The sequence below is a fragment of the Sipha flava genome, unplaced genomic scaffold (genome assembly GCF_003268045.1).
Source record: "Sipha flava isolate LNK unplaced genomic scaffold, YSA_version1 36_pilon_pilon, whole genome shotgun sequence".
In the NCBI taxonomy this organism is placed as follows: Eukaryota; Metazoa; Arthropoda; class Insecta; order Hemiptera; family Aphididae; genus Sipha; species Sipha flava.
Window position 1 is genome coordinate 2,449,040 of NW_020273076.1, and position 144,179 is coordinate 2,593,218.

General features: G+C 30.5%; 6 protein-coding genes across 6 annotated transcripts in view; 3 read left to right on the plus strand and 3 right to left on the minus strand.

The window, feature by feature from the left end:
* The first annotated feature begins 20,245 nt into the window (after positions 1-20,245).
* On the plus strand, positions 20,246-23,247 carry LOC112688051. Its single transcript, XM_025561071.1, has 7 exons — positions 20,246-20,295; positions 20,512-20,734; positions 22,012-22,237; positions 22,301-22,491; positions 22,553-22,635; positions 22,837-22,978; positions 23,077-23,247. Exons 1-7 carry the CDS (start codon positions 20,246-20,248, stop codon positions 23,245-23,247), a joined length of 1,086 nt encoding a protein of 361 aa, XP_025416856.1.
* Positions 23,248-30,020: 6,773 nt separating this feature from the next.
* LOC112687912 (translocon-associated protein subunit delta) lies at positions 30,021-30,840 on the minus strand. Its single transcript, XM_025560898.1, has 2 exons — positions 30,425-30,840; positions 30,021-30,361 (listed from the first exon to the last, which is right to left on the minus strand). The coding sequence occupies exons 1-2, from the start codon at positions 30,662-30,664 to the stop codon at positions 30,101-30,103; spliced, it is 501 nt and encodes a 166-aa protein (XP_025416683.1). The 5' UTR covers positions 30,665-30,840; the 3' UTR covers positions 30,021-30,100.
* A 4,612-nt stretch (positions 30,841-35,452) lies between these two features.
* LOC112687879 (semaphorin-5A) lies at positions 35,453-86,473 on the minus strand. The gene is made up of 14 exons (XM_025560846.1): positions 86,178-86,473; positions 75,198-75,321; positions 65,672-65,771; positions 44,790-44,997; positions 43,403-43,702; positions 42,633-42,832; positions 42,346-42,528; positions 41,365-41,635; positions 40,497-40,865; positions 38,957-39,146; positions 38,499-38,852; positions 38,238-38,408; positions 37,102-37,404; positions 35,453-36,430 (listed from the first exon to the last, which is right to left on the minus strand). Exons 1-14 carry the CDS (start codon positions 86,193-86,195, stop codon positions 36,057-36,059), a joined length of 3,165 nt encoding a protein of 1,054 aa, XP_025416631.1. The 5' UTR covers positions 86,196-86,473; the 3' UTR covers positions 35,453-36,056.
* Positions 86,474-102,848: 16,375 nt separating this feature from the next.
* On the plus strand, positions 102,849-124,763 carry LOC112688055. Its single transcript, XM_025561074.1, has 5 exons — positions 102,849-103,100; positions 119,325-119,611; positions 120,281-120,846; positions 121,687-121,823; positions 124,214-124,763. Exons 2-5 carry the CDS (start codon positions 119,440-119,442, stop codon positions 124,671-124,673), a joined length of 1,335 nt encoding a protein of 444 aa, XP_025416859.1. The 5' UTR covers positions 102,849-103,100; positions 119,325-119,439; the 3' UTR covers positions 124,674-124,763.
* On the minus strand, positions 111,211-111,663 carry LOC112688003. Its single transcript, XM_025561012.1, has one exon. It carries the CDS (start codon positions 111,661-111,663, stop codon positions 111,211-111,213), a length of 453 nt encoding a protein of 150 aa, XP_025416797.1.
* A 10,353-nt stretch (positions 124,764-135,116) lies between the features above and the next one.
* LOC112688054 overlaps positions 135,117-144,179 on the plus strand; it is a 10,255-nt gene continuing 1,192 nt past the window's right edge. Inside the window, exons 1-3 of the mRNA XM_025561073.1 lie at positions 135,117-135,300; positions 139,874-140,448; positions 141,105-141,241. Coding sequence (XP_025416858.1) covers positions 135,204-135,300; positions 139,874-140,448; positions 141,105-141,241 — 809 coding nt within the window. The 5' untranslated portion in view covers positions 135,117-135,203. The remainder of the gene's footprint in view (positions 135,301-139,873; positions 140,449-141,104; positions 141,242-144,179) is intronic.

Genomic DNA, 144,179 nt, shown 5'->3' on the forward strand with positions numbered 1-144,179 from the left:
ATCTTTAACTATCTGTAACTATCTTTACATTTTTTGGATTGTTGGTTTTTTCAATAAATAATTGCAGAATTGGTGTTAAGTTGGAGTTAGAGACGTTTGAGTTTCATGAAACAAAAAATATTACTTAGGGGTTCCGTGGTCGTAAAATTTTGGGAACCGCTGATGTAGGTAACTAAATTATTAGAATTTAATTTTTTCAACAAGTGGGATGGAGTTACAAATATAGGCACAATTAATTTCCTAAACAATTTTTTCTGTATATGAATAAATAGGTACTATATAGGTAAATTTAATATGATTTAAGAACTCATAGGTTGTTCATTACATTCTAATTCATAAACGTTAGTAAGCACACTACTTTCAATAAGTGGGATTGCGTTGCAAATATTAACACAAATATTTTCCTAAAAAATTTTTTCAGTATATAAATAAATAGGTATAATAAAGGTTCATTTAACAATTAAAATTATTTAATAATAATATGTAAGTATGTAGGTATGCACCAATGTAACAAATTTTAATTAATTTATCTATGATTGAATTATGTAAAAGCATAGGTAAACTCACTTCTTGATCATTATTGAAATGTTCATCTAAATTATAAATCATTGATCTTTAACTATTTCATTTATATTACTATTTGTATGGTCCTAAAGAAAATGTTTTATTAAAAATATAAATAAGTTTTATATTTGAACTTTTGATAGTAAAACGATTGTGAATTCTAAGTAAAACTGAAGTAGAAGAAACATTCAGAATTTAAATTTAGATATATAGTCAAATTAGTATTTAATAATATATAAAAAAAAAAACAGTCAACATCTTACCTTTAATTTTAAAATGTTAAGCTTTCGCTGATTTTTGTCATTTCCACAACAAAGTAATTCAGCAGTTCGTTTTATGCGGTACTTTTCAGCTTCGTCTTTAACTGGTTTTTTAAACATTGAATTCTTAATATTATTAATTTTAAATTTTATTATTTCGTGATAGTTTAATAATAATTTTTGAATATAAAACAACAAAACAAAAAATATCAGATGAAGTTAAATCGGTATCGATAATTAATTACGTATGGTGACTGACGGCCGTATCTACATGATACGTACATACTACGTACTTTTTCGGTTATTAATAGTATTATTTGTAATACAAAGCCGCTGCCTGCTGATAAACATATTATTATTATAAACATAATTTTAATCTTGGATAATATTTTCTAATGTAATTTTAACCATAAGTCAACATTGTTTACATTTTATATATATAATAAATTTATAATATATAATTATCAAATACATATATTCTTATAATAATTTCTGTTGCGTTTGAATTAATACCAAATAATTATTGTAGTGTCTTTGTCTAAGATACGATTTTTCATAACAAAAAACTAATAATATTCGTTTATGATGTAAATAGACGATAGTAGTAGCCCAAATTATTCATAATCATACCGGCCCAGGCGTATATCTCCGCCTCTCCAACCAGGCCAATCCATCCCTGAAAGTATTAGAGGAACCACTATTCCAAATTTCAGGTACGTATGTTGAATAGTTTTTGAGATACAGCAAACAGTGAGTCAGAAGTATTTGGATTTTATATATCCACTATTTATATATCATATGAGTATTGGGGTACGGGCCATGATTATTTTTATCGATTAACTTCTAGTAACAATTCTCATTCACACACCGGTATTAAACACATAAAAATAGGTTCGTGTAGCTGGAAACCCGTGTGCCACCGTACTGTGTCGCACAATACGTATTGGCATAAACACGCATTGGCAAAAACGTAACTAGAGCCATTAAATTGAGTGGGCTCGAGCCCATAGTTAAAATGTTTACCAGAGGGAAAGTGTTGTAGGACTATACCCTTGTCCTTACCCTTAATAAACAAGAAAATATAATACAATTATGAATACCAACATTTTCAATAAAGAAATACAATTTTAAATATCCACCAGAAAAGTACATTTATTATAAAATAGTATTTTTTGTTATACAGGTAATTGCATTTTCCTATCTTTTTCTGCAAATTGGTTAAGAATATCTTCATTTTTAATTGTGTTTGATAATTCTCGCTCAATGTTAAAAATACTTAAATTTGTAAATCTGTTTTGTGCCATATTTGACCTTAAATAAGTATTAATTCTTCTCATTGAGGAGAACGATCGTTCATACGAAGCAGAACTAATAGGAATTGACAATTTATTATTTCTTTTTTTTAACGCATTCATATTCCATTTAGATGGACTCAAAAAGCTGAAGGGGGGGGCTAAGCCCACCCAAGCCCCCTCTATTTATATCCATGCGTATTGGGGGTGAACAATTATAATTGCTAATTACTCTACCTAAACGCAATACTTTTTAAAATCCTTTCTTATTGCACGGTGAAAATATAAAGAACCTCTATTTCAAATTTCAAGTTCGTACATTGCGTAGTTTTTGAGTTACAGCGATCAGTAATTAAGTGGTATTTGGATTTTATGTATATAGATTATTATTATTATCCTCGTTAAATTTTATCAACACCTTTTACGGATCATCTCCTGACTGGGGAATTGTTAGTCCAAGTCTTGTTACGCGTACGTCTCACGAGACGAAAAATCAAATTGATAAACTCTACAAAATAAACAGGAAGTTTTGTTATAAAGGAAAAATTATCTAAAATTCTAACGGTTTAGATATATCAACGTCTTCTACATAATGTAAGCCCGTTGATTTTTTCAAAAATCATATTTAAACATGATGGATTTCGTTTGAAATAGATTTCGAACACCAAATAATATTCATAACTGTTTGTTTCAAATATTATGTGGGCAATATTGATGTGCCTTTTTCGTTATTGCAGCAGACTCGGTCTTAATATTTATTTTGTTATAATAGCACGGAGAAAAATTATAGCGGTTGAAGCGAGAAAAAAAATTAAACGTTGTTTAAATAAAAAATAAAAAAATAAAAAAACAATAGCTGTACGTGCACGAATATTTCTGTTCACTACTGTTTACTAAATTTGTTGCCAAAACACTCGCGAAATATTTAATGTTCAGATAATTAATTTTATTCGTCACCCTTGTTGCAACAACATAAACTCAGAGCGGGAAATGTTCACGGTTATACTTCTACACCAAATATAATCACAAACGACGTGCAGCTGCATAGCGGAAATAAAAATATTACCCGCCCCGCGAAAAAAAATGGAAAAACAGACCACCGCAAGACAAAGAAAATAATAATAATCAATCATTCGCAACATCTTTAGTTATTAATAAGTTGTAATCGTGTAAAATTTGAATATTTAAAAATCGTCTATTACATTTGAAAAACATCATAACTATCGATTTCGGGACTTAACCATAAGTTTTGGTGAAATAATGCATTTGAACTATAATCGCGCCAACAAAAACCTACGCGTGGTTGCGTGCAGTGGTAGTCACTTAACAAAGGAATGGAGAAGAGGGGCATATCTTTAAATTCAAGGTGAAAACATTTAAGATAACCCGTTACCTGATTTTCGTACCAATTTTTTAATTGTTTATGTATTCAATTGCTTTTTAACATACGAGTATTTTAAACCGTGGCTTGTACGTCTAAAAAAATGTTTCTCAATTATTTTTTTGTTTAGTGCCTCTTTCAAATTTAATAAAATCTCACTCGAAAAAAAAATAAAGATATATTAATTTCTATAATCAGCCATTTAATTGAAGTGAAAAATAAAATCTTGTAAACAATATTTATTTTAATATACTAAATTCTTATATCTACAAAATATAATTTCTAGTTTGCTAATAAATTATAATATAGAGAAAAAATACTTAAAACATGTTAATGATTTCCTGCTAATAAAATTATATCCGACTCAATGGATGTCACCATTAGTCTTAAATCTTCCTTTCCAGATGTTTCTAATTGATTTCTTAATTTAGTTAGATGTTCTTAAACCGCGCTTAAACATTTTTCGACTAGGTATGTCGACGGAAAAGCCATAATTAATAACCACATTTCTCAAAGTCAAGGGTAAGTAGTTTTTTTTATTTGATCCAAATAACTCATATTCATTATGTTCAAAATTGACTTTATCAACTACATTATGTTTATCTCCAAGTAATTCATCTTGTATTGGATGGATATTTTTTACATTTGCTAAAATGGTTTTAATACTCTGGTACAATAAGATCGTTAATATCTTTAAATCTAGTTATCATATTATTTTTAGGGATTCAAAATGAGAGCAGTATATTTCTAAGTCAAAATCTAAAATGTATTTTAAGCTTGACGATTTTAAAGAATTATCAAATTCTTGATGACTTTTTTTCCAATATTTTCTCTGCCAAAGAGAATGTTTCTTCACCATTTAAATACTGCAGCACTGTATTATCACTAAATGCACTGTGCTTCGGGGCTAGGGCCTAAAGCCTAGGGCTTGGATATAGTGTTAATCCGGACCTGTCTGACATGCATCTAATTATAACATCATAGAGTTAGTGCGCAAATGTTGACCGGTTTAGCAATCATGGTTATAGAATATTACTTATTCGGTTTCTTCGGTATTAACCTACTTGTTGATTTCGATGTTGAACTTCGATCGACCAATCGATATTCGAATATTTATTTGTATTCCTTCTCACCAAACAAACGGTACTCCAAAGACATTTTCACTGGAATTAGGGTAGAATATATTATTTGTTATCCATTTGATTTATACTCCTACCTGCTTTCGCAGCATTATTGTCGTACAAACAATAACTAAATATTATATACAATAACGATATCTCGGCGTTGTACATGAATACCACTTGAGAACGGATAGTGCCGAAGATCAGTCATAGCTTTTGACATTTGGCCTACGGATGGCACTGAATAACATTTGCAAAGCGTAATTTCACCACGCGGTTTCAACAAAAGCTTCCGCAGTGTGGGATTTTTTCCACTATTCTTGGGACGACCATATATATATATATTATATTACGAAGAGTAAATCCTCGGAAAATCCGAATCCGTGCGTTATTAAAAAAAAAGAAAAGGAAAAAAAAGAAAAGAAATGTTTTTAAGACAATGTGACAACGACGACTACGTTTATAAAATATGATATGTACCTATGTTGCACGCATTAATCACTTCTTAACATTTAACAAACAATCTTGTAACCATATTTATATTGTGCTATTATAAAAAAATAAACTTTTAAGTACGTAAGTTTTTCTGACAAACTTGGGATCGTCTCCACAACGTTTTAAATTAGTTCATTTTGTAAAACTAATTCATAATTTATTTACTGTTAAATTGTATAAATTCTAAAATAATAGAAAAATGTTTGCAATTGTAATCCGTTAGAATTTTAAAATCTACAAATCCATCTACATTGTAACGCATGATTCCCGTTGTACTATCGCCAAAAATTGTAAATTTGTACACCCAATTTTAAATGATTTTGATTGAGGACCACTCATAAGTAATATAAAAACTAAAAAACTAAAAATAAAATATTTTGGCTAAATACAAATAATATAAATAATATTTATAACGTGTACTGCAGTAGGAATGCGCATTTTTTGAAATTATATATTCATGCTATAAAATACGCGATGTTTGGTCGGTGTAAGTGTATCATAACCGTACTTACATAAATATAGTAAACTATAATAGATGCCTACGTGACGTGTTCTTATATTTCGGACGTTTCGCATAGATTTTTATTTTTATTAATGAATTTACAATCGCGTTTTGAAAAATAATCCTTCCAATGACCAAAAACGTATGAAATTTATTTTTCGAAACATCACTTTATACGTACCTAAATCACTATAATTTCCGGTACTTGACACTCGTGACATTTCGCGAAATGAATAATAATATCTCTGAAACCAAGTATAATAAAATGCCACAGAGGATTTTAAAAAACCACGTTAACGCACTTATACAAAATATATACATACATTGAATGTAAAAAAAAAACGATTGATCGAGTCGCATTATTTTTTTGAAAAAATTCGACAACTTACAAACCCTCAACACACACACACACACACACATAAGCACACATAAGCACACAGCAGGATCCGTGCGTCGCTATCATTTTATAAAGAAGAAAAAATACATATGTAAATAAAAACTTGAAACGTAGGACAGAACACTCGTACGTAGAGAATACAACAGAATTTGTACATAAAAGTACGCCATGGTTCGTGTTTAATCTATCGTACGAAATACAGTTGTGTGTTTAAAACCGCTGCGAGTATTACATTTATGTGTACAACGATACTTTTGAATTTCAACGACACGTAGTTTGTGACACAGGAACCGGGTGGGCAAGGTTGGCGAATGCCGCAACCGTCTAGTAAACCTGCATTTAATGTTTATGCGTTATCACTATACATGTACCGCGGTGCTTAGCGAAAACGGTAGCCATAAAAAAAATGCCAATCGCACATATACAGTATACGTTTCACGCAGTCGGAATTTAAATATCTTCAGGAGAATAAAAATACAAAGTCGTAAGCGAAGTCAAGTCCAATGAGTAGTAAAATAATGTAATGACAGAAAGTGGAAACACGACGGAGAATATTTTTCGTCGTATAAATTTCATGTTCCATGTGTAAACCTGTTATGATACACATTGTACTCTGTACGGCGCTGAATTCTTATTGGTCTCGATGCCATTGAATAGATACAAATATTTGGCTGCGTTCGAGTTGCGGTCACGTCATTTCAAGATTACACCCGAGTTACGGTCATGTCATTTTAAGGGTACATCTGAGTTGCGGTCATGTCGGTCATATTATAATATTATATAGTTTTAAAATTAAAAATATATATTATTATATTTATAGTTGAGAATTAAAAAGTTGAAATGAAGTGTAGTATAGATTAACTGATTAGGCTGATTAGCAACTGGTTTATTGTACACACTATAGTGGCATATCTTAATGTAACATATTTATGATATTCGTCAAAATAAGCCCTTTACGTTATTATCCAATATCTTTATTGAAACGTATAACTCCTATATATATACATTAAACCCAATTCTCAAATGTCGGTTACAAATAGTAATTTAATGATACAAAAATTTAACTGCTAATATCAACTATAGAGTATCAAAAAAATGGTATTGCAATCGCCTATCTAAATTTAATGGAGAACAGTGTTCTGAGTTAGTAGACCTATGTCATTGGAGGTCTTAAAATAAGTTCGTACAATAATTATATTAAGTGAAAAATTAAAAGTATTACGGATTATCAATGAGTATAATTTCGTTTTTATCGTATATTAACACATTCTGTGCAGCGTTGGGTGTGATGTAAAAAAATCATGTAATGCGGCTATTAAATGAGATTTCAATGGTGCTGTTTGTGAACAAAATACTACACATGATCAAGAATCAGATGATTTACAACAATCGATGTCATGACCAAAAGTAAGTAACAGTGTATTGAAGAAATTAAGCTAGCGCCCCTCAAAACTGATTCATTCGGAGATGTAAAATGTAGAACTTAATGTATTGGACTTACATAACGTAACTTTGATTTGAAAAAATATACACACTGCGCGAATGAAAATTTTCACGAAGTTGCCAACTGACTTTCCATAATAATATCTGACGTTTCCTGTTGTAATAAGTAAGATACGAACAAAAATGGAAAATTAAAAATTGATATTTATTAATGATGTTCAAAACAATTTAATATGCTTATCAACACAAATGAACGAATAATATTATTAATATAACATTATTATTATTATTCATTTTTTATGGACGGAACTATTTAAAGTTGTCCTTTACTTTTTAAACAACTGTTTGTTATACATAGATCCATAAATAGCTCATATGTTCCTTTAGTTTTTTCCTTGTTGCTTAGTAATTGTCATGAGAATATAAAATTATGTTAGGAAAACTGCTGTATGACTATACCCCGATCACAGTTTTCAGTGATTTTGAACAACCGATCTATACAGATGTTAAAGATGTTTTGTTCACTACGACTTTTAAAAAAATATCGTTTTCACTTAGGGCGTAAGCTTGGTTATGTAGTCGTTAGATCTTGCAAAAGAATACAAGTATCCGGATGAAGTTTCAGATTATTTAAAATTATTTTTTGAGCTTCTTCAACTATGACCTGACGAAGTTGACGATTGTTTTGCCTTAAATATTATGGCTATTTTTTCACATAAGAACTACTAGATTTACGGACGTTATTCTGGAAGTATATGTAAGGATTGATTCGGGATACCTACCATTATTGTGCGCAAAATGTACTTCTACTATAACACAAACAACTAACGCATGCGAAAGTTTCCATTCTAAACTAAATAGCATGTTTTATCATTCTTTCCCAAATATCTTTGTTTTTCTTGAAGCTATAAATTAAGTACAAACGATTAATTATTTGAAAATTAACTGTTTGCGTACTACTCTTAATAAAACTTCAGTAGAGAAACAAAATTATTTGGCACAACGAACTTGACTATACGAAGGGGGAGAGGTTAATCGATTTCAGTACATAAGGTCAATTTAATTGAAATCTGTACCCCTCATACTTTAACTATGTAATTAATCATTATTATTATTAATATTTAATTTATTTAATTCTATGGTTGAATGGAAATGTAATGACTTTATGTAAAAATAATAAAAAAAAATCCTATATTTAATAAATTTTTATGTGACCGTAATTAGTAAGTTATCTTTTTTATAGGTGACCCCAGCTACGAGGCGTGTATTTAAAGTAAAGTCTCCAAGGCTACCGTATCACCTTAAGTAGCGCTAGGTAAAATCCAGCAACACTGTTATACATGTGTGGCCTCCCTCCACCAATCGACACCTGTTGGAGCTCATTAAGACGCTCAGTCTTGACGTAGCAGCCGTTAAATTTTCTACACCATTTTCGAACGTTTTCACGTCCATAAATTTCTCATTATACACTTCTTCTAACTGACGATGAATTCCTATAGGTGGAATTTTTTTTGCGTGCAAAAACTTAATGACTGAACGTAACTCGCACCTAACGATGAATTTCTATAGGTGGATTTTTTTTTGCGTGCAAAAACTTAATGACTGAACGTAACTCGCACCTGACGGGAGCGAAAACCGGTACCTCCATCACAAATGGCTGCCACGTCAAGACTGATCGTCTTAATGAGCTCCGCCAGGTGTCGATTGGTGGAGGGAGGCCACGCGTATATAACAGTGTTGCTGGATTTTACCTAGCGCTACTTACAGTGATACGGTAGCCTTGGAGACCTTAATTTAAATATATGCCTTGTAGTATGTAATCTTTTTTCAGGTGACCGCAACCAGTATACACCAAAAAAATTTTAAATGGCATCAACGCCCCAGTAGCCGTAACCTAACATGATTATTCTGGTTACAGACAAACGGAGAGTGTTACGTAAATCAAACTAAGGGTGAATATCTAATATTCATATAAACATTTCTAAAATACAAATACTTTTAATTTTGAGAGAATTATTTTAATACAAAAACGTCATTTTTATCAAAACATAAAATCTTGGAAATACCTCTTTTATAAATTTAACAATAAGAAGTTATTTTTTTTTCAAATCATTTTTAAAAAGTGAAAAGATTCTCAAAAAAAAACATTTTTCGTATTGAATTCCTGGTACAATATAATATTACATAAAACTTTCGATGCAATTTCATTATCTTGAAAATTTTTATAAAAAATAAAAAATATTTCTTCCGATATATTAAAGTATATATAAAAAGATACAGAAGTAGTTCAAGTAGTGAAGGTAATCGTGTTGAGTAAACAACAATATTGATCATTTTTTAACTACATATGACTTATCATGTTATATTTTTATGTAAGTTAAAATGCTTTGCGTTGATATTTTGACAACTGTTTATATCATTATTGAAAACTATTGCCAATAAATTTTTGAATAAAATATTTTTTTATGAAGTTCTCATAATATATTGTACTTATAGTAAATTTGAATAATTTGATTTTTTTCTTTTCCCTAATTTCGAATTATATATAACAAAGAACTCAGAATTAAGTTATATTTGTAACTAAATAATTAAGTGTGCAATAGAGCAATTTTTGTTAAAATTAAATAAGTTTTCAGTACACCTGCATTACGACTACTCGAATTAATTATTTTTGGTTACATCGAAATTGTTATCTTGTATTCTGCTGTATGTAATAAAATATCAATTACCAAAAATCGAACGAACTGAATTGAAAAGTAGTAAAAATGTATATTACAAGTAAATATTATTTAATTATAAGTTTACATCGATTTTCATTTTTTGCAATAATGACTAATGACGATAATACTCGAAATTCCCAAACTTTCCCCAATACTTTTTTGAATACATTACTCTTTATGAAATCCCATTGGTTATATTTATATATATTATATGCAGTATTTAGATATTATAATATAATACCTATATACTGCGATAATCTGAAAGCTCATTTGAAAATATGGGTGGGATTTGTGAGTTATGTACTTAAAAATTACTGAAACATTGTGGAAATATTCCCGGAATTTCGATTATTCTATCATTGAAATTATAATTTATACTGTTCAAATATAGATATCGATATACAACATAATATAAAAAACAATATGAGATTATCCGAGGTTCCCGGTTGTATTTACTGTACTCCAATATGTACGATGGTTTTTCAACGTTTCAAAGTAAACATTATATACCGATACGTAGTTTTCTTTTCGGATCGTCCGAGTAGCCAATCTAGCATTTTCAACACAAAAACCAAGCGACATACTTACGTCTACAATACACGTTACGTACGGAGGAAAATAAATGAGTCTTGAAATTATAAGGTTCAACTTTAAACTTTACGAACGCAGGAGCAAGTGCAACAATCAGTGGCCTCTCTTATGATTCACTATGTTCATCTAGATACTTTTCAACTCTGGACCTAGCCAGTGGTTATCATCGTATAAAAATACCAATGATCGTTGTACGGATAAAACAACCTTTTTGAGTGAATCAGAAATTACGAATTTCTAAAAATTCCTAACCTGCAACGTTCACTCGACCAATGAAAATAGTACTTACCGGACTACGGGAGTTTATTACCATATAATATGCCACATATTACTAGTTAAAAAAATAAAATGTAACACGTAGAAATCGAACGATATGTAATATGCCAGACGTTAAATATTAATGTACACGAGAAAACGCATTTGTAGGGTTTCACATAGTTAAAAGATTAATTTTAATTCTCAGGGAACCACAGTGTGCACATGCAAGCGTGTGACTCTTTTTATCAAATCATGTGTTAATGACTCATAATTAATTATAAATATATGCTCGTATGTACATGAGCATGTATATGTTAAAACAATTGAAAGACAGGCGCATGGACGTGACACATCTTGTGGAAAGAATACACAGAAAGCCATATACCAACATATAAAAGGGCTCCAGATCAACACCGATCAGACGTGTCCAGACATTCAGTACGAACACTTCGCTTACGGTTGTCATTTTCATATTACTATTGTCTTTGCTGATTTTTGTCTAAGCGTTAAATATATTATTAAATAATAAAGCAATAGTATTCTCACAAGTTAATTACTAAACTTTTCCCATCATTACATTCAGATAAATAACTTAAACATTAATTGTTGCACCGTCAAGTGACCCACGACACACTACAACCGCCTATGTTGACGATATCATGGCTTTGGTTTACGCGCTAACTTAGAAAGTTTAGAACACGTGTTCACTATATTATTGTTACATCGGTTAAAATTACAACTCAGTAAATGTGCTTTTATTAGACAGGAAGAAGCACTCTATTGGGAATACGTGGTAATGAACACGATATTTTACCAGATCCCGAGCGAATTCGATTGTACAAAAAAATTATCAAAGACCACGGAATGCTAATCACATTAAGTCGTTTTGGGAACTATTAGATGATTATAGACGTTTCATCGACAACTTTGTAAAAATTACTGAACCATTAACTTTTTACTAAAAAAATAAAAAAGATATACCATTTAATTGGATTGTGAGAACGTGTACGATGAATTAAAAAACAAACTTTTCAATTGGTAAAAATAGTCGATTAGCTATAGGCGAAATGTTTGAGATACGGTTTCAATTATTATTATTATTATTTTTCGTTAGTTTTTTCCACTTCCAATGCTACAAAAACATTTTGAAGGTAGAATAAAAGTAAGACCTTTGCACAATATTTCGTCCCATTGCAATTCGCACTCCTGGCATAGGCACAAATTACTTTTGTTGTGCCACTAGCAACAATCATCGGACGCGTGGAATATTTCGAGTCCACTAACCCTCCACAGATTGCACACTTTTCGACCCCGTGAATAATAGATACTTTTAACCTCGTCGTACGAAATACCTAGTTTGGTTTACATGCATCGTTTTCGAGGTATACAACGATATGTCTGTACAAGCGTTTACTTATTATCAGTAGAGCAGAAGCGGAACGCGTGTAAGTTATTCTTCAGGTCGATATTATAGAATAGAGGAGGGTGTTGAACGGGGAAAACATGAACGAGATTATAACTAATTATTCAAATGCAAACAGGTGGCTACGCGTGTTGTTGTTCGATGGTTCTTGTAGTTTATTATTAGTTTTGCTCAACGTCATAAATCATATAGACTCATTATATTTGTCAACGTAATGTAGCAGCAGTAAGTAACTGAATAGATTTCAATATTTATACACCACTTGCGGGCTTCAAATCTTAATGACCCTGGTACAATACAGAAATTAAATAGTTAATAGTTATTATTATATGCTAAATCGGAAGATGCTTTCTGATAACACATGCAGTTCTATGAAATATTATTGCTAACAATTTTCTATACGAAAAAATCATGGACCCCAATGAATTTAAATATTCGATGAAAATATTTAAAATGCTTATTAACGTATGTTTTAGATAATGATAATATGAGTGGAGGAATATAATGATGCAATGCCTATGAAAAATGTTGTTTATCAAGTACTCAGTCGTGGAGTACAAGACGGGTAGCTCGAAGTCGGAAGAACGTTTCGATTAATCAAATTTCAAACCATCTAACTAGCAAGATATTATACAACGTAGATCGTAATTGTTTCACGAGACAATCTTTGATACATATGTTTTTGTGACTTCTCGTGCTCGTCACACGTTTGTAAGATGAAGTTTCCGCTTTCTGAACGCATAGAACGTTTTCGATGAACGGACGTGACTCGTGGTACATTGAGCTATGTAGATTGCGAGTCGATATTTTGTCTGCGTCATCGTAAAAACACAGTTTTGGAATATTTTATGTGACATTATACGACGACGGTACGGTCGATCGCGTAAACAAATAGGAATAGGGTTATGGAGCTAGTCTCCTTCTCTTCGTCTCTCACCCGGCGCGAATTCAGGAGGGAAATACCCCCTTAAAATTTCAGAAAAAAATTACCTGACCTAAAAATATAATAGTTACTACAAAGTTTCCCGTGAGACTTACAAATAAAATGAATAAATAAATACGTAAATGTACGATACGTTTAAAAATATGTAAAACATATTGTATAACAAGTAGGTTACGTTTTTGCGAACTCCCCTACCGAATTTCTTTTTTCCGCGTTCACTCCTCTCGCTCGCTTCGATTCACTTCGATCCGCTCGATCCGCGGCGGGCCACGTCCGTGCAAAAACCGATACACCACGCATCCTAGATAAAGAGATAACCGAATCGAAATTCCCCCTCCCCCAATTTCAACAATAATCGAGAACCGGGGAACCCTCTTCCCGCCACATACACACCGAAGAATTTTTTCGCACTACGAATGTCTGACCGGATATTACCGTAGCGTGGGTGACTTTGGTAACGTCGCCCCTGTGTCCCGGCCGTCCATGCGAACTCTCACACCGTTCGTAAGTCAAACTGCAATCATTCCAAGGGTGTATTTGAGGGGGGAAGGTGCAATTTCCCCCCCCCATACCCCCATATCACGTATTTTTGTTGAATATAATACATTGATTTACTTATAAATAATAAATATATAAATAATTAAGAATATAAATTACTAGTCTATCATTATAATATGTTATCATTATAACAGAAACATGAGCTGTAGGTAATGAAAAATTATTTTTAATTTTGTATTGAAGAAAAATTAGTTTAGCCCCCCCCCCCCATGGCCTAAACTCAATTACGCCTTTGGACCGTTCGAGAACGCACCGACATCGTACGCGTATATGAATACGCCGCGTACAAAACGCTGTCTGTTGTAATAACCTGACCGCTAGACGACCGTTCGACCGAAGGTTTGGTGTAATTTCACCAGGTTCTGAGCCGTCGGGTCCGCGGTTAACCATCTGCCAAACGTCGTCCCGAACCCGTTTTCGCCTAGAGATCGGCCGTTATTCGTCGACGGTGACTACGGTACGATCCCTTGCTGTCGCAGCAAGTTTTCTTTTTTTATTCTATTTTTTGATCCGATCCGATCCTCGCACCATTTTCGATGATCCGATCGATCCGTCGGATTATCAAGAAGACCAATGGCAGTGGTTATTCGTCCACGGGATGACTATAAACACGGTCATTGAGAAAACATTGCGATATCCGTCTCCGAGAATGAGGGAATGGATAAAAAGTCAACGTCGAACAGCGGTGTTCGTCAGTTAGTCGGATGAGAGAACTGAAGTCGGGTTAGCAAAAAATTATTAAAAAAAATCCCGCTAGATATCCGTGGGACGAACAAGTGTCAGTAAAATCGAAACATTGCAGCGAATAACATATTAGTTATACTATCGAAAATAAGGAAACACTATGTTTCGTCCGACGACCGATCCAATAGTGTAGGCACAGGACTTTTTTTTTTTTCTTGAAGGGCATTCAAATTCAATGAAATATATACGATTTTACGAGTGGATTTTTTTTATTTTAGTTTTTACGTATAACGCGATCAAATTATTTGATTTAACAGATTTAAAGTTATTACGTAGTGCAGCCGTATTAATATGCAGACGGCATTATGTATGAATTTTTATTTTATTTACGTGCACTGAAACATTCCAACTCGTCTTTTTTGTTCGAAAACAGTGAATAAGCCAAGTTTTAAGGGAAATACTATATGCATTTTAATCTCCTGAGAATTATATTTACATAGATTTGTAAACATGTATTTCAATGTTTATATTTTAATAAAAATAAAATACATATATATATATTTACATGTATGTTCAACGTTACTCTTATATTCTTCTGAGTGGTTGCAAATATACTTTCTGTCGTGGCATGAAGAGGATTACATGTTATCTATGTTACAGACAATATGGATAGTTCGGGTATTTTATAAAATATCTAAGCATTATGTAAATGCCAATTTTTTTTTCGACAAAGTAAAAATAATTTATTATATGTTATATTATATTCAGATTCTTATATAGTATTACAAGGGCTCGGAAATAGTAACATTGATAATGTTACTTTTTAGCTCTTAAATATACACTTTAAATATGTAAGCACGTATAATCACCCCCCCCCCCCCATGTTGAAAACCACTGATCTAGAATATTCGTTTAGACTGTAGTTCTCAGAGAGTATGGGGACATCGGTAATCAATCGGTATCGACAAAAAGTCAGAATAATATGATACACTACTATTTTCGAGAAAACTTATTAGATTTTTGCATTTTCAGATTTTTCATCAGTTTTCGATTTTCAATTCAACTGCCGCGAAAAATTATTTTTCACACTTCATAAATAAATTGCCGCTTATATAATATTTATCGACTACACTTTCCTCGCCTCGGTCCGTTATTATATTTTACCAGTTGAAAATTGTATGATGTGATAGTGATAAAGACTTGGACTTGAACATAAAAAAGAATCATTGTGTAAGATAATAAAAACTCTCTTGATATCAATCCACGAATTGGCTGAAAGCTTTATTTCTTTACTTTACAACGTCAATAGATATTTCGGACTTGTGACGTTCATTTTAAATGTAGACATAAAATTCAAAATTAACGAATAAAACATTTGAATTTAAGTTATCTCGATCAAGTCATCTGAACAGTTTTAATTATTGTATCAGTAACAAAATGATTTAAATTATTATATTATTTTTATCCTAATAGTTATTCTGATTTGATTATTAATATATTTCTCTAAAAAAAAAAAAAGAAAAGAAAAGTGTAATACCATCAAATAATAATAACAGTGATGGTCAAAAGCGTAAAATGTAAAAAATGAAACTGTCGTGGTTAAATAATATACCGCGTGACAGTATGTTTCAAGAAAAAAATCATTTATTGTCACGAGTGTACCGAAATTGCCTAAACGGAACGCCATTTAACATTTTTAGAACGTTAGTCGTAGCGACATGGCTTTTTTTATTTTTATCTCTAAGATAGTAGAACTTTAATTTTAGTCATTCGTAAGTCCGTTATTAAATTCTTATGATGATTAAAGTTTCCCACAAACACACATGCACACACACACACACACACACACACATACAATATGTATAAATATATTTATACACTATCATCATGGTTGTTACGTAAGAAATTAATTTCACAAACCATTGCTAAAAATTTCATTATTTGCTGCAATCTACATAGTGAAAGCGTTTTTATTTTATTTTTTCATTTTATATACCTAACTTTTATAATGGGTGTATTTTTGTGAACTGTAAATCATTTATATTAAAGATTCTGATGATCAACGCCAGTATGGTAAACTTTATTTTGCAATGATGCTTCTTGCTTATTTTATTAAATTCATAAATCGTTTTACTTGAGTGTTAAAAAGATTAAGTTTTAATCCTAACAATTTTTTATGTAAATTATTAAGTTTAAAATATGACTGATTTGTTTAAACGTGGTAATAATGTTTAAATCACTTTTTAAAAATACTTAGTATTGAATAAATATTGACATTTGTGTTTTAAAAAATGTAATTTTAACTAAATATAAAAATAATTCATTACGTAAAAAAAAAAAACAATTTTGCGACTTTCACTCAGGATTGTTATACGATGCTTTCAAATGACTCTAGATTCATAAAAATATTTACGACCAACACAACAATGTAAGAACTTAGAAATATTCAAAATCAGTGTAACGTTACCCACCGTTTTAGTTTGAACTATTTTTGGTCGACCTAAGTAAATCCAAAGCAATTTATTAACTTTTAACTAGAAATAACCTTTAATAAAATATTAAAAAAATTAAATAAATGATTTCTTCATTTTTAACAATACCAATATAATATTGGCATGTTTTCAGACTGCCTAAATACGGTAGATATTTATGTCACAATCTTCTCATAAAATAAATACGAAATAATTATAATAAATGCGAACTTGTGCTATTAATGATCTATGTTTCGAACTGAGTGGTTTAAAAATCGTGATCTATTGTTGGCTTTATTGTTAGGTACAGCAGGACACTAGATGTGCATTAGAAAAAACAAAATGTGCAGTCGACTTAGCGAATATGTGCGGACTTGAGGAGTACTACAAAACTTACTTTGCCGAAGGTATTTAAAATAACGCGTCAATTATTTTATTACGTGAAATCTGCGGTTAATCGCACGACATCGACTGGTAATTACACGCATCATCATCGCCGTTGAACGTGTTAAAAAATTTTTATTGACAACAGGCGCATCCAGTTTTGAATATATTTGTTTACTACTCAATGTGACTTTTGATATTTAAAAAATAGAAGTGCTATATCACAATCACATTATCACCGATTGATGTCGATCAAGCGCGTAGCCAAGGGTGGTGTTACAGGTGAAGTTAATCTCCCCACAATTACCGTGTTATACTTCAGCCTTAAAAAGATTCATCATAAACCGTAATGAACACATATTTATCGTAGCGAAATATATAAATATTACGATAGAAATAATTTAAAACCGGAACTCTTCTTGTTGTAATATTTTGTCTAATAATCTAAAACCGTGTTTTTGTGTCTGTCGGCGCGGCAAGTGCCTACCAACAGTAGGAGACAATCTTGTTCGCAGTTCAATAATAAGAACGAGTAAAAAATAATATTAATCAAACAAATAAATTAAAGCTATAAGTGGACTGCATAATTGAAATATAACAAAGGTTATGAACAACAATAATTAGTGGACCGTATAATATAAAAAAAACAAAGGTTGTGAACAATAATAATTAGTGGACTGTATAATACAATATAAATATGTTGCCTGTTTGGCACATGCAATAACAAATATAAATAAATGTATTTAAATAATTTGCCTACGACGGCATACCGCAGTGCTTATACATACAATAATAATTGATATAATAAATGTAATGAAGTAATTAGCTTTTGATGGCACACCGCAGTGTTATGTATAAAATAACAAATGATACAAAAATAAAATTAATTCATTCGCCTTAGACACGGCACACTGCAGTGTTATTCAACAATAAAACGATATAATTCGCCTTCGACTGCAAAGACTTAACGCAATACGAACAGATATGGTGGACCGATATTCACATGTGACTGTGTTCAGGTACGTTTTCCATGGCGCGACACGTTAAGAACTTAAAGTCGCCGATGACACTACCGCTCCGAAAGTAGTACCTAGGCGACATGTCGTATTACAGCATGTCGTCAAGATTAGTGCTGTCCCCGTCGGATGATGAAATTTAAATTGGAATGACTTAGAGTTTTCGCTGCTGAAATTGGTATTTTATTTCTATTATTTGGGGTGGTAAAGTTATTTCGTTTTCGACCGAAGAAAATAGATAATCAAACTGCTCAATATTAACTCGAAAAAATTCGGGAAATTTAATGTTATTATTTTTTAAATGTCTATTAATTAAAAGTTCATAAAATCCTTCAGTATATCGTGATATATGAACGTATAATCTGTTTCTTTTTTTTTTTTTTTTTGATTTTAGATGAAAAGAAAAAATTTCTTTGTCTTCTTTGTCCGATAACAATGTCAAAATATCATTATGATTAATGCATATTTCAATAAATGGATCCATAATAATTTAAAAATACTGTATTAACTAAACTTATTTGTACTAACTACAATTTACACCTGAACACATCTGTACTTGGACAGATCTGCAAGTGAACTGTTAATGTAACTACCAAAATCGCAGCGAAATGTCGCGTCTAGTAAAACACATCGGTAAAAAAGGGTCGCAATGCTAACATGGCTTCGTTCAACCATGGGAGAGGAATATAGAAACGCTTCATCGAATCGCTTTGCTTAGAATATACCCATAAATGTTGATAGTATTATTTCTACATTTGGAAAAAGAAAATAAAGAAGATTAAACTTTGTTATTTAATATTAAAAATTAACAATTTCATATATTAATAACGTTCTAATTTTAATTAATAATTTAGTTTTATTATTTTGTAACTGTGTATTATATTTTTGTCCTTTCGAAAAAATGACCCCCCCCCCCCCATTTAGAGTTCTAGATCTATGCCTGATATCAATATAAATTAATTTATAATTCGCATCGACAATTGCTAGCAATACAATTGAAAAAAAATTTTTAACTGTAGAATAGTGACCTACTGTTTTTTAGTTTTCTAACTCGTACGTGCAATCGTACATAAATCGCGCCTAAGCAATTCGAAAAATGGACATTGGACATATTTTTGAAAACCTTGAGTAATTTCTTTCCAGCGTTCTTGTGTAAAAATCAGGAAAGGTCTCCGCGCGTAAACATTCCCGAATGCTTTGCATACTTTTCTTAAAATCATACCGATAGTCGTATTTGTACGACAAGTGTAAATCTATCTGATCATATCCACTACCTAAATATCTGTAATGAAAGAAGAAAAACGTACATTTATAAGAAAATTGTGAACTCCATACTATAGGCCAAATATTTAGGACGGACATTTGGAAAAGTTGTGATACTAGGGTGATACAGTTCAGTTACATTTTACCAAAAATATATATTTCAATACTCATTTTTGTTTATATAATGTGTTCCTATCACATCCCGAATTAAAACAAACATTTTGGCTACTTCAATTTCTGTTGTTTTCCTTCGTATCGATGGAATTGTTATTCTCTCGTCTATCGCCGTCTAACTTATTCATTTACCGTATTATTTACTTTTATGACGTTTGCATTAGTTCACTCGTTTGACTCCCGTAAACCCAGTCGTCTTCCGTTTTCGTACACATAGTCGACCGTGTTTAACAGTCGTCGTTCGTGGTGTAACGCATCAAACGCCCGTTTGTATTCGGTGTCAGTAACCAGAAGTTAATTTCATTATGAAGTTTATAAAAGGAAAGCGATCGCAGAATGGTCAAGATCGTGGAGGGTAAATATATAATGATTGATAAAATGTCATCTAGTTTTGATCCGAAACTGTCGCTTCACAACTGAACGAATGTCTGGATCAATTCGTTTAAGTTACTGTACACTTAACCGACGATCTCCCACTCAAATTTTTATTTTTATATTTTTAAACATTGATTTGTTATTTCTAACCCATGTGCTAAATAAGCAATTTAAATTAGTTAAATTGTTATTTCAGGCGTACCAAATCACTGCAATCTGGTCCTCATAATCGTTTACGTTTATCTACAGCCAATAGAGCTGCAAAAGTGACCAAAAATGTAAAAGATGCCCGTATTAGACTTTTACAAAAAGCTTTAGAAGAACCTAATGTAGTGGTAGATGCCAGACAAAAACTGACAAAACAGAAAGATGCTCGTAAAAAAATCCAAGAACGGCGATTACAATCATCCTCTTATGATGTAAGTCACTAAACTATATTCATGAAAAAAACTGCATATTTCAATTCTATAATATGTATAAGCATTGATTTAGTATACTAATTTAACAAATAGAATTAAGTAGTTAGTATTTATGCATCTTTAATGAATACATTAATACTGAATTAAAAAGAAATTGATTTTTTGATCAATAATATTTCAAATATCAGTTAAGTTGTGTATTTTTAAATATTTTTTGTGTTGATATCAATGTTAAAATACTTGTATATTTTTTTAGAGTTTTTATGTTTCATTTTATGGATTTTAAAAAGAGTTATAGGCATATTTATATCGGCTTAATGATCATTTGTAAATTTATGTTAAATTTAGTAAATGGATAAGTAAAAACAGGTTAATATGAATTGTAGATTATGTAAATTTTGGAATTTATAGTTATATTATCTACTCTTACTTTGTTTAAATAGAACTTAATCTATTGTATTATTTAATACATATAAACATATACTAAACGTTCTTTAGGTTAATATCTTAAGTAAAGGTTTTAATTACATTTGAGGCCTATTTTTGTTTTTTTAGGTATATGGTCTACTCACATGTTTATTCTTTTAGGTTTTTACTGTAATAATATTTTTTCTCTGACAATATAAATAAGTTATTACATTTATTAGCTACTGCCATTATTTACCAAATTCAATAGTAGGTATGTAGGATGTATTAAAAAATCATTATATGTTTAGATTGATATATTAATATAAACTTGTTTCATTATGAATTACAAAAAATAATCTTTAACCGAGTTTAAGACAATTTTTTTTTTCAATACAATTCCATTTTTAAGATGCAAATTCTATTTAGACCAATTTTTTACAATTCATATTATATTGACAAGCTTACTCAAATTAATATAATGTATTAACAATCAATAATTTTTTGCCTATACTTTTGGTGGTTAAATTTATATTTATTTATACTTAATCAAAATTTATTTTTCTTACCTTTATTTTTTTCTTTTTATCTTTATTGTAACTTTTTAATTTTATATTTTTAAACATTATTTCTGAGACTGTTGGAATATGACAATTTTCTTATCATTTTATATAACTTTAAATAATTTTACAACTAATCAATTTTTAGTATTATATTATTAATACTATTAATAGTATATACATATACTATTACTATATATATTACATATACTTATACATCTTATAGATATAATGATAGCAATTTAATTAAATTTAATCTTAAGTAATTTTTTATTAAATAATAATACATAATGTTTCTTATTGTTTTATTAGGGTACGCATAGTATGGGAACTTCAAGAGGATTTTCCAATAACTTTGGTCATGTAAAAATTAACCGTCATGGTATTCTTACCGTTAAGACTATTTTAGATAAAGGAGCCTCTTCACATCATTCAAGTGTTCGTGACCGACGACCTACTATAAATCAAGGACGTTTTGATGGTGTAGAAAAAAGACGTAATAGTATTACATTCAATTCTGAGCTGAATACATTTAGAAGTCAAATATTTAGATTTGAATTGTTATTGATTACTTTATTATTGACTGTATTTTTAACATAAGGTTACAGACCAATTGAAGAAATAAGACCAATGAGACGTGATATGCAAATCTCAAGACGTTCAATATCAAATGCTCAGTCTATGAGACAACATTTTGAGAGTTCTACTAGACCTTCAAGAATAAATCAAAAACCATATAATAGGCCTATGACAATGGATTGGAAAGAAACCAGTAGATACTCTTCGACCCCAGTAAATAAGATACATTTTAAATTAAAATTTTCAGTTTATTGTATTTTTGATTATATTATAGGTAATGAGAAGACGGAACATAGGAGGAAATGCAATGTTCAATCGTGATGGATATGAAGATGATTTATTAGACAGAAACTCAAGGTGAAATATAATTTTATCAAAAGTTTCATGAGTTAAAATAATTTTAGTTATTAATTGCCATAATTAATAACAAGTTATACTAGAATAAATAATTATTATTTATAAAAATATTACTTGATATAATGTCATTAATATATTGATAATATTAATAATATTAATATTATAATTAGTACTAATTAATTAATTTATAAATTATTTAAGGAATCATAGAGGATTAATAAGTGAAACATTACGTTCAAGATTAGATTCTCGTCAAATAGTTATGGCTAAGCGTTCATATCACTCTGGCCATAAAATTGTTATTTCTAATTTAGAACCATCTGTTACATCTGAAGATATAATAGTATGTATTTAATTTTATTAAAACTTTATAGTATAAAATAACTTAATACTGGTTTTTTTACTGAGATTGATAATACATTTTTTTACTTTCTTATTTAGGAACTTTTTTCTGATATTGGTAAATTATTAGAGTCTAGAGTAGTTCAACCAGGTGTTGCAGAAGTGATATATGAACGTCGTGCAGATGCTATTCAAGCAGTTGATGTATATCACAACAGGAAGCTTGATGGCAGGCCTATGAAGTGTGATATGGTAAGAAATGTTGTATAAATGTGATATGCTAAGAAATGTTGGATCTAATACAACTGGATCAATATCTCTAGCCTGGATAAATAATCGGAATATTAAATTAATAAACATATATATTAAACTCTTAACGTCTATAATATATGATTTTATAACATTTATTATTACTATTTATAATTATAATTATATTTTTTAATGATGTATTACATTTTGTTCTAGAAAAAGTCGCAGAATGCCTTCACGTGCTATTGATATGTATAAACCTTCAGTCTACGTTACTTACGATGCAGACGCTGTACATACTGCATTATTTAATAAGTAGTTTTATATCCCAATTAAAATCTATAACAATTTTCTAGATTTCACGCATGTTACTTTTTTCTGGCAAATTTTTAGCATTGTAATGTATTAACATTTCATTTTTTCACTATTCTAATCATGTGTGATATTTTGTCCTCATAAATAAAAATTGTGATTTTGAATTTATGTAGGTGAATGTATTATAAATAAAGTTTTGGGATTGCAAATATTTACACGTGTATGAATATTATTTTTTATGAAATTTGTGCCGAAATTGAGTGTTAAATATTTTTTACCACTCGTTTACTCAAACATAATGTGTTCGTAAAATTATGATATATCGAACGTATTTATATGGAATTTATCCTAAAGATAAAACATATATATTAATACAATTATTTTTTATATAGTTTTTAGCTTTTGAATAAAACCGGATAAATCTCTATATGAATCATAATCGTTAATAATTTATGTATTAATTTACACTGTTTGTTTTAATATGCTTTTACATTCTAATATTTCATTTTTGATTTTAATACAGTTATAATATTTTTTGTGAAATATATATATATGCTAAAAATTAGTTAATTAGTTTAGAAAAATAGTGATTTCCCTTGTTTTAAGAATATTTATGTTAACACTACTCATAAAAACCATAATTATTAAATTCATTAAAATATTGTGACGTTAATTAATATTATCAAAAATTATATAATAACCAAGCTGGGACGAGTTAGGTTGATAATGATCTCACAGTGAATATCCACCCAAGCAGGCACACCAAGGTGGAAGATTAGATCGATGGTTCTAAGAAGAACCTTTTGTTATCTGTCGCGATGGTAGATCGACCGTGAGCGATACAAAAACTGCGTGTAAAGCCGCTGGTAATCGTACGCAAGTTTCAGTGCGGAACTCCGTGTCTCGTCGTAGTAGTAGTGATTGTCAATTGCCGCCTCGTGTCAACGAGTGTCAGTACATTTTTTAACTAGTTAACTAGGCGACATAAATGTCACCCAGTGATTATACTCTGTCGACAATATTTTGAAAGATTGGGCGAAATAATGCGAAACAAACGTGTAATACTATAATCGTACTATGGTGTTACATTGACTATATTGAGAAAAACATTTTTTGTCGCCCAGTGAAAATCCCTTATAAAATGCACTGACGATATTCGCCGCTATGCCCATGGCTTCTCTGGTGTGATATTCGATGTCTTGATTCCTTCTGTAGTTCGGTGTATGTAGGTTTAAACTATTTGAAGGATTACCGAAGACTTGCTAAATCGTCCAGTAGATAAATAGTTTCCCGTACCGACTATTAAACCATCTGCTGCCGCCGTGTACAGTTGTGTTTTCAGGTGGTACGGGAAGTTCTGTAACTTGCATTTTTTTTTTGGAGTTATCGACGTAAGGATGGTGTCGTTGGATTTGTCTTACTCTCCCCTATGTATAATCCTTGTTGTTTGAGGCTTTTACCTTAATGTTGGTTGCGGGGTTTGTACTATACCACTGTTCGCTGATTGGTGGTCCTGACAAGGACCGTTTTTTGCGGTGACGGCTGTTCCGTTACAACATACAAAGTACGTGGCGCTAGTATACGAACTACGACGGCAGACAATTTTACTGAAGTGCCACCTAGTGAAAATTACTTAAAACATGTTCTGCCTCCTACCGAATACAAGATTGTCTCCTACTGTTAGTAGGGCACTTGCCGTGCCGACAATTTCGTTTCACGATACTCTCGTACAAAAGTACATCCCACTCACGAATATCTATTCATGTGTAATGTAATAATGTGTTTGCATGATTGTACAATAAAGTATACATCATCTCGTTTTGTTGTGTATTATTTTGACGATTAATTTCGAACAACACTCCTCTTTCGAAACGTCTAGGTACGCGTCTGTTGTTCTACAAATTTTACTTCTTGATTCTACCGTATGTGTGTATACCACGTTTGCATTTATTTTTCCATTTAATTGCGATAACGCAACAAGTGAACAGTTTGTTTTGCATCATTCACGGGCATGTCATTCACGTCAAAGTAAAATTATCGATTAATTTCGATAAGTATGGTCTTATATTATGTTATATTATTGTTATTTTTAATTTTCGGCGACTCGTGTACGAATTATTGTAGGTAGGCGTGATGGCGTATTGCAGTGATTATTTTTTTGGAATGCGCAACAATTGTGTATGTCAATTCGGTTTTGTAAAACAATGGCGGAAGTGACGAATGTAAAATAAAGTGTATCGTAGTCCACTTAAGAATAGCCTCTGGTACATCAGCAAAAATTATTATCAATAAAAATTATATAACTAGTGTCAATAACTAGTGTCGGATTCGCCTACCTGTAAAAGAGACTTTTTATTGAAATGCAATTGTCCTCGTGTTATACTTGTTGACGTTAACCCATCGCGGTCGTTGGTAGTGCGGCGCCTACATTAATAGCATTTCTTGCGTCAGTCCAGTTGTGTCATTTCAGTTCTTAATAGAAAGGGCTAAATGTTTTGATCGGCCCGAGTAGATAATTTAAAAATAGATCGGTTGCTGCGCTCGCCATCAAATTTCTACTTACATTTTCATCGAATTGTTATTTCCATCTTATATGTTTTATAGTTTAGATATTATTTGCTTATAAATCTTTACCTACTCAAAATTTCTGAGCCGTCACTAGTTTCTTTTGAACAATTATTTTCAAAAAAATGTAATTATCTTATTTGGGTATTCATATTTTATAGTACAAATATTATGACGTCGAATCGTTTGAATAATTGATTAGTGCAATTGATGTTGGCTATTCTTCATTTGCTTCGTCAGAATCAATAAAATTAGTGTGGGACGAAGCCTCCCCCTCCCTGTACATATATTTTATTCGCGCAGTTGGAAAAAAATCATTACGATAAAGCTTGACCTATTGTACTTGATAAAGCCAAATGGCTAGTTGTAGACTTCTATACGGCTTACCATACAATTGAAACATTGGTGTTCATTCTTAATATGTTAAAGTACGTTTCGTCCGTTCGGTATTTTATACTTTTAACGTCATAATTATCCCGAACATATTGTAAGCGAGCAAAAGTAATACAGGAGGAGAAGTACCACAGTCCCGCACCGTTTTCTCTAAGAATGATAATTTTTAACTTAAATTAAATAATTGCGGTATCGTGATTTATTTTTTTCCATTCCGTTAAATTAACCGTAAGGGGAAAATAGCGAAAAACTTCAGTCTACAATTTTTTACGGGGCGTTAATGTCCTACGTTCCATCATAAATTACCGAAGAGATTTGGTCCGTTCAGACGTTTACCGATACATTATTAGTAATGAGAATCTAATGACTAAACAACAAGCGGGGAATTTACAGACCATACGGAAGACAGAACCGACGATACTATTATATGTCTGTGGGCAGTGCTTGCAAGATAACCACCATCAGATCGCTGTCATTAATCTATTAATGGTAACAATACCTATAGGATAGTTGATTTTATTTTTCTTCTTTTTTTTTTTTTCTTTTAAGTACATGTCACAAAAAACATCTAGGTGTCATTGGATGGTACAAGTTTCTTATAATAAATTACTTATGTATTCAAATCTGAACGCAGGAAATATTTCAAGAATTTTTTTAAAAATGTTGATAAATGCTTTATTACTTATTATATACTATATAGTTTTTATCTGTAAGTCTCGTGGAAAACATTGAAATAACTATTACATTTTTAGATCAATTCTTTTATTTAAAAAAACTTCAATTTCAGGAAGGGTGGTTGAACCTTATAAACCCTCTGCATTCGCGCCTGTATATGTTGTTATTAAAACGCGGCAACTCAGAAGTCTTATAACAACCGAATAATTTACTGAACTAAATACATTACGTTGTAATTAATACCTATCAATAATTCCCATTTTTTCTGCAATTGAGATTTTGTGAGTATGGATAAAAAGGAAAAAGAAGGATCCATACGAGGACGAGACCGCAATTTGTAAATAAATTGTTTTGCTAGATGGTATAAACCAGGGCCTAAAGCCATGAATAAATAATATTTCTTAAGTTAAGTTTAAAAGAAGGGTTTTTTTACAATAGTGTGTAGATATGCTGTAAAATACGTGTACTGTACATTATTAAATGATACCACAAACTTTTTTCTAAACAATATAAATATTTCATTGGAAGGTTTACAACCCCACCATTTTAAAAAATAAATTACAGTCTTGGGTGTAATAGACTTGTTTTGGAATAACGAATGTAACACAATTCTAAAACTGAGCTACCGCTATGAATGAAGTTCAGCCACGGCTAGGATCTTTTGATTACAGTATAACATTTTTTTTTCCTTACTTGGAAAAATTTTATAGAAAATAATTTTCAAATCAGTTTATAGCTGATCAATTTAAATTAGTTAAGGTTTTGATTTTATAAGCAACAATTATTGTGTAGTTATTCTTTAGGGAACCTATAAAATATAGGTTTTATTATATAATATAACATAACATACTAGTTTATTCAATTTACCTAAATAAATTATATCAACATCAATCCGAAATAACGAAATGTTAAAAATGATGTAATAACTTAAAATATACCTACATCTTTCTACATCAATATGTATAATAATTTTTTTTTTCATATTGCTCACTTATTTTGCTGTTTAATTTTTTACTAAAAATGTATTTAATAATAAAATTACATTAAGTAACTTGATTCTAGAGAAGGTTAGATTATACTAATAGTATTATATTTTTTATAAAATACTATTTAAACTATGAATTTAAAACACAATTGATTTTTACAGCACCTGAAATAATCATAGTACATCATAGAAATGTTTGTAATAACTTGTAATTCATTAATTACAAACCAATTTATACATTTAATTAAATTTAACCAACAGAATATCCTTAGTGTAATTTTCATCTTAGTTTATATTTAAGTATTTATTTCAAAAAATAATTATTATACATATAAAAAAAAAATTAAATCGGAGTAATAAATATTTAATAGGTATATTAGATGCTAGTAATTTTTCTTTTTACATTAGTTACTATGAACTAAATTAATAATTTTTATAATATGCATAGTGACTTAAGTCATTAAAACTGAATATTTATATATCATAGAATAAAAAATTGTATTGATATAAATTTACTATTATTAATTACTTTAATATTATAAGATTGCTATAATTTGTAACTTGTTTAATGTTTTCTGATGAACTCTAACAAAAATGAATGAAAGAAAATAATAATGTACAAACCATTTGTAAATAAAAAATCGGTAACAATAATTTATAAATATTTACCTTAAGATTATACACTTCAAGTAATAAGTAACAAACTAGTCAGTGATTAATAAGATTACAGGCTTCTTTACAGATTGAAATATAATTAATGCTTTAATTAAGTAATATCATTACTTATGTTAAAAATCCAAATTTGTGATTATACATTTACTCAAATGTAAATACTTTCAGGTATTAATTTAAAGCATGTCTATACTTATTTACCAATGATTACACTTTTTATAAAATTATCAAAAATATTACTACCTTGTAAATTAATATAAAAATAAATAAATAAATAAATATATAAAAGCTTATCCTGGAGTATTATTATATTTGTAAAATTAGAAAGATTTAAAAAAAAAAATTCATAAATTCATCATTAGGTATATACAAAGGCAATACAATTATGACTGAATATAAAAAAAAAACTTGACAAATATAATACTCCAGGCTAAACTGCTATTTATTTCTGTACAAAAATCATTTATTTATTTATTTATATATTTATATATTTCTAACTTTCTATTTTTCTTATTTAATTTTTAACAGTTATAAAAAATGTTTAAACATCACACTACATTTGTTCATGTGAATATTAGCGGATTATAAATTTAATAAAAACGAAATTAAGAATTTTTTTGTACAATTCAAATTAATTAATTTGAAATTAAACTATCAATATTGTCAGGAATATTAAAAATTTCAATCATATTAAATCCATTAAATAAAAATCTATTGATCATTTCAAAATTAAAATTAATTGAAGATTGCTTGAGTAGCAGTGATGGAAAATCTACTTGTATCTTACACATTAATTTTTTTAATATTTTTAAAATTAAGTTTTAAGTTGAGCAAGATATTTTATAATACTAAGTAAGTAAACTTAAATGATTATCTTTAGAAATCTGTTATTAGTATATGAATATACATCCTTGATTCCTTGATAAGTTTTCTTTGAATAATTAATTGGTATCTTACATGAGTCATAAAAATAAGGCAATTTTTAAAGGAAAAAATTATATTAAATAATTTAGAAGTTCATTTAAAAACAATGGTTTACAAATTTCAATATTAGAATTTGAAAAAAAAATATTCATATTTATTATAGTAGTAATAAAACATAAGCCTTTGAATTTAATTTAATTAAACCATAATAAACTGTATTATAGAACTTATAAAATAAAATGAATTACATAAAAAAAAAAAAAAAAATGTAAAAAAAAATATAACAGTTGTGGTATAAAAACCAAACAGCAGACTTTGTAACAATCAAAATTACTTAAATTGAGATTAGGAGACAATTTTCGATTTGAATGTATACGCAAAGTACAAAACCACTAGACTCACAATAGCAGCCAAAAATTCGGAATTAACCCACACGCCCCTGTAGGCACCAGAGTAGCGTACGTAAGCAGAATGCACTGGTGTCACACCACTAATGGATTCTCCGTCACGTAACAGCTTCCTCAGTTGTCCGTAGCCGGCTTCGTCGTACAATTTGACGTTGTAATCGCCGCGACGGGCCTTCTTGAAATCATCCAGCCAGCTGACCTGTAAACGCAACCAAGACGTGAGAGCAGCGTTCGGATGCAGAGGTCACGCGATTTACGTTACCTGGTACTTGTTCGGTCCAGCGTTGGCGGCCACTACCAGCTTGCCTTCCACCTCGGCGTACAAGTTGGACGGCGGGTCCTCGCACTCGGCGACACTGACCTGGGCGATGAACGCGGCCTCGGTGACGATCATCGCATCCGTAGTGGTGTACGAGTCCACGGAATACTTACAACCAGCGGCGGCCGATACCATCGCATACAACGACAACGCGACGACAGCACAGTGACAGGGTCCAATCATGTTTGACGGGTGGTCAGTGGACGATGCGAATTAAAATGGTGTTCGGTTGACGGTGCCCGTGATACGTGCTCGGTGCGACAATATTGGTCGGCCGTACGATTCGAATTGTTGGAAAGTGCCAACTGTATCGTTGCGCTCGTGTCCGGCGATGATAACGCAGTGCGTTTCGATAACAGCGCGCGTCGTGTCCAAGGCGATGTCATCGTTTTCCAGTGTGACTAACGTGACAACGCGCGTTCGGTATGGTGAACGGCACTGTGCGATCGGCGACGGCCTGTGTCCGTAGTACAGAGTGCGGCATAAGTCGGTTCCCGCTGTCTTGTTATCGAAAAACTTTACTTCACAGTGCGAAGTTCGCACTCATAACAATGGTAACAGGTATTATCGGTTCAAGTAATAAGCCTTTAGGAAAGATTAGTGTGCTGTACGAACGTTTGTTGTGTGTGTCTAAGTTCATTTACACGCGATATTAACATGGAACATGTATTTACTGGCAACGGTTTATACACAAAAGAAGAACAAATATTTTTACTCGTTTCGTATTTGCGATTGAATGCCGACTATACAACGATTTTTGCTGACGTCTACCCAAATTTAAAAATGACAAAATAAAAAAAGGTTTTATACAGTTTTAAAAACGTGTTATGATATTACTATAGAAGTTTTTTCAAAATGAAAATTCATCAGTAATGATTATATCGCTACGGGGTTTTGGAGAGAAGAGCTCTTATTGTTTTAAAATACACGTAAAAATGTCGAATATTTAAATTTTTGTACGCAAATTAATTAAAAAAAAAATAAAGTGGGTCATTATAAAAAAAATCCAAGTAAATCAGAATTTTCTGCTGAAATTTGATCACAAATCTGCACAAACGTGGAATAAATGAACACATCAAAATGAAATAAAAAATTGGTTAGTGGGGAGGTTAAGTCCTTAGGCCCCTCCCTCCTTCAATGTTTAACATCTCGGAAATGGGTTAAGCACAAACGACGAGAATAAAAGCACAAACAATCACAAACGAAACACAAACGACTGTAAAAATTTTAACTCGAAAGTCCGAGGTGGGTGGCTGGGGACATACAGCTCGACCAATTATAGTCACAACACCTAAAAACATGGAGTTGGTAGCGCTATCTATTGTCGAAGATGGGAATCAGTCTGCTTGGCGACTATTGAAGCAATTAAACGTTTCTGATAGGTTCCTGCGTCGCATGTTGAAACGAATGAAGTACAAAGTTTATCGCTCACGTCTCGTTTACGCATTACAAAAGGATGATTTTGATCACCGTCTTGAATTTTGCGAGTGGTACATTGGCTGCCTCGAAGATTGAGCACAGCTAGTGATACTTTGGGCTCTCGTGGTATTGAAAAACATGGTTATTGTATGATTCTTTGGAATTAATAAACATAAAAATATACCTACATATTTAATTTGTTGCAACATCATAGTTGTGTGAAATGAGGAACACGTTTCCGTACAATAGCGGATTTAATTTTCCTAGAATAATGTACTCGATTGAAATTTTAACTGTAATCCTAAGTTTTGTTTTTTTTTTTTTTTCAAACAAAAGTGTATTTACAATCTGTAATGTTTATACACATAAGTAAATTCGGGTAGTCTAAATAAAATAACAACAGTAGAAGTCGGGATTGGGAGGTATCCCGAAAACAGTGTCTTTTCAATCAACGAGCGAGTTATCCGACACGAAATCACTGGCTAGGTTAGATATTAGTGGATTTGTGCGGTTAGATATGGAGTGAAATTTTATTCTTAATAGTTTTTGGCTGTAATAGAAAACATCACAACTTTCAGGTCTTTGTGTAGAGATGGGTTTGAGACGTACCACGGGGCAGATGTAAATTGGCGAAGAACAATTGATTGGAAGGCCTGAATGTACCTGAAGATACGTATTTGAGAAAACCGAGCAATTGTAGTCCAATTATAGGAATTAATTTCACGTACCCTTAAATGTTTTAACGTGTTGTGCATATTAGTACATTTGCCTGGAAAAATCCATGGTTGTTTGAGAACATTGGGTATTTGTTATAACTTGGTGTACCAGTAATCGATATATTTAATATTAAACTTTAATAGAATCGTTAACTGACAAATTATACAGACAACATTTTACCATACACCCATATTGGAAAAATATAATTTTATAGTTATAGATTGGGTTTACATTTATATGTTTAAATCTACGATCCAATTGATTTTACAATTGTCCCTTAAAAAGCCTAAATAAACAGTTTTTACCGTTTTTATAAAAAAATATAAATTATTTCATGTTATTATAGGAACATTAAAATAATTATAATAAAATAAGTAAGTTAATAGGTTCAGTGGCGTAACTACGGTATGGCGAACTGTACACACGCCAGAATCCATTGTACTTTTTAAAATACGTAGATGTTGTCTATTTATACACACTATATATGAATTTAATGATACAATTATGAAAATATCACAAAGGCATTTAAACAGTGGCGGATCTACACACGGGGCAACACGGGGCAGCTGCCCCAGGGCGCCAGGTCTAAAAGGGCGCCTTATGAACCAATGGGTTGACTGTATTTTCGTTTATTTTAAGTTACTAAAAATAATTTTTTGAAAACATTTTTAAGAAAAAGTATCCATATAGGTCACAACTGTAGTCAAAAGTTTGGTGAGCTGTCGAGTTAAAGTTAAAATATTTTATGTTGTCTAGTGGAGTGGCGGGGGAGGGGGGGGCCAAAAAAACTGCCCCATGGCGAAAAAATGCGTAATCCGCCACTGCATTTAAATAAAGAAATTATCGATGAATTTGCCAGTCGTAAAGCGAGAAAAAACAAATTTTCAAAGTTTAAATTTAACACTGTAATAATAGCTTATAAGTGTAAATTATATACTCAAAAAAAAATGGTAAAATTAAAGGTTAAAAAAAAATATCATAACTTCCAATTTTATTTGGTTAAAAAGTGTTTTTTTCTAAATTTGCCAAGGGCATTAGCGAGACTTCCTACGCCACTGGGTGGGCCCAACTAGCCATAAAGAGTAAAAAAAAAGTATACACCTGTCCTAAATCTCAACCGTGGTTCCTATCTACGAATTGAAAAACGTTTTCATTTTATATAACTTTATTTACGAACATAAATAATATTTAATATAATCGTGTCAAATAAATGTTTAAATTAAGAGTAAATACCCTAAAATATATGTATATTTACCATAAAATTAGTCACTGCCATCGTTGGAATTAATCACTTGTCTATCCTCTTCATCTAAGTATGCATAATTATTTTTTTTCGAGCTTTTTCATTTGATAAAATGTTAATAACCTCATCCAAGTCCAGAGATCTTATAAATTCACTCTCGATGCTCAAAATTCTAAAATTATGCAGATTATTTTACGACAGCGAAGATTGCAATACGGTTTTTGATAGTTTTAATCGGGATTAAAAATAAAATATTAAAATTAAATTAAAAAGATTAAAAAAAAAGAAAACGTTGAAACAATAGATTTTCTCATCTTGACGGTCAGAAACATACCATCATAAGGAAGCTAATTCGAAAAATGAGACAGAAGGTTAGCACAGATAAATCACTATTAGTTTTAAGTGAAAATGGTGAACACGCAAGTAAAAAAAAAAAATACAATATCGTTTAAAAGCATTGTGTGTTCGTTTAAATGAAAATATAATTACATTGCGAGAATTTTTATTAAATATAGATAATAATATAAGGTAATAAACTTTTGATTAATTTTTTATTATTAATATTTATATATTATTTTAATATTTACTAGTATATTTTTTGACAATTTAGTTTAAACAAATATTAAGACAATATTTAGGGGAATTAGTATGAACCAAACCATGTTTCAGCAGTAATGTCGTGTATTTAGTACAAGTGTCTAAGAGCAGTACCCTTTCATATGAAAAAATATATTTTGCGCGCCAGACCCCGCAAATTCTTGACCCGTCGCTGATATTACCTACTCAGCAAAAAGTGTAATGCGAGAAAAGTATTGGTAACAATTTTTCGCGGGCTAATCGGGTGTACATTTGCTTATGGCTGTCAATCGGCCGGTGCCCGCTTGAGTATTTTTCATACATTTTATCGTCGTTTACCGCGTTGAAGGGAGCATTTCGAATGAATAAACAACCAAGACGAAAAATAGTATAAAAATAATAATTGTTACTTTATATTTTCACTTAAAAGTAATCACACATTTATGAAAAAAATATACATCGTATTCACAACAAAATATGTTTCAACAGTTAAGAACACAGCAGTACATAATATATATATTATATGTTCATATGTATTTTATGTAAATAAATAAAATTTGGACAACAACTTAAGAATAAAGTATAATCAATGTAAATTATTCACAATAATGATAGTACATTATCACGAAAGTACTCAATATGAGTAATATCATATAACCTACGACAACGCAGTGTGTGTCAACACACATTTTGTTCACATGGTATCTATAAACTTATTTATGTAATATAAAAAATAAAAAACAAATTATTCAGTCATTAATATTCCATGGTTAATCAAAATAGTAGATTAATCGCACGGACACAGTTGGCACAATATACGTACTTGTTCAGTGTAAAAGTACAAAATAAAAATCTATCCGGCTCTATTTACAATTATGTGTTATTTGAGAAAAAAAATATCGATTTCGTCTCGGTACTGTGGCAGTTTTTTTTTAATATTGTTAGTGATAAACATTATTATCAAAGCTTCTCCGAAACCAAAATCGTCATTTTCTAATTCCCCCTCCCCTATATCCCATTCTCTGACCCACGTACATCAACTCTACACATGTGCACACGAACCGCAAGGAGACTTCGCGAAACGTATTAAGTTTTGGAGGGGAAAATGAAAAAAATTAGTTCTAATTCCGTGTTATCCTTGCGCAACGTAACGTTACGATTCGAATTACTAAATTACAATACTGATTAAAATGTGTGTTATGCTACTTTTGAAATCAGACACTATCGTTCAATTGACAGGAAACCACGAGATGTAATCTGACAAGACCGCGTGCGGGAAAACCAACACGGATATATAGACGGTTAGTGTTCTAGAGAGATTGCTGTTCCTGCGAACGTTAAAATGTCAGAAGGGCGCACGTCGCAGGTCGAATCCGCTGTTGGATATAGATGGAAACGGGATACTCGACAGGATCCCGTCGATTTTGGCAGTCACATCTCCGCTGGTTTCGCACGTCCGACCGTGCGCCGCACCAACGTTTCACAGGGTAACGGTAAAACGATGGGGGAATGGCGAGATTTGAAATCGATGACAAAAAAGATTAGCGCTGACTAGTTTACGACGAGCAGTCGTGATCGCGGTACGCGTAACGATCCATGGCACGGAGACGACGCCGCAGGTCAGAAGAACTTCTCCTGTTCCAGGTCCTGGTGGTTGGTGCGCATGTGCCCGTTCACCAGGCTGTGGCTATTCCGCTTGATGGTGGCCGTCTCGTAGTCCGGCGTCTTGTTGAACAGCTTCGGCAGCGTGCCGTTGGCGTGTTGCACGCCCACCGTGGACGACTTGGTGAACGACGGTGTCCGCTTGGCCGGCGTCCGGTAGTCCTTCATCGGCACCGTCACGTACGGGTTTTGCTTGGTGGTGATGTAGTGCGGGCTGCTGGGCAGCTTCGGCTTCTGACGTTTCTGCCACGCATAGAACGCGACAATGGCCAACGTGGCACCCGTCAGGAACGACAAGATGCATACCAGCAACGTGGACCCACTCGAGGTTACTGGAGACAAATATTAAATATTAATAAAATTTAAAAGCACGTTAACGCGACAGGGCAACGATATCGTCCGGGTGAGCACGCGGCGAGGAGTGCGAAAGGAGCACGTGCAAAGTTCAGCCCCGAAACGTTTTACCCGATCCTTCGTGTCCCAAGACCTGCAAACGGTCTTACTTGCGGTTTCAAATCCCTGTGGAGTCTTAACCCAACCTTTATTTTATGTTTTTTTTCTTTATTTATCTATGCAATTTATGTAAAGCTCAAATGTGTATTGTGTAAAAGCAATGCTATAATTCAGAAAAACAAAAATAAAGTGTATATTACTAACACTTAGTAAGACTCTTAAACAACAGTACGGTCTCGTTCGAGAATAACCACTCGTCGTTTTTAATACAATATATGCTATGAAATAATCGTGAACCATTGGAACCTGTCGAACACGCACATTTATGACACGTCAACAACCTATACGACCTCGTCAAGATAACAGTATTTATCGATATTCCTGGTGTCAAGATTACGAATGGTCACGTAGATATACCGCGAATCGCACGTAACTTCCGTCTCCAGCCGGTGCTGGTGACAGTTGTCAAAGTGATCGAAATTTTTTACTACGAATGCCCTGACAAAAATAACGTACCGTTTACCAAGATATTATATTGTATTGTGCTTACCGATCTCGTTGGTTTCGAAACAAGGGCGAGACTCATCCGCAGGGCCAGGACAATGTTCCACGGTACATCTTCGTGTTCTATGTTTCAGGTTGTCCTTGTCACAAGTCGACCATTCCGACCAGTCATCCCAGCCTAAATTCTGCATGCTCTGGCAAGGCACGAAACACTGCTCGTGGCTTTCCGAAGGACCTTCACATCCCTCAGCATTCATACCTTTCAACATACAACTGCGCGTGCGTTTTCTCACGCCTTCACCGCAAGTCACGGAACATTCACCAAAGTCCGTCCAACAACTCCATTCTCCTGAAACGACAACCGTTACCATCAGGTTTACATGTATAAATAATAACGTTTTATCTGTATCAATTTGACTTTACAGTGGACGTATTATAAGGTAAAAATAGACTCAAAAACTCAAACCTAGATATACCTCGAATTCCTTGGTAGCTAGAAATGTAATTCACATCTAATGAATTATAGTATCGAAGACCCGGTTATTTCACTTTTCTTTCCCCTCCTTAAGGTGTGTATTATTATGTGATTAGATTTTATAAACAACTTAAAAAAAGTATCTACTGTTCAAATTAGCTAAACTATTACATCGATACGAATTTCAAATATTTATGTTAAAAGTGATAGTAAATAAGTGTTTTCAAAATATAATAATCAAATCGGTGCAATTTTACATAGAAGTTATCATGTTACAATTAAACTGTTTGCTCTGATATAGTGTACAAATAATATTTTGAAATTATAAATAATATAATTGCGTTCCAAAAAAATACATCACACTTCGTGCAAACATAATTCCCGTGATAATAAAACGTCTTTCCCGAGAAAAAATTACCGCATTCCACCGTAATATACACAATAGTTGACGATTATTTTTTTGGACTTCGAACATTATTCAACAAAGTAACAACAGATTATTTGCTTAAACCTTTCCCACGAAACACTCAATTCATTAGAAAAAACCGAAATAAAGTTCCGTTCTGTTGTTAGATTAGAATTTAATTTTATATTACAAACAAGTTATAGATCATATAGGTCTAACGGTAGAAATAATTCAAATAAGTTTTCGACCTTTCATAAGTTTAATACAATTTAACTGACCATAATATGTATCGATGAAATACCTTTGCATCTGTGTGTATTACAAGGCCTGGATAGTTTCGCTACTCCTTCGCAATTCTCAATAGGACCGTCACAAACTCGAGTTTTGATTTGAACGCCACCACCACAATCGGCGGAACACGTGCTCCACGGAGACCATTCGGACCACGAATCTTCCGAATCCGAAGGTTGATCTGCGTGGGAGGAAATATTGTTACAGCACAGTAACAAATGAAACAATGAAGCGAACAGAAAAAAATGTGTTCAAGTAGAAAACAACTTACCAAGCCTGTGACACGAACCGTCTTGACAGAATCTGCTCTCCTCTTTGTCCTGCATAATATTTATTGTCGATTGATCCGGCTGCGACCGGCACGAGAACCTGTACCTTTTGTGCGTACCGTTGCCGGCCGGCGTCCACGGCGTCCACGACGATACCTTTCTACCGACATCTACGCATGGTTTCTGGTTGCACAGTTCGTACTCCTCGGGACACCCGACGCAATCCTGACCTTCCTGCGGTGGTGGATTGTTGCAGGTCCGCGACCTCATGCGGACGCCGCCACCGCACTTGGACGAACATTTGCCCCACGGTGTCCAAGCACTCCAACCGGGTTCTTTGACGACGGGCGGTGAGACTAAAACGAATCACCCCGAAAGGAAAAAATCGATATTATAATTGCCCATCGAACAGTTATACGGTTGTTATGATCGTAACGAAAATCGTATTTCGAAATCGTACCCGGACAAGGGGGATTCGAATGGCAGTACATTTCATCCGTGTCTCGTCCTACGCACACGCGACCACCGAACGCCGGCGCTGGATTTCCACAAGTTCTCTTTCTGACTTTCACGGCAGAACCGCAGCTCTGCGTGCAGGCCGACCAGTCCGACCAACCGGACCACTGTCCGTGCACAGTGCAATTAGTCACCTGAGAAGGAAAAATAAATAAACGAAAGTTCATAATATATGTGCGTTAATGATGTTGTTATAGCTTACGTGTAATCGTGTTCATGTTATACACCGCAGGCAGTGGCGTAGCCATGGGATGTATTGGGTGTTAAAACACTCCCCCCTTGATCGTATTTATATCAAAAATATGATATATTTAAAAATATGTTTATAATACAGGAATATAATCATTTGGTTGTAGTAAAATGTATTCTGTAATGCCATATTGCCATATATTCACACACCTACCATGGTTTGAAATTAAGTTTTTCTTAAATAGTGCACACTTCTTATCATATGTCATATCACGATCGATTCACACTTATAGCGTTTTAAATTTGCTTAAATTAATTTACACTTCACTCAAACAATAATATTATACCACATGGGTATCGAAACCTCCATAATTCATGATGTCATATTATTGCACTCGTGCAGATATTATTTATACTACACTATCATATGGAATTCGTATTATCTACTGCACTAGTGATAATAATCATTATCGTTAAATTACGAGTATATTATTATTTCATAATTACATACTTTGTGTCAACAGCACGGTTTAAGATATATATATATAAACCGTGGTTTACAGTATAAATATAGGTACTATAGTTACTCGACGATCTATAGTGGGCTGCAGAGGATAATGTCCAAAAGTGTTCTTTATGACTACATGAGTGTGAAATCCTTCACAAAATACATTTTATTACAAAAAACACACCCCTAAAAAAAAGCATAGCTACGCCACAGTGTGCAGGTATATAAGTACATGTGTACACGTGTATTGGGTATTATAATTTCTCGGTAGTATACAACTAATTTATCAGCAATCTCAAACGCAGTTATTCGCAGCGTACCGTGTGATATATACAATATAGTATATAGGCACCAACTGCGTGTATTTGAACGAATGTTGTTAAATAGGAATTTTTTTATTCCGTAAAACGTGTGCGTTGTGTAACATTTATTTTTTCGCTCGGGTTGAGAAAAAAAATAAAACATAAAGGAGCAAGTATTTATTGGTATTATTCCGCGTGATATTGAAAAATTTGCATATAAAACCAATTTAGTGGCTTTATTATCCACACACAGAGAGAAAGAAAAAAAAATCGAAAGACAATAATCTCTGGTTTCGTAGAAAAATGTGTGCACGTGATGGTCCAAATAATAGCAAGCAATAAAAATAATAGCGAATAATTATTATTACAGTGGCTATTATTTCCATAAACGTCTGGGCAAAAGGCCTAACTTACAAGACATACGTTGTCTGCAGCGCATGCAATTAACGTGCATTTTCCGCATAAACTAGTCGCGTACGACGCACCTGTATCGTAGGTCCTTGGCAATCGGTTCCGCCGTATTTGGGTTCGGGGTTCGTGCACGTTCTACTCGAACACAAACACTGGTCGGTAGACTCTTTTCCGTTGAAGTTTTGCGTGCACGCGGTCCAAGCCGACCAGCTGGACCAGCCTCCGTCGATCGGCCTTGACCGGTCCGGACACTTGGTGACGTCCTGCCTCCAGTTGTGCTCCAAGATGTTACCGTTGGTCGGTGGCTGACATTTGTCCACGTGCTCATTCCACCCGCAATACGGGTCCATCGCATTCATGCACGCCTCCTTGCTCCTGTGCCGGCCGCAGTGCTGGGCAGGGATTTTTAGCACCTGGTCACGTGTACCCACGTATATCGAGTCCTGTATGAAATACCCGTAGTATACATTAAAGTACGTCGTTTTATTTTGGGAAACCAACTCACAAATAATGGGGGATCTCCAAGTTAATGTACTCTCCCAACTATAGCTTAGTTATTGCATCTAAGTATTCATATTTTATCAACGCCACAATATTATTTTCATCAATATCTTTTAAAAGAAAATTATCAAAAAAAATCAAAAGACCATTCCGCTGTATCTACAATAGAACTCATTTACTACCACGAACTTTGACACTTACTCATAAAAATATCCCACTACTGATCGAACTTTCCAAGTTATTAAAAGTGAGCAACTTTAATTGTGTCTATCGTAATATTTTTTTGAAATGTAATATATAATTAGATTTGTTAGAAATAACAGCACTATTAACTATCAAAGACCCAGAAACTGTATAATACCTCCTCGGAACACTAAGTTTAAAATAAATATTGACTCTAATGTTCGCGCCGAATCAAAAACAGTTGTAATATGCATGTACCGTTATTTTCAAATAATGTAATGCCATGATCGAAGAACTAGAACTCTCGGGGAATATGTTCCATTCTTCTAATGTGCAAGTAACCGAAGTCTTTGGGAGGATCGTGATCTTCTTTACGGTCCCTTCGGTGGTAGCCACGTACAAGACTTTCAGCGAACCATGCGGTTTTGTCGGCACAACGTCCACAGCGATATGCGTCAAGATCTCCAAGGGTTTGTAGTACAATGGTTCCATCGTGGAGGGCTGCACAGCATTGTCCATCAGTTGGTATCTAAACATACAATTATGTACTATGAGCGCAACACTTGATGAAACATATAACACAGTTTACACGCATATCATCTCCGGCATCAAACGTCACGGCCCGTTATACATAATAAACGATATAATAAACGTAAATCAAACACTCAAGACGCAAATTGAGTTACTAACATGTAACACGTCCGAAACCACTTTTATCTCTTGGTTATGTCAATCATGAAAATATTTGATAGAGTATTCGTATACGCGTAAAATCGTATATTAAATAAAAACTTGTTTGTGTGACTGAAATGCAATTAGAACGGTCCTCAAGTAGATCATAAATAACTCACACGTTCGTATAATGTGTATTTTATTTCGAGTTTTCTAAATTTAATTTTTAGATACACAACCGATAAAAGAAATCTCATCATATGAGAAATTATTCCAAGTATAAATCGACTCAAGGAAACAGGTACATAACTACACCATAATATTAGGTATACTTTGATGTAATGAGACGAATTGAGAACTGAAAGAGCAGGAGAATAATTTAATATAAATTAGTTGATTTGCATAAAAATAACGAATACCGCAATGACTCGCGATCGCAGTCGAAGTATTTATATTGTATCGGAACAATCCATGTTTAAATATTTTCATATGCGATTGTAATAAATAAACTCATAAGTGGCATTGCAATAACATAACGATCGATAACAATAACAATAAGTCAAATACCTCGACGAGTCAAGTATCTGATTCGGATCCTGCCTTTGGCAGTGTCCGTGGTTGAGTTGATGCGGTGGATTGAACCGTACCCATTCCGAGCCGACGGTGGCTTGATGCTTAAACGGTCCATTAAACGCCGCATTTATAGCAGTGAGGTTGAAGCTGCACACGGCCGATCCGGCTATACCATTGCTGTAGACACAAAAAATAAAAATTAAATAAACGATGGTACATAATAGTACTAAACACCACAAATATATATTTTCAAATTAATATTCTTAAAGCGTCGGCATTACCTGGGCGTAGTAAATGTGGCGTACACTAATCCTTCGTCCGGCAGATAGGTCATGCCTTGGATTTCATCAAAGTAAAACGGATATTCACCGGGCAACGAGCAGTTCAAACGGGCCTTAATATACGTGGTCCAGTTGTCTCGCAGTATGGTCTGTCCGCCCACATCATTTTTACACACCCTGGCGATTCTCGAGTAAATCCTCTGCAACGTCATTTTGAACATTTCAATAACTATTATTCTATTCGTATCCGTGCATACGTCTCGTAAGACAAGGTATAATTTTCACTTGAAGACCGATTACAATAATCGAGTAGTCCTATCATCAACTTGAGTAATTATTATATAATCCATACATTTGACCTTATGATATTATTATATTGGATAGTAATAAAAAATATTACTATCTTAAATAGAAAATACGTATGTTTTAATAAACATGAATATTGCTGAAGTCGAAGTGGATTAAACGACACAATGAACACTTAAGATATACAATGTTTACAATGTTAAAGCTAATTTTGAACCACTGCGCCCATTACATAGTCTACAGTTGAAACGTTTTTTGTTCGAGTAAAAAAGCAGAGGCGTCAAAATGGTTCGATCAGAACGGCGAGACGATGTTTTCAAACGATATTATAAAAACTAAAACAAAACAATTACAACGTACGTCCGTAATACGAATATTGTTGAGTCGGAACCTGATACGGACCCGGGCACACGTTGGTTTCTGCCCGTTCGGAAAGAAAAACTATAATATTTTCGTGAACGTACCTTGCCGCAGTTTATGTACTCCACCGCGGCCTCTCTGAACAAGAAGTACACGTAGGCGTCGGTCTCGAACGAACCCACGAACTGGGGCTCGTTCAACCATTTGGCGTCGTAGTTTTTCGTCCTCAGATACGAGGCGCCCAAATCCCGGACGATGACCGAGTCCCCGCCGGAAAAATCCATCGGACTGCCCGCAAAGTATTGGCCGTTGAGCGTGATCATGGCCGTGATGTTAGACAGTGGACTGTACGGACACTTGCCCACCCCACGCACCGTCTCGGTGATGTTGTTGGCGTTTTCCATCTGCGCGAAACACGGTATAATATTATCGGGGTAAACGTCTCACGTTTAGTTCGTCGATCGACGCACGTGCAGGGAGGAGCTGAAGAAGTTCCCCCTCCCCCCTCCGGGAGAGTAATAAAACGCTGCCACGCTGACATTGATGTATTGTAATTGACCGAATGCGCTATCGGACGATGGGAACACACGGGATTAGATGTATAAATATGGCCAAAGGCGATTCCGGATTATTATAGTAATAAACGTTATCAGTTTTAATAGCGGCCGACTGTTGGAAAATAAATTATTACATTTATATATTTTATTTTATTCTTCTCACATATTATTATTATTATTATTTTTCGCTGTACGTCGGAGTGATTGTACGTTTGGAAATCACATCACAACGACTGAGAAAAAATATAAGTAGGACGTAGAAGAGTATATATGGTCGCGAGTAATAAAAATGGAAAAAAAAAACGTTACCATAAACATTTTTTAACTACAATCGACATCAGATAAACGCGAGTGCGAATTTTATGCGACTGCGATGTTAATAAAACAATTGTTAACTCCAGTCGGGCGAAAATAATCCACGAGTGGCGCACGTATATATATAAAAAAAAATAATAAAAGATGGAAGAAATATGATCGATCACACGGCCGTCCGATCGTTGCTCGACGTATATCATTATTTAACGCATCGTTATAAACTCGAAACTAGTTTTACGGCACACGGCCATGGAGTATAGAGCACTTTGCGCGCGGGCTAACAGTTTAACAGTCATCGGGAACAACGACGGAATAATAATGGCATATTGATGTACCAAGTCTTTCAGAAAAATTGAAAAAATTTGAAATAACTTTCACAGAAGTCAAAAAATATAATTTTTTTTTTTTTTTTTTGAAAACGTAATCTAAAATATTTACCATTATTGCACTGCTAAACGTTATTAATATCATGTATTTACGGCAATTATTTATTTATTATTCGTTCGTATAAGTTTTATATTTGTTAAAAGACGTTAAGGAAACACATTTTTTCCTTTATCACAGTTATTTTAAAATGTTCCCATACTCCTTGGATACCGTCAAACCCTTATACACTTACCTCTCTCCACGTGCACTGAGGCGAAAATGCTCCGGTGCCGCATGCGAACAACCGTTTGCCCGCGGACAATAGAACTTTGACGTAATTGTGACAGTTGTCGGCACTCTGGCCTTTCACCAGACACATCTCGACCTTTTTCTCCGGGGCAGGCCATTGGGCGGCCTCGATCTTTTTCAAATCTTCCAAATCCAGACGGTATATGTTGTCTCTGTTGTGAAAAAAAGAAAAAATCGTGACCTCTTTATAAATATATATATATTTATTTTTTAATGAGTATATAAATAACAAGCGTATGGGTACGGCGCAAGGACATTCGAACACATGTTCGGTAAACATCCACGGAATCCAGCCGCTTTATAGATAACGACGATGAAATTAGTTCACTGAGTTCGGTACTGTGGGAAATCGGTGGATTGCCCAAAAATTTCTATTCCCGAAGTCGGAGTGTACGCAAAAATCGAAAAATTCCTTACGGCGCCGGCGCGAATCGTACGATTACCACATCAGGCGCCGTGTGGGCGCATTTAAAAAAAAAAATAAAATAAAACATAAATGAAGAAACTGGTTTACGATATCGACAAATAATTTAGTTTATCATTATTGCATAAAAATCTAACAATCATGATGTATTTTTCATTCAAATGTATTTCTTCACCTTCCGTCCAACCACCCGGGAATCGTCTACCTTTCGTCGGCTCGTAATTCTTCAACGTTATGATCCAGATGCGTGTGACAGGGACGATAAAATAAAATCATCACCGCCATTCGGTAATTGCTACGTAGGTCGAAAATTGTTATCGCGTCGTTTGTTAATGAATTTGAAAATAAACCTAATAACGGACGTGGGCATCGAATCCCACTTGCTTAGACTATTATAATAATATTAATATTTTTGGGAAAAAAATATTCTGCGATGCATAAAACATTAAATATAAATCGGATTCCCGTCTTTCTAAGTCGATGTAAAAATTGAAAATATAAAATTATAGTGTACAACACCAATATTATATGAGCGATACTTAAAGAGTTCTTGTGCAGATTTACGATCCTAAATATTTTTGTGAAAATTTCACGTACTGTATATTATTATTATACGACAGTCTAACAGTTTATAACCTGAAAGTGGTAATCAGCGCGATCATAATTAACTATAACTTTTTTTACAATTTTCAAAATAGGTATTATAAATAAATAACTATTTTTTTCGATTATTTTATTTGATTTTATACAATCTAAATAAATAATGGATTTCATCTAGTTTACCGAAATAGGTATATAACGTAGTAAAATGTTTATATCACAAAAAAGTACGCTTGTTAATATTAAATCTATAAAATGGCATTTCCGGCAAGAACGGAATTCTTACATGCCCAACATCAGTTAAATTATTACGTAGGTTTTTTAGCCTACACAATTTTCGTCCCATTCGCAGAACCAATACAAGTCTCGTTAAAACCGTTTCAAAGTGAACTGATTGAACGTCGTACGCGTTCAAATTAATAAGAAATTCTTAAAAATTAATAATAATGATTATGACGACACGAAATTTCGTGATGAACGTTTCCACTTAATCAGCAGACCTATACATATAATGTAATACTCGTATGTAGCTGTTACTTATATGTATGTCGTACAACACAGTAGTAACGGGAGTCGAATAGTAATAGTGGTAATAATAATAATAATAATAATAATAAAGACAGTCGATCACCGTTAGGTCACACTTGGGTGTTTTCACGCGCTTAGTAGAATCTATACTACGATTACCAGGCGCGTACACAAAAACCTAATTGGGGGTGATTTAGGTTGCACATTTTCATATTTATATAATTCATAAACCACTTCTATTCTATAAAAACATATTTAATAATTGTTCTGAATGTCGAGGGGAGGATTTTTGACTCCCCTCCATTGTATACGCGTCTGATCATTACGATATTATATACGTGGTAAAGGTTCACTCGGATTAATATTTTATTTGGTGCAGTCAGATGCGTCCGTTATGGTACTCATTAACAGTGTTTGTGTTCAAAGTTACGAATCATCGTAGCGGCAGAGGAATGAGTTTGAATCACAACACCGTACCGCCGTTTCGATTACGGGACGATGAATCCACGACGTATTATCGGTACACAAGTGAGACTACGTGGAAGCGTGTTAAACAATACAGTCATTATTCTTCCGAAATCATGATTAATAAACAATTATCGATATGTTTTGAACGTTGAACCGAACGCACGCAATTTATTTAAATATTTCGTACATGTACACTTTAAATCAGGGGTCGGCAAGTAATTTACATTGGAGTCCTAAAGTTTAAAATAGTAATCAATGAGGTCCAGTGAAAAAAATATTTTTTAAATCTTAATATTTTAAAAATATTAGTATAAAAATAAAAATAATTATTTGGTTATTATAGTTAATTTATATTAAAAATTACAATATTAAAAGTATGACAATAAAAGTTGACAGGGTCCAAGAGTATTAGATTTGTATTGGATCTAGACCGCGGTCCGCCAGTTGTCGAATCATGCTCTAAATCATAATAGTGCCGCAAGAACACCAATCCATTAGGACACTAGAGTATTATAAGTTTACATCAACGGCGCCCAACAGATGCACTCGTATACGCGTACAATACGTATTCAACGATTAAATACACACTGCTGCAATGATGGTACGGATTCGTGACAACATGCACGGGGTAGTAGTGCATCTTTCTTCGGGTGATGGGCGCGAAAATCGTGTACCGTTTCATTTTCGTTTCGGGCTCACGTCGTCCCCGACGGAAACGATTAAGCGAAATAAATAACGATTGTTAAGAATGCGATCGATTTGACGGGTTCGCAATGATTCCTAACAAACTGGTTTCCGGTGTGCACGCGTGTAAGTCATGTGCGTGAAGTTAGCGGAAAAATTCGAACACTAATTTCCGCTATGGCACCATTATTTAGTGCTCAATTAGTGCTATTCAATCCTACCGTTTTCGAAATTAGTACTATACACAGTTAAAAGTTACAAGGGGGCTTACCTTTCTCCGCTAACTTCACGTAGCGGGTGCACCCTCAGTACCAAAATCCGCGACAGCACTAAATTTTAGTGCTCAATTAGTGCTATTCAACCCTACCTTTTTCGGAATTAGTGCTGTGTTTCCCTCCGAGATATGAAATTTCCCGTATTTCTTCCTAGCGGGTGCAACGTCAGCACCAAATTCCGCGATAGCACTACATTTTAGTGCTCAATTAGTGCTATTCAACGGTTTCTAATACACCAACTAGACTCACTTTTCCATCATACAAGATACTGTAGTTGAATATTGAAGCATAATTATTACAACTACTTATGGTGTACACATATCCAAAAAAGTAAAATAAATAAATAAATAAAATTAAACACGAATATACCATTACAAAAACATACATTCAACGAACCGTTCAGAATCTAAAATTGTGTTTTTAAGATACACTTCATACCATACTGGACTGTAAACTAGATGCATTTTCATTTTAATAAAATTATAATTGGTAATTAAAAAAAAAAAAAAACCAAACAAAATAAATCGATGATTCTTTTACTCTGAGTTTGAAGAGTATATGTAATGAAGTATAATGTAATGTTTTTATCATTTTTATTCTTATAATTTTTTTTTATTAAATTTGTTTTGTATTTAATTGTACCATACCAAATTTAACTAACCTTAATTTTATTCAAATTATATTAATTGTACTCTGAACTAAGTCACCAAGGTAAATATTGGATTTTATAATTTTTTGTAAGATTTACTATAATCATTTTTAATTATGATTAACTGTGTATTTATTATGCATTTTAGATTAAACCCGATAGTTTATATTTATTACAATTACGATAATAATGTTATCACATAATATTTTGATAAGCTTAAATCATAGACCAATAAACTGAAATATAGTCAAAGCTTCCCACACTGTCAAGCCATTGGTTCATCCAAACGACATAACTGAGAGAAAAATAACATGTTTTGGGCTATATCATGGAGGAATATTTTCATTGAGTATTACATTGATCAAAATTACACAGTTGATTAAAATAACAGCCAGAAATAATATTTAATACATTTTCAAGTATCGTTAAATGAAATAATACAACATACAATACAAAGATAATGATGGTGCACCCGCTACGTGAAGTTAGCGGAGAAAGGTAAGCCCCCTTGTAACTTTTAACTGTGTATAGCACTAATTTCGAAAACGGTAGGGTCGAATAGAACTAATTAAGCACTAAAATTTTGTGCTATCGCGGATTTTGGTGCTAACGTTGCACCCGCTGGGACGAAATACGGGAAATCTCATATCTCGGAGGGAAACACAGCACTAATTCCGAAAAAGGTAGGATTGAATAGCACTAATTGAGCACTAAATAATGGTGCTATAGCGGAAATTAGTGCTCGAATTTTTCCGCTAACTTCACGCACCTGTGTAAGTCGTGCGCGATAAATCGCGGTGTTTGATAACGACAACCGATATTCGCACGGATATTGCGTTATATTATTGTTGTACACACGGACACGTGTGGAAAACCGGTCGGCCAAAGGGTGCGCGTAAGGGGCAAACGGCTGATGATCGGGGTCCGGGAGCGATCGATACGTGCGCGTTATCGGTATCCGTTCACCGATGACTACGTATAATTGACATTTACAACACTTCGGTGAACGTACATCATCATCGTCACGTGTCAACGGCAGCGGTAGCGGAAAAAACAAAAAAAAAATAAAAATACACACGTGCAAATGCCGTCTACGATTTTTACGTCCCCGTCGCCATTGTTTCCAGTCGTCGGCATACTGCGCTATTTCAATTTACATACGATTATTGTGTACGTAATTGCGTCGCGTCGGTTTTTTTACTATTTCAAATTTTATTTTACGACACTTGAACAACATTCGTTTTCTCCGGACACGGCTTCGAAGTACGGGGACAACAATAACAACTTATTAACAGAACGATAGTGCGACAAGATAACGACGTACTACATTACGATACACGAGTGCTGCGGCGCACGCAACGTGCCTACGTACAATTGATCTGTTCCCGTTCGTTTTCGAAACCGAGTAACGTCGATTTGTCCGTGTCGACGTCCATGTCCGTGCCAACTGCCTGTAAACCGTACTGCAGTGGTGACCAACCTTTATTCTTTTTTTTTTCGACCCGTAGGGGTCGCGGAAAAACAATTCCCGACAGGTTGAGTATTCAAAACATTTCCGTCGAATTAACAGCGTATTATGTGCGTTCAGCCGTTTTGAACATATTCGACCACCTTTTCGGCTATACATTTTCCCAACATAGTTTACTAACTGTATACCGCTAATTAATTGCATTTGATCTTGCGATCGTTATGAGTTTAAAGAAAAAAAGTATAAAAATATTTTAAATAATTATTCATAGTCTATTCTACACGTATACGACGTTTTTGGTTACATTAAAACACATTATTATTTTTTTTTCAATTTGTTATTTTTAACGCTTTTTGCAGTCCGTCGTTGGTAACCACTGCTCCACAATAGCGCAACAAGTCGGCGACCCGGGCAACAACGTACGTTACCATAAGTACGCGACCTGATGTGAAAAGTATTAATTAAATCGAGACACACGGCGCAGTACGTATGCGTTATACCGGCTGTGTTCGAACAATATCCGTATTAAAGTCCGATCGCACAATATTGTTCTCCGAACGGCTTCTTACGATTCACCACGACTGTAATTATTCCGAGAAACACGTGCGCGCACGACAACATATACTTGTGCTTCGACTACAAAATACTATCGTGTACAGGCCGAAGTATTGTATACGATTGCTGTGAAAAAACACTTTAGAAAAATGTATTCATTTCACCCCGGGATCTGTTCGACTTGCACACTTGTGGTGATATACGTATTAAACGCGTTGAAACGAAACGTTACTCATTTAAATTAATACGAAACTTTAAATTACAATGCAGCAGCAACGCAAATCTACGATACCGATTACGATTCCTTCCACGTCAAAAAATACGCGAGGTACACACGCATCGCGTATGTTTCCACCGGGACGGTAATTGCATCGAAACATTATGAAAAGTTGTTGATGTAATCACATTTATCCTCTTGGCAAGTTTATCCAGACTTTCGCGGGACGAGAACTTTATACGCAACATAATATTATATTATATTATAATATTATACGTGTAATATTTATTTGTTATTATTATTTTTTTTTATTTTTTTTTCTTACTAAATCAATAAAGTAACTAAGTAAACCAATAAGAACGACCCTACTGCAGTTGTACGAAAATAAAAAAATCATGGAATTCGATCACCCCTGAACAATATATATATATATATATATATATATATATATACACGAGCATGAAGTATATTTCATATATTATGCTGTCCGGTAATAGTCCGGAATCGTACTCGTAAATGTCTGAAACCCTTCGGGTTGTAACAACCAATGTGCGCGTGTAGGTACTGGTTGAAAAACGTAAACATCTGGAATTAATTGGTACATGCCAGGTCGAGTATGAAATGACAATTGCGTCGTCGTCGTCGTTTGTTATATTGCCCACACAAAATATTATGTACAACGACGGTTCGGGAAAAAACAAAACAATGGATGCATCGTTTGTTCTGACGCGAACACGTTCGGAGCTTCGCATAGTGTTTAATTATAATAATCCGACTTTCACGTCTCTCGATATATCGTCCTTTTCTCTGTACGTACATATATATTATTGTAGTTCAATACGTTATTCCCATACGGCCGACACGTTAAGTACATACACACCAATACTACAACCTTCGTCATAATAACTAATCATATTATATACTACCGCGATACCTAAACATATGTTTACCGCAGCATGTATTTTATATTATATGTCTAAAGGTACGTACCACGTACACGACGACAGCTCTACGGTCGTGTATTTCGAATACTTATCAATGTTTATCTGGCAAAGGATTGCAAGACCACTGAGGAATCGGCCCGTAAAAAGAATTCGATGAAAATCCTTAATAAAACTCCAAGGGAGTTCAACAGGTAAATACTCCGAGTATGTATACACAACAAACATGCCTATACGCACATTCATACGTCGTCAACCGACCAGATAATATTGTTACACCTATCCTCTCCTACCAGGTGAATAATATCGCAAATTTATACTCGCAAACAATGATAAATTTCGAATCTCAACTTCATCGTGTACGTATATATATATATATATGTGTGTGTGTGTGTGTGTGTGTGTGTGTGTGTATGTGTGTGTAATACAGGTATTGAGTGGTCTATCGATCACTAAAACTGAAATAAAAATAATCGTTTTTTCCGTCGCATGACTGTCGTCGAGTGGGAGTCATCGTCGTAGGGTTTTCGCCCACCCATTTTAACCAGCGCTCGTCCACCGGAGACCGTTTACAACAATAGGCACCAAATACGCATCAGATAACTGAAGACAGATAGAAGAGGAGATGGAAAATAAGAAGGTAAAAAAAACATTGAAATTCCATTAGACGCGCGCACATCTCTCTTCGCCTCCATCTCCTTTTCTCACCATCTCTCTCTCTCTCTCTCTCTCTCTCTATTTCTTTCTCTGTTACTCTCATTACACGCAAATTATTCCTTTCTTTTTCAATACCTTTGACATATGGTATCTCACGCTGGACCCATGTCGTGTGATAGGCCATTATATCGTTAAATTCGGCGACCACAACCGTCGCCACTAGGTCGACTTGTCTAGAAACGTAAGACCGTATGCCGTACGCTGGAGGAGACAGTAATCGTTTGAAAAAAGTTTTTAATGTGTTAATTTCCCATAAAAATTGTACTCAATATTTTGAGAAAAAAATTTGAAAAATAAACAACCAATATAACCATCATTAAATCTGCGAGTTATCGATGCAAATAAATATTAGATAAAAAAGAAACGGATGGAAATCAGCATGAGAGGAAGGTCTGTTGTAATACGTACGCGCAGTCGAATCTAGTTGTACATTATTGTAGTACCCATACGCGTGATATGGAACGCAACGGAAACGGAAATTAATTGATCCGGAATTCATACATACACACAGAATTAAATAAGTACCCGGCAAACGAGATAATACATCGGTAAGGTTGTTACACTACGATGCATGTTACTGCCAAATTATTTTTAGTTACCAACAGTTGACTTAAAAAGAATTAATCTTTTTTTTTAATGCTTCCCCTTTCAAAATTTTATAATTTGGTTCTACAACGACTATGAATTGACGGAATTCAGAGCTTCAACAAAATGACAGAGGTAATCGGTTCGTAGAAATAAATTTAGCCAATGATATATGAATTTATTCTATTCTTTCAGGATAACATGTACAATTAGTTTCAGTATCACTAGTAGGTGACAAAAAACGGCGACGTTTTCTAGGTATATTACAACTTGACTAGCACATGACGCTGAAGATTCATTGTTCGTTAGTAAAACAGTATCTTGATAAGAATTAATTACAGCGAGATTACTGTCTTTTAAGGGTCAATTAATTCAAGATTATTGGACGAATTTAACCTATAAATACGTGTTGTTCGAATAAGTTGAAAATAATGTAATCTAATGTAGGTAATAAAAATATTTATAATATTATATGAATGTTCGAAAATTTCAAAAAAAAAATGCAAAAAATAAATTTTTCTAATGTTTGAAACGAATCAAAGACCTTCATAGAATAACAATGTATGGAAATAACTGAACCACTACACATTTTAAGATATCGGTGTTTATGTTAGCTATATAATATTACAAAATTAAATAACGATTAAAAATAAAGTTAAAAACTAATTTACTGTGTGAACTTGTAACCAAAAAAAAAAATGTATCAATTGAAATTTAAAATTTAAAAATATAATATATAAAGTGTCTATCACATACTTTATATTATTTAATATAATTTCGTATTTTATAATATATGCAAGATTAAACAAACATAAAGAATGATAAATCTAAATTATATTAACCTAAAAATAAATTTTTACAAAAATGTTATATTACAAATAATCGACGCTCTACTGTATTACTAAATACATAATTGGACCTCCTAGACGTCGATTTCTCTTGATATTATGCTTTATTTTTAACTGTTTTATTAAACACCCTGTTATCCCATCAACACAACGATATTTGTTATTTTCATCTTTATAACACAATTCACAAATTGCCTTATCTCCCATTCGTTTCGCATATTCCCAACTTCTTTTTTTACCCATTATATTTTATTCGTAAAAATTTAAAAGTAATATTTTTTCAAATGGAAACAATCTCGACTGTGCTTATACTTGGTACAATTACTTTTCCTAATCGAATTGATCTATTATTGATAAAATAAACGACATACTATATCGAAAGTGTAAACCGCTATATGAAAATATAAACTTACTGTCAAAATAAATAATAAATCGATGATAGATACTCATTTTATTTAATATTAGTAAGTATAGATGCCCAAATCGTAACAAAAGTAAATAATAATAATTTAATTCAATCGACAATCGCTGTACGTGATTGTAAATTTTCCATTCATGTGAACACAGACTCCGTGTTCACGTACATATTAATTCGTGTTTTCAAAGGAGACCTCTATTGCAAACCGTTTGAAAATATTAAATCGCGTCTCTTTTTACACGTGAACAATAATAATTTACGAGTACAGTAATATCGAAATACATTATACAATAGATAGGTAAAGTTGATTGTATTTTATTTTTCAACCTAGTATTTTTTTTATTTTTTTTTTTTTTGCTTTACCCATTAAATCATTTCCTCACTAATTATATACCACTAGGTTTAATGTTACCTAAATTGCTTACATGTGTACGCATTTAATTGATTGTAAATGTCATTATAGTTAATTTTCGCCTGCGAACATCTAACATTTTAGTATCTGATGCACTTAAATCTTAGCTTGTTTACGCTTTTCCTTTTTTTCCTCCATATTGGTAATGTAAATAGTGTGAAATTATTTAACGAGTGTTTTTATTCATCAAAATCGAGTGTTCGGGTGATTTTATACCCATCCAAATGGAACGAAATTAATAAATAAATAAATGCATATTTTTTATATGTGCGATGGAGATTCGCACATTCTAATACAACTCCGGGCAGTGATAATAGATTGGAAAAACGATGTTCACGCAGCCACGATAAATATCGTTCCGTTTCACGATGTTATTCAATTAATCAAATGGCTATTGTAACGACAAAGCGTGTTGCACACGCGTGTTCAATTTTACCGAAAAACAAAAATCATTGAAAAAAATGTTCGGGGCTATTGTACGTACTACGATAATAATGTCTTCGTTCGCAAATAAAAAAAAGCACGCCATGTGCGTGCCATATTTTATGTTCATTGCTGAAATATTATCATTATACTATAAGCACTCGCCAAAGAAAAAAAAAAAAAGAAACGTTATTGCTCTGCGGTATACATAGTTAAATGCATCACACACACATGTATATATATATATATATATATATATACAAGTATAAACATTATACACTGTGCACCAGGTGTGTATATTATATTCATATATAGTGAGCGTGCATCGCATGTGCGTGTGTGTGTAATTTATACGTTTTTTTTACGTAGAAATTTTAACTAACCATAATAATAAAACGATGTGGGTGTGTGTGTGTGTTTTTAAAACGGCAGCATTTTAAATGGATTGACATCGTAATAATAAGCTCTGTGAAGTATTGAATTTCAACAACGAATCGCATGGTCGTCCAATTTTTCCAAAAATCATAAAAACCCAACGAACAGGGTGCGTACTTTTCGGTCGGGTTTTCGTTAATTGGTGGTAGTAGGTGTGTTTCACTTAAAACGTGTAGTTTCACACTCGAGGGGGGCGTATTGGCAACTGACTCGTTAACAAAATAAAAAACATAAACATAACGAACACGGTTATGCTCTACACGGCCGTACGGGGTGGGTTCTGGTTTGAACGACCGTGTTACAGACCACGCCGCCACGCGTTAATGGTAAAAAAAAAACGTATTGACGACCACCGATTGCACCACACATTATATTATACTTATAAGCGCGAACGTGATCGAGACGAATCGTGACGACGGCGGATGCGCGATCGATGTTCTCTTCAAGACCACGCGAACGCATCGGGCATAATATCATAATAATATTTTACACGGGCACTTCACTCACTACAAAAAATACAAAAATATCGTATTAGTACGACATCGATGTTACTTTTTTGTTCCGCCAAACGGTTTCACTTCAACACTATGTTCGACGTTTCCTTACTTCGTCAAAACCAAGTACGTCCCTATGCAAGAGTGCAGATAAAAATATACTCATGGAGGAGGGGGTTTAATATGTATAAAGATATTAATTATATGTATTATTAACTATTTATTTAGGAGTCGAGATTTTGGCAATAGGAGTAGGTGAACCCTTAAATCCCCTTACCTACGTCACTGTATCCCTGGACGACAACAACACAACGCAACATCGCTGCTGCACAATGCCTATGCCAATGATGTGTTCCAAAGGGGTTTTTTTATATAAATGCGCGTCATGGTTGACATTAATCGGTATGCAGTTTATTTCACAGGTATCTCCGGATGTTAATCTTTTCAAAATTTGTTCCAAAATCCCTAGACGTACACCAATATATAAGCACAAACCTACACCGTATAATCTTATCAAAACATTTCACACGAGCGCCGGTCGGGTACAAAGATCTACGTTGCGGTATTATTTTTCGTAAACAATGCATCCCGAACGAATGTTTTTCGTCGTGTTACCGTTGAAACTGTAACTGCGGAGGATATTTTTTTATCTACTCTTCGCAATTCGGTCCTGCTCAACACAAGACATGGACGCCTCCGAGCGATTTCTTCCCGAGAAATATATTCACACGCGTATGCAACTAGCAATGACCTTATAGAATCCGACGCAGAATCGAACGTCACGTCAAACGGAACACACCGGATACGTCGAATCTGTTCCACAGTCCGTATACGTATGCGGCATTATTTTCCCCTCGTTCTTATTTCGCGAGCGCATATACATGTACGCGGCGTACAAGACGATGCGGAATATGAAACGCGTCGTGGCGGAGACGACTCGTAAAGCACAAGACCGCTCTCCGCAGGTACGTGCAGGATTGATGGCGGCGGCGGTATATTGTAAGGAGGTCGTCAGGGTACGACGACCGTTTCGTAAGCGACTCGGTGACCGGCTCGCGACGACGATCCCCGTAAAAGGTATTGGCCATATATGTGCGGGGCACGCAGAACCACGCACCGCACACGTTCCAAACCGGTAACCGCGTCGCGCTCGTAATACGCTGTACGTGAAACCGTCGAAACCAGTAGAGGTTATTATATTATACGTTATTTTTTTAAATTTTTTTTTTTTTTTTGTATGCGTTCACATTTCTCGTTGGGGAGGTTGCAACCCATTTGCGGTCATCGGTCGTCTTTCCCGCAAAAGAAACGACGAATTTCCCTCCTCCCCTCTGTGCCGAGACGAAAACGATACTCGTACCGTATCGGTACGTACGGTTCGCGTGAAGCTTTTCGTAAACAGTCGATAACCATTTCGGGCCCAAAATCTCTTCGCGCGTCGTACGGGTAACAGGGCACGCTCGCGACTACGTTCGAGGTGCAATTTTCTAAATGACACAAGCGCTACAGCAGTGACGTTGTGCCCAATTACTATATTCGCTACACGTTTTGCACGTTCGCGTAGACGTCCTACGCACACGGCCTAAGGGTCGGTTACGTCTCCGCGATCCGGTCCGATGGCGTATAGCTGTATAGCGCGGGATACGGACGTTTCACATGTCCCTGAATGAGTAGAAAAAAAAATATTTAAAAAAAAGTTCACCCGGCTTCTCTTGCTGGTCGTGCAAATTTATTGATCGAGATGTTCCACGGATACGGTTGTCGACAGTGCCGGTGGTTACTGTACAACAGATGCGTATCTCCACGGTCCGACGCGATATCGTGAACGAGAACACGGGACGGACGATTACGCATGTTTTTAAACAACTCGTTTGCATAACGCGGCAACGGGGTCCGATCGGGTGCGCGTGCATACGAGCGAAAAACTCAACCACACCCGTGTGTGTGTTTTAGTGAAATCTGAGTGACGGCACGCGAACATCGCATCTGACGTACAACGCGTGTTCTCGAATTAAACCACCGATGTCCGTCAGCGTCATGTCCTCCGGATTAACAGCAGATCAGCAACACCCGGTTCGATATTTTTCGCTATCACGTCGCTGTTACGTGTCACGTGAAACGGGAAACGAGATCAGTGTTAAAAAAACGCAAATTTTTTTATTTTCCATCTGGGAAACATTAGATTCCAGATAGAACAATCCGCTTGAATACTTCCCCTCCAGCAGCGTGTAATCAGGTACAATCAAATATAGGGGACGCATGACCCGCTGAATTTGAGAATATACGGATATATACGGATTACAAAACGGTGTTCGGATCGAACGAACTCGATTGACGGTAAGGTGATAAGGTAAAAGTTTACTCGACGGTTGTGTAAATGATCCTGCGATGCTCTGATGTTGCGTGTATCGAGATGCATGTACGCATACAACGGGTATTCGATGAAACGCAACAATATTTGACGCACGGCTGATAACCCGACGCTATTATGTTATTATCATATCTACTACTACACCGCTATGTAATTAATATGTTGGAATTTTTTATTTTTTATTTTCAACCGAATATAGAAAACGGCGGGCGCGCCGTGTAGCCGTTCAGTGTCGGTTAGTTGTACAACATTAAAAAAAAAAAAAATTCAAAGAAATACTATTCATATTGGGAAAAAAAAACCAGCTGGACTAGATATTATATATATATGTGTGTGTGTATACTACGTTCAAGTGGATTGTGAACTGGATTTAGAAATGATTTCTGCTGCACAATAATAAATACATAGAAAACAAATGCATTAAATAGTGACATTATCATGATTTTTTTTTTTATTAATTTACGTGTCTTAATAATAAAATATTCCTTGCGAAAAATATTGCTCAACATGTAGGGACTATATATATATATATATATTTTGATGGGAAATTTATTTTTTAACTGACATGTTCTACATGACTATATTTATGTAAATATAGTATACGAGTATTTAAAATATTTACAATTATTTAATTTGTTTAAACTAATTAGGTGCTGCGTATCAAAGTGGATTTAAAATAGATATACGTTTCTAATCATTTCATCTAGAAGATTTTTTACAAATTAAACGTTGGATTGATATATTTGGTTAAATCTCGAAAGAAAAAATATGTTAAATATCTGAACCAACACGAACATTAGCCGTTGAAAATTTATCACATGCACAAATAGATTTTCTCTTTCGAATAAAAATAAAAACCCTCGAATTTTAGATGGATATAATACTATTAAATAATTTATATATTTAATTACCATTAAAATAATCAATCATGATAAACTGTATGTCGTACTCATAATAAGACAATATAGATCTATACGGATGGTAAAAAAAACCTTGAAATGTTTTATAACCAATGTTGTTGTCGAATGTAGTAAATTTAATGAAGTTTGTATTGTATAACAACGATACTAGTCAAATTTAAATAATCTGTTCAACAATATGTGGAGTTTGTAAAAGACCGCCGTTTTAAACTGATTTCGATACGGTTAAGCGCTCATACGTTCACGTTCGTAGGTAAAATACCGTGAAGGTACGGGGATGCCACAAAGCAACGAGAAAAGTTTGAACCTAACGTTTTTTAGCCTCGGGCACGCGACGACACTCTTGTCAACACCGACATCACCACTGTTGTTTACGCACATATACACACGCGCATACACACACTCTAAGAAATGATGATTATCTCTCGTGCCGTGTTGACCGCGTGCCTTGGTCGTCATGGTCAGGTGGACTGTCGTCGGCACGGCAGTACAAAAAAATTTAAATCGGCCTCTTATCGTATTTAAAAAAATCTATTAAGCATTCGATAAGCACATAGATTTCACACTTTAACGATTAAAAAGTTACTATTATTATTATTATTATTATTATTTTAATTGGAAATAATAAAAAATATATATATCAGACTTTTCACTGAGCAAAAAAAAACAGCAAAACTTTTTCTACTGCTCCTCAACATAACAAGCATATAATAGTTTTTTCTCCAACACAATATTGTGCTAGTATGATAACATGAAATAGGGAGACATTTCAAAGAAAGAGCTATGAACGACCTAAAGTGTACTAAATGTACTTAAAATAAGAAAATATAGTTTTAAATTTAATAATGATGTATATAATCGATATATACATAAATAAATGTTTAAACGTTTAAGTGTAAAATGTATGAGTTCAACATATTTAGTTTCTATTAAATGTAGTTAAAAATTAGATAATAATTTAGTTTTAATAATATTTAATTTCAAGAAAACCAAAATAAAAATTGAATAATAAATCAAAAATTATCTTGCCACTTAGATATAAAATTATAAATGTTTATTTTTAGTTGATATTTATGAATTTTTTTAAACCGTTAGCAAAAACGATGATAGAAAGTGTTTGGCATGAGAATATCTCTAATGATAATTTTAAGCTTGAATGTTTCACATAGAAGCTGTGACGATACATAGCATGTGTGTAATGTTCTATGCCTAGTGGATAATTAAAAAAATCTTCGACGCCACATATACTCATAAGGAACACCGCGGCGTTGACAAGGTTATAATTATTAATTGTTAAGGAGATCCAAAAATATCCTAGTACATTTAAAGATTAAAATTATACGTCGTTCCCGGCAGGACATTGCCACTATAAGCGTGCACAGAAACATAAACTTAGAGTCCTCAATCAAGGAAACCGGAAATCAGTACAAGGAACAGCTCAGAAATGTGTGGTGCATCAAGTGTATCAGTTAAAAATAATAATTAAGAATCATTATGTATACATAAATGAGTACTTTTTTCCTGTACTCCTGTTGAATATTAAATTTTACGAACATGCCGAACAAATAAAGTAATTGTGAATGCAATAAAATAATTACAATAATAAAGTGCTTAGATATAAAATGTATTTAATATTTTAATGTATATACAATATGAAGACACCCTACGTTAGTTTAAATATTACAGTGTGCGGTCATTAAATATAGATTGTGTACAAACCATTAATTCTTAATAATTTACAATAGATGAATACATAATGTTTAAAACTTGAATTTCTTATTGTTAGAGGCAATATAATAATTATAATAATAATGAACGTGAATATATATATATGATAAAAATTAATTTTTAAACTTGAAAGGAATACAAAATATGTACATTGGAAAAGCATATACTCAAAACAATTTTAGTTGTAGTTAAAAGTATTCATAACATCATAGATAACTTATTGTTATACTTTCGTTAAACATTTTATTTTATTGTTTAAAATATATAAACATATAAAATTAATTAACATTTAAATCTACACGTTGCATGTTTATTATCTTTACATTCGTTGTTATTTAAATAAAAAATATTTATTTACTATATATTTTTGGACAACTAGTTGATAATATCAGACGTGTTAAAAACAGTTTATTGAATTCTCGAACAACAAAAATTCAAGTTTAATATCGTTACATGATAATGTCATACATACGTTGAAACTTTAAATAATTATTCAAGATTAAAATCTAAAAATTAATTTTCATAAATTCGTAAAAAGTGGTTATTTTTTAAATACTATTTTCAAATATGTTTTGTAAATAGATTTATTAGTAGTTACTCATATTTATTTTATATTTTAAGTTTAACGAACAAAATATTAAAATGTTCACAACAAATAAAATATTTATTCCAACCTCTATAAATTAATTTATGACTTACAAAAATGAATATTTTAAAAATAATTTTTTTTTTTTTACCATACAATATTAAGTTCTGGCTATTATTTTTAAGGTCAATATCAATTCTATTAAAATTATTTTAACTCTGCAATATCAAAATACTTAGTGTCTAACAATGTATAAGCGTATAATATAACATATCAAATACATTTTAGTCAATATGAAATTAATTATTCACGAGCAAATGATTTTCATCTAAAATATTATTAATAGAAAAATATCAAATTTTCTATTTTTTCTATGGTTTAATATTGCCATACAGAATAATAATAATGGTGTATATTTCATGGAAAAACTAATAACGATGGAAAAAAAATTCAACTTTTTATTCCTATTCTATTACATTTATCGTATTGAAAATCAACGAAAACCATTTTATTTAATAATATTATATAAGAATAAAGTTTATTGTTATATTAAATTTATTCAGAAATATGCATACTGTATACAATAAATAGAATTTGAATGTTATTTTTTTACGCATAAAAAAATGTTCATTAAGTACACGATATTTTTATAGCTGCAAAATATCCTTATCTGTACTAAAAATATTTAAAACGTCGAAGGTCAATCGAAACAATTGTATACTTTGTATTCACAATCGAATTGTTTTGAGTTTTCTATAATTCAAAATATTAACAAATATTATGGCGACTAATAGAAATATGTACGACCCCATAAGATTATATAGTATTTCTATGGCATGAATTGTTTATTTTTTGTTTAACGAAATCTAAAAAAGGAAATGAATACGTGATATATACTAAACAGCTATCAAATAAATGTACGTCATTATTAATTGTATAACTAATAAATAGGGTTATCATCATGCTTCTGTCAAAAGTCTTAACGAAATTGTAGAAGTGTTGGAATAATGGACTGTATCATATAATTTACATAATAATAATAATAATAATTATTATTATTATTATTAATTATTATTACTGGCAATGCGTAACACATACATTTAAGTATTTAAAATGCCTCTATGAAGAAACATATAACAACACGTGCACTATTCAAACAGTGTTTCGTTAAGACACGATCAAATTAATCACCGATAATGATATATATAATATAACACGCACATCTTAAAATAATAGAACATTAATATGTTAACAAATATGCAAACATATAATAATTATATGATCTCAACAAATTTTCTTCTATAATCAATAGTCAATACAACTTGTTATAACAATAAATAATAATTGAATCAAAACATTTTTTACTATAAGTACTTTTACTTACAATTTTAAAAATTTCCACAATATTTTCAATGTTTGATAGGTTTTATGGAAACTTAGTTATTAATTTTTCAAAACTGCGTGCAGTTCGTTTTTTTTGTGCAGTATTCACAACGCATGGTTATAAAAATTACTTATAATTACGGATAGTGACTATAGAAATGACGAATTATAAATCACGAATTTATATCACATAATTCATTATTTATCAATTAATTGAATACTATAAAATGTATATTATTTATTTAATGAAGAATCAAAGTTTTATTTGATGCGAATATACCCAATGATATTTATTGTTCTAATGTTGAACGTGACAGTGTTTAATGTACTCGTATGTTAAAGTCTCTTGAACATAACAATATTGCTAATAGGCTTATACTTGAAATGATACTTTTTCCGGGTAATTCAATATACAAGAAAACCTATTCAAATAAGCATCAATGAAATTGTATATGTGAACCTTCTAAATCAAACCGAAAGTAGCATGTATCCGTTTGCGCCTCGATAATATAATTTTATATCGTAAAAAAAGGATTGATATGGTATTACAAAAAAAAAATAATAATAATAAATGTGAAAGTTTCCAAAAATCTACATGAATAATTATATCACAGTGTGCATATACTTTCGGTACATAAATCGTCAAAATATTAACTTAACCGTTTTGTTTTACATTGTACCCAACACATTATTATGCATTATCATGATTTATCGAAATATCAAAACGATATTTATCTTGGGAACGTTCAACGTTTACCTTATAAAACTTAACCAAACGTTCACAACGAATGTTAATAATTTACAACACGGAATATTGCGAACGCGTTCTCTGTTTATTCAATACAAAATATTAGCGTGATATTTTGGTTTAATTGAAACACAACGAGACTCAATACCACCTAGACGTATAGATATAATATTTATTTTTGTTTTTTAAAAATATTCCTCCACCGATTCTTATGCACGAGTCCGTTCAGTGTCCAACGTTACGGGGAGGGAGGGGGTTCTCGTTGTGTCTGAGCACGAAATTAACGTACAAGATTTGTTTATTTTACTTTAACGGAGGTACAACAGCGTAAAAAAAATAATTTCATAAACATACGAGTGTATTATTGATAGAAAGACCACTACTAGGTAGGTATAAAGGTACTATATTGAAAAAATATAATAATAATAAAGCCGAAAGATTCACAATATACGTATGTCAGTGTATTCAGCTGATGGGTCCAGTGTCAACAGATCGTTCAGAATTGAATCGTCATGCTTCAAAAGGTGGGTGTATTAAATATGATTCTTATAAATACCAATGTCACAATACCACAACATTATGAATTCCATTTAAAAACTAATTTCATTACCGTATGCATTGTAAGTGTACACGTCTATAAAAAATAATATTTACTAGAAGTCCAAAATGGACTAGAATTATATTCAATTGGTTTAGTTAAAAGTGAATTTTACATAGGATTGATTAAAACGATCAAGTAAAACATTATAATATTGTCGGGCTATTCAAACATTCATTAAATTATGCTCTTCCAACATTGTTTTTAGTACCTCGTTTTTATTGTGCGGGTATATAGTTATTATTCGAAATCGCGTTGTCTTGATAACTATCTAAATACACTTGTACGTACTATGTGTAAATGTCTCGTAAAATATTCGTGTCCTTCTTACAATGTGCGCGAGGAAAACTATCAAAGTAACAGAATGATTACAATTCTGTAAAAGAACAAAAAAAAAAACAGAGTAATGACCAACTCAAGATATTTTTCTGCAATTAAGTTCTGAAAACAAGTCTGGAACGGATTAAAATGCATAACGTGGAGTTGAGTTTGGTGAAGTCGTTTAGATGTGTTTGATACAACATAAGCATTGAGAAATTATGCGTATAAAACTGCATTTAGATTTCAGATAGTAATACACTAATGTATTGATTATTGGCGGAAGACATAAATGTAGAACACAAGTAAAAATCGATAGCGTATATATGCATATAGGTATGTACATGTGCGCACGTGTACAACAACCGATTAGTTTGAATTGATGTGTTTTCGGAAGTGTTGAGTTCTATCTCGTATGTAAAACGAAGGTTCGAATGCTAAATGTTGAGAGAATCAATAGTTTTAAGAGCGAAACAAACACAACTCGTGTACGGAATAGTTTTTGACGCTTGCCAGAGTGAAAAATAAAAAATTAAAACGCACTGTAACTGCCGTTTCGCGCGCGCGATAATATTTTAATAATACGTGCGTCGTCGTGCTGCGTATTGCCACCGATATTGTTTTGAACGTCATTGGCGATAGGAAAGGAAAATATCCCTTTTACAGCGAATGGTACAGTATAAACAATCGTAGGATGAGAAAATAAAATGTGATTTGATTTGACACGCGGCACATGCATCCCCAAGTAGGTGTATGTACCCCCGTTTACGCGATTCGCGTGACATCAACCTGGGTCGATGTCTTTCGATAACAACGACGCGTTATTACGCTGTCAGATTGGCACGTCGTTCGAGCAAAATATACGCGCACACTTACCGTGTCAACAGCGTATACATACGTATCGAAATGTTATTGTTATTATCTGCGGCCAAGTGCGTAACAGCCGAGGAGAAGAGAAGAATTTGGGTACGCACATTGCTGTATTTTATAATATATTATATAAGACGCGATATCGAGTAAACAATACACATACCTTGCACCGACTATCACTTGTTTCCTGGCGATATCGAAAAGCAACTGAGAATACGACGTCACGCCATCTTCCGAGAACGTGTCGGCTGTAGACATTACATCTGCGAAAAACCAAAAAATAATCAAAATTATTCACACGTCATATTAACAGGTGTATCCGCCGAAGTATCTTATTTTTATCCGATACTCGCAGCGTATTTTTTTTCCCTACGCTTTTTCCGACGATTTCATTTCGCATAGTGTAGTTCTCTTTTATACTTGTATTTATTTATTTTTATTTTCATTAACCAGTTCGATTTATCATTTTTTTTTTTTTTCTGTAAGTAACGTTATCCCACCTCCGGGTATCTTTGTCGACGTATGTTATACACGTACGATGTGTATGTTGTTCTTTCGTAGCATTAAATTATTATTGTTATTCGGTTAGTACCTATATTTTGGGTTTTTTTTTTCTTTTTGGTTTATTTTAATGTCGGCAAACGACCATATGGACGCATATTCGAAATGGTAAGGAGAAAAGGTGATTTAATTTATTGAGACGCACGCACGTACACATAACACCCAACCGGTCCTAAACACATACGGACCGCAAGTAGTCGATCGTAAAGAAACACATGCGAAAAAAGGATAACCGTGTCAGTGATCGATTAAATATAAATAAAGCGTTTTGTTTTCTTTCAGTGGACTAGAAAATATTTCTTTTCATTTTATAAAAACGTTACAATTATCAGTGCGGTTCACGATTTGTTATTGCACTCGATTTCGTAGCGGTCAAGTGTCCATCGAATGTCGTTTGTCGTGAAATCATTACTCACTTGCGAACAGTTGTTTTTCAAGACACACATAATGTTTATAAATATTCATTAAACATCATCTAAATGATCACGACTTTCTGTACAAGTGTAATATTGACACATACTTGTTAGTAAAACTGTTTAAGTTGCATTGATTTTTACAAGAGTAACTATTGATCGTTTTTACGAATATTAAAAATGTCTTCTGGTCCTATAACAATAAAGAAAAATTGATTTTTCATATTTATGATGAAATAATAGTACCTAATACTAAATTATTTTCATAAAATCACCAATATGCAGTCAAATAATCGTAATCATATTACTAAGGTTTACAATGAATTGTGTAGGTTACTTCTAAATTAAAATGCGTAATGGATTACACTCATTAATAAAATTGAGTATTCACATATACAACACATGTAAATATTATTTTGTTGCGGAATACATACCTATACATTTTACAGTAAAATGGTATGTATTATTTTCCACCTACAAATACCACCCAGGCTTTATTTCATGATTTTAAAATATAGGCAAAATTATTGACTTTCGACTCGTTTATTGTTGTTTATATAAACACACCATTGTTATTATGAGCCACCTGCACTGGAAAAATAATGAATATTGTTACCGCAATTACGATACATTTTTAGTTTTAGACGTAATTTACACGTTTTTTTAGGACATGCTAGATTAACATAATTTGTTAAATCTATTTGTACAAGAATAAATATTGACTTATTATTTACATTATGTTTGAAGCTTTCCACAAATTAAAGTGATATTTAATATGCGATTAAATTAAAATAATAATTTATAATTTTACTGTATAATTCTTCGGTGTAAGAACTAAAAGTTTTACCCAAATTAATAATACAAGCACAACATTTCTGTACCTGGTATATATACATAATTTTTTTTTTTTTGGTTTAATTCACTTTTATTAAAAAAAAACATTACAGCGACTGTATAATTGGAATGAAAAAGAAACTTAATGAAATTAATTACTTTTATGAATTTATAATTTTATTTTTATGGAATACGATTATTCACTTGTAATATTCGGTTCATGATTCATATTATTATCTAAATATTCATAAAACAAATAACGTGTTAAATTGGTAATCAAATTGAATTCAGAAAAACTTTACGGTAAAATAATTTTCTATGAAGGGCCTCAATAAAAATATTTGACTACTACGTTGCAAACTAAAAAGCTTTATAAAAATAAGTACTTGTACACGAAATTATTCCGCAACTCCACTCCAAGAAGTATATACATAAAACACAAGTCTCCATCCAATTATTTTATGTTTTCATCACCCCTCGAGACATCACTTTATTCCTCAAAAATATCAGTATATCATTTCTATCTAACTTGAATTTTGTAATCATCCCTCTTGTATTATGAATAACCACATCAAAACTCAATAATAAATAACAATGCTAATTTAACTAAAAAAAAACCCCACTTACTATTAATCATTTGCTATCATGTATCATAATAATTTTTTTTGTTTTTTATTTTTCAAAAGTATGATGATTCAATTTTAATACTTTCATATTGAATAATTTTTTATTTAAAATAAACTATAGTTATTACGATTTTGTTAAGGTAGTTATAATTAAAAAATTCCAATTAATAGTCTCTTTCAATTTAATCCTCCTACTGGTATATTTGAAATTGAAAATTCATTAATCCTGAAATATTTTTTAAAAATCATCAAATTTGTAAATATAATAAGTTATCATAAAAATATTAATCATTCGTTATGTAGTAATGAATAAAAGTAAAATATTTTAACGATTAAATTAGTTTAGTAGTACATGATAGTATTTAATAAAGTATGTAAAACATTTCTAATCACTTATTACTAAAGCAAAATTCAGATTATTTAATTAACACTCTTAAATTAAAATAATTGAATTATTGTGGCCATTGACTATCATATTATAAACGTGAACCAATATTCAAAATTTCAAATACTACACACACTATAAATATAACTGTAATCAATATGTTGTTTCTATAGTTATTATAAGGTTAATAAAAATAAATAAAAACATACTAATTATACTATAATTTATAACAATGTGCGATATTCGAATTTGATGCAGTAAAAGCAAATCAAATTATCATAACACACAAGCAACTAGGATTTAAATTTGGAATATAAAATTAAAAGATAGAAATTATTTCTTTAAATGTACCATTATATAATATCCAATATCCAAATATATGTATATATACACAGTTAAAGCGTTTAAATATACAGTAAATACATGCAGTCAATCGTGATAAATTAATGTTATTGCTATTGCTGTATAATTAATATAGGACGACAAGAAATAATTGAATTGATAATAGATGCATATATAAATGATAATAATATTTATTACAATTTTTAACTCCCGTTACAGTTACGAATAAATAAAAACGAAAATTTAAAAATAGTTGGTAATTTTTTATCTTAAACATTTTACGACTTAATGTTAAGACAAATTGATTGGACGTCAATTTTTTTTTTTTAATTTGACATGTGTCTGTGGTTGTCCTAGCTGCTATGACGTGTGACACAATATCACTCCAGAGAAGAATAACAATGTGGTTTTAAATAATAATTACCGATGTTTATGGTCTAATGTGGTGTTTACGTTTTATAAAGATCACACAAATGTAGGTTATTGATATGTTTTGTATTATTATGTATTATACAATAATGACGATTTTTATGGGAAATATCCAAGTATCTCGTTTGCGAGTATCGTGTTTTACAATACCATTATGTGTGTGTTGAACATTATAAAGATTATCCCGATTTATTAGAATATTATTTCGAGAAGAAAACTTGATCGTGTGTAAATTAGCGAAACAGGTTTCTGCGACTAAATTCGCCTAATTATGACTAACGATCACCTTTCATATGCAATTATTATTATCGGCATATACCTACTCCTCTATGAATCATTTTTACCATGCCTATTCGTTGAATTAAATCTCTGTATCACGGTTTTCTTTGTTCGTTAAATGTCTGTATCATCGCGATAACGAAGAGATACTATCATCATTACATAGAGTCGTCCCTTATCTAAATTCTAATAATTTCGAAAAAACTGTATAATGTGAATCGCATTATTAACCTCAAGTTTAAAGGTACAATTATAATGAATTATAACTCGAATATTGCATTAACAAGCCAATACCGCGAAATGGTTTTGTATATCTGGTCGCCCGTCTCTCCAAACGTGTTTATCAGCAAAAATAGGTTTCTCCGATCAAAGAAAAAATTTGTGCAATTAAATATCACTCCTTACATTTTTTTTAGACATAGATTATATGTTTTAAACCCGAGTGATATAAAATTTAACTATGTAATAATATGCAAAATGTTTAAGTACAACAACAAGTGTATTAAGTTAAATAATAAATTAATTTTAACGATAATGTATTTATCACTACATCGCTTACAAAAAGATACTCATGTTGAACTGTACTCGTATCAAAATCAATAATAAATATTTATTTAAAATTATTAATTTATAGGTGTTCTAAATAAATCAACTTAATACAAATCATTTTATTTTACATAACTATTATTTAAATAATCTTAGAAATATAAGAAATCTATAAAAAATATTATATTATTAAATGTAACACAATATAGAATAATAAATTATTAGCATTCACACACAATGTAATTTTTTTTTAATAAAGTAAGAGTTTTCTCTTTGGATAAAGAAAATGAAGAATTTTAATTACAATGTATGTAAAATATATTACTGAGGCTAATTTCCTAACCAAAAAATAGCCCGAAATACCAACATAATAAAAATAATTAAAAATAATATATGGTTTTTAATTAAACGTTATAAATAAAAAATGTGTAACAATAACATAGTTATACTAAACCATAATTATATTTATGCATTAAAATAGAAAGTAATATGCATATTAATATAGTAAATCTAATGAAAGCTCAAGGATAAAACTATTGAACATATAATTTATGAAAGAAAAGGTATAGTATGCATCAAAAACGATGATCACGTTACGAAAAAATAAAAATCTCGTTTCTCAATCATATACTCGTACAATAGACTTCGTGAATCCTACACTGCGTATATATCGTTCCGGAAAACAAATGGACGGAACAACCGACCGCCGTGTTGTTTACGTAGTTTATATAATGTGTGTTGCAAATCCCGAAACAGCCACAGAAAAATTCAAATGTGAACACGATATTCAGAAGTTGTCATCGTTTGGGTATACGTTTCGGTCCGATGGGAATACATCAATGTCTATACGTGAGACGACCTCCGACGAGTGAAAAGGCGACTTTTAGCCCTGCGTCGGGTTTTGATCGGGGCGACCAGATGTGGTGCAACACTCGGGAGACGAAGACGGAGAACATGGAGTCTCTATCGTCGTTTATTGTCGTCGTCGCCTACATCCTACGTATTATTATATACCTAACCATAACGTGCGACCATATGTTTATTGGATTTTACGGTGGAAAAAAAAACTGGGAGGCCATGTGCGACGCGAATGAACCTTCTACGCGCGTACAAAAACACACACACGTATATACATAATATCGGATATTTATCACGTGTGTTTATGTGTGTGTGTGTGTGTGCATGTATAAATACAGACGGGAGTGTAAACGTGTATAATACGTGTATGTGTCGCGCGTAAAGATATCTGGAAGACGACACCCACCATACTCGTACATACCATCGGCATATCCAAAGAAATGGCTTCTAAAAACGCGCATCTACACGCAAATCGTACATAATAATAATGATAATAATGATATGAATATAATTTGAATATATACAATGTTTCCTCTACCGCTCCTCGCGACATGATTTTTCTTACCAGTGCGCATTTGCCCGCGGCCTTATAACCGTTCCGTGGTCAGCGCAAGAGTAATTACGGTTGCAGCACACGACCGGCATCATGCCACCAATACCCCTTCCATTTCCCACAACATGACCACCCCCGATTCCTTCTTATTATCGAAATTCAACCGTATAGGAAAAAAAATTTAAAAAAATGTTAAATATTATTATCAGTACTATTATACTACTGTGTCAACGGCCACCGTCAAGGTCGTTGGTGATGCGATCTTCGGTGTATCAAGTATGTTACAATAACACGTGTAAAATGCATACGAGATTGGTCGTTGAAAATGCCGAGAACGACAAATAATGGCATCGGTAGTTACCGTCGCTGTTGTACGGGCGGTGGCGGTCGCCATTGCTGTTCAACCGAAACCCATTCGAATAATAAAACGGAAACCAATGCGTGTGCCTGTGGTTATTGTGTGAAATGTAGATACGAACGTAATATTATGTCTTATCGTGTTGATCTTAATAAATTTACAAAACGCTTCAAATACAATATTTTATTAAATTATACGGCTTATGATAATAACATCGTAATTTAACTATAATTGGCCCCAACGATTAAGTTAATATATTCATAATCAAATCGAAAACGAATTCTTTTTGAGAACAGTTTCCATTACGTTTCAACAATTCCAACAATCGACTATTTTCTTTTAAATATGTTTCGACGCTTGAAATTTATAATATGATAATACGTTATTTTTTTTCGAGCGTAGACTTCTCCAACATTATTGAATAGTTGTTAATTATACACGATCATTTTTTCTTATAATTTTCTAAAAGAGGTTATAACCAATTCAACTATTACACGCATCGTATAAAATAAAGCAATAACGTGTATTACGAATACTCTCCGAACAAATTTTATTCCCTTGAAGATTTTAATTTTTTCCCGCGGGTTGATTTTATAATCATTTTGATTTGGAAATTACTACGGGTATATTAGAATTAGCACTTACTACTTCGTATAATGTAATGACTTTATAGCAAAATATAGAGAACGATACCGTGCTCGATGAAGATCAACACGTCCGATGAACTAATAATTTAAAAACTAACTAACCAGATATAAGAATAGATACGAATACATCAGAACCTTATTTTGGGTATACCTAATAATTATGGCTTTAGCTATCATATTTATAAACAATTATTAAACTTTTGCCTTTTTACTTTCAAAAACATATCAAGTAAGCGATAAATTTCTTGACGTCTCATTCAATCTGATTAAAATTTCAAATGAAAAAAAAAAACATTATCAACCTACAATACGGTTGAACAAGCTACTAGTTGGTAACAAAAGAGAAAAATTCATCCATTTTTAGTTGTTTATTAGAATCAAGAGAAAGTTCACTATTGTCAATTGCATTTAGACATATGGTCAACATTTCTGGATATTATCATTGATGTAGAGATATTATTCGAAATTATAAAAGTTATAATTATTGTGTATTAAAAAAAGACAATTGTTTTTCAATTTTAACCGCATAGAAAGAAATGATTTGTTTTCAGTTGTTATTCGCTTATATCCTTTCATTTTTCGACCTTAGAATTTTTGAAAAAACATGCTTTATAGTGTATATTTTAATGCACGTCGTGTATTGTATACATGATTTTAGTAACGCGTACGTTTGCTAAAAAAACATATGGTTGAATTACATCAGTAAGAAATTATAAAATCGTCTCAATAGAAAGAAAGGGAAAAACTATATATTATTCAAATCTTTTATGATAATATCTCATTTCTCGGAAAAACAATTCGCAAAACCCTTGATAGTAAACGAGATAACCACATTATTGTAATTGCACACTGTTCGATAAATACTACGCAACTTCTTCACCAATCGACAAGTTTGCCCACGAGTGTTTTGCACAGATTCTTTGACCTCTATTATTCGTATTACCGGGAACGATTATTATTATTATTATTATTAATAATGAGAGATCATACTGTATACGTACCTACTTTAAAATAATATATGTTTATACATAAAGATGGTCGTGTGGGAAACCATATCTCGTTGCGCCAAGTCACTGTTGACATTATGCAAACTTCGAGCATTGTTTTCGTACATTGCCAGCGCGCCCCGTACATGCCTCGGGTAGTGATGCTGCAGTATCACGGAGGCCAATTAAAAAAAAAATCAGCCCTGTTATCGTTTGCGGATTTTTAAAATTCAGGCCGTCGATGTGAAATCTCCGGGGCAACGTGGCGGATAAGAAAAACCTCGCTCAGGTCCGGGCACTGTATAAGGACAATACGGCATTCTTTTCTACCGACCGAGGCTTCTGGTCTATAACGGATGATTTGTATAACCTAAACGGGCACGTCTTCATTAACGAGAAAACGTCCTCTCCTTCCCTCCTTACCACTTGTCCATCACAAAACGTCTTTCGCGTGGTGTGTACGTGTGTGCATGTGTATGCTTAAGATCCGGACGTCCGCAACGAAGGTCACGAGCGCGATAGAATGAAAAAACCCCGATGGCAAGGACCTCTATCTTTACGTCCTGTAATTGTCCTGCGTTATAAAGACTATAACAGTATTAGAACTGTGTGCTATTTTCTATACACTACGCGTAAGGCTAGTAATCAGCACGGATTCAATAAGCCGGGCAAATCACATAGAACCGTCAACAAATATTCTAGTCGAAAACAATATATGCTTACATCTATATTTATGCATTCCCATTGTTTTTAATCCAAATCTCACATTGTATATGTAATCTATAATACATTATTGGCATGGTATACTTTACTTGACGCCATCGTACCACTTATTTCATAATGCAAGAAGTAAAATTTCGATAATCTTTGTTTTATGTAATTTATTTGACACCATATCCAACAAACTGATGTATCATGTTAATCATATTATTTTATACTATTGCGAACATTAGTTTTGTTTTTTATTTGTGAAATTAATAATTAAATTATGTGTATTTATATAATTATAAAAATGAATAAAAATTTATTTGAATGTGACTTATCGCTATTTAATTTTAAGAACATTTAAAAAAAGAATGATTTTCTCTTAATACATACAATCTATATTAAAATAATTTTAACTCTACTAACGCCAATGTAAATGCAAAACATAAATGTTGTGATTAATGAAATAGCATATTACATTATACAGGAGCATTGACTTGGAAATTAATTAATTTATATTATATATTAGTTTATGTTTATAATGTATAATTAACAAATTATGAAAGTTCAAGAGCTTGAACTTTATATATTAGTAGTTATTCATGAAAATATCTGAAGATGAAATGTAATAAATTAATTTGAATATTATTATTATCGCCCTACATTTGCGACAATAACTAATAATTTTATCGTTAAACTTGAGGCATGCAACTGAGTATAATATAATGAGATTACATGGCATCAAGAACAACCAACTCACTATACACAGATATTGTTTTAAAAGTATAGTACAAATAAATCAGTCATACATGTTGAGGTCAATTCACTATTCAACTAACAATGCGTCGTGCATGCACAGTTGACACTAAATTTAGTCATGCAATCGTAATCCTCTGCCTGAAAATCTAAGCATCTGAATACAAGTCTCCTCGTTAGTATACTTTAAGCTGTCACGTCACATACTCGCATCAAATGATTTCGTAATACTTTCTACGCGTGTATCATTTTAGAAACTTGACAACAGTTAAGGTAAATATTGTGCACAGAGGGAAAACTGTCCAGATATCTATTGCGTGGTTTCGGTATTTTTTCACAATTTAAAACGTTCATTCCTAACGCTGCTGTTATGCTAATCTTAAAATATACTTTTTTTGACGTCATATTTACCTTTATACGGGATAACGTGATGTTCCGGTTCGGTTTGGTGAGTGTTCGCGACGCACGCAACCATCAACAATACGAGAAACAGCATCATGATACGCGTATATGACCGTGTACTTATAGGTAACCCCTGAAAACAAAAACAAAAAACAATCAAAATACAACATAACATTGTATTGTTATATACACGTCATATCACACATTTGTCGTTCTACGTCTTCTGTAACAAACAGTTATCATGTTTTTTTTTTTTAACATTCAGATTTACGGCCAACAATCGTTCGGCATCATTAAAGAGCCGCGTGAAACGGATCGGTCGACCTGACCTCACGCAAATCAATCTCGTTTATTACACATGCTTCGAACCCTGTTACGGCCGCGAGGAGAAAGAGGGAATTATGCCCTACACGAGAGTATAATATTATCAACTTTTATGCTTGTTCAGCGTGATAGATTACCCGCTGCGCACCGACTGTCGTTCGACGAAACCACGGGGTCATTGGATTCTGGGGACCACAGTATAATGAGAGTTATAATTTTAATCCGCTTTCAGATGAACAAAAAGAAAAAAAATAGAATATTACCATTACCCTGAAAATGAGATTTCCCCTGTTCTTGTCGGGAAACATAATTCCATAATATCTTTATAATATAAGTAAATTACATTAATAAACAACAGGTAACATGTTTGACAAAATATGTAATGTGTACGTTTTCTACGAATCGCAATGTGAGAAAAAAATCGTGTTCTACAACTATTTATTTGTTTTGGTTACCTAAAGTAAAAATAAAACAGTGATACACGGTTCGAATGATACCTATTTGATAAAATGCTTTCATATTTAATCTATGGAATTTTAGAACTTACATAGTCTCACATTATTTAGTACGAAAAAGTCGATAAAATAAAAAATAAAATCTCTTGATGACATGAATACATTTCAATTTTACAAATAGAAAATTAATTTCATAGAAGCAACAAAGAAAAATAGAAAATCGTCAAACGGTAACTTATTATTGTGTTCTGGACCTATATAATTATATTATACTTAGAAAGTAAGTTTGATTGTAGTTTTTCTTTTGAATCAAATATAGTTTCTAAATAGACTAACGGTCTAGATGATAAATATTTATGATCAATATAAAAATAAAAATCGTAGACACATACTGCAGTATAGTCACTTCAAGAAAATTAACCTAATTCATACTATGGTCATGCTTAAAACAGTAGTTTTATAGATGTTCGTTTTCATAAATTATGCAGTATTTGATGTTACTATGAATAATATATATAACATATAACTAAGAATAATATGAGCCATAAAAAATAATATAGATTTTTCATTTATCTGAAATAACCGTACGATTGTATAATGTCGATACGATGTCAATGATTATCGATGTACAGTTTCATTATAGTTAATTTACAATTATTATATAATTTTATAATGTTTTCAATTATGAATAACAGATGATATTTTATTTATATTTATTAATTTATATAATCAAAAAAGAAAAATAATCAATTAATTATATTCATAATAACAATTTAAAAAGGTACTTTAAACGTTAAATTTTTTAAAACTAATAATATATTGACGTTATGTAAATAATATTTTGTGAACCATACATATATTACATGAAAATAATAAATTAATAATTATAAATTAGTTAAAATCAACAATATGTTAATACTATAAAATTTCAATATTCGCATACTAATTCATAACTTAATTATTTATATGTACCATCATCAGAATGTTTGCATTCTCTACATTATCAAAACATTGATCACAACAAAATTCTATAAACTCTGTAGTAAAACCTTCCTTGGGTAAAAAAAAAATGTGGAAACATCCTAAAAATTAAATATTATCCTATAAAATAATTATAATAAGTAATTATTTAAATTTTAATTAATGCAATCCTTTATATTATAATATTATCACTGAATACTTATTATACAAATTTATCAAAAATAAATAGTATAATAATAATGATATCAAAAAATGAAATACAGTTCGATTTACCATTGGTCAACAATCATCTGTTGCTAAGCAAATCATACATTACTTTAATATTATTATTTTATCTGATGTACAATTGCTTTGGCTATATAAAAAATAAATATTACTCAGTAATAAAGAGACCACTTTTTATTTAAACTTTATTTAAAATTGAATTTTAACTGTATCTGTTACAAACTGTATCATTTCTTAATCATCCACAAGTACGGTTTTGTTATAATTATTTAAATACAATAATACTACGTAGAACCAGTTTTTCTATATGACATTTAAATTCAAATATTATATTTTAGGTGTGTTTACAGTGGATGGGTATTTTTTTATTTTTATCGACCGCAGACATTATCAGCGCAGGAGAACTATGATTTTTAAATATATAAAAACGAATTATTGTAATTTTGAGTTCAGTGACGGTTTCTCTTGGACTTATCTGAATACGTTACAAAGAATGAAAGAGGAAAAATGATTCCATACTATTTTTTATTTAAACCTACCACGTCTTGTATAGACACGTACACGCGCGCGCATCCGGTTGGTGTATAATACCTCCTTGTGTGGCTACCGTTTTATTTTTAACAGAAAAATAAGAAGAAAAAAGTGCTTTTACAAACGGCTCCGCAATGAATACAAATATAACAAACGGTCAAATACACCATAACAGTATCGTGTTCTCGGTCATAGATATTACAATTTTACGCAGCTTATAATAATAGATATAATAATTGAAAATGTAAGAACATTTTTTGAGCATGTTGTAGATCTCGACTTATTTATATATTATATGTGGTACATATGCAATTATCATTTACGGTTTCTAATAGAACATGACGAAAAAACTTAAATTTAGCCTATACACAAATGTGATCAAGTCATATTATTTATGTAGAAATTCATTAGATATATTATTATGCTGTAAAAGCAAAATTAACAACAAAAAAATTCACATCAACTTCAAACAATATAAATATAAGACCAGTGCATCTATATAAATTATTCATACTGTAAAATGAAATGTAGTATAAGTGGTGATAGTAGTAGTATAAAAACAAGAGAATATTTCATTTTTGCTGACACGCCATAGTACCATACAATAGATAAAAAGATCAAAGAACAGATTTTGAATAATATTGAATAAAACCATATTGTCGGCAAATTATACAATCCTACGTAATTAATTTACTAGTAGTAACGGCCGTTATTATTTCATAACCTTATTACCATTTACCGCTACACATATTTAGATTTTAAAAATAATATATTTACTCAGAAATTCACTGTTTAAAATATAATCTCAGTTAAACAAAATTATAATTTTTAATTCATTAATTTTATTAATTCAATAAAAGCTGCAAAATGTATACTAAACCCCTTAATATAGTAACGAGTTAGTAACATTTTCATGAGCTTTAAATATTTTAAAACCACAAAACAATGTATGTTCCTTAGATGATTTAATATGTACTTTACTGCACTAAACATTAAAAAACCATTATCAAATATGTGGTGATAAACTGAAATCACACAACCAATCAGTTCAACGCAACGACCCAGAGTAATCATTTTATCACACAACTATTAAAAATAGAATTTTTAAAACGTATCTACCTTAGATATTAATGTTGCTTTCATATAATCATATAATGAATTGAAATAAAGATTTTTATTTTTATATAATAATCAATAGCATAAAAAATAATAAGGTTACATTTTATCCGTGAACTTAATATTTCAATGTCCCAAACAATTATTTCGTTGTTCCTTATCCCAACTTTTAATAAACTATTAGCTGATGTGTATTCAAAAAATATATAAGTATTTACGTATAGTTTTATTTAAAAAATAATTATTTATAACCAACCAATATCAATTTATTTTTTGAATAATGGTACTCTTATTCTACTCTGTATTAATGACAAATAAGTAGAAATAATAAATATGTAAAAATACAGGGAGCGGATAAATAATATTAACACCATGCAATATAGTTACATATTGTTGCATTATGTTTGTACTGTACCTCCAACATCATTATATTCATATTGGAGCAATTTGCGGATATTTTGGTAGAAGAATGGAACAAAATTATATTGGAAACTATTCAGGTCCTTTACGAATGTATTTTTCGGAGGATTGAAACTGTTTTAAAAGCAAACGGTGGCTCAACACCTTATTAATAAATAAATATGTAAATATAAATAAATAAATTGTTTCGTTTTGGAAATTATTCTCCATCAAATATTAATTTTTAGGACCATCTTTGAAACTTAAAAAAAAAAAACAAAAAACAGAAATTAAAAATTTAGTCATTAAACATGAGATTATTATAATGTATTTTACCTAAATCTTTTGAATTCTAGCTGTTAGTTTATTATTGATAGCATATTTGTATGATCAATGATCGTGTGACTATATGTACTTCTGGACGCATATCGCGCGGTGGCCATCGTAATTGGAATAGATTTTAATGGCTTTCAGCAACGGGCGGTGTCCATTGACATGCGCCATTAATTTCGTTGGATGATAAAATATGTTAATTATCGCACGTTTTTTTAATACTTGTGTACCGTATCAAATAGAATAGGTCTGTGTATTTTACGTGAATAATCATTTCAAAAGGTAGCTAACTAATTATAAATGTAAAAATCACAGTGTATGTAATTTTTACCCAGTGACTTTATAGTGTATATTACTGCTGAGCAAACTAAAATAAAATTGATTGAGACTGGAAAAAAAGAAACAGGAACCAACTATTGTCATTGAAAAAAAATTGCCTTCATTTAATTATAAACAAGTATTAACGAATTTTTTGATAAGTCATCACTAGTTTAAAAAAAAAAGTCATTGGTTTTTAAAAAAAAAGACGTATAACAGATTTTAGTTCTCACAAAACAAAATAAATACTTATTGTTTGTATAACAATATACATGTTATAATCAATGTTCGATCTATATAATCTTTTAAATGTATACAATACATTATAAATCAAAAATAAATATTAATAAAATGTCATAGGTATTTGACTTTTATCTATTTTTCCAAACAGGATACAATTTAAATATTAATCTAGACCAAAATCAAGTTCAAGCTATAAAATGTTGCTTATAATAACGGATAAATAACCAAAATAATAACAATACAAAACGTACTTATGTTTAATAAACAATACTCGTACTGACCGAGTTAAAATGTAAATATGAACTAGTACGTATTCGAATTTACCTTTCAGGTTAACTGCGTTATCTTTAGATTTTATCAACAAATAATCGATTTATCGTTTTATAATAATATAAGAAGACACCGAACGTTTGATTGTATAAAACGCATTCGTATAAATCAGTAAACTGGTTTGTATACAATCATTGAAAACGTAAAAAAATATCCCCAACTATAGATATACTCGTATTGAGAACAATCGATAAAATTATATGAAAACGAAATTATTTATCTCTTTAGAACTGATCAACGTTTAAAAAGACCTTTTTCCGTTTAAAAGCTAAAAATAATAGATTGTAGGATGTTTGAACTGAAAATACGAAACGTATAAACTACTTACATTATATCATATGTTTTTTTAGTTTAACCAGACTAATGAATGAAACACAAGAACATAATATATAGATATTTGACGCTTAAATAGAATATTTGTTTGGATACGAACACGCATGTAAGCGAAAAGCGTTAATATTTCCAGTAGCAAAAATCGCCATCAATCATATCATATTATTGTACATTAAATCATGTATCGTATTCATATGCGATAATTTTAAAACCACCATGCCATACAGTATATTTTACAATAACTAATGATTAATCAACGATAAATAGTACAGCTCTAAAAATCATAATATGATTTTTAGAGTTTTACTGCTACAATATTATTGTTGTTTAAGCACACATTAAAATCAATAAATTACATAAAAATTACTCATAAATTGAGATATTATAATATATATCATAAAATTATATCGCTATAGCATTTTAATTTTTTACCCAGAACTCGGCAGCGGATTTATTTGTTATTATAATCGTATCACGATCTATTTATGTTTTTTTTTTTAAGCGATTTCGGTTTACTATTAACCGTTACAACTTGACGATTACTTTAAAAAGATTCAAAATAAATGGTGTGCAAAATCACTGAAAATCTCGAATCATCCGTGAACTATACGTAGTTTTCGAAAAAGCGTGTGCGTTTACCGAGGTCAGCCAAGTCAACCACTCCACCAACAATCACAAGATATGTAATGATATCATATACGCACCTTTGTATATTATACCTTTATATATTTATACATGACTACCTAGATACTGATAAACTGTTACCGTCGTGACAATTCATGGAAGTAAACAGTTGTGATGATAATAATAATAATAAACAAGTATAAATAAGCATATGCCAAGGTTAATGCTGGAATTCAGGACTACCAGTTAGTCGTGACACGGGAACCTGTTGCGGAACATAAACAATAGGTGTGTATTACGTTTCAAAGGTTAAATTAGGCGGTTTATTAGAAAAAAGATGGACCGATTTTGTTATGAACCACACGTAAATCGACTACAGGCATATCACACCTGTACATTATAGTCGATGTGAATAGCGACAGTCGAGAAGGGTTCACGCGAGAGAAGGGCGAAGGCAGCGACGGCAGTGGCAACTACGAAAATACATAATACACCCTCGAGCTTAATATGTATATTACGACGTCGTAGTTATGCACGAAAAAATGAAATAAGAAAACCACAGTGACGGAAGATAAATAATGCGCACTCAAACGTTGACACAAGATGTATCCAACAATATCCAACGCGGTGGGTGCATTTAAATATTACATTATGTACATAATAATAACGTACACCGCCGCCGCCGCCATAGAAGAAGGCTCGTAATTAAAATTGACCATAGAAGGCGCACATGTTTTTTTTTTTTACGGATTATCCATTGTACGCCGTCGGATCCACCGACTGCGCAACCGCCGCTGCCGGTGTGTCCCCCAGAGATCCGACGCAGATGGTACCGGTTTTGTAGTACTATTACTATTAAATACATTGTATATATATTTTTTTTTCTTTTTTTTTTTTTTGTTACTTCTCTAAACGATGGGTATATTATTTTTTATTTTTCATCCACTTTTTCCCGAAACGTAGCACGTGCTACACGTACGCGCGATGTTCATCTATCATTGTCGGAACGCGCATTGTGCGCGCGTAAAAGAAAATACACACACCGCTTACGTACGAATAGCGAGTGCGTTTGCTGCTGCTGCTGCTGTTGCTGCGAAAGAGAAATGATTTACATTATTACCACCGAGACGTGTGGCGAACAACGCTCAACTATAGTGTTACGCGAGTTAAGTGTATCGGCACAATGAACATAATAGAGTATTATTATTAATTTCTAGAAACTATAGTGTCAAACGGCGTGAACACAAACTAATTTACGATAGGTGAAATCGCCGATAACCATCGTACAATACGCGCGTGTGTAGTGACTGTTTTCAACCGCACTGCGGTGACCGCAATAACTGCCCCGGGATCGGATATACATCGCGACCGAGAGCGCACGCGAATCGAAAAATTATGTTCGCAATGTAAATTTAAAGGTCGACCACATACGCGATAAACAATATTATTGTAGTGATTCCGTTGAGTGGTCCGCAAAGAGTAATATGAACCGAAGAGAAAAATTATATCGTTATTTTCGTCGAAATAAACAAATAATGATTATTTAAACTTTTCCGTGATGTTATCGCGCATTCCGTCGAACTATTTATGTTATACGTTCTTAAAATTCAAAATATTTTCTTTTCGACGTTTTATACGATTACAATACACGCACAAGTTAACATATTACAAAAATATTACTACAATATAAACACTAAGCGATGCAATAAATATATATTAAATATTTAAAAATCTGGACTACAAATTATTTGAGCCGAACAAACACGATTTTGAGCTATAAACAGCTCGAAAATATTGGAAGAGGGATTAATAGTATACCGATATTTTTTTACAATAATGTTATTATTTAGGGAAACCGAGTAGAAGATATTATAGATGGGAGACTAAACCTAATCTACCCATAAAACCGAAATTAGATAAAGTTCAGTACATGAATGTTTTAAAGATTTGAATAACTAATACGACTATCGCATTAAATTATTTCGAAACGAATTCATGAGCAGTTAATGATGTATCAACGTATAAGCGTAGTGTATTATTTTCGAGTATTAGGGAACCTATTTAAATTCAAATATTCCACGGCAGAAAACGATAGATTTACCTAGAAACATGTGTAACTGAGCATGATTAAATTAATGATATTTTAACAACAGCAAGACAAATCCTCGTAAATAACTGTATTATAGGATGTAGCAGAAACGAGAAACCGCGTTAATAGCCAAAGACTATTTTTAAGGGGTTGTACACAAAAATGCAGTATTTAGTATAAAAAAATATTGAAGATAACGATTCACCGTAGGGAAAAAAAGAGACTAGAAAATATACCATACGAATATGGTGTTGGTAAAAAAAAAATAATAACACCGTTCGAACGGAGAGAAATAAAAAAAGCAGAAAAGTACAAAACATGTAGACTCTATGGACACGTTTCATTACATTTCTGAGCACACAATTTGAATAATGTTTGAAGTAACGGCACGTGTGCGCGCTGCCTTAAGAGTTTTTAACATCTGTTCACGACGAATATAATATCCTCGACCACGTATCCGTCGTACACCGCACCGAACAAGAATCACTGCAACGACCCTCTCGAACGGCGGTGGCGGTGGGAACCCAGACGTTTTGTTACACCGTGGGTGCTGCCGTCGAAGAGTTTTCTGGGGAAAAAACTGATGCACGCACGGGGGGACCAACACACAAGTTCTAAGGTCAACCAAGGTCATTAGAACAATCGTCTGTATATATTATCATTATTATCATCGTAATATACGTGCGGTCATTGTTCTGGGTGTTACAGGGTGCAACCGGTTTTTTTAGGACAGTCCGTTTTCGTATACACACACTGTACATGTACAATATTATAATATTTTAAACGCACACACAACATCACCCATGTACTATTATAAAGTCGAAGTGTAGGTATAAACTCGCGTATACTCGATGTGTACTATTCAAACCGCTTGCGCGCGTGGATGCGCTCTCGAACACCTCGGGGGCCGTACGGGCGGATCGTGATGTTTTCTCGGCGAAACGCGTACTTACGTGCAATGCCCACCAGGGACTACAATTTTAAATCGTTCTCGTACCACACGCTACACGTTTTAAACGAACGTTCATGTGAGCAGCGCATAACAATGAAAACAGACTATATACCCTTCAAAAAGTGAAGTCGTTATTGAACCAATTTTGCGATACTCAAGTACGTAAGTTGTAAGTTTCTGTGATAAGTGACGCATTTGTTTTAAGTCGTTTGATATCTCATAAACCTATTTAATGTATTTTTTAAACATTTTAAGTAAATATTCTATAGCTTAACGTTGTATTTGTCGACAGTTTTCAAAAAATAGAAAACTATATGCTACTACACACTTTCGTATTTCAACGCGCGCACTTTCGCACTACACAAAACGATGTATCGTAGCACGCACATGGTCTTTAGGTCCCGGTGTCCACTCCGTTTATCGCAATGACAACGACAACAATACAATAAAGGTGCACGTAATCGGATAATAAATCACTACGTAGTGCATCTGCACTGTACGCGCGTGCGACGACCACTACCCGACTGGGTTGAAGTCACGGCGCTGCGCAGACACTACCCCGTGGGCAGTCGTGACCCGCAAGGCGCCAAGGACCAGGTAGGACGATCACCCGTTGTCGCGGATACGAGGTTTGTCCCGTCCGTGGCGCCGGTCGCAGTTTTCCGCCACGCGCAGGCGACGGAGTGCACTTAATATAATATAATGCAACAACGCAGTGGCGTCCATGCCAGTGTACTTATACGGCGGTAATAGTGTCCGGCGTCTTCGTGCCAAATTGGCCGTAAAGACCCCGGACGCGATTATTTCTATTTTTTTTTTTTTTGCTTCTTCCTCTACACTCATTGTCGTATAATACACAGACATTGCAGCATAGCACCCGTACAGCGCAAAAACCATACTCACGTTTTATCGCCGCACATATATTGTGTACACGAATACGGTGGCCCGGCCGTGTTTTCATCGTACCTCACCCCCAGTTCGAGAACAACAAAACACCATAAATAATACAACCGCCGCCGACACGTCGGTCACCCGTCGTGCCGCAGTACCCACCCTCTTCATCGCCCAACAAACACCGTCTATCAGGAAACCTCCGGCTGCACATATTATAGCCACGCGTATTTTTTAAATCCTGACCATGACGTACGTGTGCTAACACACCCGTGCACGTCTACCCTTTTACGCACCCCGCCACCACGGTCTGCCCCGCGAAGACCTATAACGTAACGTAATGGATTGATTACGATATTTCGACGTGAAATCCAACCCCGCGTTTAAAAAACTCGCACTGTACAGTATTACGTTACTGCAGCACGAACTATTATTGCACACATACCGTGTACGTTACTTACATTTACGCAGACACCGCGGACACCATTCGATATCGGTGATAGTATTATAACGATGTAACAATCGTCAAAAGTAATCCGCGTTTCTTTTTTCAGGAAGGGTACGGTTAGTAACGTCCGGAAGCGATGCAAAATATGGCGAAAATATGCATCTTCAGAGGAATGACACCGAGAACAACGATAATCGACACGCGTACGAAAATTTAAATCAGGAAAATCGTATACCACAACTCCGGGTACTCCTTCGCGTACCAAAGTGTAGAGCTGCAACGTTAAGGGTGCATCCGTGGCTCGGATGCAAAACCATCGGAGCCAAACCGTTTCCGGCTTGCCCGAGGCTCGCGTGAATAGAGAAAGACCCTTCGAAAATCGAAAAGAAACACTCACCTGCACTGTCCGACCCATAACATGCGCGATGCGGTCACCTGTGCACCGGCATCATCCGAAGTGTTGGGCGACGCGAGGCGGTTGGCAGAAAAGCGTTTGACGTCGGACAAGACGAGTGTCGTGTTGGCGTGCGCAACAGCACTGGAGATGATGGGCACGTTGATCGATACGAATGGCGATCGAACGATTAGACGATTGACGGGGCACACGCGAAACGCGCACGATTGACCACGAACGAAAGACGGCCGCGTACAACGACTCGACGGCACCGACGTAGGATCGAGACTGGTCACGTTATTGTTACGGCAACGGTCGCGCGCGTAGTTCGGTACGCGCGCGCACGCGCGTGCGCTGCGTATAATAGTAAACACCTGCGACCACTCCCCTGCGACAACGCGGCGGCGGTGGCTGCGATGCCCCCGCGCCGAGGTTACCGCACCGGTGCACCCGGTCGTCGAAATCTCTGGAACCGGTCCACGGTGCTCGGGTACACGATTAGAACCGCGTTATCGCGCACGCGAACAGCGGTCAGCGACGGACGTTGGAAATACGTTCGCGCTCGGTTACACCGTGTAAACTGTTCGTCGTACGTCGAATGTTGCGCGTTCGCGGGAACAGAATGAATAAGCTTCACGGAAGACGGTTATTCCGTGTTGTTCTGTAAGGTAAAAAGAAAAATTCTGGTACAAGCGAGTCATGTGCGGAGGGAATTTGGAACCACAAAGAAGGTGGTCCTACAAAAAAACCCGAGAGGGAAACAAACCGTTGGAAAGATCCCGAACACGACGAGAGGATTGTGTCAAGAGGGATGTAATAGACCAGTCTTCTCGGATGAAGATTGACACGTGTTAACGCAAAATCGTGGTTTTTTGTAGACGGCTAGGTTAGCCTTATAGCTTAACCTAACCTATTATCGGAGGATGTGTGATCCAAAAAGTCGTGAAAAAAATAAAATTATAAAACCGATTTTTATTACCATATCGCCGCGGGAACAATCGTTCGTATGTTGATTTCGTCGATGCTATGATATACAATACCGTATGCTAGCTAACAAACATTTACTTTCCGTTTTTAAGGGTGGTAATCGTGCGAGGATGCCTCACGTAATATGTTTTCACGCATCTCGTTGCACTCTGTACTATCTCGATTGTCTTCAGCGGCAGATTTTTTAATATTTTACGAGAGGGTTAAAAAATGTTCTTAAAAATAAGTGATTTTATATTTTTACAAGAAAAATAATACATATAGGGTATGAATTGATAGATATATTATTCTACCATTTTATATACAAACGAAGAATTATTTACAACCACATGATATAATTAATGTTCTTTTTCTCTGTGTACCTTCGTAACAAGTAATTTATGACTTCAAGCTTTTTTCTTCTGGGGGGTAGTTTGAGACCCGAGATTCTCCTCCCTTAATATACAGCACGGATTGCCTTAAATTAATCACAGTTGATATACAATTGTGGCTATAAACATGTTTTATTGTACACGATAGGTAAAACGGTACAAGGTGTTGCTAATACGTAATATCCTCGTAAGCACTTAGAGTTTGTTCGAGACATTTTAATAATCAATGTAAATTAACATAATTTTCAAATACAAATGTTAATCACTTTTTATTGTGATACGGTTTGTATTTAATAAGCTTTTTGAACAATTTGCTTTTCCTGAAAACATTGTATCGTAATAATTAGCTGAGATTGCGATCGCTCAGTCAGTGTGTAGTATCGACACAGGGATGGTTCAAAACCATTTTTACAGATAAACACAGTGGTGTCTGCCGTGTATTTGCGGTTGATACACAAATGCACATAAGACATAACAGAACGACATCCGCACAGAATTTTGTGCGCTGCACTGCCGTATTCGTAACTTGCTCTGCCCTAGCAGATATACCTCGACTGCATAAATGCGCGTGCGTACAAGTATTTGTCTTACCGCGGAACAGTTGAACCATGCGAACCGCTGCAGCAGTAAGACTATAATTCATGGGTTCCTGAGCATGAAACAGCGTTCAAAAAATCTATACGAAAAAATCGAACGAGAAACAAAGTACGCATATTATAAATATATAAATGCATATAAATGCATTTATTTATTTTTCGGTTTACTGACCGTCGGCTTCGACACAAAAAAACGCGGTTCACGTGGTTGTAATATTATGTACACTTTGTGTGCACATTGAACGTATATGGGCGTAACTTGGAAATTTATTAGGGAGGGGGCAAATATATAATTACATATCTATAGAAAAGGGTGTCCGCGACTAAACGACGCTTTACCATCTGCATATTATCGTATAAAATTATTCATTTTTTAACATTATGTTAGAAAAGCGAAAATTGAAAATTAAGTTTTTAAAAAAAATGAATAGTAATAGCTATAACCAGCTGTTTTGTACTTATTTTAAAACAAGATATGTTACATATCAGAGGGTGCACCACCCCTCCTAATTTATTCTAGGGGGGCAATGCCCCCTTGACCCCTCAATGTACGCTTATGCAAGCGACTATTGTAATCATTATTATTTAGGTGTTAATGAATATATACATATTGGTAGATATACATAGGTATTCATCGGTGTATACGCACGCACCAATCGTCATCATCAATCATTTTCGTTTCAGTCGGATAACTTTAACGGACTATACTACTGGCAACAGTAACAGCAGCAATGCGTTCGTGCAAATGCATTTGTTTATTTTTCCATTCACGCGCGATCCCGTAACACGATAATGACCACCTAGAAAGTGCATACACAAACAAAAACACAAAAAAAGATCTCAGTACTTAGGTATATATTATTATTATTATTTTATACGTTGTATGTACACACGGATACACTACCATCAGTACATGATATTGAAAAAAGTTTTAACAAAAAAAAAAAAAAAACCGTAAATACACTCAACATGATTCGTATCGACGACGTAACTACGTATTATTTACTATGATTAAAATATCCGAGACGTTAAAACTAGTTTGTGAAACATCAAACATATATTCGTCATACGCATACGAATTGATCGTCGGGTATTACTTATAACTATATTATTATAATTCATACTGTTTCCATAACAATTAATCGCTACATATTGAAACAGTTTTGTGTTTTTGTAATTATAATGATAATTTGTATCCCGACGCATTATTATTATATGTAGGCGCCTATATAATATTTGTGTTGTGAAATCCAACCATAAATATACGAAACTTTTCGCAATTGATCTATTTCGTGTGTATATAGTTAACGTTCTGCTTACATTAAGAGATTTCATTATTATTCCCAACCTCAAAAATATATGACGTGTATTAATAATAAATCCAACGGCGCACCGGTGCGTTAAAGCATGTAAACACATTTACTCGGTCTACTGAAAATACAGTCAAATTAATAAGGTTAACCCTTGATTGAACAATAATATATGATGTAAATTTTTTGAGACGAGGTTTGACAAACTTTTGCGAGGCATACATTTTAATAAAAACTTATACAGAACGCTTATATAGATCATTGATCAAACAGAATATTTAATATATAAATAATATTGTTACGGTATCACAGTACTAATCGAAATTCAACCGCCATAGGTGATATATATTTACATAAAATGTCATAAAATTATATCATGCATAGAAGAGATAATTGTTTTTTATTATAGGTTATCTAGAGTAAGTATAATATTATAAATATATTTATTATAATTTCCGCCTATTGCGAGGTTTTTTTAACAATCTGCTTGTTTTGACCTTAATGTATAATAACAATTAATTTTTTCAAGCCTCCCAGGAAACATCATGCTGTATAACTGATTCGTTGCACTAAGTATACACATGTTCGTTTTTTTTCCTAATTTATTTTCGTTAAATAGAGCAAACTTTTGTATATATTTCATTAAGATATATCATTTTTAAAATGTTTGTTTTCATAATTTAAAGTAAGAGTATTTAATCGCTCTACATCAACTTCTAAACTAATTATTGGAATAATTTTATTATTTTGATTTTATATTTGGTTTTTCTATATGCGTTTTTAAATACTTCGTGTTATAAAAATAATTTAATACAAGAACTATAGAAATGGTATATATAAGAATATAATGTGTACACAATGAAAAACGTATAAAACACGGCCTATTGTCGTAGTTATGTTTGACGTTTAAACATTTTATTCGAGCAATATATACCTACAGCTATATTATTTTTAATCCAGTATAAAGAGTAATTTTTCCAGTTTTTTCTCGTTCACTTTTTAAAATACTAATAATGTTTTATCATTCAACCTTTTTTTATCCCAATACTTAAATATGATTATTCAACCGGTTTCGCTACAATGAGAAATCCAGGTATTTTATAAATATGGATACACGAAATGTTTTTTTTTTTTTTAAATACACGTCAACGACGACAAGCCTATATTTTTATTTCAATAACAAATTAACGAATATTTTACCCTACCACTTAGTGTGAACTCGTTTCGGGGTGAAACCTGTTAAAAAATAATTTATAATTCTTAACCAAGTATACATAATAGTTTTTTTTTAATGTTTTTATAAAATGTTCTTTGTACATTCTCGCCATGAGTAAGTTGTTCCTCTTACTATATTTGTTCAATACGACTGTTTATAAGTACCTAAGTATGCTAAATGTAAGTGCGAGAAAATTCATAACGTTATCGTAACGAATCGATCAGTTGTTTATAAGGTGGGACTAAATTTTTGCACCTCTAAGTCCCGACCGACTATCTTTACGCTACTCGACATTTTCAAGCCCAACCTACACGATCTAGTTTGAATCGGACAATTATTAGCTATTGGTTAATATCAGAACTACCCGGACCATACCAATTCAGGCTTCTCTGATACAAGTCGATAAATATATTTTCCACAGTAAGTTAGCGTTAAGTGAGTAAAAAAACTGATGGTTGTAGCTATGAGGAATTCACATACTGTTTCGCCAAGACACATCGCACTATCACCATATGGTCAGCATCTCCTTTGTGTGTGTGTGTGAGTTGATTTATATAAATATTAGTTGTCTGGACTCCAATGACACGGGTACGCGAGTTAATATTTCTTTAAATGTTTATATACAGAACCTATAATACAAGTAATTCAAGTGCAACTACAAAATTGAAACGCCCTGGGAGATTATTATCTGAATGTTGATGTTTCGCGTATGATCCCCTGCGTAGTTCAGTTTCCAATGTCCGCAAAAATATAAATAACGACGCCTCCTACATTTATTGTTTATTTTAAAATGCTGACTCCGATATAAATTATATGGCTATGGTCCTATATTTTATATTTTATTCAATTTAAAAAATCATTAAAAAAATTACTAATTAGCTTCGTTTACTTGTTTTAGATTCTGAGTGGATCGAGGAATGTATTTTTTATTATTATTAATAATATCTAATACTGTTACCTAAATATTTTTAGTACCTATTTATACATATTATTTGTCATGATATAATGTTTATGATGAATAATGTATACGATGTTTGTGTTGTAAAATGCATTGTCATGTACAACAAAGTAAGATATTTTAGATTAAATTGAGCTTAACGATATCATTGGTCATTCAAATAGTTATCAGGAATAATAATCTCTAGAATAATCATTATTTTATAAGAATAGAAAATCTTGACATCGTTAACATACCAAAGTTTTTGATTTTAGAAGCATTTTACAGATCTTGAATACTTATAATTAATATTCACTTCATCATCACGCGTTTTTCAACCATTACTGTCTATTATATTAATTTACGTATCATACATTCGATTTGATATTGAAAGTGGACATTTTTAATTATTATTCGCTACGTACCTATTGCTTATTTTTAAAAATGATCAATTATCATATTCATCATTATGCATCATAATACAAAAATTTTATTATTAAAATAACAATTATTTTCAAATGGTTTAAATTAAGAACTTTCAGCTATTTTTTATTTGTTTAAGTTAATATATAAAATTCTAAGAATTAATTAATTTGAACCTTTGAAAATATTTTTTTCAAATACATTAAAAATCAAAACTTAATTTTTTTTAATATAATTGTTTATATTTATAATTTATAAAATAATGATTTGAAATATTAATTATTTTTGAATTTTAATTGGTGTTTACCATAGTGTAGAAAATGATAAAATTTATTTAAAATTATATAAAGCTTAACTCATATCAAAGTATCAATTAACTAGTATGGCTATGATAAGTGAAATTGTTTTTAAAAACTAAAAAATTTATTTTAAATCTTATTTTAAATTATGATTGTAAATAAAAAGGGTATTATAAAGTGTTAATTATTTTACTCGTTCTTTTTCTTTTTTTTAATTAATTGATTTATAATACAAAATTATATTACAAAATAATACGAATTACAAAATTTGATGAATAACACTTAATTTATTTTTAACTCATAATTTTTTTGTTTGGTAAGAATGTATTCAGTACTTTAAACAAATATTTTGCAAAGCAAGATAATTGGACCTTTTCATAGTGTTAACTGTTCAACGATAAACCATAATATACACATATAAAGACATGGAAATCATTTTTAAGGGAAACTAGCATAAATTATAAAGATAAAATAAAAAATGTAACAAAAAAATACTATTAAATTTATTTATAAAACAAACGACATTTTTTTCTCTGAGAAATAATATTATGATGATGACATTTTTGACGATTATACAGGTATGAATATTAAATTATGCTGTATAATGTATAATATCAAATTATGTATTAAATATTATTGATAATTATACGATTACCGATTATTTCAATGTTGTTACTTATTTAATACCTTAAATTGTTATATTGTACTATTTATAGTATAAAAAATATAGATCTATGCGATATTTAACGATCGAAACTACCATAGCAATATAAATTATGCAACCAAAGTGAACGAGGATAAAATATCGACCTATAACCATTAACAACTATTACTACTACTATTATTACTACAGCTACAATGATCATTTATCTAAACACATAATAATAAATATCAGTATAATCATCAGAGGTAATAATACATTTTCTTGATAAAATAATTATTTAAATTAGGCTTAGAATGTACCTTAGCACAAAACTAGTTAATATTATTTGAATTTTTTTTATCTAATTAATACACAAGTAATATGCAACTTAATTTTCATTTAAATTATAAAATATTCGACGGCATTTGACATCAAATAAAGCTCGATTTATCCTATTTACAGTAATTTCAGATTTTTAACTGATTAAGCAATAATCCTATGAGAACACACAATTTTAAGTAAATATTCATTACGTTAGCGGTAAGTAAAATAAAACTATGTTGGTATTCATAGTTATGTCGATCATTATTTGTATTGTATATTTATAGGTTTACCAAAATTATTCTCTACTTGAACTATTCTAATTTATAGTATGAAAAAAGTAATTAGATCAAATCAATTTTCGTTTAATTAGGTACAATGTTGACTCAAATTTATATTTTTACTATAAAATTAGTTACACTTAAAAATCATTGTAGTAAACGTTTTTAACTGTTTTAGGTTATAATGTTCATGCATATACATATGAATTCTCTATAAATAATTTTTGTAGACTTAAAATGTTATACACATGTAATTAACTTATATTGGTAGCAATTAAATCATAAAAAATAATTTAGCCTTAATACATAATTGATTTATAAATTTTAAATTGATAAAGCTATGCGTGCATATATATATATAATATGCAATGCGTTTAAAAAAAAAAGCAAGCAGCAGCTTGCAGTGTCAATACCACAACTACAATGTGTATATAAAATAAGAATAACCGTTTATCTATAAAACGAAATCACATTTATGTAGTATTATCAGGAGTGATCATTAACCAAACGTTATAAATGTGTTACTTAAAAAAATGTTTCATTAAAAATCAATAACAAATAAACATATTATTTGAGTGAAAATTGCAAATTTAAACAACACCAACAATATAAATTATTTGCTATGGATTTTTATATATAAGTCAACGCATTAACCTTTGTTAAAAATTAAATAATTTTTGATATAAACAAATATACATACATTACGAGTATTTTATGTAATAAATAATGATACAAATTAAAAGAAAACCTGTAATTAACTCTACTTAACGTTTGTTTGCATTCGAGATATTTACATACAGTAAATATTTAACATGATAAGAGGTTCACCTTTGATCGAAATATTATGTTCATTATTCAATAACCACGGAATTAGCAGATTTCCACAACATACTAATTACATGAGTCTTTTACTATAAGGAATCAAACTACGTTGTTTAACGTAGTTAGTAAACATAATGTATAGACGTATAATAGATATATAAATCAAAGGTTGGCTAACGGCAATGTTTCAAGGATTGAAAACTGAAATTTTTGATTTGCTTACCGTGAAAAATTCTTACCATATCCCAATGATCACAGAAATTGAAATCCTGTCTGCAAAAAGTTCGTTTTTTACGTTTCGCTATTGATATTGTACAATAATACAAACTACTTTAAACGAATAACGTATAAATTATAAATTGTTTGGACCTACACAGAGTGTGGGAGTCAAAGTTTTAGTTTTTGTACCAAGATAGTAATTTGTCACTCTAATCATTTCAGGAGAGCAAAAATTCTAACACAGACCCCAAATTTAATTGTGATCCATTTTGATAAAATTTGTAAATAAAATATTTTGTTTTTATTTACTTCATATTGTATCTTAATTATAATTACAATGTATTAAGAGAGTAAGTACTTCTTTTTAATAGTTGATAGTTAAACGCAATAGACATTGTGTACTAATTTGTTTAGTACGTGTAATCGAAAAGGTATGACTGGTATAAGCCGTAAATAAATAACATGTGAATAAATCCTCAAGAAAAGATAAAGATATTTATGACAAAAGGTTTACAAGGAGGAAAGACAACTTTACAGTCATGCTGTATTAATTTATCCTTTGTTATAGTATCCTTGACACCCAGATATGATTACTACTGACTCACTTGTGAAGGGTTAAGTATGCTACAAAAGATTCAGATAACTTGGTAACAAATACGTGAATTAACGATCATATGAGAAGAAAAATAATAATTTAATACGATATTAATAGATAAACTGTAAATAGTATGCACAATTTTATTTGAAAAAAAATACTTCAATTAAATTAATAAAAAAAAAAAAACATATCCAAACCTTATTATTTTGTTCAATTTGGCCAATTCAAAAATATTATGTATCAAAATGATTTTATAGTTAAAAAAAATTCATAAAAACATCATGGCCTTGCTAAAAAAAAATCGTATAGTAAACCTTTGTATAAAATTTAATAATATATTATTTTTACTGTGCATTTTACTATAGAAAAAAAAATTAATAATCAAAAGACTTTAAATTATAATATGAAAATTAATGCGACCAATGATTTGTAAAATTGTATTTCCTAGTTTTTTTTAATTTTATTATTTCTGTGCCAACTAAATAGACTCAAAATAAATTAATGGCAGGTACAAGTTAATTATACGCATGATACTCAAAATAATAACTTGTTTAAATAAATGTTTCAACTTTCATACTAGATAGTAATGATTAATATATTCACTTACTTAATTATTACTTTAACATTAATTAAGGAAATTTGAGTAATACGATCGTGTTTTTGTTTTATAAATGTTGCATTAAACTATTCCATAATTATATAGAAATTGACTTAAAAAAATTATTATGAAGTTATTCAACTAAATAGATATAATTTAAAATAAATACTACCTAAGTTGCTGTTTGATATGTTATTTGAAACATTATCAAAAACAAATTCCTTATATTTAAGTAATAGGTACTCGCTATCGCAGATACTAAGTTTCTGCTAATTTATACGTTATACAGTACAGTTGGTATCTATATAATGTCAATAAAATTAAGAATCTTTTTACGCGTAGAAATATTATAATACGTATTTCACATATATTAAATACGTATCGAAGATAAATTTAACATTAATAATTACATACTCTCTACATGTTATCGGTTATTATTTTATCATTAACCATTGCGTATTACCTAAACATGATCCTCACTACAAATTATGAAGTATAAAAGTTATACACTTATTACAGTACCATCAATATATAATTTTATATATTTTTAAACTAGTGTCAATAACATTTTTAAATACATTAAATACTTATAACTAACAAAAAATATTATTTTAGGCACACAATTTATACTTATAATCACTTAAAAAAAAAAAATTACGAAATTTAAATTAGTATTAGTTTTAATTTTTAAGCCGCCACAATCTTATTTTATTCGAAAATAATCCTAATGTTAAGTCAAAATAATTATTCTGATTGAATGTTTCTTACGTCATTATAATATATACATATAATATGATACTTTTAAAACTATTTTATTCAATACAAAATAAACATAAAAAATTAAATGTATTTATAATTTTATTAATATTATCTCAAACACGTTTTAAAATCATTTGTCAATGTTTTTTAATGTTTATTTAAGTCAATTATGTAGGTAAAATGGTAAAATTATTTTGATTAACATATTTTAATAATTAAAGTACATATTAAAATTATTTATAATTTGATACAATAGTTTTATAACTAAAACAATACTTATGTATTTTTGCTAATGAATTTTTTTTAAAAATTATATGTAACATCACACTTTTGTTTGATTAGTAATCATTATAACGCAAGGTACACAACTATTAAAATTATATTGCAATTATGATACGTTAAGTATTGTTCAAATTAAAAATTGTATTGCTGCAATATACTCATAATAAGTGTACACTGTACTAAATAACTTGCGTTATAATGATTACTAATCATAATTTTTCATTTTTTTTTTTTTAATCGTTAGCAAAAATATATTCATTATTTCAAAATCAATGGATATAAATCACTAAGAATAAAAACAAATTTAATACAACGTAATGATAATAGAAAAAATAAGTTTATTCAAATATAATTATATCATAAAAACTGTAATTTTGAATAAAACAAAACACATTGTACAATATAAACTTTGAAAATCATTAAACGGCTATTCATTGAATTTGGATTCGATCGGTGTTTTTAAAATTTGAAAAGTATATTAATATTAGAAAAAAAAATTGTTTAGAACATAAAGTTAAACGGACAGATAGATAGGATCGATAGATGTTTATTAAATAAAACATTATATTAAAGTCACATTTAAATTTTAAAAGTACAATAATAAACGTATTCCTCTATGACTTAATTCACTCGTAAAAAAAAAAAATGGGCCAAACTCCATAAACGTTTTTATTTTTTTATTCAATGCATTATTTTATTTTTATTGTTCGGTCGATAGAAATTTCAAACACGACACTTTTTTTCATCCGATTAGTACCTACGCACTATTTTATGTAATGCGCAATTTCATATTTTACTAACTTTAATAGTACGTGAGGACGAAGGCTACAATACTACTCTTCGGCAATCGCGCACATATCTGGCACACCTTGCGCGCGCCACATGTCACAATATTATGTACCAAAATATCACACACCTCGTTAAATCACGTGATATTCGTATACAATATTGTAAACCGTATAGAAATGATTCGAGAAAAGCGTACTGAAACCGTGAGAAAACTTTCGTTCTTTTCAAAACCTATCCGCGCTTTGTTAACCGTTAAAGTATTCATAAAAGATAAATTTAAAATTGTAAGACCAAACAAGTTTTCTACAATTTTTATTATCCATTTAGCTCGCTATCCGCTACCCTACTGTATAATGATTAATATGGTACTGTACTTAAATCCGTTTACTTCATAATTATTCATTATGGTGTATTTCTGTTAAAAAAAAAACTGGTATTTTATATTTTAAAAAGCCGACAGTCGATGATTTTTCGATAGTATCGAGTATTTTGAAAGCTAAAATAACTATGTTTGTATTCTCGAGATTCTTTAAATAAAAATTATTTATTTAATTATCATTAGTTTTTATGTATTTTTTAATCTGTTAACATTTTTAACGACTGCAAATAAAATTAATGGCTCAAATAGTGTATTTTATTTTATATGAAAAAAAAAATATAATAATAATAATAATAATAAATAAATATTATTATTTACCCAGTGAAAATGTTAAATTTCCAATCGCAATCTTTGGTTTTTGACACGCGTGTTGCATATATTTTATTTTCCGAATCGAAAGCATCAATAAACATACATTGAGAAGAACAAAATTATTCATACAAACTAACATCACTTCTCAAATATGTTGTTTCCTATGATTGTTAAACCATCATCATATGCAATATCTAGAACACGGCCCGCGGTGTTCGATTACAATTGGTCACTGATCAGAAACGCATTTCGCCTGGGGTAACAAAGATATCTACTTGTATAGTAACCTATGCAGTGTTGAACATTATGTCAGTCAGGGACAGACGTGTGGGTTACCCAATGAGACGAATTCAGTCATCTGAATAGAACAACTACTGGCTACAAAACGGATTATAAAGGAAAGCATATTATATTGTAACCATTGGGTAGAACACTTTGAAATCGTACAACATACAATAATATAGTGTCGTAAACATTGTCAACTACTGCAAGTTGTGCAGTTAACAGTATAATGTAGTTTGCTACATTTGAATTAAGGCATATAAGCCTGTAGTTACGTTATGGTTACTGTACGGGTTCATAACATTTACAAAGATTGATCTTTAGTATCGTATTGCTATTATGACGTAAGAATTAGTTTGAAATATATAACATATTGTGTGTAATGATAATTCTGTGAAACTTGGGCGTATTACTTAATGAGCCTTAAATATTAGTTTTGACTAAATTTAACTAATTTTATAGAACATATTATGGTAATAGTAATGAAAATAATAGTTAATCTTAACCTTAAATTTAAGACTAACATTTACAAAATCATGTGAACTATGAATTCCATAAAAGTCATTGTTAGTTTATTTATCATAGTTTAAATACGAGTTTTATGTATAAAATACTACGTGAATTTCTATCACATTTGTATATTCCTGTTATTTTTTTTATCAATCACAAAGTTTAAAGTTTATCACAAAAATAATATACGATATCATTTTTAAATGTATGAAAACATAACTAATAATATGTATGTAAAGTATATCCAGCAAGCAAAACATAAATTACAGAACAAAACATTAACATATATTAAAACATCGAATTTCGTAAAATAAATATAATCTTTGTGGTTTCTTGTTATTTAAAAAAGAAAATTCATAATGAATAAATTATTAATAATAATTATTTCCTCGTAAGAATTAAACCTTAATAAATATTTTATATTCCAAAACACTAAATCATCGAAAAAATAAAATAGAATCTCTGTGAAATTGTATATAAAATGTGCGCCATTTGACATTTAAATATTATCAATATGACTAAATACATATTCTTTTCTAGTTATAGTCATAGTTAATTAATCGCATAATTTTAGTTAGTGCAAATATAGATTTGACTCTTAAATCTTGTGGATTTTTTCTATGAAATTGGGTTTGACAAGTCATGTTAAACACAGTACCTCGTTGGCATGGGAATTTCTTGAATACAATGGAAAAATATAATGTAATTATAAAAACAGTCTCACAAAGTTAACAACAAGAAAAAAGTTAAATATATTGAAAACGTACAAAATTTAAAAACAAAAATCAAACCTCCAATCTCTAATGAATTACTAAATATATTGTTCTTTAAAAAATGCATTTATTTTTCAAATTAAAACGCTTAAGGCCTTTATACATATATGCAAAAATATATTAAAATTCAACTCAGTACTCACGTGCTTAAAAGGGATAAATTAATGGTCTGGACAGCATATCGATCATATTAAATGTAGGTATACAAACGATAATACGCTTTCCTCGCAAACACTGTACACAGTTAAATGACTCCGCATAAAAACATTCAATAGACATATTTTTATACTATTCCATGGGCGTGTTCGACAAAACCTCCTCTTCGATTTATAATAAATTCTACTCAAACTGTTACACCGACGACAGTATGTAATCAAACAATCTTGATCATTTGATTGAAGCATCAAACATTCAATTTACAATAATGAATATAGTTTACAACTATATTATACAGCAGAGTATGTTATAGCACACGTATTAAAATAAATTAAGACTCCTCTATTGAAATATCTATATACTTACACGGAAAATAATTATAAGATATGGGTGAACAATAATTCAATCCAATAACTAGAGCGAAAGAATGTAAAATTGTACTGCATTTTGTAACAACTGTAATGAATAACCACGTAACAAAATAATCTCGAATTTCGTTATTTCATTATGGGTTACGTGTCCATATATTTACTGTACTATATTATCGTAAATCATCGTAAGGTCGCGTTTTTTTTTTTTTTTTGTGAGAAAACAAACGGTTTCCACGAGTCAAAGAGAGTTTCGAAATGCAGACGTGCATATTTCCTTTGCGTTTATCGGGTAAAAAAATTAGATTAATCGTTTCACCTAAAGGAGACCGCCCAAATAATTCGTTGGTACGGTTAAAACAAAAATTTCAACCGTCGTTTAATTGCCGTTTAATTGGCGGTAACTGAAGAGCTGTTGCCGACCACCATGATAGAGAATCCGTTAAACATCTTGTCGGCATGTCGCGAAAACGATCGCTGCCGGCTGTTTGACTATACATTTCGTTTTCGTTCATCGTTTAGCCTCCAAAGTTTCGCGCTTCGAATAACAGAAGCAACTGCATACGGACAACACAATGTAGTAATAATAGTAATATAATTTACAATACCATTATTATTATAACGACAATTATAGTTGAGCACATTGCAATAATGACACGCGCACTGAAGTGAAATCGTACCATTCTCTCTAATGATACGACCGTCTTTGTATAGGTGTAGTATTTCTCGACAATAAACCGTAGAGACTTCTATAGTCTCGACGATGTTTTTACTGAAGTATAATATCGAATAAAATCGGAACCGTTGACGATTAATATGCGTTATACAATATCGTACATAAATTATGTACAAGATGTCAAGTACCAGTTAGTAATAGTTAAAAAAAAAACGCCTATAATAAACTTAGAATGATTACGTTTAAAGTACATAAACGTCCGTATTAAAATAAAACACAATTCAAATGGTTATGCAACAATAAATAAATCGAAAAATTCAAACATCTAAAGCTGGCGAGCTTGAAGTTCTTTAACGAACAAGAAAAGTTAAAACAGTTTCAAACATATTTATCTATTTGCTACAGTTCAATATTAAAGTTAAAGTAAATTAATCAATTTTGTTTTCATACCTAAACTTCAAATAATGCACAATAATTAAACATTTTTATTTTATTATTATTAAGTTTATTAAGTATTTATACAAGAAAGAATTAAAAATATGACGAAAAACCGATCAACAACGAATTCATAATATTATAAAAATACATACCTAATCGGTACTTTAGCATTGATAGAATTATTTATAATTTATGCATTAATTTAATTTTTCATACTTTTTTGGAACATTAAAACTACTATTTTTTTCTTTTTTATATAAATATAATAAATTGAATTTCAAACCATTCCAATGGTCAATTTTTCCTAATAATTAAAGTACTTTGATAACCAATTCTGCTAATTTGCAATAAATAATCGATTTTACTATTTTCATTTTAACCAGTGTATAAATACATAGTTATTGAAGATATTGTTAGACACAAATAATTAATAAAACTAATAAATCGAAATAGGACATTAATTTTATTTTAATTTAACAATTCATTATCCTCCTTATTAATAATTCCATAAGAACTATAAAATAAAAAGTTCCAACTTCGTTTCCATGTAACATTGATAATTTCCTGGTGCATTTTTTTCAAACTTTATGGCGAATTTAGTTACTGCGATTTTTTAGAGTTCCACTTCCATATGACAACAGTAGTAAAATCCTATTAATAAAACGTACTTTAAAAAGTAGGTGATGACTTCCGGTTCTAGAAATTATACTAATATAATTTAAATATTTTTATATAATAACAATTAATATTAAATAGAGAGTTTAATAAAAAGTAAAGTAAAAATTAAACTAACTTTTTATATTTTCTACTTCTATAAATAAAAATATGAGTAATTAAAACGCAAGTATATAGTACATGATATCGAAATCTTAAAAAAAAAAAAAAAAATGTTGTTAAATATCTAGTTTTAGGTAAAATTTTAACAAAATATTTTTTTTAAGTATTTTAATTTTATATGATAGTATTTATTGAAACACAACGCTTCACTTTACCTTTAAATCTATTTGTACAGCCATTATTACTATTTACGATTGAATAAGTACCTACTATCTTGTAAAATTATATTTATTATATTAGTTTATCATTACCTACAGTCGTAGTTTACAATAACACCATAATATGTATGTAGGTAACTCAATTCAACTCAACTAATAGCTTCATACTTTACAGCGATAATAGATTATTCAAACATAAAAATGTTAATGGATCATAAATTAATATTTCATACATTATCTAATTACTCGTTATATGTTTTACACACATATATTATGTTGACAATCAATTTGTGTTCAGTGTTGTGTCAGTTGAATAAATGTAACCTATCATAACCTGACGTTTGTATATCTTGTTCTGTATTTGACATTTATATAAACGAAGTATTTTTAAATTGTGTTAAAGTTGCTTTAATTTTATCAAACAAAGGATCGGTTAAATGATCATCGTAATTTGTTGTAAATCAAAAAAATCATAAATTTTACTACAAAATTCTATCTCATATTTAGATTTGGACGAAACGACATATTTAAATAGTTTATACTTGCGTATAAATTTCTTGTTCTATACACAAACGAACGTAAATAAGTAAGTGCTTTAAAGTAACAGTACTGATTTTAAAAATTTTTTATTCAAAAATAATTGCAATTTTACTGTAGTAATATGGTCTCTGAAGTAAACAAACTAAGTCTACATACTTATAAATAATTTTAAGAGAATTATTTTAAAATAGTATTTAGGTGAACAAAATTGTATTATTATTATTTTTTTTTTATTTATATTAAACATTCTATTTTAATTATTACAGATTTATTTTTAATATAATAAAAAAAATTATTAAATATTAATCAATTTAATGGTACTGATAAACATTTAAAATTATAAATAATATACTATAATAGTGCATCCAGATAAAGAATTAACATGGATTTAATACCTTATTTCACGATATTTTTAACTTCAGTTTTAAATAAAAAAGTTTTCATCACCAATACTTTTTGATTCAAGATTTTAGCGTGAGTCGACATAGTAACTGTAGAGGAAGGTCTATAGAGTAATGCAAATTTTCAAATAATACAATACTATATTAATAATGGTTGCGTATAAGTTACGACGATTTATAAAGATTGCACGATGGTTAAATCGATTTTTTACATTTTACATACATTTTATATTACAATAAAACTACTCTTCATACTTCACTCATTATGCTTACTTGGTTAACAGTAAGGCTTCATACTATAGATATATTATTTTATTTATTGAGGGTATATAAATAAATGTAGGTAACTTTAGCATTTTCAATTGTTTATAAATTTCTTAAATATTAAAATATTTATAAAAAAAAAATCAACTAGCATAGCCTTGTTAATATTACTTTCAATAGTTTTTATAATAAATCATCAATATATAGGTTACCTTAATAATTAATATTAATTATGTAGTAATATTTCACATGTAACACAATCGATAATTTAAATATCATTTGTATTTGATGTATTTCAAAAAATTTTGAATCAAATATCAAATTATTTTCGTTCTACAAATATATTATTAAATATATATATATCATTATAATAAAGTGCATTAGGTACTGCAAATATTACAAAACAAAACAATTTATTGTACATTTTAAATAATAGCATATTGTATTAGAGTACAGACACATCACAGTTAAGAATATTGTGTGTATATCACACACTCCATATAGTTGTTTTTTTTTTTTTTTTTTTTGAAATTATGATTAATTTAAATGACTAATAACTTTGTCCAAGATTTTTAGACAACATGGGTGGTCAAAACTTCAAATACACGTTAATTTTATTTACGAGATTGATAATATTCTTTTATGACAGAATAATAAAAAAGAGATACTGATTATCGAAGGGTCAGTACGTTTTATCGATATTTACGCGATATCAAGGATTTAAACGACCAATAGCTGCTAGTCTTATAAAACGATCATTATCTTATAAAAAAAAAAAAAAATGTAAAAAGTGATGAATTTCAAATGTTAATAGCTTATATCCTTTCCATGACGGTTTAAATGTCAGATTAAAATTAATCATCGGATACGTACATTTTAATTTTAATAATTCAGTTACTCACTGCTTAAAACCAATAAAAAAACTATTAACTGTTATAATACGACTGTTTATGATGTATGCCGTAGACGGTTATCATTGCAAACTAATAAATTTCTCTACAAATATTAATAACAAACATTGCAAACTTGTTTAATATTGTAACTCTATTCTTACTATAGCTAAACACACATATTTTTCTTATGTATAATTATTGATAGCTTTTTTATTCACTACGTTGGTAATGTTTATATTTTTTATAAATATTTGTATGATACGATATCTTCTAGTTACAATAATTTATATTCGACGTAATAAAGTTTTAAATAGGACAGTTAACAGTATTAAAAAAATAATAATAATAACAATAATAATAAACCTGTAAGTTTCAAGCTGCATAAATGCATTTCCCGACAGTAAATATGTTTTTATGCTCAGTAACATTTATCATTTGTTCGGATGACTGAAGGCAACACAGCAGGTATAATAAAAGCGACACCCAAGAAGAAGTTATCCACAATTATTCAATTAGTTTTGAAATAACATATTCACAAGTAACTATAATCGCATTTATACACGAGTTTATTGATACTTATCCCTACTACTTCTAACAAAATCTTGTTTAGTACCCATAGTTGAGTTTTCTTTTTCTCCGTCGAGTGATATCCTATATTGTATTCCATAAGTACATTAAACCTTTCAAGGTCGTATCGGTTTCTCACAACTCCAAAATTGTCAGTATACGAAATAATATGTATCTATATAACTATTAGTTGGAATTTCAATCAAGCGATAAAACAACTACACATTTTTTTTCCTTAGTCCGAAGGTCTGTTTCCGTACGAGGAAGTACCGTCTTGATAGAGAAAGTTTACGAACGGGGATGTTAAGGACATTAAATACAGTACCTAATCATGGAATTTATTGAGATCCGGTGTCCGGTTTAAGCTAGAGCTACTTATTACCTGTATATAAGTGTAATTAAAAATGCTGGGATGGAGACCCTGTAATTTATAATTCTCGTAAATCGCATGAATACCGCGTTTAATAATTTTTGTGACCCTAACCTATCCGAAAAAAAGATAAATACGTGTGTATTTAAATAAATAAAAATAAAATTGTAACAATCGTGAACATTTTTTAATTGTAAAATGGAAAACAGACAATTAGTAATTAGAACAATCATAATAGCTTATTGTTACTATTATATTTTAATTTTTAAGAAATTTAGTTGTACAAAACATAAAAACACACAATATCCTGTCACTTTCAGGATCACCTGGTGTAACGGTTAATCATTCATATTAAAAAAGATAAACACCCAATGAGCCATCGTAACTCTGAAATAACTACTAAGAGCTAGACGGCGAATGGAAATAACTAATAATAATAATACATTTGGATATACCACTAACCACTACATAATATAAACAATAACAATAAAATATTAAACTTTTAATATATTATTTATTCGTTTATTATTTATTTTATTTTTAATATTCATTAGTTTTTGCAATTATTATAAGGACAATTTGAAATTTCACAACAATTTAGATGTTATCTCTAAAATGAATTTTTAAATTGCAATAGGTTTATAAAAATTCAAGTTTGATGACTTGAAAATAAATCATAGAATTCACGAAAGCACGTGTCACGTGACATATATGAATATCTAAAATTAAACTCTTTGTACATATGACGGGCTCAATAAAGCACTTGTTCGAGTGAAACTGTAATTTGTACAAATATTATTGCACGGGGTATAATTATGTATTATATCGATGTATATAACCATGAATAAATTATTATCCATCTATTTATATTTTATAAGTCACATATTTTTTTTTTTATTATAAGTTATAAATACAGTTGTAAAATATGAATTTGGTTTGTTATTATTTTTCAATTTCAAACTGCTACAATAAAACAGTCAATAATATGAATAAAGGATTTAGTACTTCAATAAACTGTTTATAGAGTGGAAATGAGATAAAATTTAAAATAAATGTTTAATAGGTAAGTATAGTTTAATGCACAATATATAAAATATATGTTCAATTATAATATAAATACTAGTAGACTATATAGTTATTGAAATAACGAACGTTAAGTTTTTAATGTTAGTTGGTGATTTATTAGTTTATTCACAGCATAATATTATACATGAATGTTTAATACTCACTCCACTATAATGCATAAATATAATAATACGTTGAAATTATAATTATTAAATGTCCAAGCAGACATTAAATACTATTATATTATTATGGAAAATTTTAACAAATTGTTTTCCAATATTATTTCTATTAAATAATGTATTTATAGTATTTATATACTGTTAGTTTTCAATTTTTGGATATCATTAGAATATTATATACTGAAGTATACAAAACATATTTATGAATTCGGACTTTTCGTTCAAATGTTGTTGTTTCCAAATTTTTAAACAAATTGATTCAATAATATCAATAATTTAAAAGTATATTTCTAAGTTTGAATACTCTCAACATAATGCAAATGCAGCCCACCCAAATTTTGCACTCCCAGTTATTATAATACACGGACCTATTGAAACACATATAACAATTTTATTCATATATTTACATGAATTGAAAACATTTCGGAGGACAAAAACAAAGTCATTACACCTACTCACAAAAATATAAATATAAACGTTAAATAAACGTTTTATTGTACGTCTAGTGGCCTATGGTTCTAAATTCAGATTTCGTACTTGCGTATAGTCAATTGAATGAAACATCATCAATAGGGAATGGATTTATATGTAATCAAAATACAGAAATATGTATGGATATATATGGAAGTATAATTTATAAGATATGTGCTAACTTCCAAATATACGGGGGGAAAATTTAATTAAAAATAAAATACAATTATAATTATTAAATTATCAAAATTAATTGTTGCATTGAATGATTATAATCTCTTTTAAATTATCAAATGTTAAATGTCGCTTATCAGGCCTCAAAATATTTTTAAAACGGTTAAATGATCGTTCTACATTAATCGATGTAATTTCAGCATATTTGATGGACAAAATATCAGAAGGTAATAATTTTTAGAAGAGTGTCTGCCCCTCATTATGTCATTGGTTGTTTTAAAGTCAATATAGTCTAGATTTTTTTCCATAACAGCATGAATTTTCTTTTTTACAACATATCCTATTGGTTCTCTTACGATTTTTAATTTTTCAATCGCTGATTCGACAGTTAGCATACTATCATTTAAGACATATTTTTTGTTTCTAATTTTGTAATTGTATGTGCAATAAAACTAAAACTCACCGAGATGAAAATGAAATTATTTTTCAATGTTTCATTTCGCATAATATTTTGAGCTTTTCTAATAGCGATAGAAGTTTCTGGATCTAACTTTGAAATAATTTCTTGTATTTTCGTAATAAGAAAACATATGAATGATGAAATGATAAAATATGTTTAAAATTATTTATAAATTTGTGAAATATGTGAAAATGTGTAAAATAAAAATAGTAAAAGAATGATTTAAATCATGAAAATTTCTTATCAAATCTAAAATATGTAGTTTTAATAAAAATATGCATTTACATATAAATCCGGTCCCTAGTCATCTCTTCATTTCCAAGCACACAATGCCGCCGACAGTTTCTATTGTTATTTTTTTCGCGGTACTCGATTTTTTCACTAGAAACTTGTTCGAAAAAAATAGTAATTGTTTGTGCACCGGTAATTGAATCATCATTGTCAGATCATATGCAGACGATCGGTAATCAGACAATAATTCGAACGATTTCACAACCTTTTTACCTTTCTGCGTTGAATGTTGCATTGTTTTCTTTTTTTTTTTTTTTCCATTTTCTAGTTCGAACTTCGTCGAACGCATTCGAGACCGCTGCATTGTATCTTCCGGAGGGTATTTTTTCTATCTTTATTTATTTTTTATGTTTCGTGGACGCCCCGAAATAATAAAGCGATTTGTTCGGCGCGCACGCGACGCTATGCGCGGCAGATTGTCTCTGCGCGAATCATTTTCCGCGGCGGCCCGGAATTCCGTCGCAAAGAAACGACGCCGCGCACACGTATGACGTCCGTCTTGCGGCCGTAAGTAGATGGCCGTAGGCGCAGACTCGTCGGGCGTACCCGATGGGGGGGAGGGGAAAGTCACGACCGGTCGGGAATCGAATTCTGTGGCGGAGAAAGGGTTGAGGGGTCGTTTCGGAGGGGTGGAGGAGGAGGAAACCAGTCGGCCACGCGTTTACAACCGACTTCCGAGAACGTCCGACAAGCCTCGTCGTCCGCGCGTCGCATACGAATGGCGTTCCGTCCGTCCGAAGCCCATTGATCACGTATTACACATTACGGTGACATTGTGAATCGACCGTGGTCCGAATGGTGTTCGGTCGCGGTGCCCAGCGCAAGGGGTTCCGACGGATACCCGCGGTGGTCGTGGGTCAGTGGCGTATCCAGAATTCATTTAACGGGGGCGTTTTAAGATTTAATGCACTTACGGTAAGTAGGGGGCTCTGTCTCACCCCTCCCGTATTACATCAATAGATACCATGTATTTATATAAATTATCATATAAATGAAAATGATTATATTAAGACGGTGTATGTAAAATCTATAAGAGTTATATACAACGTTTATTCAAATTATACTGTAAGTTTGCAATTTGTGAGATACCATAAAATACGGTCGATGGGAGATGTTTCTGAACGCCCATATCACCCCCCCCCCCCTAAATACGCCCTTGTCGCGGGTTATTTGGTTTTCCGCTGGCCGCGTAAACGTATCGGAGTGTGAAAACGCTCATTGGCCATCGAAACGTGTGCACTTTACATTGCACACTATACGTTGCATTTTACAATCACGCCGATTGGTCAAAACCGACGAACCGTCCGCGGTTTGACGATCGCCCTACCTTCTACCCCCCTCCCCACACATCATCACGATATGAAGTTTTTAATGCACGGGTGTGCTGTGATGACGGGGAAAAGAATAATCGGGAAAGAAAAACGAAAAAAAAACCTAACCGGATTTTCGCGCAGTGTCTATCGTAACATGTGCGCTCCTGTCGATTACTATGCGCGAACCCTTAGGCTGCGTGCCCGTTTACCGTGAGTAAATCCATTTCACGAAATCGTTATGCACCCGTCAGTACCGTTCGATCAATTTGAAAAATAAAAATTTAAATCGAAAAATAATTTTCACCCAAACATATTTTCTTTTTTTATTCTATTGATTCGTAGTTGATTAGCTGAGAAAACCTAGAATAGTATTACAATAAAATATTTTTCGTATCAGAATACTGTTGATTATTATTTATAAATATCTATAAAGATGTAACTGAAAATAAATGAAAATAAACTATGAAAACAAATAAGCAAATATCATTCTACAGATAAACAGTAGATCCACTAATATTTAACCAACAATATATTTCGATTTTTATCGAAACTAAGACATAGGATCAACTTGGTTATTTGTTTCATTTCTATACACGTGTATGTATAATAACTTGCCTATACAATATTCTTTAAAACTATTTTTATCATTCATCCTTAATATTATTTATAGGCAATATATTAGACATGTATCCACTGGATACATGTCTAATATAAATATCCTAGATAATATCTAAGATATTTTTTACACATTTTTATCATAACAAAATACACATGAGGTACGAAAAATTGATCAAATCGGACATATGATTTTCGAATGCAATAAATGATCCGTTGCCTAATAATTTATACTTTAGTTTATATAATCTAAATAAACTTTATAAAACAACAACAGTACACATATTTATCACATATGTATTCACTTTGCATTTGAAAATAAAATGTCTTTTTACGTTATTTTTACTTAGAATAATTTTTGCGTCTATCGTCATTTCAAATTTTAACACTATGTAATTTTTGCGTTTTGTGTTATAATATTACACGTAAAAAATCTTACAAAAAATACCATATTATATTTATACACATCGGTATTACCTATTACATTTCTATGCGAATAAATACCATTCTATTCTGTACCATACTATTCTATATTATCTTTGTGGGTGTTCGTTTTAAATGGTTCCCTAAATTGCAAGAATGATTTCCAGTTCGATTTAGATTTTAACAATTTACTATTTGGAACAAACACTTTCATTTGTTTTAACTTAGTATTTAAAAAGAATCATCACATCATGGAATTGGAATTTATTCTACCCATAGTTACAATGATGATGATAAGAAAAATAAAAAAAATGCAATTATAGCCGGTAAAATTAAGTGGTTAAGACATTAGATCCAATAAATGTCAATCGTCAATTTATATTTCGAATTTACTCACTGTTATCAAATTCGTTTATTTATTTATTTATTTATTTATTTATTTATACGGACAAAAGTCCAATTCACAATATATTTGTAAAGATAACAATAATATAATATAATTTAAAATAGTAAAATATAACACAATAAAAAATGAAAAGATTAATATATCGAATAATAGTAATAATAATAATTATAATAACAATGATAATGACAACAACAATAATAATAATAATAATAATAATAATGATGATAATAATAATAAAAATACATTCAATGTTTTATAATATCATTAACTATTTCCCGAAGACATTAAAATATTTATGGGGTCGTATGATGTAAACTTTTCGGATGAATGAGGAATATAGAATGAATGATTGTTACGAGTGTAGTGGCTATTAACTTTGAAATTTAATTGACTTAATAAAAATGGATCATCAATTTCGTTATTTAGCAATTTGGTGAGGAACGTGTTGTATGATAAGTGTCTCCATACATTTAAAGATTCTAAATTTAACAATTTTAAATTATTATCATATCCAGAGTGAGAAGTTCTTTGAATATTACCTTTATGACATAAAAATCTGAGAGCTTTATTTTGAACTTTATCAAGTTGATCATTATGTCCTACACTTTTGTGATTCCAAATTAGTGGAGCATATTCTAATAAAGAACGGACTAGTGAGATATAAAGGCATTTTAGAGCAAGTGGATCACGAAAATCGGAGCCGTTTATTTTTATCATACCAAATACAGATAAATCTTTATTTTTAATCGCTGATACATGAGCATTAAATAATAGTTTGGAATCAAATAAAATCCCAAGATCTTTAAATAATGACGAACGATGTAGGTTAATATCGCATATATGATAATTAGAATGTAAGGGATTGTGTTTTTTGGAGTAAGTAACAATTTGGCATTTATCAATATTTAATGAAAGACTATTTGAAATGCACCATTCGTTAAATGAAGCTAAATCACTTTGTAGAAGTTTAGTATCATCGGGGGAAGTAATAGATTTGTAAATTTTTGCATCGTCGGCAAATAATAAAATGTTGGAGTGTGAAATGGATGATACAGCATCATTTATAAATAAATTAAAAAGGAGAGGGGAAAAGTGATCGCCTTGAGGGACACCAGAAATTACGTTTATAGGTGTTGATATAAAGTTTTTATATTTGACAAATTGGATTCTCTGACTTAGGAATGAGTTAAACCATGATAATAGAGGATTTGCAAAGCCGATTTCCTGTAGTTTATTAATTAATAAAGAGTGGTTTACTCTATCAAAGGCTTTTTCAAAATCTATATAAATAACATCGGTTTGTTGATTATTAGAAAAAGATTTAATTATATGATGTTTAATAGTTATTAAATTAGTAAGACATAACTTTTTATTGCGAAATCCATGTTGTTGTGGTGCTAAAATATGTTTAAATATGGGTGTGAGCTTATTATTTATTATTATAGAGAATATTTTTGGGAGAATAAAAATTATTTATATAGGACGGTCATTTGAGATAAATGATTTATTACCTTTTTTAAGAATTGGATTAATATAGGTGGATTTCCAAGATGATGGAAATGAGCCACTATTTAAACTAAAATTAAAGAGATATGTGATAGGTGGTGAAAGTATAAATCTGCAGTTAAATAAAAATATAGGAGAGAGACTATCAGGTCCATTGCATTTTTAGAAGATAGAGTATTTAATTCATTGAAAACTTCTAGGAGTTCGATGTTTAGTGAGTTTAAGGAATCAATTGATTGAACTACATTAGACTGAAAATTAATATTAGTAGGAGGTGTAATTTTATAAACTGAAGAGAAGTATTGACTAAATAAGTCAACAATTTCTTGACCATTATCAGCTGTTTTATGGTTAATGACATTAAGTTTGGAAGACCAGATGATTTTTTAATATTTTCAATAAATGACCAAAATTTCTTAGGCTGAGATCTAAAAGATTTTTGAATATTAATAAAGTATTGGGAGTAATCAAATCTACTCAAGGTTTTGCATTGAACACGTGTGGAAGAGAATTGTTGGTAATCATCATGTGAGTTAAATAACTTAAATATTGAATGTTAGAATTTTTTTAATTTGATTAGATTTATTAAGTTTTTAGAAAACCAACAGGGGAATTTAGATTTGCAGTATTTTTTTTTTTTTTTTTTTGAATAAAAGTGTTAATTGCATAGAATAGGAGGGAATAAAATTCTTCAGTTATGGTTGTAATATCATTACTAATATTGAAAAATTCGTTCCAGTTTATTGAAGCAAGGAAAGATAAAATATTTATAAAATCTCCCTTATACCAGTCATAGGTTTCTTCAGAAAAAGATAGCGGAGAGGGAGTGTAGGACTAAGAGTAACTGACATTGATAGGAGGGTGATAATTATCAACTGGAACTATAGAATCCTTATTTAGAGATATAGAATGAGAATTAGAATTGAATAAGATAAGATCCAGTATTGAATCATAACTATTGAAGATTGTATTTATTTGAAAAAGATTAAGAAATTATAGGTTTTCTAAAAAAATAGCTTCAGAAGAGGATAGATTTAAGTTAGTATTTAATGATGCTTTATTTAAATTTGGCAAATTAAAATCACAGAAAAGTAGAAAATCATCATTTGGGCGAGAAGAAATTAGGTTATCTAAAATAGAGAAATAATCATTATACAAAGAAGAAGGGGAATTTGACGGAAAGTAGATACAACCCACGATTAAATTTTTAGTGTTATTAATTTTTACAGAGACAAAGCATAATTCTAGCGATTTTACATCAATAACTATTTGTGAGTAAATACATTTTTTATTCACTGCTATTAAGACACCTCCTCCTCTGGTCGACGAGCTAGATAATAATGATCCATCGTATCTATAAATTTCGTAGTTTACGAGACCTAGTTTAAGTGAGCTAACATTATTATGTAACCAGGTTTCGGTAAAAGCTAAAATATTAAAATCTAAAAAATCTATATTGGTTTTTAATAATTTTAATTTAGTATTAAGACCTCTTACATTTTGGCAGTAGCAGTTGAATATATTGTGAATGGAAATTAGTTTTTTGAATTGATTATTTTTGGGGTGCCTTTGATGTATTTAATGATGAGGTCCTGTTCTCCATTAGATTGACGGTTTAGAAGTTCTTGGCGAAGGTGTGATATGTATTCTTGTTGCTGTTTGGTTCGGTCAGAAGAGAAGCGAAGATCTTTCCAGGTAGAGTTTGATTTTAATTTATTTTGATATGAGAATAATTCAAAAATATATTTTTCATCAGAGAAATGTAATTTTATTGGTCGAGGTTTGGTAGTATTAGAAGAAGAAGGTTTGCCCAGACGAGTGACAGAATTAGGTTTGGATTTTAAATTAAGAAAATCAAAAATGTTTTGAATAGAAGTAGGATCCGAGCTTGCATTGGTTGAGTCATTAGGAACTTCTGGTAAATTGAAGAGTAACACATTATTTCGTCGTGATTGTCTGTTGATCATCTCAGATATTAAACTGTCGTTAATTAAGGTTGATGCCTTTGTATTTGACGATGCAATATTAGCTTCTAGAGTTACCACTTTAGTTGTTAAAGAGGCTAGTTCAGTAGAAAAAGTGTTTGATGTTTAATATAATAAACCTACTCGACCGCGATTGAAATGGACGGCCGGGCTTCTTTTGTTGCTATTCGCTAGCTATTTTACACTTCGATGAGTAAAATTGTTTTGTATAATCGACATAGTTAACAAAATCGCTAGTGTGCTTGCGACAAATTGTGGTTGAAAAATGTCGGAAGCTGTAGTTCGTGCAGATGTTGCTATTATCTCCTATTTATTGCATCAGGAGTTGCGAAAAATGAAAACTTACAATAGCCCTTATGTTTTATATTCCAAAGTAATGGATATTGTTCGTACATTTTTAAAAAATTACTTATATTTTTACTATCCCGCTTCATTGTTTAAAAATTAAAAAAAAATACCAGAGACTTTAACTTGTGAATAATATAATTAATACCTTAAAATTTTCATAAATACATTTTATTGTTATTTCTTACGCGATGTGTGGTTGTGACACGTCATATGCACGAACGAGCGAGTTAACCAGCCGAAATGTAATCGGATAAGTTGGTATCCGCTCAATCGCTCGAGACTTTGTTCGTTGATGAACAGCGAATAAATTCGCCCAATGTAATTGAGAATTAATAAATGTAAATTAAGTTATTTTGTTTTGTTTAATCTTCAATGATACTTTTTTTATTATTACATATTATGTGTTAAGTTTTATTTTATTTTTTTATTTTTTGTATTTTTCGTTGTATGTTATGTTTAGTTTTATAGTATATTATTCTTTCCGTTTAAAAATGTTAATCCTTATTTGTCATGTGTAACGTTATAGTATTATTATTATCGTATGGTATATTATAGTACATGTAAACAAATAAATTTAGTAATATTATAAATTAAATAACATAATTAGATTTTTGGTAAGTGTAAAATTTTTTAAAATAAAGTGGTAAGTTCTTCTTTAAAGTTTAATGTCGAGGACTCTGATCCAATTTATTGTTTCATATCGTGAAATTCCCGTATTGATTCTTTAAATGCGATAATTTTTTAGTATATGGTGAATAGTCTGAGATGAATTTCCGCCATCGCAGTTTGGGAGATCTACCATTTCCCATTTTTTAAAGCAATTCTTTTCAACGCCCGTGTCCAGTGCGTTATCGGTTTAGAAAGACCCAGTCTCGCTGAGCTAGCTGATATCCCGGTAGTGCGTTACCTAGTATTTGTACTAGGTTATGAGTATCCGGATTAGATTTCTTCCATTCCAATTTCCATTCAACTAGTCCGTCATGTTTTGCATCGTGTAGAAGGTTAAAAATATTATACAAGACGGGAAGCCAATGTTTTGGAGTTGATTTTGCCATGCCAGATATGATTCTCATAGTGTTGAGATGGACATCAAATTTATTGCAGTGAAAGTCAGGCTAGACAGGCGTACTCTCCGGCTGAGTACACAAGGACCAGAAGAGTATATAACGTTATTATAACGTTTGTAAACCCTGATATTTATACTATAATTTATACCTACTACATGAAATAATAATATCGTATAAACTTATTTATGTAAATAAGAGTTTACAGTGATTTATATTATACTAATTAGATGGAAAATTACAAATTTAATTTAAAAAACTTAAAATTCGAAAAACCTCTGTACTTATTTAGGCACTCTACTTGAAATTAATTGAATCTATGACAAGTACCTAACTTGTAGTTCAAATATCCGATTTTTGATTATTAATATTATGAAAATGGTATATATATAAACCGTCTACAACAATAAACGAAACAAAAAAAGAAAAATGGAAGTAGGTAGGTATAATGTTAGGAAATACCAAATAATAAATATATGTTTTGTTTGAAATAACTATATTAGTTCTAATAGGAAATATTTAATATGCATTTGAAAATAAAAAAAATTATTCAACAAACTATTACATAAACATTCGCAACTTAAATTGAAACAACATTTTTATATCCTTATATGTATTTTGCACACAAGTATAGAGAACGACAAACAATAATATAATTGTTAACACTTAAACGTTACTTCAGACACTGCATTTAATAACACATAATATTTTATACTTAGACTATAGATATCAGCTGCATCAATTTTACACGTGTATTCTTTATAAGAATCTAACTTGACTTTCAACATAGCTTATTCGATGATTACACTTGATTTAATATGAAATGCCAAGTTACATTTAAAATAACATTGAAACCATATGACCGCAACATTTTTTATAAAAAAAGAATACTATTTCGTCTCTTATAAAATATAGTTCATTCTTACGAATTCCCATTTTACATATTTTAGTGTAGTATAATATACTATATATTATATACTATACCAAGTATTCTATTTAATAATTTGTACATTAACTTACACACTAGTTCATTATTATTTGTATTAATCATTTTGTTTTTACATTTCTAATTACTTGTTTATTATTATGGATTTTTTTTTTTTTTTTTTTTTTGATACGCAACGTCACACTTAGTACATTAAATTCACGCTTATACAACGGTAATATTATTTTGTGAATATATATTACACTAGTTTCTTTTATATTTTCTACAATAATAACCGTAACAAAACCCGTTATTTACGTTATTTCAAACAAAGCATAGTCACGATTTATTAGATACTAAAGAGCGACATGCTAAAATCTAATAGAAACTGTATTATAGATTTTCTAACTTTTAATTTCTTAATGGAACTTTTCATACCGAAATATGTTATTAGCTTAAAGATCAAAATCTTGTTTTGTAATGAAAACGTACGATTATATTCTACGTATGTGTTGGGTTTTAAATTTAATTATTTTGTATAAATCCAATTCAAAGCATGTTATTTCACTTAATTTTCAGCCTTTTTAATCTATCTTCTATTTCGAATTTGTAGTTCAATTTTATCAAACTTTATCAAAATAAAAAAATTGATAATAAACTCTAAATCTAAATCTAAATCTAAATCTAAAATCTTAAATTTCCGGTTTTATTAAATTATGCATAGGAAGTTTCAGTAGTTAGTGCATAGCACATACAATTTAAAAATCATAATTATAATTTTTATGAAGTATGATTTTTAATTTTATCAATATTACAGTCTATTTTGAATAATTAAAAATCACACTGATTAGACTGGCATGTCATTTTATTATCACTTATTAATTTTACTCGGTCCAATAATTATTATTAAGCATTGTTCTAGGAGATTGAATAATTTCTTTTAACATAAATTGAATCAAATATTATCTAATGACAAAATAATAAAAAATAAAATAAAAATTAGTCCATGGTTAATACTCATAAATTAATATAAAAATAAATAGTTTATACATAGGAATAAATAATTGAATGTTTAGTCTGGAGTAATTATATTTGTAATGTACGACCGGTTTCCAAATAAAAATTCATCATTAGGTATATACAAAGTAATTTACTGATTCGATAAAATCTTGATTGAGTATGAAAAAATAAAAGAAGAAATACATTAAAAAAAATAGCTGTTTTTACATACAAATAATTTATTTTAATAGGAGAGATAATTTAAATGAATTCTTATTAGACATAGAAATATTAATAAATATAAATACTATGATTCTTATTTTATACTACTTTTTAAAATTTAAGTATAAAATGAGAACCATATTTAAAATGTATTGATGTAAGAAATTATATTTAAAATATTATTAAAATTATTTTTCTTTTTTTTATTGTGTATGCAAAACTCTACTACAATTGAATTAATGTAAATGTAATTTTGGGTATTTAATATTTCCAAGCCTGTATTGATATCAAAATTTATGCTATGGTTACTTTTTAGAATTTGTTTAACAAAATTTGAATTAGAGGAATTTTTTTTTATTTTTATTTTAAAAAAGTATTCTTAATATCTTATTTTAAAATATATTTGTATTGCCTATATAAAATTTATTACATTAACATTTAAGCTTGTATATACCAGCATTTTTAAAATAAAGAGGATTTTTTGTAAAATTTTTAGTTCTGTTATTTACATGTTTGATTAAATTGTAATTTGTTTTAAAATCGACTTTTACATTATTAGAATTTTTGTTTAAACTTTTGATGAATTTCTCAGCTATATTATTTTTATGTTTCATACATAACTACAAACATTATTTGGTGAGATGTGTTTTCTTTTTTCTTTAATACGTTTATGGAAATTTTTAATAATATTTAAATTGAAATTATTTGTTTGGGCTATATTATAAATAATATTGAGTTCGTATTGATAATTACGTTTATTTAATGGCATACGTTCAAGTCCATAGAATATTAAATTAAAATTTTTTTTTTTGAAAATTAGGGTGATTATAATGATATGGTATTAAAGCAAAAGTTTGTATAGGTTTCCTGTAAATACTAAATTCAAATGTTTTATTTATTATGGAAACAGAAAAATTTAAGAAATTAAATATATTATTTATTTGGATTTCGAGTGTAAATTTAAGGTTTTTATTTATTTTGTTTAAATATTTAATTTCTGCTTGTAAATAATACCAAATATATTTTCAACAACACTAAAAAGATCAGCATACATAAAAATCTATAATTTACCTTGTTACATTCATTTTGAAAAATTGGAAATTCAGTATCAATGCACAAACTATTTGCTTAGTATATATTAGAAAAAGATTACATTTGAAGTATTTCTATGAATTCAACATAAAATAACCATGTTAAGCAAAGTTAATTATTTTTGCGTAATAGTATTAACTATACCATACGTATATTTATAAATAATGTGATTTAATTTGCGTACGACACTGGTTATTAATTAAAATATAAGATAATATTTCACTTACTCTTTGTCAGCGTCGATAACTGTTGGCTGACCTCATTTAAGTGGGAGAGTAGATGAAGACGAAGATATAGACTAGTCCTTTCAAATAAATACGTGCAGTACACAGCAGAAACTCAAAATATAAAAATGAATCTGATTAAGCTCTCAGTAATAGTAATTTTTCCGTGTCTATGTCTAACACAACCAGATTCTGATGAAAGTTCGATTCCTCCTGACATTTCCTACGAGGATTATAATTATAACTATTCCTCTTTGGCTAATTCCTCAGAAGAAATCATGAAAAGATTTTATAATCCAGGTAAATAATTTTTTTTAACATTAGTATAATAATTTTATTAAGTTACAAATTGTCTTTTATGTTTCATATTGAAAACCGTGGGTTCATAATTTTAAAATTTTATACTTTTTAAAATATAATATTCATATAAACACAAAGGTGGCTAATAACAAAGATATTAAACAGTGAACCTCAAATTGAGTTAAGTTAGGACAATGAAAAAAAACTTATTTAACTAGCTGATGAATAACATCACAGATACGTATATTACGTAGTATAATCTACATAATTAATAATAATGTAATTCAGTAATTATCCCCCGGAATAATTCAATATTTTACATCGATAATTTAAAATAATTACTTCAAAGCAGAATAATATATGAGTACTTATGTCGTACTTATTTATATCGAGAGAGAGAGAGAGTACCATACAATTTTTTAAAAAAAAAAGTTTTAAAAGATCGTATTTAAAAAAATCTGATGGGGAAAAGGTTGAAAAATGTTTTACTAATCACACACGCTGACTCGTCTTGATGACAAAAGCTGGAAAAATACCCATCCTAATCGAACTTATGAACATTGAGACCAAAGACATTCTGTAAACTTAATATAATCATAACATTAGGTATAATATGTAAATTGCTATGTGGGGAAATATATATTATATATAACTCGATGTATAAAACAGATGAAGAATGGAACCAAGTGGACGATTGTTTGATCTCCACCCAAGAAGAGAACGCGTCGAAAATGCCCATTCCCTACATGAAAAACGGCACACGACTTGTTATCATGTACCCAGACATAGATGGTTTGCTGAACATAAAGCACGACATCACTTTTAAGCTGTTATGCGCCAATTCGCGATTTAAACATAAGGATTTGAATCAAACATCTGAGGTGGAGGTCAAGTGCGTAGTGGACGCCCAGCTTTTGTACAACAATCGCTTATACAGGTATAATGATTTTGAGTGTGAATCGATGCCTAAGTCGGAGCTGGTGGTGACCGATAAAAAATGTCAGTCGAACAATTACACCGTAGCCGAAGTCGGTTTTCGTTCGGACGAAGGACTGATCGTGTTGTACAAAATTTGTTTTGACCTCAAGACCAAGAACGCCCTGTATACGTGGTACGATGCAAGAGTACCGTACTACGATATATCCCAAAAGTACAAAAAACGGCCGTCGTTCCACAAGTCCAAAGAATTATACGGTTCCATAGACGTGAATAAAAAATACACCGTAAAAGAACAAGTAAGAAACAGGATTATATACTCCGTTATAATTATAGACATAATATCAAAAATTAAAAAACCTGGTAGAGTTTTGTTTCTAAAATCAAAATCAAAATATTTTTTTTATATATATATAACATGTTTTAGATTCTGAGCGTAACGGAGAATGTATTTGTTTTACCATAATATGTGTGGTTTTTTTACTATTTTTGTGTATGTAAGCACGCGTGTTTTCGACCTTAATGATTGTTCCTATAACCACCAAAAAAAAAATTTAAACATAGGAATTTATCTGTCATATTTTTAATTTCTCAACAATTTCCCGAATAATTGAGATAAACGGAGAAAATCTCATTTCAAGTTTTTTGCAATTTTATCTTCGTTTTTCATTTATTCGAAAAGTTATTGAAAGTTTACTCCTTTGAAGCAGTGGTCGGCAACCTTTTTGGACTTATGGGTTACATTCACAAATTAAAAAAGGTTCATGGACCAGGCAATAAAAAAAATTAATATGATATTCAATAAAATTTCCTAGTTTTGTAATTTAATGCAGGCCGTATAGAGACACGAAGGATGTAGATCGTGGGCCGCTAGTTGCCGACCACTGCTCTAGAACATTAACTTGAACCCGATTCTCATATTTTACTTATTATTTGATAATGATCTGAGCAAACCTTCAAGTCGAGATCATGTACTAAAAATTCAAAAAAACACACACACTATGGTAAAAAACAAAACATTATTTGTTTTACTCAGAACTTAAAATTTGTAATAAAATCAATATTTTTAAATACATAGAATTGAATTATAAAAACATTTTACATTTTAAGTATTCGAAAGTAATGATTTATTTTTTTAGAGGAAAACTTTGGCAACAATTCTCAAATCAGATGATCTAGCAAACAAATACATTATGGATGACAGCAAACACTCGCTGTCAAGAGGTCATTTGGCAGCCAAAGCCGATTTTTACTATGCATTCGAACAGACTGCCACGTAAGTGTAACGATTTCTGGTAAAAAAATTTCCCAAAGTTATAAGTTATAAATTTGAATATTATAAAATAAAATTATAAATTTAAAGATACATTAAAATTATTCTTTTACTGTGTATAATTTAAATTGTACATGAACATGATATTAAGTATTCACTAGATAAAATGTTTTATACGTCAATGATATTCGAAAATATATCAAATAAATAACTACATAACGATACTCAAATATATTGATACTCGATATCAATTTTAAAATACTTTTATAAACAATATTAGTTCTATATTTTCATAAAATTATCTATTGTAGGTACCATAGGCTCAATTTAAATTTTTTACTTAGGGACGACTTGGAAAATGTTTACCAAATATAGCGGTGGAAGTTATACCACCCAGACCCCCTTAACCAACATTACTTTTATCATCATACAAAATATGTTGCAAAATATAACATTTTGAACTGTAGTGTCCTGGATTTTTGGGGACTACAGCTAAGTTTGGGAGAATCACCCCCTCCTCAAATCTCTCCCATGATTTGTGACAATGGTAGATATAAATAGTTTTCCAAAAAACTCTAACAGATAATGAGATAATAACTGCTAGGCTATCGAATACCAAATCAATTTACAGTTTAATACTATTGAGATCCAAGCAGGAGCTGATTTATAGTGGTAGGGGTAAATTATTGATCGCAACCTCCCCCCTCTTGGGATTTTTTTTTAACGCAGATTTATTTAATATTTTTGGTATAGATTCACCGCCATACAGATAAATAATAAATATTTATAAATATTTAGTATCGAATGCCGTGTATATATTTGTATAAGTAGCATGTTTCATTATAATAAATAATAATTTAATATATAATATAATAATGGTAATTTCTTTCCTCCCCCCTCCATTAATCAAGCTTTAGACTAACCCCGGGATTCAGGCATAGTGCACGACTTGTCGTAACGTTGATAACCACCTTCATAACGCTCATAAAATCATAACTTATAGCCAATTACAAGAAGAGGAAATTCGGAAATAATAAGATTGCCATGAATAATCGAGCGATTGTCAACTCCGCCAGAATATCGGTTAAGATAAAAAGGTAATAAAAGGTCTAGTGTAAGCTTCGCCAGTTTTTTTTCCTTACCTGTAATGGGTATATGTAAACTCCACCAGTTTTTTTTTTTTTTTATGTTTTGTCAGTGAATCCTTTAATAGTTAATTAAGAAATTAATTTTTTTAAAATTCAACCAAATGTTCATATTTTTAGTAAAGTTTTTACCGAATTTCAAACCCATACTTATATAAAACTAAGTGACATATCACAAATAAATAGGCTAAAATATTCGAAATAAAAAAAAATGACTGTGTTACAGGATGCTATAAATAGGTACACTAATAGAGTACCACTAATGGTAATACAAGACTTAGAATATTTATTAATTGTATCACATAATTTTAATTTACATACATGACATAAGTATATAATTTTGGATATTAGGTATAATGATTATTTATTATGATTTATTTTTACTGTGATTAAAATATTTAATGTGAACGATATGATATTATATTATAATTTTTTTAAATAATCATTATATTAATTTTATACTACTATTTGATTTTCTTCACTGGTGAAGTTTACATGAACTCAATTTTACCTGATTTTTTTTTCTGACGAGGTTTACAGTAAAAAAGGTACTTTTGGCGAAGTTTACATGTGCCCGAATAATCGACTGATAGGCATACACGTGTTGTATCTTAGGAAAATCATGCTTGTGCAATTTCATATTTTCATCGATGTTACAAAATTATTAGAGATGTGAAATAGAGCAATAAAATTTACGTAGTTTTGGATCAATTATAAAGTTGTTTATAGGTATCGTATAAATAATTATAAAGGGTACTAATTAAACGCTATCACCTGTATAGAAACATTTAATAAAAGAGTTCACCCGATTTTGACAACTATAAAATAATTATACCCGGTAAAATTTTAATAAAATGTACTTTAACTTAGTAGTACCAGTTAAATGTACAGGGTAAATTTACGGAGCTATAATATATTACGTATACTTGAAATTTGATAACCATCAAGAGTTAATTTTTAAGCTCTATGAAAGTTTTAATCGTTTAAAAAAAAAATTTCTTATGCTTATTTCGGTTTAATAAAATACATTTTAAATTGGTTCATAATCGTATCTCGTAATTTTTATTAATAATATTCAATACCTAGCAATTCCAATTTCAAAGGCCACGTGAGTCATCCCTGATTACTAATCATTATTAAAAACACTCGACAATAACGAATTATTCTCGTGTATGCGTATTGTTTAAGAACCTATCTAACCTATCTAATAACATATATATTCACCATACGCTATTTGCTCGCTTGCAGGTTTTACTACGCAAACGTGGCCCCCCAGTGGCAGCAATTCAACGGCGATAAGTGGGCTGACCTGGAGAAAACGTATCGCGAAATGATGGATCAAGATGAAGACATACATGTGGTCGTGACCGGGACATATGGCTCGTGCATGCTGCCCGATGTGAACGGCGTCCTACAGCCCCTGTTCCTGGACCCGCCCAAAAACCTACCAGTCCCGTTGTTCTACTGGAAAATAATGTACGATCTGTTCGAGAAAAAAGGTATAGTGTTCTTGGGCATGAACAATCCGTACAAAGAGGTGGACAAATCTATGTTTATATGCAAAAATGAATGCGAAGGAGGGTATAAGGGCCTGGTTGATATCCCAGATAACAAACATGAAGCGAATATCTTTTGCTGCAGCATTGAAGGGTTCGAACAGGTTTATGGCAAGTTGGATCCCTTAATTTTCGAGAAAATTAATTATTGAACGAGAATAAACATTGTATCATAAAAGACACACGCACACGTAATAAGACAATAACTTTATAATAATAAAGAGAATCTAATTATCACTCAACTCATATCTTGTAAATCAGATGTATCTAAAATAAGTTATAAAATTATGGTCAGGTATCTTTACATAGTATGTAAATGATACATTATATAATTTTTAATAAATAATAATGTTAGTAATAAATACTATTAACTGCATTTTTTTTATTAATATATATATTTACCAATATATTATTATTTTTACTAGACAACGATTTTATTTTTAATTAAATAACATAACCGATTAAAATCACTTGTTTCTTTTCGTGCATTAAATTGCAATACTTATTAATATTATAAGCTAATTGCTAATTATTAGTGATAATAGATTTAAAATGTTTGTAAAATATTTTATTGGATAAGTTGACATTTTTCGATAACAGCTTTATAATTTTTAACAAATATATTACTTTTCTAAACCAACGGAAAATTATTATATAATACGTTATTTTATTTATAAGCCATTATTATTAATAAAATAATAATATAAATAATAAATCCATAAATTAATGAAGACTTTAAGTCTAGATCAAATGTTTTCAAAATATTGATGTTTTATAACAGCTAAACATTGCTGTCTGTGGAATTTCAAATAATATATTAATATATTATAAAAAAATTAATATTTCCCTTGATATAATTTGTCAATATATTTTTCGCTTATGAGAATAACGGTATCATCTGCAAAATATACTATATCAGTATCAATTAATATTAACCAATCCATATACATAGGAATATTTAATAAAGAAAATGGGCCCAAGTACAGTCCCTTGTGACACATTTTGATTTAATATTAATGAACTGCTATATTTATCATTAAATTTAACTACCTGTGTCTTATTAGTAAGGTATGATCTAATGGTAATAGCATAGGCACCAGGTTTTAAAAAACTTAATGGGTGTCTTGCCCGGCCTTAGTATCATAGTAGGGATGGGCAAAATTGTTTGAACGTCGATACATCGATTTTTAAAATATTGATGTGTTTGATATATCGGTGAAAAATCATCGATGTTTAAGGACATCGAAGTTTACAAACATCAAAAAAAATGTTTTCCTCTAGAGCTGCCATCTGTTTGTACACCTTATTTGTACAGTGTACTATTTTTTTGGTTAAATAATAAATTCAAGAGTTAAATACTATTGTTTAACTTATATTTTTTAAATACTTATAATCAGGACTCGTAAGTTCATGCATTTGCATGTTTTCTTTGCTACATCAGAAAATATGCTAATTGAGATAAAAATCTATTTTATAATAATGGTAATAAAAATTTCAAGTTTAATAAAGCATGTTTTTGCATATTTTATGTGTATTGACATGTTGGCATATTTTTGATTTTTTTTTTGTCATTAGCGTATATTATTTTATGTAAATTCAGCAAAATCGTTTTTTAGTGGAAGTTAAAAAAAATTAGATAAATGTTTGATTTACTTTTCCAAACTTGTTTATAAAATCTTAGTATTTTATCAATATTTTTATTTATTATGACATTAAATTTTATAAATTAAAAGCAGTACCACGGAAACAATGTTATTGTGCACCATTATCACTCAGGGAAGTCGGAACATAATATATTTTGAGGGAGCAAACTGAGGGTAACCTCTAATCAACCACTACTTTCATACTAATTTAAAATTTTTTTTTTCAATACAACAATTATAGTATTCCTGGTAGGATAAAAAAACAACTCAAGTTATTTTAAAATATTCAACAACCTTACAAATAGATAGTTGTAAATAAATCAGTAATTTAAAATCACTCAAAAAACCATGCAACTAAAAACCACGTATCATCATAGGCGCACATTGTATGTGAATTCAGGGGGTGCTGGAATAATTTATAGTACACAGGTCTGTGGGGGGCTTTGCCCCCCACGCCTCCCTAATATTATAATCAACTGCGTTGCCGTAATTTTTAATTTTTATTAAAGATTATTTAAAAGTAATTATATTATAAGTTATAATAATATGTAATTATTAATAATATATTAAACAAGATTTAATTTCCTGTTTGAAGATGCAAATTTTTCCAATATAATTTCCCCATTTATTTTATTGGTAAGATCTCTCTCAAAAAAGCGTAGATCGCTTAGTAAATTTTTTTTTTGCCCATACTAATGCGTAACCAATTTTTCAATTTACACATAGCTGAAAAAGAGTGTTTACACGTTGAAGGAGAAATTGGAATTGTCATTCCCACTTGAACTAGTTTATAAACATTTGGAAACGAACTTAATTATATTGATTTTTCAAGTCTTTAAATTCAAAATTGGCTGGTAGACTATTCTTTAAGACCAGCATTTCTGCTGATAAACTAAGTGTCGATATTTTCAAAATATCCTGATATATCAAAAAATAAATAGATTAATTAATATAATAATATTTCAAAACATATGACCATGTAATAAATATTTTAAATAGCTAGTTTTTTTTTATTAAATGTATACCTTTTAAGTGTTTATAAAACATGAACTATTATATTCATCCAAGTTAAAAAAAGTTGTCTAGAGATTTGGCCAGCTCTAAGCTTTCTTCAGAAAAATGTTTTTCTAAATTCATAATTATTCCATCAATTATCCTTAAATAAACTGTTGTACGCCAATATCCAATAGTGTTTGAAGTATTATTTTCAGACACTGCTCCTGTTTGATGACTCAGATCATAATTTTGACGTTTAGTTGGTTCACGACGTTTCCGATTTTGTTTTTTGTTTGACACTACAGTCAGATAAAATACATAAATATTTTTTTAACAATATGTTATTATAAAGACTTAGGTACAGACATTTTAAATATATGTTTTAAATAAAGCAATAATATATAGTCCAAATAAATAATAAAGAACTAATCTTCGTTTATGGGTAGTATTGTCAATAATATATTATTTTTATTTGAAAAATCTTGAACCTTTTGCCAAAATTTATTAAAAACCTCATCAGAACGTAAATTTTTAAATGAAGCTAATATAGCTTTTTTATTTTGAAGCTGATTGATCAAAATATTAATGATGCAAAGTATATTATAAAAAATGAAAATTATAACAACAAAGTTTTTTTTTTTTTGTTATTGAACTTAAATGCCTGAAAATTAATAACCGTCATAGTCAATTTGATAGAAAATATTATTTGTTTTTAGTTATAGTTTTTATTTAGTATTAGTTTTTATCAATAGTAATCAATAGAAATATATAGTTTGTATGATTGGTAATAATATTTGTCATTCCACATACAATTCAGAGTAGCCCACTGGTTAAATATTACTAAAAACCAAGTAATAATCAAAGTTATAAATAAAACATAATTTCGTAGCCAACCGTAACCGTAGATAATATAAAAATACAAAGTAAGATAAGATAATATGATTTTCTAAAATATTATGATTGCTGTTTATAGTTTAATAGTTAGATAAAAACTAAAACAGTAAAGATGCTCACACACTCCTGCGGTACGCGATACGGTATCGATACAGTGCACTACTTTTTTTTTGTACGATATTTATACCGTCGTAGCTAATCTGGTACTCAATATGGAGTACTGGACCGGAAAATATCCTACCGGAACGTTTATCAGTTTGTAAGTACACATTGCTGCGGTACGATACGTATAGAATACTAAAATTTATTATTTTAAAATTATTGTATTATGATTCTACAATTATTATTGAAACTGTTATTATTTTCAGGGAGGACCTTATGTATTTATAAACTTATAAACAATTTTATATGAAGTTGTACTGTGTCTATGTATATTAACATCATAAATGTTGTACTTCGAGGTTTAAATTATTTGTATTAAACACAGTAGAATATATAGATACACTACATAGACATTTTATAAAATCCAAAAAAATAAATATAATAAAAATACACAACTACCAAAAAAAATGAAAAAAAGACAAATTATTCCAAAAACAATTTATTACTGAACAAAAAAAGTTGTTGAATAGTTTTTTTACAAATTTTGTAGGTACTTAAGTATTACGTACCTGATATAGGTAGCTGGAAAATTATAGAAATAAGTTTTTAGAAATTGTGCCCAGAATTCTAGATTTTTTGAAATTAACTGATGAAAATATGATAGCATTATAATATTATCATATAAAATTATAATAATCTTAAAAGTGTGAATATTATCGATACGGGTAGGTAATGAGTAGTCTCCGTCTTACAAACATATAACATGGCAAATCTGTATTCAGCAGAACTAATTTTGTGTTATTAAGCTTTAATACAAAATTAATCTGACCTATTATCTATTTCAACATGAATTATCTCTATCTTCTCGTAAGTTATTTATAAAATCTCAATTTTTTAGTGAGTTTAGGAGTTTATGACTAGGTATGTAAAATATTACAATTTAAAAAAGCTCAAAAATAACTGTCGTTTTAAAAATTAAGATATTGTAAAAAACTTAAGATAAAACATAGATAATGTACTTCCCCGGATGTGACATCATTTTAATTAGAATTAATTTATCAAACTACACAATGATGAAGACATGAAGTAGATATAAAATCTACTATACAGCAGAGTAAATTTCCTGATTTTTTAAGTACCTATGATTTTTAAAGCTGATTTGATAATTAATTTTACCATTCCAGTACACGATAAAAATCGTACATGCAACATTCTAAAAATACCGGTGCAGAAACCGTCCTCCGGTACGATATTTGAGACCGTACCGGCATTATATCGCACTAGTGTGCAAGCCCCCATTTAGATCTATGAGCATGGTTATTAATTGTACCGCACAAATAATAACGGAGGCGCGCACCGTACCGGTCTAGTGCGGTGTGTGCAATGCCTATGAAAACCATTTGAACGATTTTACCGACAACTTTACTGTACCGATACTGTATCGCGTACCGCAGCAGTGTGTGGGCACCTTAAAACGTGCAATTATGCAATATTGGTTTAATCGTGAATTTGTCAATTATATTATATATTACAGTCTATTTATATTGGAAAAAAAATGTCTAACCCAATAAACCACAATAATTTGCAAATTATCGATGAAATACTGAAATAAATATTCTAGGAAATCGGGTTTGCTAATTTTAAATCTGGGGGTGCTAAGCACCCTCGAGCACCTTCCTATGTGCGCCTACGCGTATCATAATGACATAATAGTATTACGGAATAATAACTACTGACTAGGCATAAACTGTACGCACTACACACGACAGTTTCAATACTATAGAAACAATACTTTCGTCGAAAATAAACAAGGTGCATAAATGTATAATGTAATAAAATATAAATATTAATGTTGATAACACGTTTGTTTTTAACATTTGTTTTTCTTTTTTATAAATAGCTCAGACGGGTGAGGACAAATTCTGTATGGCACTGTAATCTTATCTTCAAATCCATTTTTCACTTATACTGTGTTAACAGATAATCCCATGGTATATTTAATTAATTTAATCTATAATTTTAGTCATAATAGATTATTATTATTACCAATAATATTATATATACCCAGTCACACAACAGGGTTTTATTCGTATATATAAACATTAAATAATACAATATAAAATATTATTAACCAAGTTGTACATTGAAAAATGCAATTTCATCATTGATTATAAAATATTATATTAATTAATAATCATATATAAATGTATACCAAATTGATAGCTTATTTATAAATAATAATAAATAAAACAAAAAATAAATTTAATTTGACTGTTTACATAAAAAATGTATTTTGACGTATTTTAGTTGAATTTATAAATGAGTTAGCTATTTGCTCAATATCTATATCTTCATTATGATGGACATGCAATAAAGCAATATCGTTAAGACGATTTTGTGTCATTGTAGACCTTAAAAATGTTTTTAATCTTTGTGTTGCTGAAAAAGATCTTTCCGCAGTAAAAGACGATCTGGAACAGTCATAATAGTTTTAAAAAAATTATTAAACTCTGTTAACATAGCTCCAATCGAATTATCCGATTAAAATATATCTATGGTATATTGTGTATTGTTTATACTCATTTTTTTTGATTTTTTAATACCTATCTAAAAACATATCTCTATGAAACTTGAATTTTTCTTGATTGAAATCAACCCCATAAAAGGAACTAACATATGTTACCAATTTTTCTTTACCAATTATAAATTTTTCAAGTTCGCATAAATGATTAATTACATTTTTTTGAAATCGGTTATTTAATGATGATTATGTAAAATGTAATTTTGTATTTTTTCTAACTGATGAAAATGTATGTCCTTCATCTTCAAATAATTTCTTAGGAGGTTTTTTATTCTCAGTTCATTTAGCTTTTTCAGTTTTAACTCACTAGATTTTGCTGAAACTTGTTCCCATAAGTCATCAAATCCAGTATCTCTTAGTTGTTGAATAGATATGATAATATTTTCAATTTTAATTATGCTTAAATACACGTTATAAATATCCAATATTCTAATGGATGCCCCCCCCCATAATAATTTCAACGGGTGCCTTAGGCCCTTAGCCGCCGGGCACCTACGCACATCACGCCTATGAATAATAGTATAATCTGAAGGTCGTTTTCAATACCGCTAATTCCAGCATAATAAAGTTTTTTAAGTAATAGTTCATGATTAATATTATTAAATTCTTTACTGACATAATACCGACAGAATACATGGAATATAATTGTTATATTAATTTTTCAAATTTTACTATTCGAAAATGTATTGATCGCATTCTTGATTGAGATATAATTTACTTATCTTAATTCTACTTTTGAATCATTGATACCTATAATTGATAATTATCACTCTCCCTTAGATTTAGGCTTAAAATTCTCTAATTTTATTAAAAGCAATAACTATGAAACTCCTTTTATTTTTAATTTAAAAAATTTTAATTTTATGAATAATTTACGTTTCCTTTCTAATATTGATTTCGAGTTTAATCTAAATAATAATTTATCTTTCGAAAATTAAATTACTAAATTTTATCAAATTAATTATGATGCATTTTCGTAATTTGTTTCAAAAATGAAAATGTATAATAATTATTCTCTAGTATATGCTAATGCGGAGCTCAGAAAAATCATAATTGAAAATAAATGTGTATAAAATAAACGTAAACTTTGTGCTTCGCATCTTATATTATTTATATGCATCTTATATTGTCTAAACTATAAAATAATATAATCAAATTATATCCTTGTACCTTATTCAACACGTTGCTAATATCGAATATAGGATCTTTACAAATATTAAACCATTTTGGAACCATATAAATTCTATGAAAAAAACCAATAGTTTCTTACCTGTTCAAGTAAAATATAACAATCGCTCATAATCTAAGAAGAAAGAATTGAGCCCAAGTATAAAATATATAAAGCGTAAAACGTATGTGTTAAACAACAATTACAATACGAAGTAATGACTATAAGGGCTATCTTTTAATCGTTTTTAACTGGATTTCCAAAACGAATTAACTCTTCTTACTTCCGAATAAGTATAATTATTTTATCTCAATTGAAGATGAGAATTTCTTTTATTAAACATAGTTTGTATTCTGAACAAATTTAAGAATAAGGCTATTTTCGTAGGTTTCTCGATGAAAATAACGAGTTGTTTTTGTTTCCTAGATCTACTACGATTGTGGTAAATACAGAGTGAAAGTGGAAATAAATTGAAACAGACATTGTATTCAAAACTGATGATGGACATTCCTTGAAAATCACACAAACGACACAAAACTTAAAAAAATGAATGGTAGACAATTGCACTTAGTTCGTCAGAATGAACTCCTGTCCTCGCATCGATGCGCACGTATATGACCAAAAGCTCCTTACGCATGCATTGCTGGTCAACGGACAAGAGCGTCAGGAGAAGGTGAGTTGTCCCTGTAATATAGGAACGTATAGACCTATGATGAACCTTGGATCGGTTCTTTGAGGGTTTGACCCTCAATATTGATTGAATAGATTAATGTTGGGTTAGGCTTCTATTAGTTGAATTGTGTTGTCTGTGTGCATGTCGAAAGAATCGTTATTTATTGGTATTTTTCCTACATGTGGTAGTGTACACTATTACAACTTATTTTTGACATAATATATAACCAAATTATGTACATCATTACATCCACCTTACACTAATTTTTGTTGTATCCTCACAACAACGCTCGTTGGCGAGAGTGAAAGTGATATAAATATTTAAAAACATTTTAAAACGGAGATCAAAAGTGGAAAACTATAGGCAGAATACAATATTTCAATTTTTACCGAGAGTTTTTTTATTTTTTAAATTTATTATATTTATTATATGTATAATTTATTATATTTTAAACTAACAAAATTGATAGTTCTCTTTTTTTTTGTGTCCACCAAATTATAAATAAATGAGACGTTCATTCATAAAAATGATTTTCTTGTATCAATGAATAACTATTATATGTAGTAACTATTTATTATATTTCATTCAAAATAATTAAAGAACTAGAATTTCATAACTTTATTCATTACTTTTAATAAAAACACAAATAACAATACAAAAACATTACATTATTTTAGAATCACTGAAATTTATCAAAATTGATATTATTTATAAATTTAAGAAACATATATGGTTCTATGTAAAAAAAGCATTTACATACAATTACGTTAACGCTTCTGTAAAATTTCAAACTCAAATTTTGATCACATATAATATAAAACTCGTATGTCTACAAAAAACAAACTATGTTAGATCAACTGGTCAAGGAACTCAACGTATTACCAATTGACCTTGTTTTCAAAAAAATGGCTATTTTGTGGGTGGTTAAACACTTAGATCAGTGGATTGATAAAAATGAAATTAGTAATAAAATAGATTTTCCATCATTCGATGCTAAAACATCACTTTTTAAAAAATCAGATGGTCAAAAATTTGTTGATTATCTTGGTCCTCTTATTTTAATTCTATGCTTTTCTCTATAAAGAAGAATTTTAATATTAATTAATTATAATAACACTAAAAAATTAACTAATGAATGGTTTCATGTATCTTTAAATTTAACTAAGGTTAACTTTATTATATTTTGTTTTTCTTTCTCTCTCTGTATTGTATAATTACATAATAATCTGAGTTTAATTTTAGTTTTTAAGCATATGTATCAAATTATAACTCTCTATCTTCGCCACATTGTATATTTGTTTTTAAATAATAAAAATAAAAATATAGATGTTTCTGAATAAAAAAAGAAAAACTTTCTACGAAAACTCCCTTCTTGCACCCAGTCCCTAAATTACATTTATGGATTTCAAGTGACTCGTATAATTTTAAAATTTCCCAGATGCAGTTCTCACTCTATGAAGCGAGAAGAAGTATTGCCGATGTATTGTTTATTTATAACTTATTAAATGGTTTTGTTAATTCCCCGGATTTATTGTCGTTAATTGGACTTAACACAACTAATAACTGCTTGGCAAAATAAAATTTGCTTCACATTTTTTTGTGTATAAGTAATTATAATTCCATATCTTTCTTCTTTCATATTTTATCTTTAGGTAACCGTATTGCCAGTCATATAGATTTATTTTATAATTATATGCCTAGGGCTGTTTGTAATGTCTTTATTATATTATTGTTTTTCATAAGTTAAATACTTACGTTTATATATTACTTTTATTCTAGTTATTAAGTAAAATTGTACGCATTTAATATTAACTTAGTAAGGATTTTTACAATAAGTAATATATATATATATATTAATTGTTTTTTCTTTTTTATTGTTTTGCTGATATAGCCTTATTAATTTTATAACATTTTACCTTACCAATCTATTAATTATTATAATTATCATATACATTATTACTTGTTTACTGTTTTTGTCATACGAATAAATAAATAAAATAACTTAGAATAATTTATAGTTTCATCAACATTTCTGACAAATTTAAATAATCATACATGACAAAATTGATACTTTACAATCATAATGCCTAATAATTTGACCAATTATGATTGTTAAACGTCATTAATTTCAATTCTATAGTAAATCAGATATTGGATTAATTATTTTAATAGACTAAATAAATTCGACTAAATAATAATAAATTTACTTTTGACGACGATAAAAAATTAGTAAGCAACCTACAATTTGCCTTGATTTATACATTTTGGAAAAATTTAAAATTCAGAATCAATAAACAAACTTTTAGCTTATTCCCACGAATTATAATATAAAATATAACCATTTAACTTAGTCTGTTTATTATTTTTACTTGATAATATGAAGTATATAGTATATATAATTACAGCAATTTAATTTGCTTTATACACTGGTTATTAATTCAAACATAAGATAATATATCACAAGTTCATCTTCGGTATTGTTATTTGTTAGCTGACCCCATATGAATGATAAGAAGAAGATGAAGAAATAGACCAGACATACTGACCAGACATACTGATCAGACATACTGATCAGACATACTGATCAGGCATACTGACCAAACTAAAGTTCTACAAAATATAAAAATGAATTTGGTTAAACTCTCCGTTTTAATTATTTTTTCGTGTCTATGTCCAACAGAAATATATTCTAAGGACACTGCGTTTGATAAATATAAAAAAGGTATGATAAATATTTTTTTTTTTTTTAATTTTAATAATTATTATAATGTGGCGGTGTTTTGCTTATACATAATTTTAAAAATTCTGTACTGATTAACAATAAAAAAAAACTTGCACTATTAATGACTTTCAGCTGTGTATTATGAGAAAAACGAGAAATGTATTGATTGTATCACGATATGTGAGTATTTTTTTTGCATCTGAGAACCCGATTTCGACTAAAAGGACTGCTTATCCAATGATTACAATCACAGGGAGTTTTTAATAGGAAATGTTATCCATTTGGAACTTTTGTAGTTTAAACCAGGGCTTCAAATCGTAATGATTTTTTGTGATTAATGATTTCAATTCGTCTACTATATATTTCCGTTTTTAAAACTGGTTAATATTAATCTCATATTATATGGTTTTTAAACCCGGTTTTCAAATTAATAAAACCTGTTCAATTTGTTATTTTAAACATATATATTTTTTTATAACAACTTTATACCTCAGACAATTTTTGTCATAATTATGAAATTACTAATTAGAAAAATCAACTGTAATACAATATGAAACAATTTCAACTAGACTAGTTCTTAAATTACTTAGTGTATATTTTCAAGCCAGAAAATGATTCAGCACTAACCTAAAGAATGCAAATAAAAAATATATAAAATATAAATATTAATATAATATATTATAGAGGAAGGCTTGGCATGTTAATGATATTTTTTAACTCAGTTAAGTTAATTGAGATCATGTTCAATTAAGTTAATGCACATGAAAATTACATCAATGAAGTTAAAAATTAAGTTAAAAAATATCATTAACTTAACTTCAGTTAATAAGTTGAGTTAGTTACAAAAAATAATATTTAAATTAAGCGCTGATATAAGTGAGATATATATATATATTTAAGTATATGTACATATTAAAAATTTACAACAGATTTTACTTAAAATTAACGATAATGAAAACGCAGAAATTTCTTATTAAACTCTAATTAGAATAGAAAAATATACATTTCTTTATTGGTATTGTTTTTAAGCACTCGAATGTCAAATTTATGGTAATTTATGTATCGTTTGTTTTTATTCATTTTTCTAAATCACATATGATAAATATAATGTAAACAAAGTATTCTTTTTAATGTTAGTTAATTAATTTTAAATAACAGTATAATGAACTAAAAATAATTACTGCAGCTGAAAATGTAACTATAAAATTATAAAGATAGTAAATATATACAGTTGATACAAAACATTAAAATAAATATATAATATTATTTAGTTTTATTAAAATCCAAGCAAATAAAACAATACAATGGACAGATTAATTAAAATACCTATTGAATCTCAATAAAAAAGTCATCTCAAAATGTTAATCGGCTATTCAATTTCTTCTCTAATTCAATAATATTTAATAATATCAATCTTATTTAATAATATCATAGATTATGGAATAATTTTAATAATAATAGAGTACAATTATTATTAAGAATTATTTAGCCAATGATAATATGTACCTATTTTTGTAATATAGATTTACGGCCACTTTTCATGACAATGGTAATGTAATTCATGAGTGGCATGTCTATTTTCACTCAATAGTCTGAAGACGGTTAATACTTTTCCCGAGAACAGTGGGACCCCTATCAATACCGAGATAAACATTATGGTCTCATCTAAAAATTCTTCGACATTTTTATTTTTATATTTTTTTAAGTTCTATGACTAATTATCGAATGCGATATTTTAAAAAAATATTTTTCTGGTCTTGAAAATCAAAATTAACTTAATTGAGATAAATGTTAATTTAAATAAACGTTAATTTCAAGTTAATTTATAAAAAAATGAGTTAAGTTAATAAGTTAATTTAACTTAACTTTTAACTGAACTTTTAACTTATTAACTCGTTAAAGCCCAGGTTTGATATAGAGTCTATACAATATGTTGTATCCACCTGGTGAAATAGTTAATTTTATAAAAATCAGCCACTCTTAGCACACTTAATGGAACTATGAAAATTACATCAATTTATAATTTTATATACAATATTGAATATATATTATATATAATATATAGGTAACATATATACTTATCTGTATTATAACTTATAATCATATACATCTTAGTTATTTTTATTGCAAAATTTAAAATACAAATTACTTTAGTATAGTCTACAAGCATAGGCGAAACTACGGGTCAGACCAGTCAAGCCATGGCCTGAGCTAATGCTAACGAAAAATATGTATATATTATATATTTTAATAATTATTTGGGCATTATAAATAATATATTATTGATCATACATTATACATTCACTAACTATTAAGTATAAATCACAAATTAAATGTATTGTATAGAATTAATTTATTTCCTTTTGAGAACTAAAATCATTTCTATTTAACAACTTCGATTTTCTTCTATAAAATAACTAATTTTGGTTCCGTTTTTGTTTTTGTTTGTATACATTTTCAGTAAAACTGGTTAGTGATAAAAACGGTTTTAACCGGTTTGAAGCTCGGGTTTTAACTTTCAATTTCATACTTATGGCTTGAAAATGGAATATAAGATTTTTATAACAATTTCTCTACAACTAAGAATACAATTTTTTTCTGGAATATCACAATAAAGTTTATAATAATTAAGAAATTATATTTTGACCAAATCGGGTATTTTAACAAATCTCGATTTTACAAAAGTAAAATGTAATGGTTGTTTGTTTTTTATAAATATTATAAACATTTTAATTAAACATAAAAATTTTATAAATATTAATAACTTGAAACAATTATTGAATACTTATATTAGCATTTTAAATACATTATAAAATTTTAAATAATTATAATGAAATTTGTACTATTTATAAGGATTTGAATTTTTCGATTTTTCCCAAACTTGAAATTGATTATAGTTTGATAATACCCTAGTACAGGGAGGAGCATTATAGCATTTTAATATCCTTTTTTTACTCGCCTTTTATTTTTATTTATTTTTTTTTTTTTTTTTGCAAGAGTTAAGGGAAATTTCGGACATTGTTCATAACTGCACTCAAAAATAGGTCATCGTTCAAAACCACACACTTTTATATCTTAATCCCACATATTTTCGCAAAATTAAACCGTTCAATACCACACAAATTTATAAATATATATATATATATCAATTACTTATATATTTATCTAAAATAACGTGAGTGCGCCTCGAGACTGAGCGGGGTCATTCACTCGCTCGGACAGTTAAAAACGAAAATATCCCCCGATTTGCTATGTAACATCACACCAAGTAGGTCCCAGGATAAAAAAAATATTTTATGTGGGACTCATACGAAACCGGCAACGTGAACTGTACATGCAAAGTGTGCAGAGAGAAAGGGACTGTTAACTAAATATGTGCGGTTTTAAACTACCGACTTTTCAAATTTCTCTTTTTAACAATAGAATAAATATGCGCGGTATTGAACGATATAAAATGTATGGTTATGAACGGTAAGTGTGCGGTTTTGATGACCGACGGGAAACTCGAATTGCCTCCCATAAATCCCTCGAATTGCTTCTCGTAAATAATTTTAAAAAAAAGGTTACTCGAATTACCTCCCATTTGAAAATTTTCCATTGATCGAATCAATACAATCGATATAAACTATCGATTTATACAATAAAACCATCAACCATTATAACAGTTTTTCCCTTTTCACTTAAAATTATAGACATTTTAATAAAAATAAATTATTTAATTACATTATTAACAAAAATGTACCACGGCTTCATTTAGATAGTTCACAAATGTATGCTGACGCGAAAATGCAGATATAGTACCTGGTGTCAATCTGTAGTTTTAAATTGAAAACCAGTAAAAGCAACATTATATCATATATTATATTATACTATATCATTATTGCTATATCATACTCCGCTATTGTCTAGTGACAATTGGTTAAATCAATGTTAGCGATCAGTAAGTACGAAAATGTGACACTTTTATCTCTATTATACTCAAGTTTATATATGTATTATCGTATTCGTATAGGCTGCTAAAATATTATTACAACCGCAAATAACCACACATTTTACTTTTTATAGATCACAAGTTTAGAATTTAGAACAAGTTTTGTCACAGTATCTTCACTATCACTCAAGTTTCAATATCAAAATATCGAAATCAATGTCAATTATATGAATTTTTACAGAAGGCAACGATTCGAGTATGGTAAAATAGGGGGCCCCTATTAGGGGCCCTTTTACTGTTTCCAAAATATCTGAAGGTAATTCGAGTGACAAAAAGTAACCTAACCAATTTTGGGAGGAAATTCGTGTGCACCGAAAGTTAGAACATTTTAAGTTCAACATATCTTATGTTTTAAATATATTTGGTTCTACAACTATATTAACTACATTAGAAATATAAACTGATCTATCAGATATCTTTCACTCAGAATAATTATTTCGAGAGCAAGGGTACATTAGTTTTAACTTTAAAATATTATTTTCTAATTAACTGCAATAATATTGGCCCAATAATCTCAATTATATCAAAATATGATATCATCCTTTCTTTCATTAAGATCAGAAATAAAATTTGATGTAATAGGAAAGATGATTGTACCCCAATCGGAATATAGTTGTATCCTGCCCATGGTGAATGATAATAAGGAGAGAATGCCTGTTCCCTTCAAGATTTTTGGAACGCAAACTGTGATGCAGTATCCAAACATGAACGATTTATTGATAATGGAGAAAGGTGACACCCTTAGACTATTGTGCGCGAAATCTCGATTCTTGCATTTCCATCTAAAGTATTTCGACGAAGTGGAGGTCCGCTGCATGGGAAACAACAATCTGGAACTCGATGGTCTTTATTACTTTTTTGATGAGTTCGAGTGCCAATCGATGCCCAAATCGGATGTGTTTACTACTAATCAAACGTGTCATTCGAACAAACATTTCATGAACATTGTCGGTTTTGCCTCCCATTACGGAGTTATCCCGGTTTATGCATTTTGCTATAACCCCGTTAACAAGGACACTGCTTACACGTGGTACTATGTTAAAGTACCGTACAAGAATTCGAACCAAGAATTCAACATAACAAATCTGCCGTTCATCAATCCCGAAAATTTTTACAACAAAATATCCGTGGATTTATTGTACACCGTCGAATATCAAGTGAGGCATATAATACAATATAATTATGATAGACACGACCTCGACCATTAGAGAACATAGTAGGGTGTCAGTTACAAAATAAAAATCCAATAATTTCTCATGTGCGTATAGATAACTTATTTTATTATTAAAAGTAAAAGCATCTTAAAAATACTACATTTTCATTGATAAACTGCGCAGAACTGTCATCAATAATGTTACAAAATAATAATGACTCATTATTATGTTGTAACATTATTTTAAGCAGCTGAAAAAATCGATATAAGAAATGTTTTTGTTAAACCTATACGTTTTTATAACTTACAAAGTATAGCATACTCGTATTAATATTTTTCCGTCAACAAACATACCAAATCAACATTTTTCATAACTTCACAGTGCCTTAGATAAAAATATAAAATACGAATAATTTACAAAATATACTGCAATTTTATAAGGTTAAAACGAGAAATTAATTTTTTTTTTTTAAATATACGTGTCAACAGTATATTAATAAAAATATAAAATAGAAAAAACTCAGTGTATTGAAATTTAGTATCGGATTCAATTAACTTAGTTCGTAATGAAATCAATAATTTTAAGTGTTAAAGTAAATTCTAAATTATATAATACGTGTAAATTGTATATATGAAATAATAATGATATACTTTTTTTAGAATTACACCTTCAGTGAGTTACTCAAAACGAAGGAATTAGCAGAAAAGTACATAAGACCCGAAAACGGTAGCTATCTGATCCCAGGTCAATTAGCTTCCCCAAGGGATTTTTTCTACATTTTCGAACAGGTTGCAACGTAAGTGCCAACCATCATTGGTAAAACATTGATAAGCGCAAGTATAAATGTTAAATGTTGTATGGTACATTAAAATAATTATTTTACGATACACGTGTACGCGAAATGCTTTATATTTAGGAATAACGAAAAAAAAATTGCGTGTAACAAAAATATATCTAATTAATAAATACGAACGCCTGTCGATACTAAGAATCAATTTTAAAATTATAAACTAAATCGTGAAACGCGCGGATTAACGTATCTGTAACCGTTAGCGATAACAAAACCCTAGACGTCACAGTGCGGGTTTAAAATATTTAAAATATTTGTCGATTTCAAATTTCCGCGCTTTTATATATGAATTATTATTATTATTATTATTGTGCTATCATCATAAATAAAATAAATAAGAAAAATTAAAGTAAATTAAATAATATTTGTATTTCAAGTCATCAAATATGCATCTTAAAAATATCATAGATGAAATAAATAAGAACAGAATAATGCTGTATAATATTGTATATTTATTTTATGATTTACATAATATCAGCATTATTTTACATGACCTCTTAAAATTATACCTACATTATCTTCAAGACTTACTTTGATTGGTAAACATAATCATGACATCAAAACCAGTAGCAGTTACAATTATTAAAATAAATCCAGTTTTCAGAAGTATGTGTTAAAAATATACATTATACATACATATCATTACCTACCCATTAATTTATTTGCTCATTGATATAATTTAATTTTAAATTTTCAATAACTGAATAATTAATGTTTGTAACACTCTTAAATGAGGGTAATGTGATCTTAGGTTTTCTTAAAAAAGTGTCCTAATTGTTTTGATTAATCTGTTGCAATATTGTTCATTTTTGTTAATAAATAATAATGCTTACAAGTTACAATTTCGATATATAATAGTTAGAATTTGGATACAATTATTGTAAAATAATTTAAATACCTATCCTATTTGTTTTTCATTTCATATAGATAATATTAAAATTACTATTACCAGTCCTATTTGGTATAACCATGAATATTATATTATTTTAATCATTATTATTTATAATATTCAGTAATATTACTAACAAGTAATTATACTGTGGTAATTTCTATGTCTTAAAATTTGACATTCAAAATATCATTAAGAATGTCTAAAATAATATTCTAAATATTAAGAATGGTAATAATAAATATCAGCAATTATATATATTTAATTATATATTTTACACACCTCACTGGATTATTTAATTGCCCTGAACAATCTAATTAGTGGCACTTTTTTCTTTGAATAAAGCAAAAAATATGTCAACATCATCTTCAGTATTTAAATTACAACGTATCACTTTGACATCATTCTTAATAATATCTACTAATTCACAACGGAATTTGCTATTACTTATATTTATTTCATCTATTATTCATCATGATATTTTTAAGATTCATATTTGATGACTTGATGTACAAATGTTATTAAAAAAAAGAAAAAAAGTAAGTAATATTTTTTCTCGATGTAATTATTAAGTGATAATCAATAATAACAATGATAACATGATGATTAAGTGATAATTATCACATAATTAAATGTAATGATAATATAATTAAAATATAGATAATCAATAATATTTCATATATAAAAACGCGGCAGTTGTAAATCGACCAATAAGAGCGTCGTATTTTAAATCAGCACTGTGACGTTTAGGGTTTCTTATATTGCTAACCATTATTCATACCGATATCGGAACGTGATCAAACGCCATAGCAGGGGCGTCATTTCAACTTTTCAAAGGGTGGGGCAACTGATTAAATTTACAGACTTCATAATATTTAAAAAATTATGGTTATCTATATATTTAAACACTTAATATTTACTGACGATAGACTATCAATAAAATATTTTTTCGGAACAAAACATGTAAGGATTAGTAATGAATAATGATGCCATGATGATAAACAAAGAACATGAAACATTTCAATTTACCCAGTTAAATAATAACATTAAAGATAGTAAAACATTAATTTATTTACTTATCTTATAGGCCAGGGGTCGGCAACTCGGCAAAAGTCGGGACCAGGAAGACAATACTCTGGACCCTGTATCTTTTATTTTCATACTCTTAATATTGTAAATTTAATATAAATTAATTGTAATAACCAAATAATTATTTTTATTTTTATACTGCTATTTTTAAAATATAAAGTTTTGAAAAAAAAATTTTTCACAGGACCTCATTGATTTATTATTTTAATCTTTATGACTCCAATGTAAATTACTTACCGACCCTTGCTATAGGCTGTATAAGTTACTTTTTTTTTTTTTTAATTTGCTATTGTTGGGGATATTACAGCAATACAATTATGTGGTGAAAGATACAAATGTATAAAAAACATACAAATCAAATTTAAAAGCGAGCAGAAATTATAAAATTAATGATGGAATTGATGACATGGATAGAGCGAGAGTTAAGGAAAAGATTTGAATCGGATGTGAGATAACCCAAAGGGGATAGAAATGAAAAATGGAGATGTCTATTATGAGAGAGAGAGGAGGGGTTATAAGTTACCTATCAATAGGTTTAATTTAATAATAATATAAATCTAATTAAATAAATACTTATAATTTTATTATTTGTATATTTATTACTGTACAAAACTTATTTATAAAAACATAAAATTGTATCTCAAATATAATTTACCGTAGTTTGGAGTGAATAGGAACGATTTTAACGATTTTTTATAGATTATGAGCTCAATTTTTATGGTATCGATATCACGAAAACTGTTTAATAATGATCACATATATAGAAATATATAATATATCAAAAATAAAATTTATAATGTTCGCGTATAACGATTGTCATAAACTTGGGAGGAACCATTGTTTCCCAATTTTTAATAAATCATGAACGTGTATTTAAAAGAGAATATTATCTGATTTCTGAGTACA

Excerpts from the sequence above, each read along its gene's own strand:
- LOC112688003 (XM_025561012.1), bottom strand. The coding sequence starts at position 111,663 with ATGATAAAAATAAACGGCTCCGATTTTCGTGATCCACTTGCTCTAAAA.
- LOC112687879 (XM_025560846.1), bottom strand. Across the intron at positions 42,833-43,402 it reads AGTACATAAACTGCGGCAAG|AGGATTTACTCGAGAATCGC; the intron begins GTACGTTCACGA and ends ATGACGTTGCAG. Across the intron at positions 38,853-38,956 it reads TTCGAATCCCCCTTGTCCGG|TCTCACCGCCCGTCGTCAAA; the intron begins GTACGATTTCGA and ends GATTCGTTTTAG.
- LOC112688055 (XM_025561074.1), top strand. The coding sequence starts at position 119,440 with ATGAATCTGATTAAGCTCTCAGTAATAGTAATTTTTCCGTGTCTATGT. Across the intron at positions 120,847-121,686 it reads AATACACCGTAAAAGAACAA|AGGAAAACTTTGGCAACAAT; the intron begins GTAAGAAACAGG and ends TTATTTTTTTAG. Across the intron at positions 121,824-124,213 it reads GCATTCGAACAGACTGCCAC|GTTTTACTACGCAAACGTGG; the intron begins GTAAGTGTAACG and ends GCTCGCTTGCAG.
- LOC112688051 (XM_025561071.1), top strand. The coding sequence starts at position 20,246 with ATGAAGTTTATAAAAGGAAAGCGATCGCAGAATGGTCAAGATCGTGGA. Across the intron at positions 20,296-20,511 it reads AATGGTCAAGATCGTGGAGG|GCGTACCAAATCACTGCAAT; the intron begins GTAAATATATAA and ends TTGTTATTTCAG. Across the intron at positions 22,979-23,076 it reads TTACATCTGAAGATATAATA|GAACTTTTTTCTGATATTGG; the intron begins GTATGTATTTAA and ends TTTCTTATTTAG.
- LOC112687912 (XM_025560898.1), bottom strand. The coding sequence starts at position 30,664 with ATGATTGGACCCTGTCACTGTGCTGTCGTCGCGTTGTCGTTGTATGCG. Across the intron at positions 30,362-30,424 it reads CTGGACCGAACAAGTACCAG|GTCAGCTGGCTGGATGATTT; the intron begins GTAACGTAAATC and ends TTGCGTTTACAG.